Source organism: Astyanax mexicanus, chromosome 16 (assembly GCF_023375975.1).
Source record: "Astyanax mexicanus isolate ESR-SI-001 chromosome 16, AstMex3_surface, whole genome shotgun sequence".
NCBI classification, from domain to species: domain Eukaryota; kingdom Metazoa; phylum Chordata; class Actinopteri; order Characiformes; family Acestrorhamphidae; genus Astyanax; species Astyanax mexicanus.
In genome coordinates, this window is record NC_064423.1 from 21,947,466 (window position 1) to 22,058,137 (window position 110,672).

At 37.0% G+C, this 110,672-nt stretch overlaps 7 protein-coding genes across 12 annotated transcripts; 2 read left to right on the top strand and 5 right to left on the bottom strand.

Annotated features, from left to right (window-relative positions):
• The first annotated feature begins 54,555 nt into the window (after positions 1-54,555).
• glrx2 (glutaredoxin 2) lies at positions 54,556-56,686 on the top strand. 5 transcript variants are annotated; one of them, XM_007233235.4, is made up of 4 exons: positions 54,556-54,601; positions 55,573-55,633; positions 55,723-55,899; positions 56,156-56,664. In XM_007233235.4, exons 2-4 carry the CDS (start codon positions 55,574-55,576, stop codon positions 56,321-56,323), a joined length of 405 nt encoding a protein of 134 aa, XP_007233297.2. In that variant the 5' UTR covers positions 54,556-54,601; position 55,573; the 3' UTR covers positions 56,324-56,664. The 5 variants fall into 5 exon arrangements, with proteins under 5 accessions (XP_007233297.2, XP_007233295.2, XP_007233296.2 ...); XM_007233233.4 differs by having other exon boundaries at positions 54,569-54,767; positions 56,156-56,676; XM_007233234.4 differs by having other exon boundaries at positions 54,569-54,694; positions 56,156-56,661.
• Positions 56,687-57,890: 1,204 nt separating this feature from the next.
• On the top strand, positions 57,891-64,160 carry uchl5 (ubiquitin carboxyl-terminal hydrolase L5). Its single transcript, XM_007233236.4, has 11 exons — positions 57,891-58,117; positions 58,683-58,746; positions 58,834-58,939; positions 59,332-59,457; positions 59,602-59,663; positions 60,139-60,269; positions 61,244-61,307; positions 61,396-61,498; positions 61,584-61,697; positions 63,382-63,480; positions 63,905-64,160. Exons 1-11 carry the CDS (start codon positions 58,042-58,044, stop codon positions 63,947-63,949), a joined length of 990 nt encoding a protein of 329 aa, XP_007233298.1. The 5' UTR covers positions 57,891-58,041; the 3' UTR covers positions 63,950-64,160.
• A 6,285-nt stretch (positions 64,161-70,445) lies between these two features.
• On the bottom strand, positions 70,446-73,565 carry rgs2 (regulator of G protein signaling 2). Its single transcript, XM_007233237.4, has 5 exons — positions 73,422-73,565; positions 73,204-73,278; positions 72,654-72,715; positions 72,300-72,466; positions 70,446-71,945 (listed from the first exon to the last, which is right to left on the bottom strand). Exons 1-5 carry the CDS (start codon positions 73,505-73,507, stop codon positions 71,745-71,747), a joined length of 591 nt encoding a protein of 196 aa, XP_007233299.2. The 5' UTR covers positions 73,508-73,565; the 3' UTR covers positions 70,446-71,744.
• Positions 73,566-85,071: 11,506 nt separating this feature from the next.
• si:ch211-117l17.5 (regulator of G-protein signaling 21) lies at positions 85,072-88,454 on the bottom strand. Of its 2 annotated transcripts, none has more exons than XM_007233239.4 (5): positions 88,230-88,454; positions 87,984-88,043; positions 87,418-87,479; positions 87,124-87,290; positions 85,072-87,006 (listed from the first exon to the last, which is right to left on the bottom strand). In XM_007233239.4, the coding sequence occupies exons 1-5, from the start codon at positions 88,304-88,306 to the stop codon at positions 86,818-86,820; spliced, it is 555 nt and encodes a 184-aa protein (XP_007233301.2). In that variant the 5' UTR covers positions 88,307-88,454; the 3' UTR covers positions 85,072-86,817. The 2 variants fall into 2 exon arrangements, with proteins under 2 accessions (XP_007233301.2, XP_007233300.2); XM_007233238.4 differs by having other exon boundaries at positions 87,418-87,482; positions 88,230-88,452.
• Positions 88,455-91,191: 2,737 nt separating this feature from the next.
• On the bottom strand, positions 91,192-94,828 carry si:ch211-117l17.6 (regulator of G-protein signaling 8). The gene is made up of 5 exons (XM_007233240.4): positions 94,671-94,828; positions 94,478-94,570; positions 93,621-93,676; positions 93,357-93,523; positions 91,192-91,721 (listed from the first exon to the last, which is right to left on the bottom strand). Exons 1-5 carry the CDS (start codon positions 94,745-94,747, stop codon positions 91,542-91,544), a joined length of 573 nt encoding a protein of 190 aa, XP_007233302.3. The 5' UTR covers positions 94,748-94,828; the 3' UTR covers positions 91,192-91,541.
• A 2,729-nt stretch (positions 94,829-97,557) lies between these two features.
• On the bottom strand, positions 97,558-101,790 carry LOC103044172 (platelet glycoprotein V). The gene is made up of 2 exons (XM_015601247.3): positions 101,751-101,790; positions 97,558-100,806 (listed from the first exon to the last, which is right to left on the bottom strand). The coding sequence occupies exon 2, from the start codon at positions 100,797-100,799 to the stop codon at positions 98,895-98,897; it is 1,905 nt and encodes a 634-aa protein (XP_015456733.3). The 5' UTR covers positions 100,800-100,806; positions 101,751-101,790; the 3' UTR covers positions 97,558-98,894.
• A 6,212-nt stretch (positions 101,791-108,002) lies between these two features.
• On the bottom strand, positions 108,003-110,198 carry uts2d (urotensin 2 domain containing). Its single transcript, XM_049465936.1, has 5 exons — positions 109,849-110,198; positions 109,298-109,399; positions 108,958-108,995; positions 108,451-108,544; positions 108,003-108,269 (listed from the first exon to the last, which is right to left on the bottom strand). The coding sequence occupies exons 1-5, from the start codon at positions 109,946-109,948 to the stop codon at positions 108,244-108,246; spliced, it is 360 nt and encodes a 119-aa protein (XP_049321893.1). The 5' UTR covers positions 109,949-110,198; the 3' UTR covers positions 108,003-108,243.
• Positions 110,199-110,672: the final 474 nt, after the last annotated feature.

Genomic DNA, 110,672 nt, shown 5'->3' on the forward strand with positions numbered 1-110,672 from the left:
CGTCGAAATGACTGATCTGATACTGCAACCTCGCGACTGCAAGATATTCAAAAGTGTTTATGTACACAGCAGTTAATGGTAATTGCTCCAGCATTCACTCATAAAGCTGGTATTAAATGTTCTTTGGATGGTGCAGCAGAAGAGTGAATTCCAACCCTGGTCCAAGGAGACCCCCTGCCCGGCTCCCACACACCTGAACCAACTACTCTGCTAATTAACAAGCCCTACATGAGCTTAAATAGATGCATTAGTGCAGGCAAAAAACTAATATTTGCAGTGCAGGGGATACTCCAGGACTGGGGCTGGCAACCTGTGTCAAGTTAGTAAATTGATTTTTTTTTTCTAAATGTAAAAAGCCTTTTACATGATAAACCGCCGCTAAAGTAAATGATTATCCTTCTTAAAGCCAAGAGACACTTAGGAAGAATGTTTTGGTAGGATCTCCAAATGTGAAATGCTGAAGACAGATACAGACTTGCCTAGTCTGAGTAAATGCATGAATACGTTTTTTTTTTTTTTTTTCAAGAGATGTTCCCAAAACACTTAGTGGGAGTCCAATTTCAGTCTCCAGCAGTTAGAATTAGCTGCAGGCTAAAATGAAAGTACTATGCTGAACAACAGAAATGAAGCGCTACCCACAGTAAATGCAGTGTTTCAAGTAAAGAAGCAAATCAAAGACCGTTAACCTGTAGTTCATACAGTTAGCACGCTAGCTATACCCTGTTTAGAGCCTGTTCTTTAGCCCAGAAATGCAACTATAGGATGCGGAACAGCATCAGCTGTGATTGGTCCACTAAGCAGGCTACACATTCCCACCATACAAAGACACGGATGCACGCATGCAGAAATATGAACTGGCTAAACATGCTAAACTGTTGGCAACACATTGACTCAACGCAGAAGTTTAAACCAGTCTGAAGTGTCTAAGCCAGGGTTGCCCAATACGTTGATTACATTGGTAGATCGCATGCCCTTTAAATTTATGTTACATTCAAACTGTTAATGGTGGTGTATTAAAGTAAAATGCACTGGTGCTCTATATTAATTCAATTAAAATTTTATTTATATAGCGCTTTTTACAACAAAGGTTGTCACAAAGCAGCTTTACAGAGAAAAACAGGTCCACTCCTCTTATGAGCAGAACCACAGAGATGCCAATTTTTATGGTGACACAGTGGCAAAGAAAAACTCCCTTTAAGAGGAAGAAACCTTGGAAGAAACCAAAACACAGTCAGAGGAACCCATCCTACTCGGGTTGACCAGCTCAGTACAATCAAATAACAAACAAATAACAGAACAAAACAACAGTACAGAGAATGAGCTATAGCTAATGTAACAGTACAGAGTATTAATTTGAGCTATAGCTAATGTAACAGTACAGACAATTAATGTGAGCTATAGCTAATGTAACAGTGCAGAGAATTAATGTGAGCTACAGCTAATGTAACAGGTACTAATTTATAAATATAAAAATGTGAGGGGCACAAACTATAGAGCTATGGCTAATATAGAAACAGATACTGAGTGTGTTAATGTTGATCAGTGCAGGGTTGCAGAGCCAGAGTACAACACATTGGCATTGGAGAGCCAGGCTACATCCATAGCTACACCCACCCCATAATACCACAGCCTAAGTGAAGCATTGTTTGCCTCGCAAAGCATCAAACTTTCTGATTATGCAAAGCCACGTTGCAAGTATTATTTGTTTCCATATTTAAATTGACTCACTAGATAAATCCAGGACCTAGCAAGAAATGTAAAACTGACCACTTCCGTGTGGAGTGGGAGGAGGACTAATTTTATTATTTTATGATGCCAAACTGCAAATGCATCTGCTTGGTTTGTCAAGTAGCCATCGCACTTCCCAAGAAGGGTAACATCAAGACTAACAAACCTGGCTAACACCATTAGGTGTAAATAATCAGAAAAATGTTTTTTTGTGTGTGTGTGAATTGCCCTTTATTGCTCATAAAATCAACATGAGGTCAATTTTAAACTGATTTTTTTTTTAAACTAAATCTTTAAGAAAATGAAGCCTGGTAAATTACGATGGCCTTTCCGCAGTAAAAGTATATCTCGGGCCAGAAAAGAATGGGCACTCATGGTCTAAGCTTTGGCAGAGAAGTTGCCTACTTGGCTCTGCAACCTAGCATGCTAACTATACAAAAAAGAGACAGAACAATCATTTACAGTGGTTTAAAACCATAATTTACTATGTGAAGTCAGCTTCAGTTCTGTCTTTCAATTTTTTTTTTTTTGCTTTTTCCTTTTTTTTTTTTGTAAAAATGTAGCCTATTAAAAAATTCCAGCTCAAGACCAGCTGAAAAACATACCCTATGCTGGAAGGCTTGCTCCTTAACTAGCTGGTATAGGGTATAAATGCAAATTAAAGCCTTATTTAATATTGACTGAAATTATGTGTTCTATTACTCTTTATGTGGTCTCTTCTTTTTTTTGTCCAGACTGTAATCAAAATGTAGCCCTTCTCACTCATAAGTATCTCAAGGGTGAAATATTTGCTTTACTATATAGGATTAAAAAATATAGTATAGAACAATAAAAGAAGGAATTTGGATGCTGTTCCCACTCACCAGTCAAACAAACAAACTAGAGTTTGTGACAGAAGTTTCTTAATAGAGCACAACGCATTATGTTTCAAAATGCTGTGAATGAGAAAAAAGTAAAAAAAAAAAAAAAAAAAAAAAGGACGTGGCTGTACTTTAAATTCTTGGTCCATGGCTGCATTAACCTGCACTTACTGTTTTTACTGTATAATGAGGTGCATTAAACTCCTTAGGGTCTTCACTTTAACTGTACAGAGCTGCCGCTAGGCTAGGTTAGTGTCACAGCAGCTGCCGTTAACATAATGTGCATTGCATAATAATGAGAGAATAACTTTAATGCTATGCACTTTAGTCCACATTTAGCTGATGTTGTGACCGATGATGTTCACTAGAAATGACCAGTGGACTGTGGGAGATTGTTACTCCAAATGTCTCTGGAATTCTGCTTTACTACGCTCTATTAGCTCTAAAGCATTCTTCTTTTTTTAAGTCACAGAACCCGACCTGTCTGCTTCAGCGGAGCTTCAGAACCGAGTTTCCCTCGAAAGATTGGGAAGAGCAGATGTATGGATGTTTGGATATGCTGTAAATAGCTGTAAATAATGTTAAATATTTATTTATCCTTTATTGAAATGTAGGGTTAGCATTGATAGCTGTTTAATAATCAAATCAGATCTGATCAGATATTCTAACACAAAGGTGGAAGAAACTCTTAAAACTCTAGCTCTACCTACTGATCTCCAGCCTCCGGACTACGATACCCAGAATGCACCTCACACTGGTGAAAGAAACAAACTCTTGAAAGTGGGAGTGGCAAAATAAGGTGGATAGTAGTGTCACGCCTCAGCTCTACTTGTGATCTTAAGTCTCTGGACTACAATACCCAGAATGCACCTCACACTGGTGGAAGAAACAAACTCTTGAAAGTGGGAGTGGCAAAATAAGGTGGATAGTAGTGTCACGCCTCAGCTCTACTTGTGATCTCCAGCATCTGGACTACGATACCCAGAATGCACTTTACACTGGTGGAAGAAACAAACTCTTGAAAGTTGGAGTAGCAAAATAAGTTGCAAAGTAGTGTCACGCCTCAGCTCTTCTTGTGATCTCCAGCCTCCGGACTACAATACCCAGAATGCACCTCACACTGGTGGAAGAAACAAACCCTTGAAAGTGGCAGTGGCTAAATAAGGTGGATTGAAGTGTCACGTCTCAGCTCTTCTTGTGATCTCCAGCCTCTGGACTACCATACCCAGAATGCACCTCACACTGATGGAAGAAACAAACTCTTGAAAGTGGGAGTGAAAAAATATGTGCATATTAGTGTCACTCCTCAGCTCTACCTGTGATCTCCAGCCTCCGGACTACGATACCCAGAATGCACCTCACACTGGTGGAAGAAACAAACTCTTGAAAGTAAGAGTGGCAAAATAAAGTGGATAGTAGTGTCACGCCTCAGCTCTACATGTGATCTCCAGCCTCCGGACTACGATACCCAAAATGGACCTCACACTGGTTGAAGAAACAAACTCTTGAAAGTGGGAGTGGAAAAATATGTTGCATATTAGTGTCCCTCCTCAGCTCTACCTGCAGTCTCCAGCCTCCGGACTACGATACCCAGAATGTACCTCACATTCACATCACCCCCTCATGCAACCACATGACACTGCACATCACCAGAATATTGATTTCACCTGTTCCCCTCAGTACAAATATACCTTCAGTCCACACACCTCACCAAGTATTGTCTGGTTTATCCACTTTATAAAGCTTTACCCTTTCCTGTTTAATATATATATATATATTATATAAAATATAATAATGTCATAATAATATAATAATGTCATAATATTATAATATGACACTGTTTGTGCGAGTGCTGTTTTGCAGTCAGGGCGAATGCAAACGCAAGTTAATTTTTTAAAACAAGAACCCAAAAACTATGCACAGAACAGTATGAATAAACCGACAAGATATTAACTAGGAGAACATGGAATAAACTATGACAAGAAACAATGAAGGTACAACCAAAAGTACAGACACCAGAATGGAAACACATGTGATTTATCTCTGTCTCTTTGCTGTGAAGATGCTTGAAGATGAGGAAGAAGATGCTGCAGACATATTGCCTTATGTGTAATACAATTATTTATTGCAAAGACTAAAACAATATCTTCATGGTGGTCCTAGGCCAGCCCTGGAGAGAGATGTTGCCCAATTCGATGTTCCTGCTCTCCCCCTCACAGGACTGAGGGACCTGCTTATATAGGGTGATATGGTATTCATCTGAAAACAATTAAACATGCTCTAGACACAGAGACATCCATAGGAGGAGTCTTTCTAAAAGAATGGTTACATACATTAGTGTAGAAAAAAAAAGGAAAAATTAAAGCTGAACATTTTCGTCACACAGGAGGTAAAATTCACACAGGAACTGAAAACAGGAAACATCTGGAGAAGGTAACGAGGGAGCGGAGTTTCAAATGACACAGATGGAAACATTAAAGGTTAGAGTGAAAACAAGGAGAACAACACAGAGCCATGTCCTAGGGAGCACGTGGCTAGGAAAACATGAGAAGACCCGACAAAACACAGAGACAGAAAACAGGAAAAGAATGTGTCAAATGTTTTACCTAGATATTTCAAAAGGTTCGCTTTTTTTTCTTTCCATTAAAAGTCTTAGATCCTCATGCTGATTTGTACTCGCCTATTTTGAAAGAAAATATACCAGAAACAGAAGCTTTCTGATAAAAAAAGAACCACAGCAAGATATTAATATTAATATTATATCAGTATTTAAACTGTGTATTTTGCTTTAATTGGCTCATGCTTACCTATCCACAGAAGAGGATCATTATACAGGCGTAATGAAACCCATACAGCAGATCTAGGCACACTCAGAGGAATGTGGCACTGTTGTTGTTTTTTTTTCGTTTTCATCTTCCCAGCTTTCATCAGAATAGCCTTTAGAGTCTACAGCCAAAAAGCCGTTTTGACTTGGCTGTACGACTGGAGCGACTCTGCGTTATTTTGCACCACTTATTTGGTTGTCAGTGCTTTAGGGTTTGAAACTAGCTCAGAATAGATGATATCTTCACCAGCGCAGTCAATAGCACAGCCTGCAATTTCAGGCCTCTGCAAACTCATTAAATTCTTGTCTATTCTTAACTGCTCATCTCCCTCAATTAATACAAATCAAAGTTGTGGCCGAGGGCACGCGGATGTAACAAACTAGGCCTCCTTTCATTTCTTTGTGCCACGTGCAATCACCAGCAACGATTAGCGCACTCCCACCATAGCACTTTGTCCCTCTCATTTACTCGAGCGTAGAAAGAGCTTTGAAAAAAAAAAAAAGTGGAGGGAGGGAGCAAGTGGGGGAGGGTGATGAATGAACAGAAAAGAGGCTCTGACTGATCAGTATTGAAAACCTGTGCTGTTCTAAACGTGCGGAAAGTGAACACGGGAAACAGATTGAGATGTCCACTGTGATGGAGTGGGTCGGCGCAGGGCACAGGCTTTAGCACTGTGGGCCCGGCCAGCACTGAAATTACAGAACGGGAATAAAGGAGAGGGGGGAAAAAAGCATGATAAATAGCCGTAGCATTCCTAAAGCTTATGCAGCGTTTAAAAGCATGGTGTCTTGCTCCTTCCTGAACAAACTTTGAGCATATTACCATGCATTTCATGAGTTTAATTAGCCCCTTAAAACCGATCTATATTCTATTTATTAAGGGTCAGCAATAGGCTGCCCACGGAAGCATGAAACAACTGGCCTGTGAGGTTGTATGAACTATAATGAACGATAATGAAAAAAATAAAGATTAAAAAAATAAATCAATAAAATGCTTCTCTGGCAAACTTTTGTGTACATTTCTTCTCTGTCTCTCTGTCGCACTCAGCGTGACTTCAGTTTCCACCCTTTCTCATTTTTCGCCATTCTTGGGCTCCCAATCTTCCTATAAGGGCATTTTTTCCCAGTCGTGGACCGCGACTCTGTGTGTTTATTTATTTATTTATTACCTGCTTTGAGATCAACTTTTCTGCAATTGGGTTCAACAGCACTCTGGGCTGGAGAGCTACTAGTCTGTAGCACTACACTTCTTTTTCCAAAACAGATTTTTTTTGTTTTTGTTTCCCACCACAAAATGGCTTGGAAAATATCTGGCCCGCAGCCGAACTTAATTGTCAACCCCTGTTATATATTGTATAGTTGTCTCATCCTTATCTTTTTCTTTGAGGGTCACATACGTACGTCATATGTGATATGTGAGTTTATCAGTTTACCCATCCATATTTTTATAAGCTTCTTGCTCCTTGTTCAATGGTACCAGGAATTTTATGGTGCAAAATGCAGGCAGAAAAGCAGCACAGGACTCTTTAATGCTTGAAGAATTCACCTTGCAACTTACAGCTCTGAAAAAAAAAATAAGTAACCACTTCAGTTTCTGAATCAGTTTCTCTGATTTTGCTAGGTATATAGGTATATATTTGAGTAAAATGAACATTGTGGTTTTATACTTTAAACTTTTAGAGCATTCATTTGCAGAAAATGAGAAATGACTGAAATAACAAAAAAGACACTGAGCTTTCAGACGTCAAATAATTCAAAGAAAACAAGTTCATATTCATAAAGTTTTAAGAGTTCAGAAATCAATATTTGGTAAATAACCCTGGTCTTTAATCACAGTTTTCATGCATCTTGGCATGTTCTCCTCCACCAGTCTTACACACTGCTTTTGAATAACTTTATGCCGCTCCTGGTGCAAAAATTTTTGATGGCTTGTGATCATCCATCTTCCTCTTGATTAGATTCCAGAGGTTTTCAATTTGGTAAAATAAAAAATTTTTCAGAGCTGTACAGGACTTTTAAGATCTACTGCCAAGGACAATATTTCAGGTATGGATTCTATTCTAAGAGGGACATAATTTTAAGTATTTAAGTGGTTTTAATATTATGGACGATGAATGCTCATCAGTCTTAAAAACGAATTATTCAGTTAACTACCATGAAATATATGCAATATAAAATCTATGCAGTTGTGAGTCTAAGAAGTACATGAGCCTTTTGAAAAATTGAATGCGCCGTGGCGTTTATTTAACCATGAACGGATCTTCCTCTTTCAGACATTCTATTTCAGTTTCTCACACAAAAAGAATGTTCAAAAAGGGGTGTGCTTTAAGATTTCATGTCTGTCTCTGTTTATTCACATTATTTGCAGCCGAAATGCCAAAATAAGTGCTTTAAAATTCCCTTTGATGCTTCTTATCAAACCACCCTCTGAATTAATGACTATTTCTGATCTCTATAAGACACTTTCCCTCTGACGCTCTTTCAGTAGGACGGGATGAAGACTGAATGTGAATGCTTATGTGAAAGCGGCGCAGCTAAAAACATGAACGTAATTAGCTTCCAGTGCTGGTCTCTTAAAAAAATCAATGCCCAGCTGTATCATTATATTTTCCAAATATATCACATTATTGATGTTGCTTAATTATTTATGAAGTTAATGAAGCCGTGTTGCTTAGGTTCTGCTACTTGATGTTAAAAAAATTATTAAAATCTGTTTCAATCTCATTGTGATTGGGCCGTTTTGGTGCTGTTTTCTACTCTTAAAATGACACCAAATTGAACCTTAGAGTTTCTTGCAGACAGTACTCAGTATTCAGAGCAGATAACCCGAAAAGATACAATTTATTTCATTTTCTGTTTCCAAATTATATATGAGGCAGACAATAAAGTGCATACTGTACATTCAATTCAGCTCAAGCCAATAGGCTTTTGTTGTCATTTCATCTGTGTACAAGTACACACTGGAGTGAAATTGCAAAATTGCATTCCTCCAGGACCATGGAGCAACATGAACAAAACAGTACAGATAGCACTACAGAAGTACAGATAGCACTAGTTGCAGTGTTTAAACATATATGTGCAAAAATCAAACAAGAAAAACACAATAGATGTAATAAATAAATATGACCCAGCAAACATAGAGAGGACAGTGCAGCACCAACTCAGCACTCATTAGCGAATGCGTGCAGTAAAGATAAGAAGCAGAGGTATGTAGCATACTATGACATATAGGTACAGGGGTTAGACAATGAAACTGAAACACCTGGTTTTAGACCACAACAATTTATTGTCTCGACGGACAGTTCTGGTGGTAACAGGAGAGTTGAGGTGCACATTGAATTCTGCCGTGATTTGGGCAGACGTGGTTTTATGTTTTTAGGATACAATCTGGTTTAGCACCCGAACATCCCTTTTAGACAGCTTTCTCTTACGTCCACAGTTAATCCTGTTGGATGTGGTTGGTCCTTCTTGGTGGTATGCTGACATTACCCTGGATACCGTGGCTATTGATACATCATAAAGACTTGCTGTCTTGGTCACAGATGCGCCAGCAAGACGTGCACCAACAATTTGTCCTCTTTGAACTTTGGTATGTCACCCATAGTGTTGTGTGCATTGCAATATTTTGAGCCTGCTAATTGAACCTTCACACTCTGCTCTTACTGGTGCAATGTGCAATTAACACAGCAGTTACTGATGTAGAAGAACACAATACTTGTGCAGAATTCATTATTTCAGAAGCAATGTTTCTAAGTAGGTACTGGGTGGAAAGCACTTTATGTTTTGAAGGTGTGGTTATCTCCAATCACACCCTTCACAGTGAAGGGTGTGATTGGAGATAACCACACCTTCACACTCTTATTCTTAAATGTTTTATACATTTATATATACAGTTATTATTTTTACTGTTCACATTATAATTCACGTAATAACCTTATGATATCTGCTCTCTTTTTAACTGTCACTATGACAAGGCTTTGGAGGTTGTTTTTACTTTTTCAGGAATCAGGAAGGTCAGAGTGTTTTCATCAACAATGAGAGCTGTGAGGAGAACGTGACCAACTAAAGCCAGTCGAGGGACAGAGAGAACTCCTCAGACTTCATCCAAGCAGTTATACATTTTGCAAATGACATGTGATTGGACAGAACTTATCATATGATTACGTCAGTAGAGTCCAGTAAACAGTTTGTTGTCCAGTTCCAATGACGTGATCCGCTCCAGCCTGTCTGAGCAACAGGTTCTTATCATGATGTTGTTCAGCACTGTGTCCTTCATGAACACAGCAGACAGTCCTTAAGTGTCCTAAAGTCTGTGAGAAGAGGAAACAGAGGAAAAGAGTGGATGCAAAGATCTTCTGGCCTGTGTGTGACTTTACGCCGTGTAGAACAGGCATGCGCTGGCTATCTGAGGAGAGGTTCCCAGCACTTCACTCAGAGAGCTTGTTGTCTCCTAGTTCATATGCACTGGTCCCAGAACAGCAGAAAAGCAGTGAAGCTTCTCTGCCACTCAGGGTCACGTTCTCCTCACAGCTCTCATTGTTGATGAAAACACTCTGACCTTCCTGATTCCTGAAAAAGTAAAAACAACCTCCAAAGCCTTGTCATAGTGACAGTTAAAAAGAGAGCAGAGATCATAAGGTTATTAAGTGAATTATAATGTGAACAGTAAAAATAATAACTGTATATATAAATGTATAAAACATTTAAGAATAAGAGTGTGAAGGTGTGGTTATCTCCAATCACACCCTTCAGTTTGTTTAGTGTATTGTTGTTCCATGTTGCACTATGGTTCCGGAGGAACGTAATTTTGTTGCACTGTGTACCTGTACTCAGCTGTAATGACAATTGGACAAAAGGTGTGTGTAAGGATTAAGGGTGGTTCAGTTCAGTCCCTGTGTGTTAAAGGTCTCCACTTTGTTTTTGTTCTTTGTGAAATACTATAGGTCTCTCTGTGTTGTATATAATCCTGCATATGAAACTGTGTCTTAACCTCCATTGTCTGTAGTAGCTAGTAAAAGAAAATCCTCAGAAATACGAGTTGATCAGAGAGATGTTAGGGTGTCTACGTCAACCGGTGACTTCACAGCCATTTCTCGGCCGCGGGGCCGCTCTAGTCTAACGTTAAGTGAAGTTTAAAGTTTAACTTTACATGGCACTCGGGGCAGATTTGGAAGTTCTGGGGCCCCAAGCAATGTTTTTTTTTCCCGGGGGCCCTGATCAAATAGATTCTTTTGTATAGCAAAATGCAATATTGACTCTGACAACCTAACTGTCTCAGGTACCTTATCCTCGTCAGACGTTTAATTTCTTGCTGCTGTGAAACAATTGGTGAGCTTTGTCAAGCTGTGCTGGACTTCCTTTCCTTATTTTTCTTTCTTTTTTTTGGGCACCTTTTTGCCAGACTTTTGGCCAGCAGGGGGCCCCCTTATCCCTGGAGCCCCAAGCAATTGCGTGGTTTGCGTGGTGGTAAAATCTGCCCCTGCATAGCACTATATAACTGTATCTTTAACTAAGGCTGTATCTCTAAAAGTTTTAGAGCTGTAAAATTGACTGTGGGGGAAGGCAGGTAGGCGTTCTCTGCTGCAGTGTTGTTAGCTAATCGGCGGCTATATATTTGCATGTATGTTTCTTTCTTTAGAGACCTGTAATAAAGCAGGCCTAAATAGAAACACAAAAAACAGCTTACATGGCATTTATTTGTATTAAAATACCACAACTAGACATTTTAAAATGAATTTAAAAATGATAGAATGAGACCTTTAAAGAGTCTGATGGCCTGGGGAAAGAAGCTGTTGCAGGGTGTGGCAGTGATGGCTCAGATGCTCCAGTACCTTCTGCCAGACGGAATCAGACAGAGACCCCAATCTTCTCGGCTGCCCTCACTATCTGCCATAGGGTCTTGCTGTCAGAGATGTTGCAATTCCCAAACCAGAATGTGATGCAGCTGCTTAAGATGCTCTCCGCAGTCCTCTTGTAGAACTGCATCGACGTCCCCTGTGTTGTCCACCGGGTGGTTCCCAGTACACACGTGATACTGTGGCTTGAGGAATGTTAAATGCTCACAGGACTTATGAAATGGAATGTCTGATCCATTCGGCACCCTCTAGCAGGCCATGGATTGAACATTGATAATTGAAGTTGCATTGCCATGAGCATGCTGGCCAGTGTTCATCCTCACACACAAGATAAGAACACCCTACCATACCTTAGCAGCTATCGCCTGAGGTAACACTTCTTGATCAGTTTCCATATCTCATACATGCAACCACATGACATTTGGTATGTCATTGTGTGTGTGTGTGTATATATATATATATATATATGTATATATATTTATACAGCTCTGGAAAAAAATAAGAGACCACTTGAGTTTCTGAATCAGTTTCTCTGATTTTGCTTTTTATAGGTACATGTTTGAGTAAAATGAATATTGTTGTTTTATTCTATAAACTACAAACAACATTTCTCCCAAATTACAAATAAAAAATAGTCATTTAGAGCATTTATTTGCATAAAATAAGAATTGCCTGAAATAACAAAAAAATATGTTTTCAGTTTTCAGACCTCAAATAATACAAAGAAAACAAGTTCATATTATAACATTTTAAGAGTTCAGAAATCAATATTTAGTGGAATAAACCTGTAATCACAGTTTTCATTAATTCTTGGCATGCACTCCTCCACCAGTCTTATACACTTCGTTTGGATAACTTTATACCACTCCTGGTGCAAAAATTCAAGCAGTTCAGCTTGGTTTGATGGCTTGTGATATACCAGAAATAATATTTTCCTACTTTATTTGTCTAGCCTTATTTTTAAGTGATTTCTGATGTATGCTTAAATCACTCTACTGCTGAAAGAGACCCAAGACCCCATATAGAGACCCAGCTTACTGACACTGGGCTCTACAGTTTTTTGTTCCAGTATGTTTTGGTAGTGCTCAGTTGTCATTGTTGCAGTATATACCGGTACATTCAAATCACCCCCAGTATGAAGCAGCAAAGCAACCAAAAATAACTATAGGAACCTCCCCCATGCCTCCATGACTGCGGGGATTAAGTTCTTTACTTTTAAGGCTTTTCATTTTTCACTTTCTGTAAACCTCAATAATGACGTGTTTACCAAAAAAGATCTATTTTGGTCTCATTTGTCCACAGGACTTTCTCCCTTAAGGAAATTAGCTTCCTCAAGTAAGCTTTTTTTCCAAATTCCAGTGTGGCCTTTTGAAGTCTCTTTGTCAGCATCAGGCTTCTCCTGGGCTTCCTACCATGGAGTCCAAGTATCAACGTGAGCTGACACTGCTGTATTTTTTATTTCTTGCAGCTCAGCTTGTATTTGAAGGCACTATTTGGACAGCCCCTGATGTAATCATTCAATCTCACTTTTACTTCCCCATCCACATCCAGAGAGGTTAGCTTCTGTTACATTGGCAACAACGTTGTGTATCTTAGACATTAAGGAGCATTCAAATCTGTAGTTGTGGAGATTTATGATTGTTTTTTTGCCCGTGCTTTTCGAGAAAATGTTGTTTATCAAACTCTGAAACAATTCTTTCTAAAGGTTACCAACAACATTGCTCATTCCATGTCAGTATTGTGTGAAATGAAAGTTATTTTTTTTTCTCAGGTGTTCTGTGTTATGAATAATAAAGCATTTTAATTTAACCAAATCAATGCATGACTGAGTACCTCCAATATATAATGCATTCTGAGGGTGTAATTTATTTGTATTTATTTTTTGATTTGCTGAGTTCAGTAAGTGTACAAGAATGGTGCTTTATAATGAAACATCAATAATCACTTTTCTATGTTAATGAAAATGAAATAATTGAGTCATCAACTCTGGTCAGTTTTTTTTTCTATTCAGTGATTGGGAAATGAAAATGAGGGACAAAATGCTCTTCAGAAATCTAGTGAAGCTAATTTACAAGAAACCTCAATGCAATGATTTGTAATGAAACTGAATGCTGATCTCACTAAACATGTAAAAGTTTGTTGCAATCAGCGTTTGCAATGGGCTTCAGTATCATTCACGTTTTCTAACAGGTCAATTTACTATTCATCAGTACGAATCAAGTATTAATTAAGTCAATAACATACTGCACAGTCAAAATATTATGAACACCTCCTTGTTTCTACACTCACTGTCAATTGAGATACACTGGTATGGTGGTGGTGGTGTAGTGGTGTGTGTTGTGCTGGTATGCGTGGATCAGACACAGCAGTGCTGCTGGAGTTTTTAAACACCTCATTGACACTGCTGGATTGTAAATAGTTCACCAACCAGAAATAATCAGCCAACAGCATTCGGTGGCAAGTGTGCTGTCGGCAAATAAGTTTGGCCGCGGGCTAGATATTTTCCAAGCCATTATGTGGCGGGACACAAACAAAATTCTGTTTTGGAAAATGAAGTGTTATGGGATGAAGTACTGCAGACTAGTAGCTCTCCAGCCCAGAGGGTTGTTGAACCCAATTGCAGAACAGTGGATCTTAAAGCAGGTAAACCCAAGAAAAAAGGAAAAAATACATAAACAAACAAATAAATATATTAGTTTATATTTATGTCACTATCGTTCATTACAGTTCAAAAAACCTCACAGGCCAGATGTTTCAGGCTTGCGGGCCACATCTTGCCCACGGGCTGCCTATTGCCGACCCCTGGACTAGAGGATGACCAACACAAATTGTGCAACAACAGATGAGCTTCTCTCACTGACTTTACCTCTCCAAGGTGGACCAGCTTGATAGATGTGGGAGCTTAGATCGGGCCCAAAAAATCCAGCCCGACCTGGCCCGAAAACGTGCACGTTCTGCCCGAGCCCAACCCGCCCCGCCCCGCCCCATGAACTGTTTCCGATTTTAACTATTTTTAAGTTTTATAAGTAAGTAGAGCTTTAAAATTGAGCTTTTTTATAACCTTTTTTCGGGCCGTAGCTCCGTACCTCTGACTTTCCTTCGCACTGGGCCAAATTTAGCTCACCTGATGTCATTTTTCATTTTAGAAGGTCCCATTTTGTTGGCCTATTAGTAGCTACACACAGCACAGTCAAGTGTGTAAAGCGGAGGAGCTCACACGTGCGCAGTGTGAACTACGCAGGCCAGAGCTGCGTGATTATAACATCATGACTTGTGCAACTTTTATTTAAAACACAGTTTTAATTTGTTACTTTGCTATATTGTGATTATCATGCCATAACGTTATATAAAATAAAAATAGCATTAAAAAACAGACCCCGATGCGACCCGGCCCAAGGAAAGTGGTAGAAAATCGGGTCGGGCATCAGGTCAGGCTCAGGCAGAGAATCTAAACTCTAATAGAAGTGCAGAGTGAGTAAAAACAGTGTTTAAAAACTCCAGCAGCAATGCTGTGGCAACACACACTAACCACCACCACCATATCAGTGCATCTCACTGCAGTGCTGAGAATATGACACACTACCCAATTAATGGCTGCTCTGTGGTGATCCTATGGGATGCTGATTATTGAAGATCATTGAACAGAGTAAAAGGAGGATAATGAAGTATACAGATAAACAGATACAGGACTACAGTATGTAATTATTACTGAACTATACTTGAACTTCTTCTATTTAGAAAGTGAAACTGAACAAAAACATGAGTAAAGAGTGTAGAAACAAGGAGGTGGTCATATTAAATATTATTCAGACTGGACTGTGCATAAAACACGCATGATCAGAGTTCAGATATGCTGAGTAGTGAAATGGCCTAATCGCCTGGCCTCAGTAAACGTCAGTAGAGGAGAGAATCCACAAGACTAAGCAGAAACGTGTTCTAACAGATGAAGGAATTTAGCCAAGCCTCGTGGGCTTTCTGATAAGGCCAGGAAGAGCAGGAGCCAACAGCTAATTATAAACTTCAGTGGAGAGTGACCACCATGAACCTGACAGCCTGGACAAACGCATTCCAACACACTGAAAATCTGCTTAGTTATACGCAGTACAAACGGAACGCTGTGTCCAGTAAGGTGACTATTCTAAACTTATTCTTCATTTTCTACTGTTATTTATTGCCTTTTGTGAGATTGATAAAAAATTACATATTATTACATGCTGTATCAGTGTCAATTACCCTGTTTACACTTGATCACATCATGCCTCTTGAGTATCAGGATTATATCTGGATAAGGCTGAAGTGTGAAAACAGACAAGACTAATTTAAAACAAATACAAATCTGACCAGTTAAACCACATAATATAAGCCACAGTGCAGTGTACTTAGCAGTGTAAACGCATCCATCTCTCCAATACTCATTTAGTAACCAACCCCCACCCCTCAATACAATCAAAACACCAGTAATCAATCAATCAACCAACTTCTATTTTGACTCAAAATTCAATGCAGCTGAAAATTACAATAACAGGGATTGAAAGAATACAAAATAATAAACGTTATTTAATTATCTCGGCCAAAGAAATAAGACAATAAGTAGATAATCAACAATGAAAGTAAAATAAAGTGTAAATAATAACTATAATAATTTGGTTATTACATTAAATTAAATTAAATTAAGATTGAATTAAAAAGACATTAAAATAAAAGAAAACAAAAAAGAAGGTAACGTAAAAATAAAATAGTCTAGGGAAACAAAAGAGAAAAACAATTTAAAACAAAAAATGTAAAATCAGTAAAAACTACAATGAAGCTGAAACTAACTATTAAAATATAAATGATAATTGTATAATATTAACAGTATTAAAAACAAAACTAAAATGTTCAATATAAGGCAAGTACTATAAAACATAATAAAATTAAATAAAAAAGACAACTAAAAACGAAAACATAAATAAAAAAGTTAAATAATTAAGATTAAATAAAACAGTTACATTCTGTGTGGAGGATATCACAAATGAAAACCTAAAATTATTTAGTAAGAAGTGATATAGGTTAGCTTAACTGGAGAGTGTTTTATAAAAAAACTAAACCAGTGTGTAATCATTGTGTGATTAATTGATATTGTATATACGGTTCCACATAGCAATCTGATTTTATTCCAACTGACTGGACCAACATACCCTTGGAATCTGGGTTTTAATAACTTTAGACAACAATATTAAAAAGCTAAGATCATTAAAAGCAAATAATTAATCAGACACTAAGAAGCTCTTGTGGTTCTTAACCACCAACTACCCAGAAAGTCAGTTTAACTGTAGCCCCATAACCCCACACACCAATACAGAACATACAGATGTCAGCTTTATTATGTTTTATTCTATTTTATTATTGAGTTCTCTGTCTGCCTCTTTGGGTAAAGAGCACTCTAAGCTTGGAGCTAGACCAGCTCACTTGGGAAGTCCACAGTAGAGTCTGTAGAAACAGTGGGGAGGGGCACGTTTAACAGTGCATTTCAGTTCAATTCAAATGTATTTATATTGTGCTTTACACAACAGATGTTGTTACAAGGAAGCTTTTTTTTTTAGAGATCCGGGTCCGTGCTTCATTTGTATAAGCACAAATGTGAAAGTGACTGGGAACAAAAACACACAGAACAAAAGGAAGAGAGATTAGGAGAAACTGGACTCAAAAGGAAACCCATTCTTATCTGGTCAGCTCTGGATAGCACAACAAATGCAAGCTGTTATGCCAATAAGTAACAGAATAGAACAGAACAGACAATGATGAGCTATGGCTAGTGTAAGAATAGGTTATGAATAGGGGTATAAAGATGATATCACAATACTGTCTGCGGTACTCTACTTGAGCTGCATCTCAAAAAATTATAAAATCTTTAAAAATTACTTTATTTTAGTAATTCAGTTCCAAATGTAAAAAAAACACACAGAGTGTTTCACACACATGGTGATCTGTTTTAAGCAGTTATTTATTTTATTGTTGATGTTGATTATGGTTTACAGCCAATGAAACACCAAAAATTAGTGTCTCAGAAAATTAGAATATTATAGAAGACCAATTGGTACTTTTGCAAGTCCTGCTGGAAAATGAAATCCACCTCTCTATAAAAGTTGTCTGCAGAGGGAAGCAATAATACTTCTAATAATACTCTTAGAGAACTGAAGAAACAGGGCATTTCAATACATGTGAAAGAGATCCAAAGGATTGAAAAACAAATATATATATATATATATATATATATAGATAGATAGATAGATAGATATAGATAGATATAGATATTACAAAGATTGTGTGTAAACACCGATGAGTTCATGCAATGGGAAGTGGCCTGATCTAGGGAAGGCAGGCACCGGCACCAAACTATGAACTGACATGAAGAAGAGAACAAAGAGAAAAGGCCTGAATGCGACGTAACAGTTTTAAAGTGGCAGTCCGTATTATTTTGTTTTTAAACTGAAAGCAGAAGCATTTCTGAGAGGAGAAGGGATAAAATATTGTGTTTAATGTTTAATGGTACCAGTGTGCTGGAACGACCATCCCTGTTAAGCCTAATATATTAATTCTAAAAACTGGGGTGTCGGGTCACTTTTCGCAGTTCTTCTGTCCACATCACGCATCTTTATGTACTTACGTCACATGTACAGCCTCTAAAAGAGGATCTGGCTCAGTTTTACTGAACGCGAGCGGCTGGTGGAGCAATGGGGACTTCAGAAGGGCTCAGTAGCTTCTCATAGTAAAAACAAAGTGTGTAATTGAAGTAAAGTTTCTGACTGAGCGCTCTCTCTCTCTCTGACTGATCATAACCTGGAATCGGATTCATCCGCTCTAAAAAGGAGATTGCATCACACCCACCCAGTTTAAAATGATTCTTCTACATGCTCGGTGCAATTACCCATTGTCATCAGAGAGGGCCCTAAATACTTTTAAAAAAAAGGTACATTTAGTGCATCCAGACTTCCTCCTGTCCTCTATTGCAGTGGTTCCCAACCTATGGGTCGCGACCCAACCTATGGGTCGCCAAAGATCCACGATGGGTCGCGAAGCCCTCTTGATTTTAAGGGGTTTAATTTTAATACTATATATAGTCTAGGGTAAGCAAAATTCGCCGCGCTGCGCTGCGCTGTCTCTGTCTCTCTCTCTGGCGCGCGCGCGGGCGCTGTCTCCGGCAGCGCGGAGCTGAATTCAGCGCGAGGCTGAATATAATAATATAATAATATAAGAATATAAAACTCAGTTTAGTTAAATAAATGAAAATGAGTGAGGGCCTGTAAAGTTAATCAATTATTGTCCAATATTTGGACAGGTTGAGGTTTTGGTGAGCTGTTTTACTGATTTGAAACTGAAACTGAAACTGATATTATTCTTTTTTTTTATGTTTGTTTTTATTTTATATAAATTATTTTTTATTCATTTTAATAGTTGTATTATTTTATTGATCTAATTATTTTTTCTTCATAAGATAAAAATTCCTTATGTTTTATGTATCAATTTTTCCTTTTTTACGTGTTTATTTTATTCATCTATAGTAAATGTCAGTTTTTATTTGTCATTTCTAACCCCCCCAATTATACACTTACATCTTTTACATTTGGGGGGGGGGGGAGTTATGTTGGGTCACCAAAGCTTACAATGGTAAAAATATGGGTCCCTGAAGAAAAAGGTTGGGAACCACTGCTCTATTGTACAAAGTGAGCAGCGGAGATGTGCAGAGAAATCAGGCTGCCCTCTAGAATAAATACCTTACAGTAGTACCTGATGGAAACAGCCAGCAGTCAGAAGGACAACAGTAATCTGAGTACTACAGAACACTGGTAATATGTAATCAGAGTAGCACAAAGTACTGTTAATGTGTGAACAGGTTAAAATAACAAAGAAAGATTGGAGACTATAAGGGTGGATTAACTAAAAGCTTGAGTAAAGAGAAACGTCTTATAGACTGTTATTTTTCTTATACTTGTACTGTAAGCCACAAGAAGTATATAAATATATAAAGTATATAAAATATTTAAACAATGTGGAATGTAACTGATAGTGAGTGTAAGCTTTCTCTACTCTAGCAGCTGCATTCTAAACAAGTTGGAGCTTATTTAAAGATTTGCATGAACTTCCAGCCAAAAGAGCTTTACAGCAGTCCAGCCCTGAGGTTATGAATGTGTGCACCAGCTTCTCAGCATCTCTCTGCAGTTTGACAAATTGGAAGAAAGCAGTTGTGAATATATTGCAATATGTATGCATGTGCATCAAATGTGAGTCCTACATGTTACATGTATACAGTGAATACTAATCGAAATGTTTCACCTTGTTTTAAAGTTCAAAATAAAATCTAAGAAATAATTACATCATTTTCCACTATCGTTCTCTTTGCTTTCCTAGATACTGTACATTTTCATAGCTAAATACAACAGGGATTGCCACTAACGTTAGTACATGTCGACCAGCTGGACACCAATTTCTTTTAGGTACACCAGACATTAAACAGGAGATAGTATATGTGAAGTAAGGCTAATTAACTTTTAATACTCTGTGCAGCACTACAGTATATACATTTTATTTCAGCCTATTGCACTTTATTACTGGCTCCTATTCTCCTATATTCCTATTTCTACGCATGGAGCTAGCTCAGCTCCCCAGAGTCTATAGAATCAGTGGGGCAGGGCATGTTTAACATTACAGGTTGCTCATTTAAAAAGCTTTGTTCAGTTCTTTACTGTGGAACTGGTTTAAAACTGTGAGTGAAAAGGTGAGTAATGTATTTGTTGAAGGTGGGAATAAATGCATAAAGACAAGGGAGATGAAGCACCTTTAGGCTCAATGTTTATCATAACCGTGCGAGGCTAATTACATTTTATGATTTTTTTTTCACTGGCAATATATGTATTAGGAAGTAAAATCATACTAAATGTACACTTTACTGTTTATCTAATATTTTTTATTTATTTTATTTTATTTATAATTTTATTTTTAAAAAAATCCCATTCTCTCCCCAATTTACACAGCCAATTACCCAACCCACTCATTAGAACTTCCCCTATCACTAGTGATGCCCCAACACACCAGGAGGGCGAAGACTAACACATGCTTCCTCTGATACATGTGAAGTCAGCCACCGCTTCTTTTCGATGCAGCATTGCCGAGCAGCCAGCGCGCTCGGAGGAGAGCGCAGCGGCTCGGTTCCTATACATCAGCTCACAGACGCCCTGTGCTGTGGACATCACCCTAGGAGTGTGATGGGGAGAGAGTCTACGCCATCTACCCACCCGGAGGGAACAGGGCCAATTTTGCTCCCTCTAAGCGCCGGCAGCTTGATGGCAAAGCTGCATGAGCAGGGGGTTCGAACCTGCGACCTCCCGCTCATAGTGGCAGCGCTTTAGACCGCTGGACCACTCGGCGTCCCATATATATATTTTTTTGAGATTATTAAAGTAATATAATAGAGGAAACTGTTCACTTGGATGGTCCATTGTTGATGCCTTGTAGATGTTCAATTAACATACAACTAAATTCTTAGCTGAATGTAAATAATTCTGTATTAAATGTAATGCTACACCTGATGATATATTCCCTAACCCTAACCTTTAACAGTAATGATAAGGGTAATTAATACGTTTTTGGTTAATTTTAGAGTTAGTGTTAGGTTTAAGGGTAGGGTTAAGGTTAGCATAAGCACTGAGAATCATGTACATTCAGTTGTGAGTTCAGTTGCGTTTATTAGATATTTGGTTTAATGTTAGTTGAGTATCTATGGGGCTTCTATAATGTACCATCCAAAAATTTAATAATAGCTTAATCTACTAAACATATCTAATTGTATTGACAGGTAATTTAGCTTGAAAAAAATGCTTAAAAAACTTAGGGAAAACATATCTACCAATGTAATAAGACACTTTCGGTAGATTAAATTACATAAAACTAAAAGAAATAGTCAGAAATAAGTCACATATTCTTATAAAATGCTACATTTTAAACTAGATTTAAGAGGAATCTAAGATTTGAGTTTTTGCAGTGTGCTGAGCGACCAGAAGTCTGGCAGGTGGCCTGGCTTGCGAGTGAAGTGTTGGGTTTTCACCAATCTCAGCAGGGCTCTGATCATTTAATCCCATCCGGATGCACATCTCTGTGAATGTCTGGGCAGATGTTGCCTCTTGTTGGAATAGAAGGCTTTTGGCTGCTACTGCTTGACATATTTGCTCTCTTATTTCTTATATCTGTATTTAGCACTGCCTGAATCATGAAACAGTAGATTCTTTTGAAAGATTCTGCTAATAATTTACTTGGTCTAAGTGGTAAAACCTTATCTCCATCCTCTCCACACTCTACAGCAGGAGGAGGAGAAAGAGCACAGTCAGGAAAGGCTGAGATCCCTCAGGCTGATCAGAGAAGTGATTATATGGTAGCTACAGATATAGAGAATCACTTGGATTGATTTCTGAGCAAACTTTTGGTTTCTCGAAACGTGTTCTACAGATTTCCAGGTTAGTGGAAATTGACCCACTTGAATTTGTTTTTGTCCTGCTATGATTTAATTGCTGTCCAGATGGCCAATTTAGCTTCATAACTTAACCCAAAGTACTTAAAAAGATAGTGTTTTTAAATATTTTTATTTAGTTTATTTAGTTTTAGTTTAATAAAAAAATGAGGCATTATTGTAAAGTTTTTCCTCATGGACAGCTTGGGAACATAGCAGCTGTACTTGTGAGGTGTTATCTTGTGAGTGAGGCTAAACATTAGTCAGCATGCTCAGAGCAAGATAACATGAATCAACATGAATATAATGTAATTGAGTGTAATTGGTCTTTATCTGTTATTTGACTCACTTTTTTGTGTTCTAGATGTACTGTACAAGTCTGCCTGCTCTAAACTCACAACGGACTTCCCTTACTCCACTGATCGTGTGACGCTACGGTGTTCCCGCTCTCCAAGCTTCTGATTGTTCGCATGTGTCCTTCTGTATATATAGACCCCTTTATTTGTGTTTCTGGCTGCAGAGTATTGAATCTAGTTTACCATCTCTTTTCCAATGCATTTCATATGTATTTCTGCCTTTTTGTTGCCGACCTTTTTTGTCCCTTTTTACCGACGTCTGTGTTTTTGCTTTGCCCAGTTTATTGTTTGTTTAGTTGCACCAGTCGGCCACAGAGGTACTGAAGAGTTTTTCTATTATTATTTAAAGATATATCAAATATAATTTAATATGTGACAGCCATTTAGTTCATTTATTTGCAAAACAAAAAAAATTATGTCAAGCTAATTGATTGGTTTTATGGATAAATGGTTATAACGGGATCTTTGACAACAAAGGGCTCTGAAGTTGGACCATCTACAGGTAAAGCAGCCACTGCATCTCTAAACAAGAAAACCAAGAAAAGCGGCATAAATCAACAGAAAACAGAAATAAACAGAATAAATAGACAGAAAGTGACAGAAAGTGGCTGGTTGTTGTGTATTTGGTTTTAAACTGCAAATAAAATATTCTTGGGGCTGTGGAAAGTTCTGTGGTGGCCTAAATAGGCAGTGAGTTGCAAAAGGTTGTGAACCTCTGATGCAATGTATGATTACGTAATATATCTCACATGTGAATTGAGTTATTTGTATCTGAATCCAAATCAAGCTTAGAGAAAAGCACAAGAGAACAAAGTCTAATTAAGATATTGCTTAAAACATGTGAACAAGGCAAATCTCCACATACATTCAAATAGTGTGCCAAGAACTTACAGCATTTTATAGGTGCATCAGCTGTTAGTGATGGACTCGACTTGATAATAATGATGAAAGATTCTTACTGGTATATCTGCCAAGGGTCTGATGCTTCTCTGAGACTATTTTTGTTTGAGTATTTATTTTTGTAATGCATTAGTTAAGGCTAAGCCAGGATTTGAGGCCAAGTCTCTTAGCCATTTTAATATTAATCAAACATTTTCTTCTTTTTTTTGTAATTAGAAAAAGAAAAAGAAAATAATACTTTGTTGTGAGAGTTTTAGATTTCTCATTTTCCACTTATGTTCCCTCTCGGGCTTTCCAAATCAACAAGATCAGGGACGAAAAATATGAGTGATTAGCGTGAAAGTAGCATAATGCGTATTATCATAGCCAAACACAACAGAGATTGTCATTGACAGCAAATTAACTCCAATTAGAGCAGAAGATGGGTGCTTATCAGCCTAATGCTAGCAACTACAAGTCAAATGTGTTAGATACACAAGATATCAGATGGGAGATATGTGGAGGAGGGCGGGGACAGGCACTTCAGGCAATTAAAAAATGAAAGAAAAAAGGGAGAGCAGTCGTGGAGGAGCTGCCACATTCCAGCGTGCATCAGCATAATGTTGGTATTCTCCATGTGTAAAGGCGCATGCCCTTGCATACTGGCATCGACACAGCACGGCTCTGGCATCTGGAAAATGTTGTTTTTACTCAAGGAAAACTATTCCAACAACTTGCAAATAAGTGAGTAAATAAATAAGTAAATATTGTAAATAAAAACAAGCCCTCATGTCATTTCTGTTAGTAGAAAAATCATTGCCATTTTTATTTTTAACAATTTAAAAGTAATAATTAAAAAAAAATCCTGATAGATGGACCAATAGAAAAAAGTATATTTGTACATTAGTTTTGTTTAAATGCCTTGAACCTGTAAAAAGCATCTTTTTAAGATTTTAGCTCAACAGCAACAATATACAAAACAGCTTAAAGTGTTTCTGTCCACCCTTTCATCCTTAGAGTTGCAGGCCCAAAGGAATGTATAAGTGATGGCTAAGAATAGACTGACCACCCCAGAGTCCAGAGCAGATCTTTGGAAGTGTGAAAAATGTCCCTGTGGAAAGGGAGGCTCCTGAAAAGAGCTGTAGTTGTGATAAAGGTAAATGAGGTCTAGAGTTCTCTGTGTAATATAATGTGAAATGTTTGCTTTTACTTTTTTGATGTTGATAAAACTTTATTTATATGGTTTATATATTTATTTACAATTCTGATTGGCTTTTTAAATGTCTGACTTTTGCACAATACTGATAAAATGTTCACAGGAGATGAAAATGAAACATAAAGGCTGAAAACTGAATACCAATGATGATGGAACAACATGTTTTCATTCAATGCATCATAACAAAAATGCAATTTCAAAACATTTATTGAAAACTGATCATTTGTAGTATCCAGCAGACAAACCAATGTATTCATCTTCAGCAGGGCTACTTTAATCATGAATTTATTTAAGCAGTGCTATTCTAGTGGCACATTTACCTCAACAGTGCATATTTTTATAATCAATTTACTTTAGCAGAAGATGCACCGGATTATAAGACGCTTAATGCTACACTAGTAAGGATGCCTACATCAAAGTGAACAAGGGTTTTGCCATGTTTCGCTTCTAATGGGTAAACAAAGTAACTAAGTAAACAAAACTGTAATTCTTAAAAAAAAAAACTTTCTTTTAAAACTAATGTTGCATTTTTTGGGTGAGAAAAGCACTTATGTTTATTTACAGTTAGCTTAGATTGCCAATATTTTGTCTAAGGGTGAATTTTTAGTAAAGTTTCTCCTGCATTAAGGCAGCATTAGCATAAGTCGCTAACCGCAGCGCTAGCGGAATGTAAATGCCACCCAAAAGTGTTAGAATGAGGGACCCTGAGTGTTTCAGTAAGCCAGGGCACTATCAGCTAGCGATTCGTCCCACATAGCTTGTTGTAACACAGCAAACATGCAGACTACAGTCTGATATTTTCACCTCTAAACGAAGAAAGAGCTGGCACTACAGTTAGCAGCTAATGCTAATGCTGCTGCACCCAGTGCTGGAGAAACTGCCCTAAAAACTCACCCTTATAATCCTGTAACAAGTGTCTTTATTGCTCCTTAATACCTAAGTGGTATAATTCATACATAAGGCACACCAGATTATAAGGCACACTGTCGCCTAGCAATGCTACTAAAGTCACATATAAATTAAATTTACACAGACTTTTGGTAAACAAACAAACAAACATGAAGGCTAAGTTAGCTCAGCTAATGTTACTATCCTATTACTATGTCCTGTACAGCTCTTTTCTTTCAGATGGAAAACAGAAAGCAGTGTGTGAAGATGTAGTAAAATTATACTTTTATAGCTTGTTAAGTGATGCTGAACACTTTATTTAGTTTAATTTATGTGAGTAAAGTGTAGAAATTACCTCAAACCTCACTCCCTATTCTGTATGCAGCAGCTTTCTGAGCACTGCTGGGGGGCCAAGGTAGGGGGTGATGGAGAAATGTGGGGCTTCTGCTGCTGACTCCATTAGAGGAAACACTCAAAATGACAAGAAACTTAAAATAATCATGTCATTCTTCAGAATAATGGCTTATTTTACATAATTTTATAATAATTTCGGCTGTATTTTTTTTTGTGTGTGTGTATCCCTAATCTATACATTGTCTGCCCAATGTTTAGATTTGTCAGGGTTAGCCATAAGACACAGTAATTAAAACATTAACAGATATAAGTATTTAAATTAATAAAACTAATAAAAAATGATTTTGATGTCAGAAAAGGTTAGTTTAGATGTTAGAAAGAAAATGAATTATTAATTTTATTGATACATTCATTTTGTTCAATGCTCAATATTTTTAAATCACAAAGGATAATAGTAATAATAGTAATAATAGTAATAATAAGGTATCATGCCTTTTCTGTTGACGAATGTGCCTCAACATATACACAAACATATGCAATCACTTTAGAACTACAATAAATCATTGATTCATTAATTCATTGTTTCAGTTTCTAGAGTTCTATAGCCCTAAAGTCAACTAATACAGGACTTAAACAAACACTATACTCTTAATGCATTCATAATTTATGATATTCAGTATTAATGTGGATGTAAGTGAAATGTGGTCTAAAAGACATTAACACTAAAGCAACAGAGTACTGAACATTAGCATTTATGTATAGGTTGTGTCTTTGTTGTCTGCTCACGACTGTCTACTATGGTGTGGGCTTGATGGATAAAACCCACACTGATGTATTGGAGGATATGAAAAGACATAAAATACTTTTTTTGTATATTATATTACATATCAACATTCTGACACCATCCACTGTAATAACATTACACCACCCAGAAGATTCCATGGGGCTAACTTTCCTACAAGGTACATAGTGCAGAATGGTTTTCCAAGGTCATTTCCTAACTCAAAACCCCACTAGACAGTCAGGTATTTTGCAGAATTTGTTGCTGAGAATTTTCACAAGGTCTGTGCAAGGCCTCTAATATGCTCAACTTTCATTAGGAACTCTAGTGGGAGTCCTCCTTACTTGCTCAACAGCAGAATACAAACAATAGAGAGCCAAGAATGGCGAGCTCAAAGGATATACTGTTGACAAAGGAAAATATTAATAAGGAACTTTTAGTAGGTTTTGAATTCCTTTCGTAATTTTACAACTTTTGATTATCTTCATACTGTATTCATTTCATAGTGATTCTGTCATACTAAGGAATTTACAGTAGAGACTGAATGATAAATGATAATCACATAATTTGTCACATACATTATTCTGTTAAAAGTGTGAAATCTGGCCTCCGAATGGTCCAGTGGGCTAAGCGCTGCTACTATGATCAGGAGATTGCCGGTTCAAATCCTGTTTATGTAGCTTGACATTGACTACCAGAGCCCTGAGAGAGCACAATTGGCCTTGATCTCTCTGGGTGGGCAGATGGCGCTCTCTCCCCTCATCACTTTAAAGGGTGATGTTGATCAGCACAAGGTGTCTGTGAGCTGGTGTATCAGAACCGAGTCGCTGCACTTTCCTCTGAGCGAGCTGTGATGCTACTCGGCAATGCAACTTCATATGTATCGAAAGAGGCATGTGCTAGTCTTCACCCCCCTGGTGTTAGGACTTCACTAGTGATGGGGGAGTCATAAAGTCCTAATGAGTGGGTTGGGTAATTGGCCATGTAAACTGGGAAGAAAAAAAAAAAGGGCGAAATCTACACTTGCGACCAAGATTACGTTTGAGTTAAAGATGCCATAAATTAAGTTTAAGTATTCTGATGTATAACCATACGCATGTAACTTTTTTTGGGTCAGGAATGCTCAGATACTGTTTTACTAAGTCTATTAAGTGTAGTTTCACTAAGTACCGTTTGTTCTTATGCCTTGTAAAATGCAGTGCTGGTACACATATGACTTTGTGGATTGAGGAATATGTTAAATGTCAAGATCAGATCAATCAATATCAGTCAGATAAATCATTATCAGTCTGATCAATCAATATCAACCAGATTGTATAGCACTGGTAAAATGATCAACAAAATTAAGCAAAATACTGAATACTACGGATAACCAAATAACATGTTTTTTTTCGTGGATTAAGTCTTATTTTCATCCATTAAATGAATGAAATAGCCTACACTACAATACATTTAACTCAAAACTGCAATTTTAATCATGAATTTACTTTAACAGTGCTATACCGTTCATAAGTGTACCTCAGCAGTGCTACTCAGGTCACATGTGAATAAAATTTACAGTGTCTTTTGGGAAGCAAACAAATGCTGAGGCTAAGCAAGCTCAGCTAATTTTGCTTGGTGTGATGCAGTGGATAACACCCCGCCTCTTAGTGAACTACCAGGTCTGGGTGACTATGCTGTGCTTCACCAATAAGACCCCCTTCTGTAACGATAATAACCTTGAGAGTGTCAGCTAAATGCGGTAAATATAAATCTATTATCCTAGCCCTGTATCACACATGTCTTAAAATAATCAAGAAATTCACTGTCAATTAGACCAGCCATTTCTATAGGAAATGTACACATCACCAAATATACCAAACTCTTAGAGTAAGCCGTACCAAAGCATTAAACAACTCACTTGCATATTATCCTGAATCTTTAGCAACAAAACAGCAACTGAGCACGGCCCTTTAAACAAAGTTTAACATGAAGAACATGTACAAGGGAGGATCCCACTGTCTCATTTTCCCAGCTTGCTGGAGGTGGTCAGCGATTACGTGAAGTTTTTACTAAATTGGTTCACACACACTCACACAGAGAACCGCATACCACGGTACAGGCTGTTTTCCGGACCCTTCCCTTTCACTGTCAAGCAAAACTCATTATTATGCACAGTAACCTTTGCTTCACAAGGTCAGGCTCCAAGGCAGCTGAAGAAGCCGGAGTTCATCGTCCACCCCTTCCCTCCTCCTCCTGCATCTCTTCTTACCCACTCTGGCGGATAATTAAGTCAGCTGTTTGCAGAGGAAATGGCATCGTTCTTGGTTTTATTATAATTGGCCCATCTGTCATTCCATAAATAAAGCTGATCGGCTCAATGTGCAGAGAAGGAGCTGGTGAGGAACTGGGCACTGAGCATTCAGGGATGACAGGGGAAAACAACGCCCCCTTTACACCCCCACCAACCCCAACCTCTATCCTCCCTCTCTCTCTAACCACTCGCACATCCCCTCAGCCCGGCTCTGCTTCAGCCTGCCTGCAATGGGGTGCATCCAATAAATCTGCAGACAGACAGAAGGCAGGAGGACAAACAGACAGACAGATACGCTAGGTAGATATGCAGAGAAACAGATATAGACTATATAAATTAGATTCGATTTTATTTAGATGTATTACACACAGAGTGATCTATTTTAAGCATTTAATTGTTTTATCGTTGATGATTATGACTTACAGCCAATGAAAACCCAAAAATCAGTATCTCAGAAAAGTTTGGCAGTGTGCGCAGTGTGCCAACTCCTGCTGGAAAATGAAATCTGCATCTCCATAAAAGTTGTCAGTAGAGGGAAGCATGAAGTGCTGTAAGATTTTGCAGGAAAGCACTGCACTGACTTTAGACTTGATATAACACAGTGTGGATCAACACCAGCAGATGACATGACTCTCCAAACCATTACTGATTGTGGAAACTTCACACTAGACCTCAAGCAGCTTGGACTGAGTCTTCCTCCAGAAGAAAAAATTAAATGCAAAATTTACTGCTGGTCAGTGATGGTTTGAAGAATCATGTAATCTGCTGCTGTTGGTCCACTGTGTTGTATCAATAAAAGTAAACATAAAAACATTCTCTTGTGAGCTTTTGTTTACATTCCTCACCTGTCTCTCTGTCACGCTCTGCATATCTGCATTCTCGTTTTTTTCCACCCGTTCTTGGGCTCCCTCTCTTTTTATAAGGGCGATTTTTTCAGAAGTAGTGTATTGGACCGTAACCCTAGCGACACGGGTTCAAAACTACGTGTAGAGCAATGTGTTTATTTATATATTTTTCTATTTTTCTTGACTTTACCTGCTTTGAATTTAACTGTTCTGCAATTTGGTTTAACAACCCTCAGGGCTGGAGAGCTACTAGTCTGTAGCACTCCATCCCATTACAGTTTATTTTCCAAAACAGAATTGTTTTTGTGGCCCACCACTTACTGGCTTGGTAAATATCTGGTGCATACCATTATTTGTTTTTGCAAATGAACTCACTTCCACTCAGACAATATCTCTTTCTGAGAAGAAATATTGTCTATTTCAGCAAGACAATGGTAAACCACACACTGCATCCATCAAAACAGCATGACTTTAGAGAGGAAGAGTCCAGATGGGGTGACATTTCTTTCCCAGAACTCTGGCAATCTCCTCTCAGACATTCACAGATTGATGATAAAAGAAGAAGGCATATTAGGTTATATAGTGGTAGACGTGGCCTTGTCCTAACTTTTTTTTTTAAACACTTTGCTGCCATCAAGTTCTATATGAGTTAATGTTTTTTTTTTCCCTGGAATTTTAAAATATCTCACATTCAAGATATTCTAATATGTGTTCTATGTTTCATTGTAAACAATATGTGCAAATGATTCTATTGTGTTTTGTATTTATATTTTACTCAGTGTCCCATTTTTTAGAATTAGGGCATTGGTATAACCAACTAAGAACATGGAAATTAATTTACAGAGCACAGCATGAAATATGCAATGAATTAAATTAATAACAGGTGTGCCTATAATTGGTTATCGTGGGTTATTAGGTTCCACATTATCGTTCTCCAAGGGAAGTCACTGGTGCATGCTACCCATCTTCTCTATTGGAACAGTTTTTGAGATTCATTATTATGATCCAAATGTGTTTATCATTTTCTGATTAAAAAATCAGCACAATGCTCTCCACACAAACACATCCTTTTAAAGATGTGTAGAAGAACTAATGTGTACATTTTTTCTACATAAATGTTAAGCCTTCAGATTTCCATGCTACGCTACTGGGCTGGACTTCAAATGGTCAATCAATTTGGAGTTAGCATGGCGGCTACCTGTAGAATTGTGAAACTGTGATTAGCTGCACAAAAGCATCTACAACTAAGGGTAAATTTTAATTTGTTTTGGTCGAAAAGCTTGTGCTACAGCTGCGAAATAGCATATGTACATGTGGATTGTGAAAAGTGTGAGATGCTGTATCTATAGATGTGTGTTTGCCTGACCTGATTATTTCAAAGCTGCAGGCGATAATAACTGATTCATTTGCAGGAAGTGGTGTGACCAACACCTGAAATGGAGAACAATTACAGAGAACAGAATATCATAAACACATGTGGCTATAATTGGTCACTGAGGTTTACTGTGGGTTAATGTTTCACACAGAAAAAAAAAACATTTGTGCCTAATTTAGTTTGTTTATTACAGCTACGAACATGATAAACGTGATGAAAAGTTCCACTGAGTATTGTCATGATAGTGGGCAGTAGATCTTATAATAGCTTATATGTGTGGGTTTATTTACCAATGAAAGCTATAGTGTTTGATATTTGCTACTAATGCTACTAATGCTAACTTGCACATAGCCTGCATTAGGTTTGGCCTACATAGCCTACTTTAGGTTTAGGTTACCACAGCGTAACTCACAGCTCAAACAGCAAAACATTTGTTTTTAAACATGACTTTAAACAGATACATGGGTTGATTAAAAGGTTGGAAAGGAAACTTGACAAAGAAATGCATCATAGGAGCAGCATAGCAAGAAAGAGAGAGAGGGGGAGGTGAAGAGAAAAGCAGAAGAGGAAGGACTGTGAGTGTTAGTTATAAGATTTAATCCATATTTCAGCAATAATAAAACGGAACCTTCCTTCTTAATTCAATAGTAGGGACACGTCATTGTGTCACTGTAAAAGAAGCCAATTATTGAAGAAAGTTGGGGCCAAACTTGGTTAAATTATTCATTTGTGGGCTCTGAGTGGTCCAGCGCTCCATGCACCATGATCTGAGGATCTTCAGGCCATCAGCAGCCGGAGTCCGAGGGAGCACAATTGGCCCTGCCCTATCTGGGTGGGTAGATGGCGCTCTCTCCACACATCACTCCCAAGGTGATGTAGGTCAGCACAAGCGTCGATTAGCTGATTAGCTGTATCAAAGCTTGGTTGCTATGCTTTTCTCAGAGCTTGCTAGCTACCCAGTAATGCTACAGCAGCAGCAGTTCGAAAAAAAGAGCGGATGGTTAGTGTTCACCCTTCTAGTGTTGGGAGCATTACTAGTGATTGTGGTAGTCTTAGTGAGTGGGTTTGGTAATTGGCCTTTTAAATTGTTGTGAAAATGCGAAAAAATATTACAAAAATATTAACACGTTAAAGTTTCCTGAAGAATTGTGTGCATTAGCGTGTTAACGTTAACAGCACTAATAAAAAAGAAAAGAAAAACTCCACTTCTCTGCCTGATCAAGAGTGTTTGGGTGCTTCAGAGACAATGGTGTCACCATGGCAACATAAAAATCACAGTTTAAGCTTTTATTCCTGGTACAATGGGGTTTGAGTCTTTTTTTGTGAGATGAGGAGACCTGCTGTCTGAATTACATGTAGTGAAACGTTTTTTTATTAAATTGTATAACTATATTAAGGTCTGTTTAGACTGTTCGGTTTTCTTCTTTGATTGTTATTTTGTTTTTCATTTATTTTCTCAAATGTATCTCTTGCTTTTTTTTCTTCCCAATTTAAAAAGGCCAACTATCCCACTCACTCATTGACCATCAGCCTTGTCTTTTGCAAACAGAGATTTGTCCATATCCTCCAATGGACAGTCTTTGGCAATATTATGTACTGTAGAAGGTGTTATATGCAAAAGTTCCACATTTTTACATAGAGGAACATTTTCTGAAATTGTTTGACAGTTTTATTGCAATGTTTTTCATAGATTAATGAACCTCTGCCTTACTATGCTCTTTTTTATACTCTGTCATGGGAGTTAGTTGCAAACTGCTTCTATTACAGCTCTTTTATATTAGTACTGCTTACTTTTCCAGCTTTCTGTTGTGTCATCCCAGCTTTTTTTTAGGTGTCTTGCATGCTTTCATGACACTGAAAAAGTCTCACTTTTAACATCTAATTTGTGTTCAATCTTCTACAAATTGCAAACCATTGAATTTTGTCCTGAATTTGGTTTTACATTAAATAATTTTCTTTTAGAATTGTACATTGAAGGGAAGAACCATTAAATAACCTTTATTTTTAAAGAGTTTGCAGGCCTGAGCTTAAGCAGAGTATGTAGGGATGTGGGTGTACAGTAATGTGGAGGTAATTTTACACTCTTCTTCAGCCTGATGAGCGTACACAGGCGGGTGACAGCGTTAGAAAGATAAGCCCTTGTTCTTTGAGCGAGGGGGACGTCGGTGGGTCTGCAGGTAGCTTTAGTCTTCTGATACACACCAGGCACCCAAGTGACTGGGCTGTTTCATTGCCATGGTAACTGGCCATTGATCTGTGGAGTTGTGAAACAGAGGGGGAGTGGCAGTGACAGAGAAAGAGACAGTGAGCGTGACAGGAAGGGAAGCAGAGGCTGGGAGAAATAGAGGGACAGAGAGAGAGAGAAATGGATGAGACAGGACAGGCGTAGACAGAGCTGCTGGGGAGAGGGAAGCGAAATTAAGTAGCGGATTGAGAGCAACATAGAAAAACGGATAAAACAGCTGAAAAAAACGAGTATTTGTGGCCTACACAATTATAAATTAGAGTTCTTGAGGAGTTGATGGCCTAAAGGCCGCCATACTAAAGCCTCACAAGCACCCAAAGCCACCCAAAACCACTCTTTTTAATAGAGGTACACACACTGGTGTCAACACACTCCTGGATCATAACATTCCAGATACTACTTTTTCATTAATTTTTCAAAATAAATCAAAACAATTGACAAAACCTGATAATATGTACAATAAGTTGAAAAAAAAAATCACTTTACCATACAAATCAATTAATTAAGATGTTCCAATCACTTCCATGGCCACAAGTGTATAAATCAAGCACCAAGGCATGCTGCAGACTGTTACTACAAAAATGAGTAAAACAAATGGGGCTTCCTCAGGAGCGAGTTCCATCCATTGAGTTCCTGCATGTTACCATGATAGGATGCTTCCTGTGCAACACGTCCTAAATATTACTAAATTACTAAGGTGCTAAATATTCCACAGTCAACAATCAGTGTTTTCATAAAAAGTGGAAGCTATTGGGTTGAGGGGGGAAGCCGGTTTGGTTGAGGGGGGATTATGGTGGTTTTTGCTTGATCTCTAAGTTCCAGTGAAAGGAACTCTTACAGTATGTGTCTACTGGCACTTTTCTGCGATGCGTGTCGCCGTGCTGGATCTTTTGGCTCGCCGCGTGTGGGTGTGTCCGTGACATTTTTGAAATCAAATGAAGTGAACAATAATAAGTTTAATATTTACAATTTTTAGTAAACTTCACTGCATCTATAGCTCAAAAAGATATTCCGCTATTTTCAGCTTCTCTTCTGTGGTTAAAAGGCGTCTGTTCTGTGTGTGTATGTATGAGGCTCGTCTGTGTGTGAAGTGGCAGCCAGCTGTTCCCTGATTGGCTGGACGCAGCGCAATGCAACCCAGCATGCACTGCGGCATGCAGCGGCTCTCTCCATTGATGTGAATAGGATGCGTCAAGGCTTAAGTGCTAGTGGACACGAACCATTGCTGCTTCAGCATACCAAGAGATATTGAACGATTTCATGCTCGGAACTTTGCGGGAACAGTTGTCTGCACACCTATGTCTGCACACCATAAAGACACAGATGACTATGAGCTTGGTGTGGAAGAACTTGACTGGCCTGCACAGATTCTTGACTTCAAACCGATAGAGCACTTTTGGGATGAATGAGAGTGGAGACTGCGAGTGTCTGATTTTATAAATGGTCTTCTGGAAGAAAGTTTAAAAATTCCTATAAACACACTCCTAAACCTTGTGGCAAGCCTTTCTAGAAGAGTTGAAGCTGTTATAGCTGCAAAGTGTGGGTCATTATCATAATAAACTCAAGTTCATTTGCATTTTTATCAATATAGTGTGCGTAACTTAAAATGTATGTCACTTAGGGTAGGTTGGCTGTAAACTGGAGAAAGTTTTGCCACATTTTCTTTTAGCATAAGGTCAATTACCTAATTCCTGTTCATATAAACAAGTGCAAGTACCAGTGACACCCCCAACAGTAGGAGGGCAAAAACTAGTACAAGTATCCTCCAATATATGTCAAGCCAACCACCGGCTCTGCAGCATCACTGGGTAACCAGTTCACTCGAAGGAAAGTGCAGCACCCCAGCTACGATACATCAGCTAACAGACGTCTGTACTGGCCAATGTCACAATGGAAGTGATGAGAGAGAGAGAGAGAGAGAGAGAGAGAGAGAGAGAGAGAGAGAGTGACCAAAGCAAAGCCAATTTTGCTCTCTCTGACCCTGGCTGCTGATGGCAAGCAACATGACTTGGGATTCTAACAACCTTTATTAATAGAGACAGCATCTTTGTCCGCTGGACCACCAGTCCTAAACCTAAAATAATCTCACGACAGCACTTTCCTGGCATGTCCAGTGTCTTAAAGATTAGAGAACCAGGCTTGAGACTGAAAGGTCACCATTTCAATCCCTTGGACCAGCAGGAAATGTTAGGGGGCACAGAAAAAGCACTTTCTCCTCCTTAAACATTCATAGCTGGGGTGCCCTTGAGAAAGACAACCAACCCTTAATTGCTCCCTGGGTGCTGAGGCAGCTGCCAACCACTCTGGATGTGTGTAATGACTGGCATATTCACTAGAGAGTGTGTTTTTACTACCATAGATGGGTTAAATTCTATTTTGCTGCAGAGTAATTACCATTAAAGTCTTGCGTACTCTATATGACTTCTAAATAGCAGATAATAAACAGACTGGGTATCTCACATAGTGTTCCACCATTTATGGGCAATGAAAAAGCACAACAGAGTGTACTGTTAAAGGCTACGCACCAGCTAATATGAAATTGACAAACACATAAATACAGCCTATGCTAAGTTCCTAGTTTTTAGTAATACAACTTTAAAGAATTTTATTTGGCAATGCCCGCAGTATTTGGAGTCTGTCACACACATCATACATGACGTAGATGGTGGAAAATAACCCAAGAATTCAATGTACAGTGGGACACCCGTGCACAAACCACCCAAAGACCTCAGAATATCAAAAAAGTGGACATAATTTGTAAAATTTAAAATGGCAGACTGGAAAGGACCACCTGCACACCCTGTTATCTCTAGTGCTCACTTCACTCCTGAAGACTAGCACAGCTATGGCATATGAAAAGCCGGTGTTGTGCCGAATTCAGCACCCCCGCCAGGAAAAGCACCCCCTCTCAGGTTATTGATTAGACAAATATTAGAGACATATTCAAGTTTATTTGGTTAAAATAAACAAACTAATTCCAACAATATGGACACGTAAAGAAGTTAACAAGAGGTTTTTAAGAGCCTCCATAGGCATGAAAGTAAACAGGGTAACTGCAACTACTTCGCCCATTTTCACTGGCATTAATTAGCCTTGCTAGTTAGTAATACAACTAATTACACATTTTTAGAAGCTAAAATAATGTGTAATCTTCAGGAAGATCCTTTAGGTGGTGCTTAGCCTTTAATATTAAGTTAGGGCTACATGGCATTACATATAGGGAGAATCACTTGTGGAAGTACTAAAGTGTTCATAATATTTTTGTACTTACTTACTCTTTGATAACACATTGATAATGTGGGTTTGAAATGATTCCTAACATTTTTATGATTGTAACAAGTAACAGGGGTTTCAAGCAGGTTTTTAAGCACTGCCACTATGATCGGGAGATCATGCTAGTTTTCGAATCCCATTTATGTAGCTTGCCATCAGCTGCCAGAGCCCTGAGAGAGCACAATTGGCTGCGCTTTCCTCTGTGCGCACTGGCTACTCAGCAGTATTAAAATATGAAACTCATCCAACATATACAGTGAAGTAAAAGTTGAAGTAGGAGAAAAAAATAACACTCCATTAGATACAGATACAGCATTTTAGTACTTAATAAAAGTAGTGAAGTAGTTATCTAGCTACATTTCCCGTTCCACCTTATAAAGTGCAACAGTAGGTACTCAGGCTGCTCCATTTAAGGTGGAACATAAAAAAAAACTGAAGAAAAAGATAAAAAAAGACCACTAAGGAATCAGAGATGGATGATAATAATAAAAAATATATATTTTTAAGACACATGATGCCATGAAATGAGCAGAGATGTTCATGAACTTTACCGCTCCTCTGCTTTCACAACAGACTGACAACATCACCTACAGAGCAGCGCTAGTATCCTGGTAATGAAGCAGTGTTCCTTTGTATTTAATTATTTATCTGCTTAGAGGAGGACACTCCAAAACAAGAGGAAGGGCTACAAATGAAAAACAGGACTAGAACTCCTACCATATGTTGAGACAGAACTAGAAAAATGTTTTTTTTTTTTTTTTAACTTAAAGTAAGAAATGATTTGAAAAAATGATCCTTTAAAATGAATTATGATGCTTTCCGGTACATAAACCCACACAGTTGTTACAGTTGGAACTAAACACAAAACGAATGAAGGGTATGAATTGTTATGTTGGGTTCATGTGAGGTTTCTTTCTCTGTAGTGGACGTGATCTTGCTGCTTCTTGTTGATATTCTTTACCTGTTGCTGACCTAAAGATGTCAATGCCATTTCATCATTCCGCAGACAGCTGTTTGTCTAGTGGTGTGTGATGCAAACCCTAGCCTTGTACACACAGAGCTTTGGGGGCTCTTGTTTTTAACCTTAGTTGTGTAATCCATCCAATCCCCAAAGGGTGTTTAACCACATGCACAAGCGAAGTGCAAACGCGGGAACCTCATTTTCCATTACATGGAAACAGGCCTATTGAGTCCCATGCATTTTTAAAACCACCTATTGGATGTCTGAATGGCCAACAACCGGGGTAATGATGAAAACAAAGTGGAAAACTGAGAAACCGCTCCTTCCTTAAAGAACCTTTCAGTGGAGATACAATGAAGGTCCATTTCTGATTCTATGAAGTGTAAAGAACTATTTTAAAGTTTAAAGGATCAGAATGTATAATCTATAATCTGCAACAGATGTAACTCTTGGTCTTCTTCTTCTAGAGCGGTCCTGATGAGAGCCAGTTTCATTATAAGGTTTGATGGTATTTGCGACTGCACTTGAAGATACTTGAAATTTTTTCGCATAGACTTACCCTCATTTCTGCAAGTATTTGAGTAGTTCTTGCTATAATATGGATTAGAACATAACTCAAATAGGGCTATTCACTGTATACCTGTAACTCTATACTCTTCACAACTATTGGTCTCAAACACATTAAGAGGCAAGAAATTCAACTTTAACCATAACTCTTCACAAGTTCAGCACAGCTGTTAACTGAAAGCCATTCCAGCCAGGATGCGCAAATCTGTTATCTTAGCAAGAGATGCTACTTTGAAGAATCTAAAATATAAAACATATTTTGGTTTGTTTAACACTTTTTGTTAACTTAATAATTCTACATGTTTTGGGTAGAATTAAGGTGTGTCCAAACTTTTGATTGGTACTGTATGTTTATATAATTTGATTTTATTTCTAATAACTTTGGATCAGTTCTACTGATTTACACTGCAATAAATATATGTACTTGTTGTAAATGAAATAAGGCTTTAAACTATTAAAATATCTAACAATGGAAAGAGACACTTTAAGTAGAATACATTACTTTAAAACAGGATAGAAATAAATTGAATAATTTAATAAAATCCGGTCAAAAGTGCAAATATCAGGTACTTAAACTACATTTAAGAGGATTCGACTTGCTAAGTGTATTGGTGCGTCCATTATGAAATGTAATCAACCATTTGTGAAAACATCTATAATATACTCCAAATGTTGTTTGTTCTTTATAATAATATAAAATATATATTTAATATTAGAATACACGAATATTACAATAAAGAGATTAGTGTAATAGCAGTAATGATACCATAGAACATACAAACTGCCAAAAGCAATGGTACAGTTGAAAAGTCATCCAATCAGAACAAAATGCTTTAAAACTGCCAAGAAAACAATATGACACACATGATGCAGAGAATTTAATAATATAACAATAAACAAAAAGAAAAAGACAATTAACACAGTAACTGAGACACATCAATACAGCAATAAGCAGTTAGTAGATTCCATTTCGAATTAAAGATATTGCTTAGATATTCAAATTCAGTTTTCTATAATATGATAGAAATACTAATAAAAAAAACTAAATATGTCAGCTTCCCTTATATTCATGATGAATGCACCAATAAATAAAAATGATCTAAAATCACTTGGAATGCAGTCGTAAGATGTTTTTTGCCACCTCCTGTTAGAAATTATACAGCATTCCTAGTGTTACAAAATGCATTATTTCATAGTGTGATTATGTGTAATTATTTATTTATATTATTTATTTCTGTGTATTTTAGCTTCACATTTTTGAAGCTACAGTGTGAACATAAGCACAAAACAAAAATCAACACTAATTCAACTCACACACACAGCACTGATTTAACACCTCCAACACCCATGTATTAATCTCCAGCTACACCCAGCAATAAGCCCTGAAAGGGTTAATGCCACGCTGGGGATCGTTCTGTGCTGCAGCATCCAGAGGGATCCTGACAGCCATGCGGAATGAGGTGGAAGGGAACTTGCCTGACATTTGATGCTGACGTGCTTGGCTGTGAAGAAGATTATTGCCGTGCCGATAAGGAGTCGCTGCAAGGTCAGTCTAATTCTTGGCTGAGATAAAGGAGTGGGGCTGTTGGCGGGCATCGCGGGTCTCTGTAGTCAACAGATAAAGCTGCACCTGTGTGCCTCAGGATGCCTACATCTTGGTGGAGAGGCAAAGATAACGGGAACGGACCCTGTGGTAGACCTCACATATCTGGGTCAGCTGTTTGGAAATGAAATTAAGGCATAGCCAAGTCCAATGTCTGTACACAGCGAGATCCGTGCAGCATAGCCTATAATCCAGAAATCAGCTACACGCAGTTGGAAATTGCAGAAAGTATCTCAATAGGAATACTGCTTTACAGCTTAAAATTGCATTTTCAAAAATACAATATACTGTAATGTTAATCTGCTGTATTCACCTTTGCTTTGGAGTGGATTATACAGTAATGTTAGAAGAGAACATAATGCTCAGGTCTTATTCTAAAGCATCTAAAAGGATTTCTAATCCCAGAAAATGCAGAGAAACATTTAATAATCATCCTTCTAAAGTTACATCACCAGGATATACAGTACCACTATATTCTATATCAAAATTGAATATTATGGCATTTTTTTCCACTATAATATTACATGCGTGCCCAAAGCGTAATTATGGTGCGTGACAGTGAACAAATAGCTATTGTATTAAACGTGAGGTGAGGAAACTCAGAGATGTGAGTCCGTACGGGACTAAAATTCAGCGCAAAACAGTAGATAATTCAGCCTGTAATTTATTTAGAGAAAGTTTGAGAAAAACATGCACATGGTTGTTCCAGACTGGAATAAAATCACAGAGGACCCCCCCCATAAAAGAGGAAATTACCCCAGGATCCCCTGAGAAACTAATCCCGTCCGGATAGGGCTTAATAAAGTGAACAGCATCACTAATTATCTAATTATGAGACTTTTGCTGGTTTGAATGTGTCCGGTCATACATTTCTGCCCTGAGTTAACAAGTTAGCATGCTAACACGCAGGCTACAGGTGTCGTTCAGCATTGTAAAAATTAAAAAGTTAAGAAATCTCAAAGGTTTCGAGGCTAACATAAACTTTTAAGTTGTGACAACTATAAATCTTTTGTTTAGATTATTCATTTTTTATATGCATAAAATCTTCAAATTTTAGGTCTGGCCAGCATTCAATCATACTCAGCTTAGCATAAAAATAGCAACTTAATCTCATAGCCTACAACACTGAGGCCAGACAGTTAACGATTATACAACACATATATAAATCCCAAAAGAATAGCGTGACCAACATCAGGTAGAAACCCCTGCAGAATTGCTCAGTAGATCCTGGTCAACTACACAGTCAAAATGAGCATGTGCAGAGTATTTGGCTTGGCCTTAACTAGGGTTCATCAATAATTTATACATTTTGCCAATACTGGTGATTTAGTCAGTCCAACTTTTAACAATGTTAGATGAGGCAATTAGTTTCCTATAGTTTACAGTGTTTTTGGTAACACTTTCTATGAATGTCATCTCTATAAGACTCTATAAACATACTAATAACACATTATAATGCATTCATAAGGCATTATAAACATGGCTATACATATTTATAAACATGTATAATTCATCATAGCCATGTTTATTATGCATTATGAACTGTGATTATAAGTCAGTAATATCTGTGTTTATAACATGTTATACGTCAATACCAAGAAACTCAGTCCCAGTTTGCAGACTTTATTATGACTAAAAAAGCTTCCAACTTATAAACACACCCTCAATTATCCTATAAATATATTTTTATATACTCAGTAATTATTCTTGTCTTGAATATAATATTAGTTATAGGCAATTATAATGTATTATAACAGGTCTTTATGCGCTAAAGTAAAGTGACAGACTTTCATTGTGGAAATATATTATTAATGATAGATATATACTATTTTAACATATATATTATAAACACAGCTTATAATGTATTATGATCACAAGTTATAATGCTTAATAAACATGGCAATAGTGGGTTATGCATTTTTATACATATTTATAGCCATGTTTATAATGCCTTATGATTGCATTATAATATGTCATGAATGTGGTTATAGTGTCTTATAGAGATGACATTCGTAGAAAGTGTTACCGTGTTTTCCATATTTTTTGTTTAGCTGATTTAAAAATCACATTAAGGAGAACAATTTTAAACAGTGTACTGGTTACCAGCCTCATCCCACATTGTTTCTGGCCCTAGTTAACAAAGCTACTGCAGTGTAAGCTTGCTAGTTCCAAGTCAACATCATCAAGCCCTTTCCACCAATGGTTCTGTGCTCCCCAAAGAAGAGTTTGCTCAAATCTGTTCTTCATTTTCCCAAAAAGATGACAAATAAACATGACAGTGCGCATAAGAAGAACTAATTTGAATGCAAGTTCACATAAAAAGGATTTATTCCAGATCATTTTCGTGCATTTCTTCATAGAGTGAAATAAAAAGGTGGCATAACGGCAGGTAGTGTGTGTAGCACAGCCCCTGGGGTCTGAGAGCTGTGAGTCAATCCTCACCCTTGGCTTGTCACTCTCTGTGAGAAGTTTGGTGTGTTCTCCCCGTGTCCATGTGGGTTTCTCTCACCTCAACTGCCAAGCTAGGTTGTTTCACACAGCCCCAGTGGTCTGGGGTTGTGGGTTCAATAATACTCTTTTGTGGGGGATGTGTTTTCTGCCTGTGTCCATGTGGGTTTCCTTACGCCTCAGTTGCCTCAGGAGTGAGTGTGTTGTACCCTGCGATGGAGTGGTGAACTGTTCATCTTGCATCCAATGATGACCAGGCAGAAGTAAGTATAAGAAGACAGAAGATGGGTAGGTAGATTTTAAAAGACAAAGCCATGAAAAATGGCGTAACGAATAACTTATGTAATTTTTGGCCCATTGTTATTAACAATAGTAGCATAAATAAATAAATGCACAAAAAATGAAAGCCTAACTTTTTACAGTGTATTTAATTTAGGTTCACCTATCTTCTTATTTTGGTTTTCTTGGTAACTATATATATATATATATATATATATATATATATATATATATATATATATATATATATATAGTTGTAAAAGAGGCAGTAAAGGTGTCAGAAGAGGCATTTGCTCATCTTATCTTAGTGTTGGTAGCATTACTAGTGATAGGGGGAGTGCATATAAACAAGAACCGTGTAACTGACCTTCTAAATTGAGAAGAAAAATACACTTATAAAGAAAAATACCAACCAAATGTTTTAAAATACCACCTGCTTTTTACATTACTGAGCTTCACCTGTCAGACTTCTAAGTCCTTTCATTACCGGTGAAACTGAGACTTAATCTAATGTTAAGCTGAGCTCAAGGCTGGTGTTGCCTGTATCAGTTTCTCCAGTTTCCAAGAGTCTTTTGGATGTGAAGGTTACAGTACTCACTGCTCTCATCGGTAATTTCTCTAAAGAAAAGACTTGTACTTTTAATAGTTACAGAAAAATCTAAAGGCTTTGCATCTTTGTTAACCAATTACTTGTTTCCAAAAAAAATAATTTCCTTTACAATATACAATTTTAGTTTTTCTTTTTAAACAATGATGTTTTGTTTGTGTTTTTTTTTTTTACAATAAAATATCTGTTCAGTTGTTTTTTTTTTAAGTTCACTGGGTTTTGTATCATTTTAGATTACATTTCAAGTACTGGACCTGAAGAGCTTAAATGGCATAAAATGAACTGGAGCTTTGACCTGTAATGTTTTGTTTATTATTATATATTGACGTAATATATGAATATATAATATGTTGTGCAATAACATAAGAAGAACAAATCATCTTCTCAGGAGCTCTTCTAAAGAACCGAAAAGTCCCAGATGCTTTCCTCAGCCGTGAAGAAGCACTCCAGCTGTACACAAATGAAACCTGGATGGTTTCATTTAACACTAAGGACCTTGCTTTGTGTGCCTCATAATATATTATGGTGTCATCCTGCTCTGTTAACCTCGGCTTTGTGGAGGCTCACGCGGTAGAACGCATAGAGGTCATGTTTTCAGGTCAGATCTAAAGACCTGGCAGATATACCTAATATCCACCAAGATACACTGAATAACTCAGAGTAAATAGTGAAGAACTGTATGTAGTGCCGCACGACACTGAGTAGCTCTTACCCTGCACGGTTTAGTGTACACAAGGGTTGAGAACCTTTGTCTGAGAGTCTGACACATTTCCTCCCATAATAATAAAAGGGCAGTTTAATAATATAAAAGGCCACTCTGATTAGGCTGTGGTTATGCAGCCGTACACTCAGCAGGATGCACTGCTCTGCGAGCTGATAAATTCCTCATATAACCAACATTAAATATTTCTTAGTCTTGTGCCACAGTAGATTACAGAAGGGTCTTTCTGTTCAGACCAGCTGGAACAGCCTTGGCTGACCTTGCACATCTCTGAGCCTCAGGCACTCAACACCTGGTCAGTGGTTTGTGGTTTGTCCTCCTCGGACCGCTGTCGGCAGATTCTCACCACTGCGGACTTTCTGAAAACAGCACAGGGTCAAAAATATCCATACAACATATCCAGTATTTCATTAAATGTCTCTTAGCAAATTTCACCATGACCAGATGCTTTTTATAGCCACTAACAAACTTCTGGGAAAGTTTTAGATGGATGTTTGAATACTTATCTTGAATTGGTAGATGTATTTAAATTAGTTGATCTTTTGGATTAACAAAGTTAAAATTTTAATCTTTGACATAGTGCTGGGCAATATTACCTCAAATCAATATCATGGTTAATTAAAAAAAATCTAAATCGTTTATGGAAACTGAATGTTATTTTTAAGGAACAATAAACATAGCAATATTCTACATACTGAGTAATATGTTTTTAAGGGGACGGTACAAGAAAATACACATTGGGTAAATGAATATACAGTGGTGTGAAATAATACCTGCCCCCTACAGATTTTTTTTGTTTTTGCTTTTTGTCATACTGATATTTTTCCAGTTATCCAACAAAATTTAATATCAGAAAAAAGATAACCTTAGTTAATATAAAAATCACTTTTTAAATAAGAATTCTATTTATTAAAAAATTATTTAAAAAATATTCAAACCAATCTAGCCCTGTGTGAAAAAGTATTTGCCCCTTAAACGATTGTGGGGCCGTGGGCCGTGTTTTTTTGTTTCTTTTTGGTCAGCAGTGTTTCTTGCCTTGGAGCTCTCCAATGGATACAATTTTCGACAAGTCTCTATTTTATTTTTGAAGAATCATTAACACTGAGCTTAACTGAGGCAAGTAAGACCTGCAGTTCTTTCAATGTTGTTCTCTGTTCTTTTGTGACCTCCTGGATGAGCTGTCCATGCCCTTTTGGAATCATTTTGGTCAGTTGGTCACTCCTGGGAAGCTTCACCAGTGTTCTACATTTTCTCCATTTGTGAATATTAGCTCTCAGTGTGGTCCGCTGGAGTCCTGATAGATGAGCAATGACTTTGTTTTCTTATGTGTTTTTGAATTTCTTCAGATCACTGCCTAATGTGTTGCTTTTTGAGGTATTTTAGCTGCTTCATGTTGTCAGACAGGTTCAATTTAATATATATATATATATATATATATATATATATATATATATATATATATATATATATATATATATATTTATTTATTTATTTATTTATTCTGCAGGTCTGGCAGTAATCAGGCCTGGTTGTGGCTAGTAAAATTTAACTCAGCTTTCAAAAAAGTATGATTATTCACAGCAGAACAGACATGGACAAAGCAGAACTCTAAACGTTAATCAAAGCCTGGGTCAAAAGCCAAAAAGATCTAAACAACCAGGCAGACTAAACTGAGGGACATAAAGGGATATAAAATTGTTTACAAGATATGATACTTTTTTTTAAAGGGGGTGTTACTAAGTACCCACCATGCAGGGAGCCCAAATATTATCCCTTACTGTATATCTTTTGGAAATCAGGTCACATCTTTCATCTTTTCCTCGCTTAGCTATTCACAGTAAGACATATTTTAAGCTGACTTGCATGCCACAGTATATATATATAAATATATAAATATGTCTCTCTCTATATATATTCCACTGCATATTTCACACTGTACCACCACACTTTGCTGCAGGTTTTCTAACCACACCCCCCCCCCCCACCCCCCTTGTTCTCTGGGGTGCATTTCATTTGCCATCCTGAATGGACACCAGTGGATTACTGTGCTCAAGAAGCTGTGAAATCCCTTTTGAGACCTTGAACAACCCGGATCATGGCGTGTGCCCCTCCTGCAGTGACTCCGAAGGGCGAAGTATCCTCCCTGAATACCAAGATACAGCCACCACCCACCACACACACACAGAAACACACACCACTCAGCTCCCTACAACTAAAACACAGCATGAGAGGAAAACCCTGGGAGGGCGTCTGGTCTCTCGGCTACCATTTGCGTCCACTTTATGTGAAACGTCCGGCCCACCTGGAGGAGCAATTTACTCTGACAGGTTTCAAGACATATCCTGATTTGGTGAAGTGCAGTGTAACTAGTGTCACACAGCTGCTGGCGGCTCACGTTCCCGCTCAAGACCGAGCCTCGGCGCTCTGCGCTTTCCTTCAAAGCGGGAATTATACGTCTATGACGGTGTGGAGGAATCGAGCACATCAAGGCATCGCTGAGATTATTAGAACACCACCCTCTCACCCGGTGAACTCAATTGGAACATCCTTTCAGCGCGACCCCAATCATTTAAGAGTGATTTCCCATCTACGGGAACACACAAGAAAGGATAAATAATAAGGGGCGCGCCTTGCTTTGCAGCAGGAGTGGTTTTAATAAGCCTGTGAGTGTAATCAGTGGCTTCGCCAGTGCCTGCCTCCATATAGCCGAGCATGATTGTCCGCCAGGGACGTTGATTTATGAGGGCAGCCGCAGCAGAGGCAGCAGCAGCTTCTTGCTTGATTACATGGCCGCCCGCAAATGCATGCAGCAAACAGATATTAAATCAACGGGGCTCATTGCGATGACACCGCACTGAGGAGAGAGTGGGCGAGTGGTGTCTGTTGCTCAGCATTAAAGCTTTTCACGGGGGCGGGCGAATTACATTTTCAAAGGTTTAGATGAGTTAGCCAATACTAGCAGAGCACGCGGATCATCGATTGCCGTGACCCAATAAACTGTGACGTGGCTCGTGCTGTCTGATGAGGTAAACATCACAGCGCACAGCGTGTGGTCAATCCTTGAAGGTAAACGAAAATACATAATATTAGAACAGACACAAATATATGAGAGGAATATTGTTGCTGTAAGGCAAAAAACATTGTATCTTAAAATGGTAAGTTTACAGTTTACAGATGACAGTTTACAGATTCCATTTCAATGTTGACATAATGTAAACAACATTAAAAGGGGAGGGCTCCGAGTGGTCCAGCGGGGCTAAATGCTGCCACTACGATCAGTAGATAGAAGATTTAAATCCTGTTCATGTAGCTTGCCATCGGCTACCGGAGCCCCGAGAGAGCACAATTGGCCTTGCTCTCTCTCTCTGGGTGGAGCAAAGCCAGGCTAAATGGGGCTCTCTCTCCACATCACTCCAAAGGGTGATGTCGATCAGCGTGAGGCATCTGTGAGCTGATGTATCAGAACTGAGTCGCTGCGCTTTCCTCCGAACGCACTGTGATGCAACTCGGCAATGCTACATCAGCAGCAGTTCTTTGCTAGTCTTCACCCTCCTGGTGTTGGAGCATCACTAGTGATAGGGGTCCTAATGAGTTTGTTGGATACTTGGCCGTGTAAATTGGGGAGAAAATAAAAAACAAATTAGAAATAAAATTACTTTATAAAACATTAAAAGGGGTAGAAAATGGAGATACATGTTTTGGTGTGAAAGTAAGGAAAGCACTCATCATCAAAACATAGAAGAAAATACAGTATATTCAGAAACAAGATGACAGTTAAAAAAAAGTTTCAGCAACATCTAAAGGCGTTCAGTGATGTGAATGTTAGCGACGAAAGTGCACAGGCAAATTTAGCGGTGCAATCACATTAAGCTCTGCTCAACTTTATGGAAATTAACAGTGCCATGTGGTAGCGACTACCAATAAGAAAGCAGGATTTCACATTTTCTCAAAACAGCTCCACTGACTTTGGTTCCTAGTGAATATGTTTCTTTTACTAAATGGAATTGACAGCGTTTCTGTAGCTGGCAAAGCATCTCTCTCATATCCAGAGTAGAATAATACTTTTATTTTGTTAGTTCAGTAATTTAATATATATTTATACAAGACGATTTTCCACCAAAAAAATGGGAATGCTGCAGGAAATGCTGCTTATTTGTTAAAAACATCATGCCCATATGATCGCAAGGCCTCCAAGCCCCTGAGGCAACAAAGCATTGCTGCAGCATGATGCTCCCTCCACCTTGCTTGGATGAGATATCGCTGTTCTTTTTCCTGCACATATAGTGTTGTGCATATGTGCACAGATTTTCCTTCCCTGAGGAAAACAACACTTATTTCCAAGTTTAGTTTAGATTTGGCAAGAACACATTTTACTGATTTGCAGCCATTTAAAAGTAATGTCAGTTTGAGGTCATAGACTGCTGCACACACATTATCCAGTAAAAATGTTTTGATATGCCTTTGACATTATAGTTTCCTGTATGAGGCCCCCGCCAGCATGCTTCACAGATGTGGATGAGATTTTATGGCTCGCGATGTACATGCCGTAACATAACATGACAGACATCTTGGTATGGAGTTGTAGAGGTTCCTAAACGTGTTCCTGAAGATGAGTCACTGCTGTTTTCAGTCATTCTATCACAAAATGCAATATAGCAGGACTATATTCATTCAACTATGGTTGATGCCTTCACATTTTTGATGATGAATATACATAAAGGTTAGAATTTAAAAAGTTTAGATGTTTCACTTATTATATTCACTCTATTTCACCTTCATGACAGAATCCATACTTTTCAGTAGTCTTTGTTCAGCCTTTGTTCAGAATTTGAAGCAACTTCTCCTTCTAATGATGCAAGTGATCCCAGAAACTTTTAGATAGGCTTTAACTCTGTGGGGCAGCCAGTCCATTGTTCTGAGAACAGCAGCAGCTTCAGTAGTTTGATTCGCTGATGTTCTTTGGTGCATGTTTGCTTTTTCCTCGGTAAGATCTTCATCTTGATCAGATTCGCATTCTTTCAGATCCGAAGTTTGAGTTGAGTTGTCTTCTGACAGTGGAAGGGTGGACTGAAACACCAGTGGGGGTTTTCAGATCTAAAGCGAGAATGGAGTTTGATTATCTCCACTGACTGACAGATGAAAGCTTTAAGTGCTGCTTATTGGATAAGAGGGACTTTTGGTGGTCTGCCACGTCTTGCACGGCTATTAGGGATCCCATTTTCTTTGTTTATTGTTCCCTCATGCACAAAAGATCGCAAGATCTCCAAGCCTGTGAGGCAACAAAGGCAAACATACCAACAGCATGATGCTCCCTCCACCATACTTCACAGTTGTGGATAAGATTTTGCTTTTATTTTTCCTCCAAACATATAGATGTGCAAAATTTTGTGGCTTTGGCAAGAACACATTTTACACGGATTTAGAAATAAGCACAATTGTTAAGCCACCATGCATAAAATTGTGGGGGAGCTTTTGGTGTTTTGTTTTTCTCCTGCAAATATATGCAAAGTCACTGTGCATCTGTGCACAGATTTTTCTTCCCTAAAAAAAAATGACACTTTCTTAAAGGTCAGTAGCTGTGCCAAGAACACATTTTACTGATTTGCAGTCACTTAAATCAAGGGGTAGGGGCACAATCTCTACACTGAACAAACACCACCAACAACAGGAAGCATGCTAGGTTTTGAAAGATGTAGCCTAAAGCCCTATCCAGACGGGATTCGTTTCTCAGGGGGACGTCCATTAAAAATATTTTACGCTTGCATCCACACTGCAATTGAAAAAAAAGACAAGATGTGACCAGTGAGTTTTTGGCTTTCTCAGTCACATGACATCACGTTCGGTAGCTCCTCCATTTTCACCTGGATCTCTGTGGAAACACATGCCCAAAGTGTAATTATGGAGCGTGGCAGTGGACAAATAGCTATTTTATTAAACGCGAGGAGACAAAACTCAGAGATGTTTGATATTTGATTTTTGGTTTTAAGCAGCACAGTGGCTTGATGGTTATCCTCTGAGATTTGTCTTTTAGCCCTGGAGTCTTGGGTTCAAGTCCCTATCTGGGTGGAGATTCTTTGTTCTCCCTGTGTCTGTGTAGGTTTCCTCTGGGGACTCTGGTTTCCCCCTGCAATCCAACAACATGAAGATCAGTGCTCTTAGTGCCCAATGCAATATTCCAGGTGGATGATTTGTGGTTGTTTCTAGTTAATAGCTTGCTGTACGTGGTTGGCTGTTGCATCTCACCAGTGTGTGTGTTTGTGTGTGTGTGTTGGTTGAGAGCTGATGTGTTGATGTGTTGGTTGAGAGCTGCGATGTCTAAGTGTGGTTTTGTAGAGTGTTGATTGTAAAGCGCTCTTGGGTTCTGTGAATAATAATTAACAGTAACAATAGTTTGACTCTTTATTTTATATTTTAACACAGCCTTTAAATTTAAACAAATTTGTTACCTGAGAAATTAAACTACAGAAATAAAAAAATATATATTGATTATGCTCAAGCTTATATTAATTTAAAAGTACATTTTAGATTTGTAATCACTTAAATCATGTTCATTTAAAAAGGTATTTTTTTATTGTTTCATTTTGGGTCCTTTTTTGTAGTTTGTGATTGCATACTAGAATGACAGCAGCAAAGTATGGATTTTAGAGTTAAACTTACTGAAGACCTGGCTAATAATGGATGATTATCCACTCGAGGAAGCCAACTGCCCACAAAGCACAGTCTGTACACTGAACCAACTACAATAACATCAACAACAACAGGAAGCAGGAGAAGTTTTGATCGATAAAGCCGACAAGCCAGAACCCTTTCCTCTCCCCGTCCATCTAGAGGTAAAGTACACAGTGGAAAAGAAAGTGAAAGGAGGCAGGAAAAATGTAAGAGAGAGAGAGAGAGAGAGAGAGAGAGAGAGAGCATGTGAGAGAGAGAGAAAGGGAGAGAGTGAAAGAGAGGAAGAAAGGGAGATAGAGAAAGAGAGATACACTGCTCCTCTCACTTTAACGCTATTAATGAGGTTCTGGGCATTAAACTTTAAAATATGTAAGTCATAAATAATTCACAGTCTCCTCCCGTCCCCGCTGAGAGAGAGAGGATTGGTGAGGGCGAGATTTCGGCAGTGTACAGCCAACAAACAATAGGTGGGCCAGTTCAGTGCCATCAGTCGCTAATCTCCTCTAAATTGATGCATTTCTCACTCATACATTTTTCACACTATATACCAGGTTGCCTAGTTTCCATTAAGCCAGCCTGCCAGCGGTGAACGGATGGTTCTCTGGCTTGGACCCTGCCCTAGTTTTCAGATTAGCGGTTAAAGAAGCTAAATTAAAGCACTTCACGCTTCCTTGTGGTAATGCAGCACATCAGGAGCACAATAAGCTAAGATCAAACCTCTTGTAAATAAAAGCATGTGCTCGTAAAAGCAAGAAAGCAAAAAAAAAAAAAGCAAAGAAAGGTCTCTTTGATATTATTTTACAGAGCTTGGCTTTCTCCTGTGCAGCATTTACTGGAGTGACACACTGCCATCCTGTGGTTTAATAAAAAACATATTGGTCCAACACATTGTACCTTATATGCATAGAAATAGTTGCATTCAAATAAATATGATTAGAAAGAATGGCACGTTTGCTTTTAACCACAGAGTGGAAGAGCAAATATCACAATACTAAAATTAAATAAAGAGATCACTACTTATCTAATTAAAATTATATCAAATTAAGAATAAGATTAAAATATATTTTGTGGCTGCCATGCAATATGCAAAATACAAATGCAAAATTGATTAATGAAAAACAAGGTAAATTTTTTTAATAGCTCTGTTGTAATTAAAGCTGTCCATACCAACAAATTTTACTGAAGTCCATTGGCTTTAAAAAAGTGCCAAGTTACGGATCCCACAAACCATCAGTACAAGGTGGGATTGCAACTCAAGTGAATTCTATAGACTGTATTGAAAATCCCAAGAGATTAGCAGTGGTTAAAGTACTCTATATTTGTACATCTGATTTGTACTATTTGTGACTAACCCATTTCGGCAGTTTCCATCAACGATTGTGATTGTTGATGGGAACATTCTATAAAGCTACATATTTGTATTAATTTTGTTTTAACTGTGCAGTGCTGCAACTCTTACTTTGTTGGTTAGGCAATTGCATATAGAAAAGTCCTTGGTTTGTAAGCTGAGCAACATGAGGGACATCTTGTGGTCATATAGTGTTCGTACATCAGTGTAATTTGTCTGGTACTGACTATGTACACTAACAATGCTTTAATGATAAAGCATCATGAAAATGCAATTAACAGCCAGTAAAAATAGTTTCTTTGAGAAATTTATCGTAATAATAATTTAGTCATTTTTAAAAACTTCCTGTCCTATGGTTTTATAACAGTTCAATTTGTGCATTCAAGGCAGGAGCCATGGATGAACCTTTAAAAAAACAATATAAATGATTTGTTAGGTTTTTTTATACTGATTCATGAAATGTTTAGGATGTGTTATCATATATTTAAAAAAAAACATGAAGTTTAAGCACTTAAGTCTTATGAGTCTGTTTTTTAGCCTGTTTTTTAGTCTTATTTTTGCCCGAGATTGCAGTGTGTGGTTTATAGTCTTGGTATCTTACTAAAAGGTTTAATTAGCAAAGAGAGTGAACCTGACCAAATATTCGCAATATGTTTTACAGATGGAACTTGGATCCCAGAAGTACTACAAGACAGACACAGAGCCAGACAATTTTCTTCTTAACGTGTTTTAAGTTACACGAGGACAACAAAATACAAAATCTCCCAGCTATCCAGGCCCGTGTCCTATGTTTAATTTTACTCTTCTTTCTAACCGTGATTTTTACAAGCACAACGTTTAAGCCATTAGCATTTTCCAGTGCATTTTTGCATCCAGCTATGATACATACCACTTGTTCTGTTTACCTGCCATCCCAGCTTACGCTCTCCACCCCCTCACTGCTGCCACAGTTCAAGCTCTGCTTCCAAGGTTCTGGCTCCCCTACTGCTTCTCCACCTACCTCTGGCTCTGTTTACCTGTGGGGGTGGCCAAAATCACCCCCTGTCTGCTCAGCTTGCCAGACCTTCTCCTAACAGTGGAACCAGACACAGACACATAATATTTAATGATTATATCCAGTCTGGCAGTTTTCTTTTATTATACTATATTTACACTGGCCAATGTTATTTTATCTAAGGAGTGGCAGAGATTTTTTACAGCACCTGTCTAAAATTTGGACACTCCTTATGATTTAATGTTTTCTACATTGCAAATCTGATTTAATTGTCTACATTGTAGACTAATATTAAATACATGGAAACAATTAAGGCACACATATGGAATAAAAAAAGGGTGTTTGTCCTCCACAATCTCCTGACCTAAACCTGATCAACTGACTGTTTTTATATGTTTAATATTTATTAAATAATCCAGTAAGAATTCAACATGAGTGTAATTTTTAAGACCTAATGTTTCTCATTATTTTGTTTCTGAATTGCCCAATATCACACAATAATTGGAGGGTTTCTCATAATTATGACATGGCCTAACATTTATAACTGACATAATTTTTATAAGCTATTTCCCTCTTATAATGTTTATAATACAAAAATTGTGCAGCTTGTAATTGTCACTGTAATAGGCAAATAAAATATATTTATTATTATTAACATGAAACAGTCCTTGTAGGAAATTAATCTGGATGGCACTAGATGGCAGTGTAGAGACAGATATAAAAAAGCTTTATTATCTTATACAATTGTTTCAACTGTCTTAATATCTCAAATGTTACACATAATGGCCATCATTACTCTGCAAAACTATCATTATGAAACAGTAGCTGATATATTATTCAAATATTGTCATGCAATTAGGATTTACTTTATACTAACAGTCTCATATTTATGACTTGCTGTCCTCTATGGCCTGGTTAGTTTGCACAGGTGTCACCTCCGTCACGAGATGCATCCTCTCTCAAGAGCATGGCTTTACTTTAGTTATTGTCATGAAAGGAACTTAATCCATTCCAGTCCCGAAAAAGGAAAATTAAGCTTTTACTGATGCAGGATGTTACTGATGTGTGTTATCTAAACCATATCAGTTAGTAATTAAATCACTTTTGGTCTCATGTTTAAGGAAATCCCACCGACACTTTCATGGTCTTATTTACACATACACAATACACAGCTCTGGAAAAAAATTGAGAGGCCACTTCAGTTTCTGAAAAAGTTTCTGTGATTGTGCTATTTATAGGTATATGTTTGAGCAAAATGAACATTGTTGTTTTATTCTATAAACTACGGACAGCAGTTCAGCTTGGTTTGATGGCTTGTGACCATCCAGCTTCCTCTTGATTATATTACAGAGGTTTTTCATTAGGTAAAACAAAAGAAACCCATCATATTTAATTGGTCTTTTAATTGGTCTTTTAGCTGTATGTGTGGGTTCCACCTGCATTACACGGACGAAAAGTTCAGGCTGATCAATTATGAATTAGCCTATGTGCTTCATGATCTTATATAGCACCATCCTGTATTACATCTAAAATATGATTTAATACATAATAGCAAATATGTCCTTCTCTGCTAAAAGTTCCTCCTGTGTGAAACTGAACCATACGCTTATAGACCATCTAGACAGACTCTGCAGAATCTCAATAAACCGTCTCTGTCTGCAGTGGAAACAGCGGCCATGTGGAGGGGCGGGGTCTCCCCGTGCTCAATGCGCTTCCAGGTCAAAGAAGCTCCAATCCATGAGTCGATTCCTCATAACTACCAAGTTTAGAGTTTAATCAGATTTTAAATGTTTATTGACACATATCTATGACAGTAAAATGACTTACTTGAAAATTGCAAGACGATTATGTAAATAAACCGAGCTCAAAAAGTCTAATTTTCCTGTCAGGTTTTGTTGGTGTGTTCTCAGAATTTCTTTAGAGCTTTCTGATCTGATAGTAAGCCACGCTCTCTGTTGTATTTTTTACGTTTTACTATGTTTTTTTATGTAATGTTATCTTTCCATACAGCAACAATAAAACAGTAAAATATTTCTTTATTCTTTGGAGTCGAGTCTGTCTAATCTTTTTGGAGTCGACTCTCGAATTCGCAGTGGCTGCAGTCGGGGAACCGAATCTTTTTGGAGTCGACTCCCAACTCTAACAAGCAGAGGTATGAAAGAGAGTCACTGAATTTAAGCCAAAAGCTGCTGTTTGTGCCAAGTATCAGCAACCAGAGTCTGGAATTCCGTTTCCGAGGGCTGAGGCAAGGGTTTTTAAAGTATGCTTGTGAGGAGGTGGCGTTGCATGTTCAGACCGACTTACTGTCAAACTCAAAGGTCATTATTTTCCTCATAGTTTACATTATTAGCTAACTAACTTGGCTAAGCTAACCTAACTAACATGTCTAAGCTAAGTAAGTGACTAACTTTAACTAGCTAGCTATGCTATTGTCTTTCTGCAGTGGTTCACATATAGCTATCTAATGGGGTTTGTCTGTGTGAGGGTAACTAAATTTAGAGAGGAAAAACGAGGTTACATGTAGTTTCGCCGGTTCATGGTGGAATGTATCAGTTCCACCTTAAATATGTTAGCGAGCTACGTAGTTTGCTAGCTCGCTGGAGTAGCTGTAACGTTCTGGTGCATGCGTGACTTCTGCGCGGTTTAAGGTGGAACGAACAATTCTAACCAAGACGCTAGCTAGCGAGCTTCAGCTTGGTCAACACCGGCTCTACTGCCGTGAAGACCATCTAACGATAGCTAAATCTCTTCACAGACGGATTAGTCGCTAAATCTTAATCCTCTCTAACGTAAATGGTGTTAACTGTTCAACACCGTTTGCTTGTTTTCCTGCTGTTAGCCTACTAACCCTAGCCACCAGCCTGACCGCATACTGTACTGTTTTATTCAGCAATGGTTGAATTTAAATTTGACCGGCAGCAGATTTGTATAGTATCTACAGTATCGTTGCTTTTTCTTTTTGTATCAGCTGCGTGTTTCTCCTACCGGCCAGTGATTATCATAAGGTTAAACCCAACATCTATGATTGCAAAGCTAATAGACATTCTTAACTACTGTATGTCTGTATTCGTTTCTGACCTAACCATGCCTTGAATTTATTTCTATATCATGTCTGCGCTATAGGATGGGAAATTATACGTCCAATGCGAGCTTGTCCAGCACAGAGTCTGCTCAGCTTGTCCAGGTACGAACCGTTTTCTTTATTAACACTTGACCTCTGTGAGACCTCTGTTGTTTTGATCTACATCTTTGCATCTGTGTTTTGTCTCGCAGGAGGTTGTGTCCCACAACTGTGTTGTAATATTCTCCAAGACAACATGCCCGTACTGCAAGATGGCCAAGGGTGTCTTTAATGAGATAGGTGCCGCCTACAAAGTGGTTGAATTGGATGAGCACAGTCACGGCAGACAACTTCAGGATACCTTGGCACAAATGACTGGTGCCAGAACGGTGAGTAGTGTAACTCACTAACAGAGAAGCTCGTCACTATCAGTGTACTCTGCTTTGATACCTATACTTAATAGGGGTGGGCGACATGGCCCTAAAATTCTAAAAATATTTCATGGTATTTTCATGATAATAATACACTTGGCCATATGACAAAACACTAAATTAAAAAAAGTATTTCAGGATATGTAATTTGTGTAAATAAGAGAAAATGCTTGCAGATTTGACATGTTTTGTATTCCTGCTTCATATATTTCAGGTACCGAGAGTATTTATCAATGGAAAGTGCATTGGAGGAGGATCAGATACACGACAACTTCACCAGCAGGGAAAACTGTTGCCTCTCATTGAGAAGTGTAGCCCATGCTGCTTGAACAGAAGTGAAGACGGATCAGGGAGTGGAAAAAGTCCTTCCAGCCAATCTTAGCCTTTTTAATTCAGTTCAAAAACTCATTTGTGCACGTTTGCATTGTGTTGCAGCCCAGAGAAACTGGATTAATTGCAATATAGATGATAAACACAGCAGATGTGTTCGGCAATTAAACCTTACTGTCTTTGTTCTACTGTTTGACTTGGACTTGCCTGTATATTTTTGTTTCTCTCACAATCCACATGTCATGTACATACTGTTTTCTTTGTATTTAAGGTTTGTTTAAATTCATTTAAATTATATTACCTCAGTATTATTCTGGGTTTTATAGTATTTAAATTAATGTATTGATTTTTTATTTTTTACTGTGTCCTACTGTGTCAAAATAAAGTAGTGTTTATAAAAAAGGTACTGTTTGAATTTTTGTTACTTTTTCTCTCAATGATATAATGAAGCATCCCTGTTTTCTGGACATGTTTTGGATGGATCACTACAAGATAAGCTAAAACATCTGATAAGATTTTAATTTTAATACTGCATAGTACAAGAAAGATACATTTAAAAGGAATACAACATTGGTTTAGTTACCAGTAGAAGAGGGCTGGTCAAATGGTTTGGAGAGGATCCTCTAGTGACCACAGTCTTTTCTTGTTGAAATAATAATAATAAAAAAAAAACTGTACACAAAGCATAACAACATATTCACATTGACTTTTGAAAAGTAATTCCAATCTTTTGCATATGTGATTTGTGTCTTTAATAAAAAAGTTTTTTAGTAAATAAATTAGTTTTTTTAGAATCAGATTTGAATCTTCATTCACAACAAATTTCAATAATATTTGAATCTTTTTAAAAAGTAATTTGAATAAGTTCTGTTCTCATACAGAGTTCCCCAATGGTGGAGCAAACTACCTTCCACTACCAGATCAGGAGAATCTCTCGCTATCTTTAAGAAACTCCTGAAGACAGAGCTCTTCAAAGATCACTTACTCTCTTAACACCTCTAACAAGCTAACTAATTCTAACCTCATTTCCTTCTTCCCCTCCTTCACTCCTCTATCCTATTATTCCCCTTTGACCTCCTTTTATCCCTATCCAAAGATGATTTCTGCCAAATGTAATGTAATGTAATGTAATGTAAAAAGTTATTTCGAAGATTAAAAACCTTTGTAAAAGTACTGTAAATCAGTTTTCAAGTCCTTGTTTTAAAAGTAGTTCCAATTCATTTTTAATAAGACAATATTTTTTAAAATATCAAGATTTTTAAAAGGTAGTTCATATCAGTTTTTAAAAAGTAAAAAATATAGATATAATAATATATTTTTAAATATTTTTAACAGTACTTTTTTAAAAGTTTAAATCCGTTAAAAATATTTAAAGCTTTTTAAAATAAAAAAAATCAAATCTGTTTAAGAAAGATTCGAATCATTATTAAGAGTATTATAAATCCGTTTAAAAATATTCTAATCATTTTTAGAATGTAGTTTGAGTATTATTATTATTTATTAACTGTTTATTTAGTATATGATATGGTTTGAATCAGTTGACAGAAAGACTCGAATCCGGCACTGCGCAGCAGCGTCTGTGCAGTGTGTCGCTCGGACAGAGGGTGGCGGTGTCGGGTCTGAGCGGTTGGGAGAGCGCGCGGCGAGGAGAAGGCTGTGTGTGAATGAGCGCTGGAGAGTCTGTTGGTTGATTCAGTAGCAGCGCTGCAGGTCTGTGAGATAACTCGCATGGTGTTTAGCTGTTGAGTTTTTTTTAGTTGAACCGCGGACATGTCTGGAAGCGCTGGAGAATGGTGTCTGATGGAGAGCGACCCGGGGGTCTTCACAGAGCTCATTAAAGGCTTCGGTGAGCGGCGTGTTTATTTACTACAGCCGCGTTAGCGAGCTAGCGGGCTAACGGAGCTAAGTGCTAGCGGGGTGATGATGCTGGAGTGTGTGCTGTTTATTATCTCCCACCTGCTGAACCTGCGGATGAACAACAGGAACTCCGCTAGATAAACTCTGCTGACTCTTTTAGCCACTTGGGAGCTCATTTGGCCAGTTAATAATGAGCTTATAGCTAGAATATAGCACTAGAATATAGCTAGAATATAGCACTAGAATATAGCACTAGAATATGAGTCAGCTCTGCTAGGTTAGCTTGGCTGTGGTAATGAATGAGGAGCTAGCATGACACTTAGCTAACCTAGCTTACCTAGCTAACGTTACCTCTCCTCCCACCTTCAGCCTCCAAACAGCAGACCTGGCTATTTAACAATTGATTCTTAAAGCTGAGAAGAAGCTCTTTATAAAGAAACATAGTTAGCTAAGTGACTTAATTAATGTTTAACTATGTAGTAGCTGTTTATCATGACTCTTGAGGAAACCCTTTCATTTACAACATATTTTCTTCTCTATTTTATTAATGTTAGGATGTAAAGGAGCACAAGTAGAGGAGATCTGGAGCATGGAGCCAGAGAACTTTGAAAATCTCAAGTAAGAAATGTTCCTAATGATTTTATCCCGTTGTGCAGTGTTCTTTCAGTTAGCACTTAAGTTTGTTGACATTTGTTTTTGTTCCAGACCAGTCCATGGCCTAATTTTCCTCTTCAAATGGCAGCCTGGTGAGGAACCAGCAGGATCTATTGTACAAGACTCAAGACTCGACCAGATATTTTTTGCCAAACAGGTGGGTATGTCCTTCATACCTACAGCTCAAAATTTAAAAACCTCTGGAATATAATCAAGAGGAAGATGGATGATCACAAGCCATCAAACCAAACTGAACTGCTTGAATTGTTGTATCTGAGCAGTGAATAAACCTGTGCTGAGCACCATGTCTTAAAGACTGCTGTACTATCTCTATTCCTATTTGGATGTGGTGGGGTTTAAAAGTCTGAGATAACTGCTGGATAAGAAATTTACCTTTTCGATGTAGAAATGGTGCAAAAAAGAAGAAAATCACATATAGCATATTTTTAATGTTGTATCAGGCTTTTGCCCTAGCTCCCTAGCTCCAATGCTGTTAACCTTCAGAAATATTGAATACAAGTTGAGTGATGTTTTGTCTTTATGTTTTAGGTTATTAACAATGCCTGTGCCACACAAGCGATAGTCAGTGTGCTGTTGAACTGTACGCATTCCGATATGCACCTGGGGGAAACACTCACAGAGTTCAAAGAATTCTCAAACAGTTTTGATGCAGCAGTAAGTTTGATCTATATATATATTTTTAGCACTTGTGTCCATTTAAAGTAAATTCTAATGTTTTTTTTCCCTCCATCTTTCCTTTTGAATATATTTTACATATGTTTTGAGAGACTGTTGCATGTTTTTGTTTGTCTCTTTAAGATGAAGGGTCTTGCTCTCAGTAATTCTGAAGTGATTCGACAAGTTCACAACAGCTTTGCCAGGTAGGACCATTTTTTCTCCCTTTACTTCTTGATTATTAGAGATGTCTCATTATGTCATACACAATAATATTATGATTTTAAAGCGATAAGAAAAATGCAGATTGTAGTAATAGGGGTATTCTTTCTTGAAAGCAGTCTATTTTGTATTAATTTTGCTTTTTACTGTAAAGTTTTAAAGATATTTGTTCAGAATCTCTTCTGTTTGTTTGCAGTTTATATGCATGTATTAAATGTGTTTGTACACTAGTTTTGTGGTCATTTTATTGTTAATACATTCTTTATGTTGTGGTGTTTTCTCTTTTTACGTTATTATTATTGTTATTATTATTATTATTATTATTATTATTATTAAATGTTGTTGTTGTGATATTGTTTTAGGGCAATATTACCCACCCCTACTTTTCACACTTTTTTATTTTGCTGTCTGTCTGAGTGATGCACTTAAAAACTTTTATTTATTTTTTTTTCTCTACAGACAGCAAATGTTTGAGTTTGATGCGAAGTCCACATCTAAAGACGAAGATGCTTTTCATTTTGTGAGCTACGTGCCAGTTAATGGAAGACTGTATGAACTGGACGGGCTTCGTGAAGGACCAATCGACCTTGGTAAAAGCACTTAAATCTGTGGAATTTAAAGAACCTTTTTAAAAATACTGATCTGGTGGCATCTGCATTCAACTACTTTTGTGCAAATGCACAACCACAGCTTGTTAAGTCACTGTAGAGAAGTACAGCAAGTAGTATAGGGCTGGGTGGTGCTAGGTATGGGCTAGAGGCTATAAAGCCCCTCAGCATCAAGCTGTGGTGCAGTGGAGCTGTGCTCTCTGAAATGATTGTGCTACATTCAATATTTCTGGAATGAGTTGCAGAGGTGGGTTGGCAATCATCCAACATTCTGACCTCACTAATGCTCTTATTGCTGAATAATCAAATCTTCACAGAACTGAAGTATGTTGTAGAAAGCTTGACCAAATTCTGCAGTTATGACAAACTTTTTGTCAGACAGTTTGTCAGACTTATATACATTATGCCCTGTGGAACCTTTGCATTATATGGGCAAATGTTATGGGACACATATTTACTTTATGTTTCTTTTAAAATATAGAGTTTTAGAATGAAGCTTGGGGAAGGCTTTCTACTGTAATGTGGGGCATTTTTGTTTTTTTGTGGATTTGATTGCATTTAGCAACAAGGAAATTAGTAAGGTCAGAATTTTTAGTGTTCACCACCAACTCGTTCACCTCCAACTCTCCTACCTATCCAAAAGGTATCCAAATCAGAGCTCCATCATTTCAGATAACACAGCTCCACTGCTCCAAGGCTCAATGCTGGGTGGGCTTTATATTCCCCTAGTTCACCCCTAGTATTAGACATTGTGCCAGTTGTTTGTTTATCTGATCTAGGGAGTTTTACAGAACTGTGTGGGCATTTAGACATCTGTCTCAGCAATGGGTGCCTCATTAGAAGAGTTATCCATAAACATTTGGACTTGGGACTTATGTCTGTTTTGTGCCTTTTGAACTCATGGTGTTCTGTTCTCTCTGCTTAAAAAAAGAATTGTTTTTTTTAATTATTTTTAGGTGCGTGCAACCAAGATGACTGGATTAATGCAGTCCGGCCAGTAATTGAAAAAAGAATACAAAAGTAGGTTTTTTCTAAGCACATTTTTCATTTTTTTTAAGTTTTCTGTGATTTAAATTATTTTTAACTGGTCTTGCTTTTTGATTATCAGGTACAGTGAAGGTGAAATCCGTTTCAACTTGATGGCCATTGTGTCAGACCGCAAGATGATTTATGAACGTAAAATTTCAGAACTACAGGCCCAGCTTTCAGAGGTAAGTGCCCAGTGCCAGTGTGGGTTGTTTAAAGCAGTGTTTTGACCTGTGGGCTTAGAGTTAGTGTTTTTCTTATTTGACACAGGAAGAGCCAATGGACACAGACCAGGGCGGAAATCTCCTCAGCTCCATCCAGTCAGAAATCGCCAAGTACCAGCTCCTGATTGAGGAGGAAAATCAGAAACTTAAAAGATATAAAGTATGTTTACACATTTACTTTTATGTTTGGTCAGTGTACTCTAGGCTAACATGCCAAATGTCTTGAGGGTAGCAGTATGCAAATTGATCATGATATACCTTAGTGGACAGCAATACGATTGGCCACATCTGTATACATTGTGAGGTGTTACCTCGTAAGTGAGGCTGAATTTTTGTCTGTGTTTTCGGCAAGATGTATTATCAGACTTCAAGCTAGGCCTGATAGTGGTTGGCAGATAGATGTGGAATTTAATTTCTTTTGCTGTGCAAGTTTTAATATTCCTTGGTCCACATTGTCACTTGTGTACCAGGAAAACAGCATAGAATCCATTGCCACCATAAATAGCAGTAATATATGCCTGATGTAAAAATAATACAACAGCATAACAATGCATTTAGACATCCTCAGTTCCATTATTGCTGTTTATTGTTTGGTTATAAACACTTTAAACTAAAATACTTGCTCTGCTCTGTTTGAAGATTTGCTGTTTGGCTGGTAAGCGCTACATCGTTGGTTACCTGTTATACATGGAGAGCTTTGGTTATAATGCATTACCAGTTGATAATGGCACTCATACAATGCCTCTCTGACAATTACATTGCAGGGTCGGAACTAGCTGTGGTATAATAATAGTAAAATAAACGTAAATTGATTTCAACACAGACATTTTGTAAATATAAAACTAATGTAACCAGTTCATTTTACTAGACTTTATTATGCAAGCACAGATTGCTTCAGGTCATGTAGCACTGTGTTAATGGGCTCTGGTCACAGTGAATAAGTAGAACAAATGCTTAGCACTTGGTTTCATGCACCTGTTGACCAAATGCAAATTCTATGTCTGCAACCTGGGAACAGTTGTGGTATTTTCCACTAGTTCAAAAATTCTGTTATTTGGTTACAGGAACAGCCTCTTTACATTAATTATTTTTTGATGCTGATACAGTTTAATAGCTTAGGATAATTCTAGCTACCATAAGACACCAAGACAAGCCACACGTTTTAAACAATTGTTTGTAATAGTTAATAAAGATAAATTTATTTAAATGTAAAGTGGTACGATGATGATAGGTTTGCAGTGATATGCCATTGTTGGGTATACAAAGGAAGGCGTATTGAGGTTATCATATTGTGTACATTTGCTTAATGCTGGAAATTATATTTAAAAAGAAATGCAACCAGGTAGAGAATCCCTCCAATCTGTTACTTGTTTAAAACTAGAGTTTAAAAAGCAGGCATTCAATCGATTGATTGAGAAATTAACCTTTTATCCACAAGGAATTTAAGGATATAATTAATCATTAGCTGGAAATAAAATAGTTGAATAGTTGAAAAGTTTATGAATGTATATGTAACATCTTTCCATGTAGAAAAAGTAAATACATAAAGAGATCTGCACACAAAGTGAAGCTTTTTTGAACACATTGTTTCAAGCTTTAACTATAGCAAATCTTTTTTTAAATAAAAAAACGTGTTTTTATTCCTTAATCTATGCAGCTACTGCGACCACTACTACTAATAATAATAATAATACCTACAACAGCAACTATTGTGAAATACCATGTTATGTTTTTTTAAATGGTCCTCATACCATGAAAATCTCATCTCATATCAATGCAACCCTGAATAATGATATTTATATCCTACTGTAACTTATGAATTTTTTTTTTATATATATTTCTAGATTGAAAACATCCGAAGGAAGCACAACTACCTACCCTTTATCATGGAATTACTGAAGACCCTCGCTGAGTACCAACAGCTGATACCACTGGTTGAAAAGGTATGGTTGTAAAGTTGGAACACTTATCTGCTGTAGATTTAAAGGCACATGTAGTAAATGTAAAACCAAAACTGAGATTAAAACATGTTTTAGATTAAATCAACAAATGTTACTCTTAGACTTGCTTTAGATCCATATTTGTGAATGCAGTATTCAAAGTACAGTTGTTGGTATGCCACTAGAAGGCAGTATTGATGTAATTTAGAAAGTCCTGCTCTTCCTGTCACTGTTGGGAGGCGTACTTTATAGAAATTATTGTCTTCTTCTTTTTCTTGAATGCGCTATCTGGTTCTTTAGTTGCTTTCAAAAATATATCATTTAATGTACCATAAATGTAATTTTGATTCTACAAAAGGATTATTTTTCTAAATGGTAGCTGTATTGTAGGTCAATAGTAATGTGTTTAATCTCTTTTTACTTCCAGGCTAAAGAAAAGCAAAGTGCCAAAAAAATTCAAGAAGCAAAGTAATAACAGCACATTTTTCCAGTCATTTGTGTAATTTGCCACGGAAACCTCCCCAATGTACATTCGTCATCTGTTCTATTAAGAGCACCTGTAAACTGAACTCAAGTGTGGTGCTTGCATTCATATTGTCTAAAAGCTTCCACGCTTGCATGCAGAGAAATGTTTAAATAAACCTGTCCTATTTTCATATAAATTCCATTGTTGGTGAAAACAATTATGGTTTGATTTTGTTTTTATTTTCCCTTTTTTGAGATTTTATTTAAAATGTTTACCTTTAAAAAGTTGGGACAGATTTGTCACATTTAAGCATTTAGCAATTTATGTTTGTAACTAACTTAATAGATTCAGATATAGAAAAAAAACATTATTTGTTCTGTTTATGGTTTTACAGTGATGGAAAACAAGAAATTATGAAAATTATTTCTTTATTTATTTCTATTTAATCGGTCTGCTTGATTGTTACTTATTAAAACCAGGGTCAATCTGAAGGTTTATAGAGATTTCACTTATTTTAGAAAAATCTATAACTCCTTATATACAACTGGGATTTACTTTATTACAGTTATAATGCAAAAACATTAAAATGTAGTATAATTTAAGACTGGTCATTGCCATTTACATTGTGTCTAGGTCTAGAATGAGGTTTTTACTTTGACTTCTATTGAAAGTTAAATAGGTGTAAGGATTGATGGATGCATAGATGGATAGCTAGATGCAAGATGCTACTGTGCAATAACTATATTTTAAAGGCAGTGTGAATTATTTTAAAGAGCATGCACACAATGTAAATATACTATACCAGTTATTTTTTTGTCTCACAGGCAGTGGTTACTTCATGTGCTCTCACTCTTCTCCAACACTGACGTGACTCATTTATAAGTATTTTTAGTTCAAGTACAAGTCAGGAAAATGTATAAGCCTGTATTCGACAATGATATATGTCTTGTTTCTTATGTTACACTGTTTTAGTGTTCCAGGCTGTCTGTCCTTGCTTTACATCTTGTGTAGTTTCACTTTTGTCCTTTAGTATGGAAAGTACACAGAGTCTCAAATCACTGTTCCCGAAATAGCAACAGAACAGTACACACATTTTTATCTAAAGTAGAGTTCTTTGCACCCCCGATTTGTGCTTGAAGTGCTGCTTCTGAGGACTTTTCTCTGCTGTGAAGCTGGAGCAGCAGAAAATAGCTTTGCAGTTTTTAATTCACACAGCTATTGTGTTTCAGTGAGATCTTGCAGGCCCTGTTGGTTCATGGGAAACAATCGGGGATCTTGCACTGTATATTGACTGTTCCAAAAGGAGTGTTTATTAAAAGCCATGGATGAAGGTATCGTACATCATGTTCACCTGACGATAAACAGAACTGTTTGCGATGATGGTTGAGTCACTCCTTGAACATACATTATAGCTGCCCTGCAGTTGGTCCCTCCTGTTGGTTTTGATGTCATTTAAAATGTCCAGGAAGGAAAATTTAACAGCACGTGAGTGTGAGGTAAGATTTAACCCTTAGAGATGTAGATCAGAGGTGTCAAGAGTAAACAAGTCCCATTTTAGGTAAAAGCACAAGTACTCTTAAAGAGAGTTCTCATTTTTCAGTTACAGATCAGAACCCTGCCATAAGACTAAGTTAAGTAAATACAGGATTATGCTAGCACTGCACCACCAACTACAAAACTTTAAACATTATTTGTTAACCTTTTTAATACAAACCAGAGCTAAATCACTTAACAGCAGAGTGAGTGATTAGCTGCCTGGTTAGAACTGATTATAAGTTTAAAATATTATTTATTTTTGTTGTTTCTATTTGATTATGTAGTAGTTATCAAAAAAGTATAGGTTTTGCATGTGAAGGAAAGGTAAAATCTCTAAGCACCGGATGTCACATGGATTTGTTTATTAATCAATCAATCAAGTCTTGAGTCATGTCTGAAGTCCCTGGGTCCAACATTAATTAATGAACTTCAGACTTGACTCAGACTCGTGTTTTGGGACTCTGTTTTGGAGTATTAAAATGAAGAAAACTCTGATAGCAGCCTCTCTTTTGCAAAGTTTAGTTTTTAAATGCTGCTTTTTACTCAATGAGCTTTTACGCGTTTACAGATCCGTCTCAAATCACTCCCCGCAGCCTCCTCTGCTACTAAAGAGTCTACACTCTGGTGACGCCAACAATACAAAGTGTTATTGGGCAAGAGTTCTACAAGGGCGCGCGGTTTTTGGAGGCTCGCAGACCGTTTCTCCGCCTAGAGCCCCGTGCTCTCTGCAGGCTGACGAGAAACAAACAGCTGTGGACAAAAAAACCGAGAGAAAAGTCCTGAGACTGGGTCTTCATTAAGATAGCACCTGAACCTGCGTGTAAGTAGCTGCTATCTAGTTTTCTTACACTCATTTTATCGCCTTCAGTTACTAAATCACTCGTGAAGATTTTAGTTTGTTTGTTTAAATGAACCATTCCACCTTAAATTCTACTGTGGCAGTACACAGGCCTCAAGCTTTGAATTTAACGTCTTCAGCTTTTAAGGTGGAACAAATCATTCCTATATAAGAATCCAGGTGTAGTTTTGTGGGGACTGTTTGTCTTTTTTTGCACAACATAAACAGAAATATATAAAACTCTTAAAGCACTTAAGATCTACTACAGGCTCAATGTAACCTGTGCGCCGTTTTAAGGTGGAATTTATTGTGGGAACATGACAGTTAAAATCTTCATACTTTGATGCCTGTGGTAGTGAGGAATTAGCTGCTTACTTATGAGCAGTTCTAGAGTAAACCCAAATCATCCATTAGGAAATTAGTTAAGTTTACAGTATTTACAGTAAATTGGGGATTATTGTATTTTTGACCAACATTTTAAACTAAACTTACCTGCTCCTAAAATCTGAATACTGCAAAATGCAATGTGCAAAAATAAAAGCAGTACTGTGTTTACTGTCAGGCAATGGATTTAAAGCTCACCTTCCGCGAAAATCCGATTTTTCTTGTTTTTTGTGGAATACAGTAGGTCTCTCCGAGTTGAATGTGTACACCTGCACATTAAACTGTTTTGCAGCCCCCATTGTCTGCAGGAGCTAAGCAAAGAAATCCCCCCTCCGAAAAACGGGTGAATTTTGAATTATCTTTCTGCCTACGTAGGCAGAAACTCACAGACCAGCCCACCTTGGCTCGAGAAACTCCCAGAGGCGGAGCTGAAGCGACGCAACATCACCGCTCATCAGTTAGGAGGTGGGAGGAGCGGCAGAGCGGTGGAGGGGCGTCGCAGTGCTCCTAGCCAATCAGAGGAGAGATATTTGCATGCTGTTTGCATGTATGAATATTCATGAGCAAAGCTGGAATCCGGTCATTTTGGACACACCCCTAAAACAGTCCATTAAAAAAGAGCTATACAGAGACACCTGAGCACTTTTTTTTTTTACAAAAACGGCTCACATGTCATTCATTCATACTAGAGACCACAACTAGACATTTTAAAATGGAAGAAAAAACGACGGAAGGTGACCTTTAAGGCATTTTAACACCTTATTTAAATTAATTAAAAGACTTTTTAAAAGTCTGCAGACACTGTCAAATATTCATGCAGCGAATCAATACACTGATGTACAGCTCTGGGGAAAAAAAAAAAAGAGACCACTTCAGTTTCTGAATCAGTTTATCTGATTTTGCTATTTATAAGTATATGTTTGAGTTAAATGAACATTGTTGTTTTATTTCATAAACTACAGAAAACATTTCTCCCAAATTCCTAATAAAAATATTTGCAGAAATGGTTGAAATAACAAAAAAGATGCAGATATTTCAGACCTCAAATAATTAAAAGAAAACAAGTTCGTTTTAAGACTTCAGAAATGGGTCCAGATTGTGTATGGTAGAAACCAATAATTGCTACCTAACATTGCTAACAAGCACATCCCAGATGAAAAACTGGATAATTAGAGTCTCCTCCTTTCAGTTGCCACTTGCCTGTCATGTAGGTGTGATTCGCTTTGTGGGTTGAGTCAAAGCTAAGGAGGGAATGTTACGAATGGCAATACCGAAACATAAGCTGTTCAAATGTACATACATAGCCGAGTAATGAGTCACATTTTTATTTGATTTACATTCTGTCTTAAGAGGTGGGGCTGAAGTTATGTAATTTTTTCCATTTGCTTTATGCTTTAAAGGGTAATAATTAAAAAAATGTGTCATACTTTAGAGTTTGTTTAGTCTTTCTGCAAAACAGAAAATGACTTTCAATCAAATCCAGGGTAAAAAAAAGCATATTTAAAATATGGTGTTACATACATAAAGTAGTATGTTTAAATGTTACTTAAGTATATTTAAAATAGTTCCATTACAGTTACAGTTAAGTACAATTTAAGTAGGACTTTTGTACTATTTTTATACAATTAAAAAAATAATTACAAAAAAAAGTTGTTCCGTTTCAGTACTTTTCAAATATACTGATTAATAATGTGGCTACAGACCATTTTAGGGCACTATAGCATAATAATGCTTAGTATATTTCAATCTATTTTTTTCACTAGGGTAAAAACAATCCAAAATCTTTGTTTAATGTTAATTTTCATAAAACATTGAGCATTAGATATTAATTTTTCCGATTTTATGTAAAAGTACTGATGTTAAAAATGTGAGAAAGCCTTTGTTTTGACAGTATGGCAATTTGTATATGAAAAAAAAATAATTATACAAATAAAAAAAGATTTTTTTCTTACTGTAAGGTGAAAAAAAAAAAAAAACTTTTCCAGGATCTATCAAACATTGTCATGTACGAACATAGGTGCACACTTTGTATGGCATTGCTTTAAAGGATTTTAATGGATTGCCACACTTTTACACACTTTACACAGGAAAAGTTTGACTATACTAATGCTAATGCTATTCTTTTGCATTAGCATTAGCACTGCTGACTAAATTATTTATTTAACATTTAGATGAATGTTTCTTAATAAATAATAAAGCAGTCTTCAGTGTTTCTTATGATGGCCTTGCAGATATTCTGTCGAGGTTTTTGGAGTTGAGCAGCTCTGGAAGGTGTGAAATCTGTGGAAGATCACCGCAGTATGACTTGGGCTTTAGTTAGAACAGTCAAAACAGAAAGAGCGTCTGTTTAATATCAGACTCGGAGATGAGATCATCTACAGGAACGGGACGAAAATACGGGCCTGCCATCGAGCTTGTTGCGTCTCATGCACTGATGTTATGTGTAATACTGTTGTGTGTTCCATTGCGTTCAGGCAGAGCTGTCGTCAGTAAGAACAGCGCACTTAACACTGTTTGGTACCCCAAATAAATAAAGACAGCGTTGAAAAGATGGGATTATTTTACGCTGTGTAACCTCTATATTTCTTTGTTTCCCGTTTTTTTTTTTTTTTTTTTTGGGCTGCATTTCTCTAAAACATCCGGGCACAAAGATCATAAATGGTAAATGTTGGTAGAGTGAGCATTATTAAATCTTAAATACTCAAATCAGTGTTGGGAAACTGGGCCCAGAGCAGTATATAATTTTTTTTTATGCAAGATGCTGAGACATGTCATCAATGTTTTTATCATAGTTTAACTTAAGTGTTCTCAACAGTATAACTTTACTTTCATTTCTGCACTACGATCATTTGTTGTTTGCATGAAATACAATGGTAAGAATTGGAATTTCCCTTTTCTTCTTAATAGTGTGTGTTTTTTTGTGGTCAGAGTATTTCGCAAAAACATTTGCAGTAATTCAGAATCACATTACTGTAAAAGACTCTTATCAAAAATTAAAAATCTTATCTTCAGCAGTTGTAAAGATGTCTCATTGCCTTGTTCAGTAGTGCACTCACATCTCTAGTGTAACAAAAAAAACACTACCATTTAATTTGGCTTGTACCAATTAAGGCTGGGATATATTGTAAAAAATAATAATTCTTGATATTCTTTAATCATATAAGCAATTCTCAATTATGATTTTTTATTTTTGTGATTCTACATAACTGCTGAAGGACTTTTATTTAGTATTTTTGTCATTTGTAGATGTTCCAAAACAAAATAGAACCATATAGCAACATTTAAAGCTATCAAATATGCGAACTGTTGTTGATTTTATTATTATTTTTATTGTACCTTTAAGTGAGTCAAAACTGTGCAAAAACAATAAAACTTGTATGAAACAATATTAAAATGAATAAAAATGTTATTTGTTTAAAGAATAGCAAGCAGCTCCATTCAAATAAGCTTTTATATTGGAATAGATGCTAAAATAACCTCCTTTTATTGCAGGTAAAAATATAATTGAAAATAAATATTGAGTTCAGGCCTTTTTACTGAGATTCCCTCTGTAAAAAAAATCATTAAAATAGTAAATCAATTCAAATCTGAATTAATTGATAACCCTCCTAGGGGTGGGGGATATGGCTCTAAAATAATATCATGATATTTTATGGTATTTTCGCGATAACGATACTTTTGGCGATATGACGAAAAACTGAATTAATCAGATTTTTAACAGAAGTCAATGATCCAGAATGTCATGGTACTAATAATGCGTTCTACATATCTCCAAATATCCAGGATTAAAGTAAAATAAATGATACTGGACAGATATAATCTGTCTCTAGTAAATATAAAATGGGAAATGAGAATAGTGTGAATTTTTCTTTTGCTAACAGCAAAAAAGTAGAACCCTGATGTGATGATTAGGGGTGGGTGACATGGCACAATATTTCAGGGTATAATATCGTACACGATATTGAAAGATTTTGGCGATATTATCGTGTACGATACGAAATGGCACACCCCTAAACCCTCCCACTCCTAATATCAGTATTCAGTATGGAGTGCATGTTCATATTTTTCAGAAATAAACTGAAGTACTCTCAGTGTCCCCTTAATATCCAAACAACCAAGCAACACACTTTTTTATAAAAAAAAAAAAAAACATTTTTATTAATGAAAAATATAATTTTCACATTAGAAAAAAAGTTCATATACTTTTTTGAACCAGCCAAAAGTATATGGTCAAACAAAATAATACTTTACAAATATTTACAACTGTTATATACATACTTGTGTGTGTTTTACATTTTCAAAAAGGTGCCTGAAAGGAGGGCACTCTTTGGAGCAGTGGTTCTTAAAGTGGTCCAAGAATGGAAGTCAGTATTTACCTTGGCAGAGTTAAATAAATGTTAACAAAATAAAGTTAAGTTCATGGAATTGACACACTATGAACTTCCAACACTGTTGGCTCTTCATTCATAACAAAAAAAAAATCTCCCTCATAACCGAAGCACTTGCGAAATGCAAAATGCTAACCTTTAAAATCATCTGCAAACTTATCAACATTCAAAAGCATTTGAGGCTAAACACAATAATATTATTATCAAGACTGAAAAGCACAGATGCTTTTTTCCAGTAGAAAGAAACCTCTAGGGCCTGAAATGTCTACTAGTTGGCTGACTGGCAACAGTCTCTTCTGCTAGCATGCAATGCTGAGCAATGCTAGGCTACATTAGGCTATGCTAGGTTTTGCTACGCCATTTCAATTATGTAGGCCACCATAAAAGGAAAACAGTGTGTGAGGCCAAAACAAGTGGGTTGTACATAGGCTTGTAAATCAACATCTGAGCATTTTCCACCCCATACATCCAAAAACAACTTTAAATACTCTATTGCACATTCAAAGACATGTTTTTGTCATTGGTCTAGACCCGTACCCCCAAATGTAAGAAGTTTGAGTTTTGAGTCTTACACATCCTAGTTTGCACAATGTGTTTGACACACAAATGTGTGTAGTTTTAAAACAGATGAAACATTTTAAAGTTTTTTTTTTTTTTACTCCAGGTATGCACATTCTCTGCACTTTCCCTGTGCGAGCTGACACAGCTGAGCGTAGAGTTGCGACTGGAGGAATCGAGGATAAGTGTTGTTTTCCATCAGGGAGTACACTTTATTCTGCGCTGCAGTAAAGATAGTCTGTGTTGAAGAGTGGAGGCTTTTGAAGATTGCATCTTTTGTGAGATAGTCCAAGTTTATCTAAATATAGAAAAAAATGGAGAGAAAAAAATTAGGACACAGTAAAGCAAAGAAATCTCAAATAAGTTAAGTGTTTTTACATAAAAATGGATATTACTCCAGTATTTTGCATAAGGTGAACATTTTACATTCAAACAGAGATCTTTGAGTAGCATCCACTTCTAATAACTTTAAAAGTTTTGTCTGTTGCAGCTTCTTTTCTATTGGCACAATCTATTTGCATAATGCATAATGCAATCCCCCAGTTTCTGACATGTACCATAATGTATTAGATATATCAATTTATAATTTAGGCATAAAAACAAGTAAAACTACTTTAAAACAGTTTTAAAGTCTTATTAAAAGTTGTAATACCTCTTTCGGCGACTGACTCTTGATGAATTTGTCATAAATGGCTCTGGCTCTGGCTTTTCGCTTTGCTAGTGACTTGATCTGTCGAAACTCTTCGCAGGTCAACCAAAACTCGATGTTCTCCTCACAGTATTCAGACTTCATGAACAGTCTGAAAGCGATCATTCCATCTAGAGTTGCAGAGGAAAAACGACAGGAAAGTAAATGTAATCAGCTTTTGAAGCAACAGGGCTTAACAGAACAATGAAGGCACAGGGCAGCATAGAATTCAGGCTTTTGGCCCTCCCAGTGACACCTGATATCTGCATGTTCTCTACTTTTAGTTTCATTGAGCAATAAAAAGGAGGTGATACTTACATTTGCTGTTCATTAGATACTCCATAGACTCTGCCCACTGGTTCACGTCATCAGGGGTTGGTCTGTGTGAAGAACAGAACGTTCTACTTTCAGAATTTGCCACCATTTAATATTTTGTATTCTTATGCTGTAGATGTAAGGTGAATTTTGGCCAAATGGGACAGATTATGTTTGTTGTTTATCATATTCTTGCCTAAAGGAAATTTTGATTTTTTTTATTTACTCTAGTAGTAATTATACATTGAGGATGGTAAAAAGCATGACATGTACATTTATAGTCATTGTCACACCTTGTATCTCCAAAATTGTAATTTTACATTAAAGGATAAAATGTTAAAAAAAAAAGTTTCAATGGAATAAAAAATAAATAAAGTATATTTTAACTTATTTAGAATATTTATTACCATTTCTGTTGGTCTATTTGTGGTATATTTATAGCTTTTGACACAATATACAGATTTAGGTTACGTCAAAAAATTGAGACACAAGGCATGATACACATATGTAACATTTTTGCCATGTTAAAGAAATGCTCCTGAAGCCTTCTCACCTGTGCAGCTTTCTCTGCGTCCTTTCTGGTTTTGTAAGAAAATTTCCCAATCTCGATCTCCAATTGTTCTTTCTTCTAAATATAGACAGTAAACAAACAATAGAAGATAAACACCATGAGCTACAGCACTGTATAATCTTCAAATCTTAATATCGCTTAATGGGTAGTAACAGTTAGTAACAGTTCAGAGTTCAGATTGTACTACGAAATAAACTTACGTGATTCCTTTCTGCTCGCTGGCCAGTTCAGAATTCCTCAAACAAGCTGAGCATGCCATGTCTTTCTCAACCAGAGTATCTCTCATCTTCTCTAATGTAAGCAGTGCTGCTGATAGGATAAATCTCCTGTGTGTTTTGCTGTGGGTCTTTTATACTCTTGTCGGACGAGGCAGTCTTGGGGCGGTTCCAGATTGGAGGAAGGCAGGGCTTGTTTGGCTGGGAAGTGAAGCCTAAAAATAGACTGTAAAGAAAGGTACCTTCAGGGGGCCTGTTCCTTATTTAGCCCAGCATTGTTAAAAGCATTGAGAGCTTAAAGGTGCAGTGATTAGTGGTTTGGTTTACATATTTAAGAATGAGCTGTGTGGAATGTGTCAGATTTACATAAGAGACACTGGTCAGCATTCGTCACTTCACACCTTTGTCAGATTTTGACGCGTTCAAATCAGTCCTTTATATTGTGTGAATGTATGTCAATGATGAATGCACCAACAACTAGCCGACACTAGCCTTTTGGGTGCCCCTAAGCACAAATGCTTTGTGGTGCCACCCTATCTTTACAAATTTAGTAGTGTGTTCTAATTTTGGCATTTCATTTCTCCAAATTTTTACAGTACCATAAGATAATTTGAAAATAACATGATTAATACTAGCAAAGTGTTTTTCAAGACATCAGTGGTGTCATTTAAAACACCTTGGTTTACTTCTTCTGGAGAGCAGGTAAATTGGATATTTTAAATTGCCCAGAAAACTGAATACTCTAAACTGGTCTGGTGTAAATTGTAAAGCGTCCTTGGGAAAGAAAAAAATGTACTCTGTGCATAATACATCTGTTTCACATTTTGAACTGAATTACTGAAATAAAGTAACTTATTTTAATGTTTTGAGATGCACTAGTATATACTGGACTACAGTTTTGTAACTTTGCATAGCAAACTATACCGTTATGCATATAATGTATTGATGGCAGCCTTTTGAATACTAAATTGAATAATTTAAATTGATCTGGTGTGTATATGTAAAGTGTGTGGTATGTATTTAAGTTTGTGTGTGTGTAAATGTGTCTATGACTGTGCCCAGATATAGACTGGCACTATCTCCTGGGTTAATGCTGTAGTGCCCTGTGCAGTCCTCCAGGTGGACAGTTGTTTCCGGTTGAGAGTATGCTGTGCGCTATTGGCTGCCACTTGTGTGGATGAGTGCTGAGTAGTAATAGTTCTGTGTAAATGTGTAAAAGGATGTAAAGCATCCTTGGGTTTTTAGAAAGGCGCTACATAAGTTGAACTTCATTTATTTTTTTTAATAAGACTTTAAATTGTAGTCTATCCATAACGTAATATAATGTAACTTAACATAATGTTTAATATATAGCAGATTTAACCTGAAAACAGATGTATTTTATTTTTAATAAGAGAAAGACCTACGTTAAGCAAATGTATTACTTTTGTTTGGCTTGTATGTAAAATAACATGCTTTACATATTTAAAATTGAAATGTTGATTTTTGATTACTATAATTTTATAGACTTTTCACTAGCCTGATTTTTTTTGGTGCTCCCCTGCACTTTGTGCCCTACTCACAGTGCTTGATCCACATACATCAGGTATGATACATTTGGATTATCGTAAAAGTTTGGCATGTATTTGGGTCCATAGAGATTTCCAGCAATTTCCACTCTCTACAAAGGAGCTTGACAAGCTAAAACTTACAGAACACTTGGTCATCTGTCCGTCACACTGTAACGCAACATCCGGCTCCGTACACATGATCAAACAAAACTGAATGTTCTCAAATAACCGGTTTTGTTCTCTGACAACGAAAGAATGTTTATTAATAGAGCTCATGTTTATGTATACATCATAAACATACTTGTTTCACTGCTGGAATGCTGTAAGACCGTCTTTCAATCATTTTACATGCATTTGTATCCCTCATTTATTCAGGGAATGTTTGGTTCCCACGTCATCTGTCACTCCTATTCAAATATGTTCTCTGCAGCAGCAGTAAAGTAAAACGAGATGACAGTATTGCATCATCGCATGCTGTGATAACTTGAGGAACACTAATTGCATATTCATGCACTACATTTCATGTTAAAATTCATGTTGCATTATTCATACTTTAATTATAGGCTTTTAAACTCGTATGCTTTAAAATAGAACTGGTCTTATTTTAGCTTCTACTGAATGTTGCTAGTCCTTTTTTGCCAGCATGTATGGAATGAACCCAGATGTTTATGCTGAGGTCACAGCCTTGCCTTGAAGCACTATTGTCATACTGCTTTTAGACTGAGGGTGGACTTAGAGGGTGGAAGTAGATACAGCTCTGGAATATAATCAAGAGAATATAAAAAAGCCATTTTTGTGCTATACAATTATCCAAAAGCAGTGTGTAAGACTGGTGGAGGAGAACATGCCAAGATGCATAAAAATTGTGATTAAAAAACAGGGGTTTTCCACCAAATATTGATTTCTGAACTCTTAAAACTATATGAATGTGAACTTGTTCTTTGCATTATTTGGGCACTGCTGTGTCTGATCTACTCATACCAGAACAAAAAACACTAGCACACCACCACCATGCCAATGTCACTACAGTGAAGAACAGTGTGATATAAGCCTTGGAGATTAAAGTATATACTAGTGCATCTCAAAATGTTAGAATGTCATTGAAAAGTTATTTTGTTTTAGTAATTTAGTTCAAATTGTAAAACTCATATTATATGTATGCATTACACACAGAGTTATATATTTTAAGAAAACTATACCATAATGCATACACTTTTTGATGGCAGTCTTTTTAGTCTGTTTTTTAATTGTCAAATCTTTAGATTATTCATAACAAAGATTTGCATCCTTATTCTAGAAAAGAGAATGAATTGTAATTTTAAAATTCATTTAGGAAACACAGCTGGACAATATTTGTGTGCAGGTTGTACATTAGATTATTTTATGAGCTAATATGTATGTTTTTTAGAGCTATGAAAACAGCATACATGGCTTTTAGTCTTGCTGGATGAACTATGTTTTATTTTTTTAATATTCAACTCATTGTAATCATAGTTTGGATCGGTAAGAGTTTTTATTTTGTTTTGCGTTGTGTTCATGCTTTTGATTTTATCTGGTCCTTAGTAAAAACAAAAAGAACAACAGTTCTTTGTGACCTAAAATCTTTCTAGAAGACCTATTAAAAAAAAGTGTAATATTTTTATTTTTTATAAAAGATATGTACGTTACATTTATTACATGCACAGTACATTTATTTTGTTTTATTTCAGTCATCAACAGACCGGTTTGGTGGGCAATATGATTTAAACATGTTAACGAGAATAAATAAATAATTAAATATAATAAATATTTTATTAGATGATTTAGCACTTTTTGTAGCACAGTTGTTGGTGATGAACTAAGCATCATTGTGATTTCTGGGCTGGGTAAGTGCTCAACGACACTAAAACACCTTGTTCTTTTTTTTAACAAGGCAGATCATAATCTGATGATCATACTCTCCTGACTAAATCACCTAAGCTCTTTCAGTTTGGACATGAAATACAGGTTCACACACAAGAGCATTGTGTGCGGGACAGGCGGGACATTGTCGCTGCCGGCAGGGAAGCTATGCATGTTTCCACTCATCAGCCCGGTGAGCTCATCCCACAGCAGATTTGAATGCAGTAGCTGTCGCAGCAGTGAGATCATTTAAGGGTGATGGCTCTGTGGAAAATGCATGCATTTACATAGATACAGGACCATTACAAAATTTGCAAATTATCTAATGAGACAAAGAAGCCAAGGCTGCCTGAGGGCTACTGTGTTTTGAAAGTCGAGTGATTGTGGCTGCTGGTCAACACAAACAAAGCAAGACAAAGCAAAAAATTTTATAAGCAAATTGGAAAATAACAAAGAAGACAAACATAACATTAGCACAGTGCAGCGTGTTATAAAGCATTATGTTAACAAATACAAAAACATGATAACTAAAAGCGACCTTTGAGTCACACTGTAGACACTAATTACGAAAAAAAGAATAAAATACATGAACTTACTGGATAAAAAAAAATAGTGTGTGTATTATTTTTTCTTTAACACTTTGTTCAAAGGGCTCAATATGGTCATACTTCTGCCATACACTATCTGAATAATGATGGTAAAAATACATGGAACTGACCATAGGTGTCAAAAGTATTGACAATCAATCATTATTAAAACTACTTAAAAAGTATACAAGTGAAAGTAATGTAAGGGGGAAAATTACATTAAGGACAAAAGCTTAGGCTGCACAACAAGAGTCTATACTGCACTCTATTTCTCCCCCTCCCCAAAACATATTTTTGTAAAAGCTGAAATGACTATAATGTAATTTTAAAATGTTAATGAAAATGTAAAATTTTGGCATGCACTAGGCTACCTGTTTCAGCAAATGCAAATGCATTTTAGCACCATGCAAATATATTAAAGAAGCTTAGTTGGAATATTTCGTCATCATACGAGGCTACATACGTCTGCTATGTTCTTGCTGGAGTGTAAAGTTACATGTGCAGGTGTGATGGATAGTGTATAAACCAATAGGGTGTCGGAATGGAATTTGTCTATACTTCTTTTCGGAATGGAATTTGTCTATACTTCTTTTCCAAACACAATCAGATTCACTCTGGATGGAGAGATTTATCTGGATAGGGTTTTTTTTAGAACGAGGAGAAGCCGGAATAAAAACAAGAAATGAAATAGGAGTAACTACTATTTTTTTTAATTTAAGGAGTAGAAAGTACAGATAATTATCTGAAAATACAAGGAGTAAAAGTAAAAATTTGTCTGAAAAATAAATAGGCTGCTCTAGTAAAGTATAGATTACCAACATTTCTACTTAAAGCAGCACTAGGTAGGATTTCCTTGATTTTTGATCTTTTTAAAGAAGTAAAATTACAGCTTGAAACTCACTGCAGCGCTCCATTGAGGTGTAATAGGAGGAATAGCGGTGCTCTCGTGTCTGTGCCGGAGCTCCTCTGAGCTCAAACCAGACTCTGTAAGTTTTCTCAAGCGGCCGCAACCAACGCTCGCAAGAACTGCGACCTGCTTTACGACCTTTAGTTCTAACAGTTCTACAAGGACTACTGGTTCATTCTTTAAAAACGAACATGCAGACACTCTGGCAGAAGCTGAAAAGAGACCGAATATGTCTGTGAAACACAGAAAACTAGAAAGAGAAACTAATCCGCCTGAAACATTTATTACACTCTACAGCTGTAGGGGGAGCACGCAAGCACAAAATCTCAATCCTACCTAGTGGAGCTTTAAGTAATAAAAGAAAGTATTTGTACTTAGTTACTTGACACCCCCGGGGATGTCATACTGTGAACATCTTCAAAAGAAAATCTGACATAACCAAAACAGGACTGGAAAATGGGTAAATTACAAAACCCCAAAACTGTTACTCAACATTCCACTAGTGCACATTTTTTTGTACACGTATCACTGTGTCAGATCTATTGACTCTTTGCATGTGGGCGTGTCTGTGGCATTTAGCTGATGCTCTTAACCAGAGCGACCTGGAAGATTTTTCCTATAACAGATGAGGCCCAGAGTAATGTAAGAAGTTCTTTTTGTGTAGCGCAGCATAGTCACTCAGACTGGGAATTGAACCCCAGTCTCCAACGTGATGTGGTGGTAGCTCATTGGCAGATAGTGGTGTTATCCACTACACCACACCAACCACGTTACACATGAAAGCGCTCTCCATTAAGGTGAACAGGATGCGTTAAGGAAAAACAACCGGGTTGTATTTAGGCTTGTTAAACAACATTTGAGCATTTTTACAGCAGCCAAAGTTGCGTACTTACTATTTATGCATCAAAACAGCTTATAATATCAAATTCATGTGTTTTCAGCACTACTAAGTCTCTTCAGTGAGCTCCTGTATGTTTTAGTTGGTTCTTTTATGAAGATTAAGATCACTCATTAAACACTTAACATGGAATTTTTCCACTGCATTTAAAACGCAAGCTCTTTTGAATAGGGACAAGCATGCACACCAAGAGTCATGCAGCCACATATATGCCCAAAGGGCAAAAATGAGTTAGATTCCTTACTAGACGGCATCTCAGAGTTGTTTGTTCACACCCTCCGCTCCCGGCTTCCTGCTGAGCCAAGGGGTCAAATCAGCAACCTTCAGGTCTTAAGCCCGCCCTCAGGTCTGTGTATTTCTGCAAATACTCACCGCTCTTCACCTTCCATTCCAAATATAGAACTGCAATTAAGATTAAAAGCTAGTGTTCAGTATTAGATTCAGTCTTAAATGAAATGCAGGAGCATAATGCAGGGGGTAGGACCCGAAGGCTGCAGTCCAGCACTAATAATCTTCTGTTTATCGCTGCTAGTTAAGTTGAATCAGGTGAACTTGAATAAGAAAAGCACAAAAATGTGCAGAATTCTTGCCCTACAGGAAGACCATTACCTGCTCGTGGCTTTAGGGTTGCAATTAATGGCCACATTATGTAGCAATTTAGAGCTTAAAATACCAGTCTTATAATCATTGTGATGATCCACTTCTTTCACTTCAGGTGCTAGATACTAGTTCTTTATTTTTCTGCTTGTCCAAAAATGTGTGTCTTTATATGTGGCTCAAAGTGTGAATTAGAAAAAAAAATCTCCTTTAAAGCTGTAATTATAAATGTATTTTTATATATATTTGTTATTTATTCCTATGGCCTATAATGCCAGCATGTACCTGCACCTATAGACTTTATGTAGGTAAAGTAGATGTAGGTAAAGAGATTTACATACACCTGCATCTACTTCATTTAACTAAATTTCCACCACAGCTGATTGACCACAGCCAAAAAATACCATAACGTAAATGTACATAAACATAATTCAGTTTGACTTTACATAGTGTTTTAGTTTTATTTGTATATTTATTAAGATGTTTTACAACATTGCCAAGAGAAACAGAATTATTTAATTATATATAATATATGTTTTTTATTATATATGATTGTTTTTTTTAGTAGAAATAAATTGTATAAAAAGTATTTTTTGTGAAATATCGGCTATTAAGGCTGTTTATTAGTGTTGGTAATTGGATAAATGTGTTTGTATTGATATTTATTATTTTGAAGTATTTGAACTTCCTCCAACTCTCTAAAACACACTACTAAGGTCCCACAGCTTAGGCCTTTTTTAAACCCGACAGCCACAAACATGATATACAGCTCTGGAAAAAAATTAGGAGACCACTTAAAAATGATGAGTTTCTTTGATTGTATCAAATTGAATACCTCTGGAATATAATCAAGAGGAAAATGGATGATCACAATCCATCATACCAAACTGAACTGTTTGAATTTCTGCACCAGGAGTAAAGCCATAAAGTTATCCAAAAGCAGTGTGTAAGACTGGTGGAAGAGAACATGCCAAGATGCATGAAAACCGTGATTAAAAAACAGGATTATTCCACCAAATATTTATTTTCTGAACTCTGAATAAGAAGTTGTTTTCTTTGCATTATTTGAGGTCTGAAAGCATTGCATTGGTTGTTATTTTGTTTTTGTTTTTTTCGTTATAACATCTTTTATGTCAAAAGATGATTTATATGAAGACTTTTAAACTTATTGAAAAACATGTCTTCATAACTTTTACTTTCAGCCAAAATGGTAAGTTATTGTACAGTTCTACTAGCGTTTCCTCCTGTAAAGCTGCAAAAGGTATTAATGTAACAACAAAGTTATATAATAAAATCCCTAAATATACTTCATACATACCTTCTGACCATCAAAAGAGACCGTGAAAAATGTTGCTATCACATTGTAAGTTCTAACCACTTCCTTTTAGTTGTGTCATCTTCGTCATCATTTTCCAGTCTGGTGTCAACACTCTCCTGTTTGATGCTCGTTGGCATGTAAAGCATGTCGTAGCAGCAGGCGCTTTAGTAAATTAGCTAAACAGAAACCGATGAATTTCTTTTAAGATATCTGTGTGTGTGAGGTCACATTTTTCACCAACATCCATAGAGAGGTAACATTGAAACTGGACAGCTAAATTCTTTTCTCTCTATCTTTCTTTCTCTCTTTCTTTCTCTTCCTCTCTTCATCTCTCTCTCTTTTTTTCTCAGCTAAATTCTGCTTTGCAAATATTATGACCAGAACATCCCGCTGGCCATATATTATTCAGCGTGGCCATGAGAGAAGCCATATCTGTTATGATGTGCAGACTGTAAATAACTGTCCTGCCCTTAAGTGGCTCTCCCTGAGGCCACTGCCAAGTTTCCACAAAAACACAAAATGCTCCGAAAGGCCTTACGCACACTGTAAGTTTCCCAGCACGGGGAGACAAACTGTGCTCAGGGTGTAAAGCAGCTTACTGTATTCGTAGCTTTTAGAGGCGACTATTTTTATACGACAGGTCCTTTCACTTGAACACACTCGACAAATGATCCGGCTAACAGCGTCATGTGCCTGTGTAGCTCTTGTAGTTTGTAAAGTGGCTTTTCAAAGGCTTCTCTGACCGTGTTCACACGCCAACTCTGTCAGATATGACAAGTGAGGGAAACAGTTTGCTACTCTGACTTTTAGTGTAGAAATTAGTTTGTACTGTCAACAGCAGCAGCTGCAGTAAAGCCAGAGACTCTCCAACTTCAATCAGACCAGAGTCTGATCCAAGGTTCGTGTTTTTGCCAAATTTGTGTTAGAGCTGGGCGATATGGCCCAAAAAAAAAAATCTTCGATTTTTTTTTTATCCGATTTTCGATTTAAATCGATTTTTTTCCCCTACTAAAAATCTAAATAAAGATGATTTAAAAAAAATGTTAAAAACTAGTTTTTATTTATTTAGTTTTCACCTAAATGTCCCCTTTGTGGTTAAAGTGCAACCAGAAACAAGCAAAGGTACAAGTTTAGGTACTGACACAATGCACCCTCAAACTTAAAAAATAAATAAAAAACCCACCCTCAAAAAACAAATAGAAAGAAATAAAATGGTGCCCTTTTTGATAAAACTTACAAAATAGAAAACAAGTACAATTTAATATGCTCTTAAATAAAAATTAAAACTCCTTGACTGTAAATTCGATAAAATCGATTAATCGCCCAGTTCTAATTTGTGTACATCTGGTCCAGTTAGTTTTGGTTTCACCCTGCAGTTAAACTAGATAGACACTTTCTCAGATAGCATGAAGAATAAGCCCAAGCTCATCTGATGTGTGGCAAAATCGGTTGAGACTTGGCATGGGCTATGCAAAATTGAGCCAACTGTGGCTTATACTCAGCATCCGGGGTGTCAGTGCATAAGGTTCTAGCCAAATTACATATTATACTCAGCTCAGTTAGGTGTTGGCAAATACAGATCAGGATGATTGTTGTATAATACTAAGCAACCAGGGTTTTGGCATATGCAGCCCTCAGCCTGGATGTAATCTGAGCATTTGGGCCAAAATTGAGCCAAATTTTAGTGATTCTGATTTGCACACTAAACAACCGATTAGTTGATCAACATGGATTCACAAATTACAGAGAACTGATGTTATGCCATTGTTTCTTAAAAAATTGGATGTCCCTGTCTGTGCCCTGATTTGCAGCAAAAACTCAATCAAATTAAAGGAAACGTTCTTCAAGCTTCTACATGAATTCGAAGTAGTGATGGTTAAATTTTGAGGCTAATAATTTCAAACTTAAAATTACTGTAGCTTACTATGTGATATATACAATTTAGGCAATTCATTTATAATCTGGATCAGCCTGCAACTACCATCAGCTCTGTATAATACAAAGGAAATATGTTCTAATGAATTACTCATATAAAAGTAACAATTAGCAGACAGTTTTTTTTTCGTTCATTTTAAAATGTCCAGTTCAGGTCTCTAGTATGAATGAATGCCATGTGAGCGTTTTTTTTTTTCATTAGGATTTTGGCTCTTGCTCATGAATATTTATACATGCAAACATATTGCCTCTGGTTGGTTAACAGCCGTGCGACACAGTGAGACGGACAACAGGTAGAAACATTTAAAAATAAAGACGTCTTTGCAATGTCATATGTTATTTTACAAAGTACAGTTCAGCCACTGACATAGTCTTAGAGTCTCTGTAAAATTCGAAATCCACTGGAGATCCTATGTAAACCTAGTTACTTAGAGGTGGGTAGTCCAGGTTCAGAAAGTAGAAGAAGTAAAAATCCACCACAGGGTTTTGTTGACTGAGCTGCACAGAGATGCCCAAAAATTTTTTTTTAAACGCACTTACCTATCTTAATTGTACTTCGCTAGTGGTATTCCATAGACGAATTCTAAATGTATGTTCCTTAGCTCTGAATTACTAGGCAAAGCATATAACATTAATGTGTTATTTGCACAAATAAGACAGGAAAGTACTGCCATGCTGTTCCTAGCGCTGTTAGCCCCTATCTGATGAGACGTGTCGGCTTCAGTTCAGCCTGTGAGCGCTCACGAGCCAGGGTGGGCAAGGCCATGAATACTAATTCACGGGTTGACGTAGAAACCATTGCTATTCGGTTTTCAATTTTTTTTTTACTAGCTACTGAAGACAATGGAGGTTGAGGATCAGTTTCATGTGCAGCGTCCATATACAACTCAAAGAGACCTATTGCAAAGAACAAGCAAAAGGACACATTTTATGCCTAATATGTCCTATAGAAGGGCATTTTGGCATGTCCCTGTTATAGTTTTATTAGATTTATGTTTAAATCTTCATTTTTATATATAAAAAAAACTCGTGTAATAAATGATAAACTAATTGAGTACCAGTAATTTATCTGATTTTAGAAATAATCATTCATATACCAGCATTTGACCAACGCTCATTCATGGTTTTTAAAATGACCACTGATGTTGACTGAGATGCGACACGTCTTGAGTGTTGCAATATTGTGTAACTCTTGCACGACCAACAACACACTTTTTCTTCAGCATATGCAAAAAAAAAAGAAAAGAAAAAAAAGAATATGACTAACAGTTTTTTTTCAGTCTAAATTGTTTTTGCACGAATAAAGGAACAGATAAAGTTTTTTTTCCCCCTGCCTTTCTTCTACGAACCTACTTTGATCTAGAACATCGTCTTCCCCTTCTCCATCTTTCTCTTTTTGAGCAGAGGTGGAAACCAGCTGGTCACCTGATTTTGTAAAAGGTTATGGTGTAAATAGGGACGTGCAGCTATGTTCCTCTTTTAGAAGCCGCGAGCTGAGTACAAGAGGTAAAAACAGTTTGGATCCTGAACGCTTGGTGTATAAAACTCTGATTGTTTGGTTTTGTCAGGTTTGGAAGATAGTAAATCTAAAGTTTGCTGCTTGAGCTGCACAACCACAGAATTATTTTAATTTCAAAAGAGCTCATGACCAACAGAGCTTTTGCCAAACGCTGTGCTCTACATCTCGTGAAGTCTTTTCTTTCTTAATTCCCTGTTCTGCCGGAACTGAAACCGAGCTGTTCCCTTTTCTTGGGTAATTGTCTTACAGAAAATGTGAGTTTCGAGACGTGTCTGCCAGGCGCACAAGCCGTCTGACAGTCAGCAGATGACTCTATTCACGTCAAAGGACGAAGTAACTCTTAAAATAAATAAAAAATGCTGGACACAAGGCCTTGTGTGCGCCAACTGCTATTCGTAGGACTGCCATTTTTTTTTTTTTACCAAAGCAGCCGACAAATTAACTTAAAATGACAAGTGAAACTTTATTTCCTCATCCTTGGTAGTTACATTGTACACAGCAACATTCAACTATAGTGGATGTGGGCAATAAATAATATGTAGGTAATTAAAGCTGTATTTAAGTTAAACAGTTCAGAACATTTTTTGGTGACTGAATGAACCAAAAACATCAAACTTTCCGCACTGCATTTAACATAATACACTGCAAAAAATACAAAAACTTAGCAAGTAAAATGAATTTTAAGGCAATACATTTTTTTTCTCAGATGAGAAAGAAATATTTTTGTCTTTCCAAAGAATTATTTCGTTTATTTTAGAAATAACAACCTTTAATATACTCAGTTAAAATTTTCACCTTATTTAAGTAATTTTAAGTAATGTGAACTTAAAATAAGTACAAATCATAACCAGTCAAGTTATTCCGATTCTTGTGTCAAATTTCTGATAAAAAACAGGAATGTTTATTTGATTTAAGTCTTATTTCAAGGATTTTGAGTCTTTGCAATTAGCAGACCCTATTGGCAGACTTGTTTTGCCTAATATAGGCAAATATGTCTCAATGTTTATATATTTTTCTAGTTTTTGTAAATTGATTTTTGCAGTGTATCGATTGTTGTAGTATCACTTTATTTGGATGGTCCATTATAGATGCCATATAGATGTTTAAATAACATTTAAATACACCTGAATTCTAAGGTGAAAATAAATTATTGTCTATTAAATGTAACCGGACACCCAACTCTAACCTGAACTCCAATCTTTACATTTTAGGTTTAGGTTTAGGGTTAGATTTAAGGTTTAGGTTTAGGTTTGAGTTTGGGTTTGGTTTTAGGGTTAATTCATGGCTGAGGTGAGGTTAGGCTTAGGGTTAAGTTCTGTACAGAATCATTTGCATTCAACTGAGAATTACTTTTAATGGAAAGTTACATTTAATGGACATTCAGTTGAATCTTAGTTGAGCATCTATGAGGCATTTTTAATGGACCTTCCAAATAAGGTGTTACCATTGTGGTTGCTGTGTGATACATTTTCTACTGTCCTCTATCTAATATTTTAGACATTTTTTGTTTGTTTGTTGTTTTCACGCTTAGTCACAAATGTGCATTCCTTAAATTTGGTGCAGTTGTGCGGTCTTACGGCCTTAATGCCAGAATGTGGACATCTGTTCTCATGATATCATGATTTCTGCTTCTTAAAATAACAGTCATGAGGTTAAGCCAATAAAGAGCCTGTAAAGTCTTAGTCTTTTTTTCTCTCTCCATTTCTCTCGCAGACAAGACACACAGTAAGTGCTGGGATCACATGATAGTGTTTCTGGCCACTCTGCTGCCTTTCTAACCACCAGACGGGCTCAAACGTCCCTCAAACGTCCTTATCTGCACACAGGAAGTATTTCCAAGTGACAGGATGCCGTTGGCGCTTTTCGAGGGTTGATTGACTGCAGACCGGCCTCTTCGCAAGGTTTCTTGCATTGTGACTGTTGTTTTCTATCCTATATGTTTGTTTTCTCCATCCGAAAGTGCTTCAGGGCACAGCACCAGCCAGCCACAGACATTCAAATTTTCAAATTCACATTCTGGAGAATTTATTCTCTGCTTCCGTAGCTGGAGTTGGAATTTAGTGGAACAGCCTGGTTTTTAAGGGGGTCCTGGGCCCTCTCTAGTAGTGAGTTCTCCACGAACAACCTTATCATTCCAGTTTTTTTTTCCTTTAGTGTTTTTTAGGGGGTGTTGTTGTTGGGAGGCTCCCTCATCCATGTGCAGCATCCACAGCGAGGGAGTCCAGAAGAGTTCTGTACATCTCTGACCTCAGAAACCTGGGGTAAGAGTCGCGCTCCATGAGCCCGTACACAATCTTCTGGGCCTCGTCGAAACACTGGGCTGTTGGGCTCTTCACGTTCCGCTTGATTTGCTCCCTTGTGTGGTAGTCAATGTTTATCTGCAATGCAAATGACAAACTGAAGGTAATGATACAGTAGATACAGTGGCCACACACTGACGTGAAGACCTGAAGAAGATCTACTGGCTTTCCTGCACAGATTTCCCGCTAGCTTACCTCTTTTGGAGACTCCGCTTTAACAAACTGCTCGTAGATCTTCTTCGCCCTCGATGTCATCCTGAAAGACGACCGGATTTTCTTGTAGTCCTCACATGTCAACCAGAACTCGATGTTTTCGTCGCTGAATTCGGACTTGAGGAAGGTGCGGAACGTCGCTAGTCCATCTGAAGAGAGAGAAGAGAGGTGGAGAAATGAAAATGTAAAAAAAAAATTAAATACAATTTCTTTAAACAAGTTAACAAGTATGTAAGTAACAATAAGGACTGTCTGTTAAGGACAGTAAATGCTTACATTTGGATTCGAGGAGTCTCTCCAAAGACTGGGACCATTGTTGCGTGTCCTCTAAGCTTAGCCTGCTGAGAAAAGAAAGACTTGATTTCTTGACCAGATTAGCAATTTAAAGTAGTGCATGAAGATGTAAAGACCACATAGGAAGGTCATAAGGAATTCTATTGTATTCTGTTAGTGTCGGTGTAGTCAGTACTCTACCCTAAATCAACACAAAGCACAATCAAAAACATCGTTTTGTATTTTAATGTAAAGATTGGTTGGATTGGATTATTTTGTGTTGAGTTTAAACTCTGACTATCCTAGTGTGTTTTTTATACTATGAAATTTTTTTCTAAAAATAGTTTTAAACTATCTCAATTTAATGGCAATATTGAATTGTATTGTATTGTATCGCCAAGTTCCTGCCAATGCTACACAGTCCTCTTCTACTTCTATGATTTCCATGTGCTGGCCAGCCATACCTTTAAGCCTGTTACTAACTTTGAAGTCAGTGTCCCTGCTCCTCACTGTTTACATTTTTCTTCGTGATTCATCTTGATATAGGAAACAGGCGGCTTGATGCTTACCTCTCCGGAGCAGATGAACGGGAGAACATGCACTGTAGTCGGCACATGAAGTTTTTTCCTCTATGGAGAGAAAGTCAGCGGTGGTGACTGGGTAATTCAGTCTTCACACAAGTGTACCTAGTATGCTACAGCATGCAGTGATACCATGCAAAAGCCTGAGCGTAAATCCATTGTATGAACAAAAAAAATCCCAAGACTATCCCGAAGGTTCTGTAGTATCTGTACGATCGTCAAGTCTGCACTTACAGGTTCTTGCTTCTCTTGCGATCATCCCTGTCCATGCTGAAATGCTTTATGAGAGGCTCGGAGATTAGGCCGGTCATGATAGAGGAAGGGGCTTAGGGGTCGGAAGTCCGCAACAGCTTTGCAGTCCTGCTTGTGGTCATACTGCACTTGGTGCTCAACAGGTCTTCCCTCGGCATCCGCCGATCTTTATATGCCCTGCCAGAGTGTTGCCAAGGGCTGGTGTCACTCGCGAGAACTCAGCGAACCACAGCAAAGAGGAAGCCCTCTAACCTTCCCTCTTCTCCTCCTCCTCCACCCCATCCTCCCCACCCAGCACCCGTCGTCACACTCCAGCCAGTCAACAGCCTGTAACACTTCTCATGCAGTCAAAGCGTGCACTGTTTTTCTCTTATTTTTAGCCATGTAAATGTGTATGTGTGCACGTTAAAACAGCAGATAAGCAAATATTGGACTTTGCATGCTTTGTTTTAGAGGCGGTTTTTCCATTCAGGAGATGGCTGCCGCTGAATACAGTTTATTTACGGTTGCGTCAGAGTCAAATTTGAATGAGATATTTTGTACTGGTGCAGTTGTGCATTTGTGTAGTGGTTGTAATACCTTGTCCATATTTTACCAGCTTCCAGAGTTTTTTTTACAGCTTCTTAACTGGGCAGACCATATCAGTTTCAGCAAATGCTTTCAAATAAACTAAAAAACTGCCCTCTGGCACAGCTTGTGAACCTACTGAAGCTGCTGTAAATCACTTCACTGGGAAGAGAAGGATAAGTCAAGCCAAGTTGGCCAAAAATGGGTACGACCATCAAGCATTAATGCTGTCTCCATGTGTCGGAAACATCTCATGTACAGTGAGTCTGCTATGACTCAATTTGTGCAAAATAAAGTCAGCTGACCTGCAGCCTCAGAACTGCAGGCATTTGGAGCCGTTCTGCATGCACTCCCGTTATACCCACTGTGTAAGCAATTGAGTAATTCTGTGATTCCGTCAAAGTCAAAGTGCACAGGGTATTGCTCATTTCCCTTTTCATTCTCATGGCAACAGTATTTTGGTTGAGGATGACAGTGGCAGGTTGTCAGCTTGCTTGATTGGTTTGTGTGTCGTTCGTAGCGTGGACTTGATTGAAGATGATTAGTGAGACCTCGACGATTAGAAATATCCACGTTACGCGTTTTTGCAAGGGCTTTTAGTCCAAAATGAGTTCACCTCACAAAACGCAACTGCAAGTTCATTTCCTTTTTGCTCTTTTTGACATGAAGCAACTGGGAAGAAACTGTCAAGGCCTGATGAAATCATTGAATTGGTTGTACAAAGGGCTCTGTTTGAGGGGTGGGGGGTTAAGAAAATGGCTTCCCATTTGGTTGAAACAAAATTACAAACAAAAGAGAAACTGCTGCTCTTTTTGCGTCTTAGATTCAGTTATTAGGATTCTAGTACAACCACATGGCATATTCTTAATGAGCGGTATATCCCTCATATCACTGAGTTTTTTTCAATGAATTTTACTGAGTAAGAAGCCATCAAGGGGCCACGATATTCAAAGAGGGGCCAAGTATTATTTTATATTATTTCAAAATCTTACACAGTAAAATCTATGTTTATTTTTTGTGGCTTACATGAAAAAAATTAAATCTTATTATATCAAAATTTTAAAAATCAAAAGGAAAATGTTTGTTGCAAATGTAAAACATGAAATTCTACTTGGTTACTGTATTATGTTTTGTAGTTATTTGATTTTTTTTGCATTTTTTGTGGATTTTTCAAAATATATATTGCTGCTTAAATCTTGTGCTTTGGAAATCTCTCGTTTGCTTCTGCTTCATTTTTTTCCTTCCATATGTATATAATCTACAATTGTGATTTTGTATTTTTGTGCAAAACTTTTGGCACAGAATGAACTCCGTAAAATGTATGCCTTTTTACTGTATATAGACAAAATCTCTCAAACACACACAGCGCAACATTTTATTCCTTTTTAGAACCATTTCCAAAAATACTGTTGACTCAAAACATCTCTCATATATACGTTTTGATTGTGCTGGGCTAGTGTTTGGGAAATAATTTTTGAAATTGCATCCACTTATTATCTGATCATTTTTCTCAAGCAAAGGACAGATAGGTGACAGGAAAGGGGTACTTCAGAGGGTCAATCAGATTTTAACTTGGGCCAAAGAGGCTTAGATCCTTATACTTGCCTAGACATTTTATGAAGCACAAAAGTATCACATTAAAGCCAGTTATTCTTAAACCTGGTAAGAACCTGGGGTACCACTGCCCTACTTGTTTTAAGGATTTCCTAGTATTTTTTTCCCATTAGATTGGTCAGGTGCTTTAGAATTATAGAAAACTCTAAAACCTGAAACAGGGCAGTGGTACTCCAAGACCAGGATTAAAAACACTGATCTAAGCAGTCAAATGATCCTTTGAATAGAAGAAGAACCCTCTTTTAAGGCTATAGTAGAGTGAAGGGTTCAGTTATAAACAGCTTATTCAGTGGCCCAAGAATACCAGTAAAACTGTAGTGCCTGCATCATTTTGTATTACTTTTCCCCCAAGAAGGAGATGTATCAAGGAAGAATTGATGCGGATTAGGCTCCTAATGACATCCCAGTCTGTGGGTGGAATTTGAGATCAGTCAGGCGAGTTATTCTTAGCATCTAAGGATTGCCTTTTTAAGCTTTGGACCACAAGAACGAAGCCATTTCCAGAAGAAGGTCAAGCGTTGGTGTGGCTCATTGTTGCCCGCTGCTGTCTCGACACCAATTAACCCGGATCAGGGCATGTGACCAAAACAAAACCTATACGCCAACGTTGGAAAAAGTCAGTTGTCATAAGACTGACTAAATATAGTTTGACTGCTGTTTATGTTCACAAGAGTGACGCAGTTTATAATCAGTGCCACCAAACCATTGGTTTTGGGCACACCACAATTATGCGTGTTGCTATGATAGACTGATACTGACAGACTTAATCACAAACCAATAGCTTTATTACAAATATAATTATTGCATAGTGAAAAAAAGCCATTTTGGTGATATTTAAAAATGTGACACATCATTTTTCCACCAGTGTTTATTGCAAATCTTTTCCTGTGTATTTGTAAAACATGTCCACTCAGTCACCGCAGTCTTGCACTAGCTGTTGAAACGTTTCATTTAAAGCCCTACATTGCACACTTTCTGTTCTCCTCAGTAATTCCCCTTACACCACGTGCATGCATCCTCTTCCCTCAGACTTCCTGGAGTCGTGATGTAATATGACATTTCGCTGCTTTTCATTTTCACTCATGAAGAGTTCATCTTTTAGATGGAAGGTCCCTAAAGCACACCCATGGCTTTCTTTTTGGCGTTCTGGTAGGCCGCAGACTTCAGGAACCTGGGACAGGAGTCTCTCTCCATTAGCTTGAATACAAGTCTCTCAGCCTCTTCAAAACAGGACGGATCTGGATTCGTCATGGATCTCTTTATCTTCTCTCGTGTTTGATAGTCAATGTTGACCTACAGAAAAACAAAGACAAAAGCAGGGAAGAAGACTACATGATTAGTATACTTGTGTTTCAGTATATTTTATGATGCCAATACTGATACCATTCCTGCCTGTCTTCTTTAAAAAAAAAATTGAACTAGAGTGTATGTGTGAGGTTTTAGACTAAATTTGTAACATAATTTAATAAGATTCATTTCTTTTATTAACACATCCAGCAATTTCTGCTAGTATTGACCCTAAACTGGTATCCAAGGATGTGCTATCTTTATTGAGCACTGAGGAAAGTTAGGTGAAAATAGATTTACTGTTGATGGCACTTAAAAGGAACAATATTTGATTGATTTGGAACTTTTATGTTATGTTCATTTTAAACCTCTTCTCAATTCATTTTACAAAAACCTGTTTTGGAAAACCAACCAGCAGACCAGTTAGGTTGATCTTCCAGGACTCATATTAACTTCCACAGTTCCCCTGAATTGCCATACCTTAGTACTGTTCTGCACTTTAGACACTGCAAGTTGTATTCTTATAGCCTTTCTCTGCCTTGTGGTCAGTGATTACTTGGAAGCGATTTTTAAATGGTTTGTGAGATTTAGCACACAATTAAAAGAGTCTTTAACGTATTTATAGGCTATTAAATATGGTGACATACAATTAAATTGATTTTCTGACCAGAGATCTTTCCAAAACTATGAACCCTGTATAAATCCATATAAACTAACTCTCCTGGATTTAAGGACTAAGGACTAAAAAAAAATCAAATTTCATGAGAAGAGGGGAGCTGATGTCTTTAACTGTACAACAGCTAAGGAGATGTACAAATATATTTGTAACTCTTCCATAGTAATAAGTGGACCATTTAATACTGTGATTTCTACTTGGATCATGTCATTTTTTTATTACTTTTATTCCATTTATCCTAATTTACACAACCAATTACCCAACCCACTCATTAGGACTCCCTCTAGTACTAGGTTGTCCCCAAAACCAGGAGGGTGAAGACTAGCACATGCCTCCTCCGATACATATAATGTCCGCCTCTTTTTAAATTGCTGCTAATGCAGCATTGCCAAGTAGCCAGCGCCCAGTAGAAAGCGCAGGGACTCGATTCTGATATATCAGCTGACAGGCACTTCGTACTGATCGACAATGGCAAGCTACATGAACAGGATTCGAACTGGCGATCTCCTGATCATAGTGGCAGGGCCTTAGTCCGGTAGACCACTCGGAACCCTAAGGATCATGTAAATTAGCCACAGTTATATTGAGAGTGTACAACGGGTGATCAGCCATAACATTAATACCACCTGCCTAATACTGTGTAGGTCCTTCTTGTGTCACCACAGCAGAGCTGACTATTCAAGGCCTGTGTCCTGTGGGTTCTGGCAACAAGACATATAAATTATATGGTGAGGCCTCCTTGGATTGCATCAACGAAGGTAAGATACCCATGCCCCTGTATCCAGTTTACACTGCACAAGGGCAACAACTGACCTTATGGTTGATTTATTTTTTCCTGAATATGTAGATCCTATACACTGACAGATGCCACTGTACGTGAGGATAATCCATGGTTTTCACTTCTCTTATCAGTGGTTAATGTTATGGCTGATCGGTGTGTAACTCAGGTACCTTTATGTACTGACCTCATTCTGAGCTGTAGGATCAAGGAACTCGTGGTAGATCTGTGCTGCTTTTTTGGAACACATGCTGGGAGATGTGGATGTCCTGTATTCTTTGCATGCTAACCAAAATTCAATGTTCTCATCACTGAATTCTGATTGGAGGAAATTACGAAAGGCAGCCAGGTAATCTGTTGGACGAAAAAAGTGCAAATGTGGATATGCAAATGTTGAATTGAAAAGCTTTACAGCGATGTACAGTATGTACAAGTGTTTGCTTTTTCTTACATTTGTCCTCCAGCAGCTTCTCCAGCTTTGGCTTGAATTTGTCATTCTCCAGACGGCTAGAAAGAGAAATCACAGCTTTTGATCCAGGCACATACAAAGCATTTCTTTCAAAATCTCAAATTTACTATTATGAAAAAAATACAAACCAAAACCTATAAAATAAGTTTTTTTATTGAATACCAATTTGCTCTGTGATTTGGTTGGTTGGTCATTTTATGTGATAACGATAAATAATTTTTTTGTCTGGTTGATGGACAGTCAACAAGGAATTGTACAAGTACTAAAAATGATCCTCATCAACAACCAGTCCACTGGGCTGGGCCAAACACAATTTTGTCTGGAAAACCACCTATTTGTAGTCTTTATTTGACATATTCACTATTTTGCATATTACCACTGTATTCAGTGGAAAAACACCACTTTTTTGTCCTATTAACTGCATATTTCTTTAGTGTTATTATTATTATTATTATTATTATTATTATTATTATTATTATTATTATTATTATTTGTAAATCATCATTTTAAAGCATGTTCTCTACAACTATAAACTAATACATCTGTGCCAAACTATCGTACATCAACTAGTAAGCGGTTGTCGACAGACACCTCCAACAATAATGCAGACCCAGTTCGACAGAAAAAATAATTTGTATTACATCATATTGTGAATGCCACTTTTTACTGTTGCCAGAAAACAATAATGGTTTCCTCTAAACACAAATGCATAGTGAGAAATAAGAAAAAAACAAGACTTAAAAAGAGCAAAAGTTGCAGCATAATCACAGGCCTAAAGTTTTGATTTAGTGTAGTGATGCAAATCATTTTTTTAACAAAACCATGAGCAATAAACTTACCGGGAATCAGCATCAGATGTGGAAGTAATTTTCTGGACCAAAACACACCTGATATCGTTTTTTTGCTTATTTCTGCTCAGAAGAACATCCAGTCTAAAATGTAATACAAAATAAAATAAATGTACAGTAATATTTCTGCGATAAAAAATTTAATTGTATGCCTTTTATGACAAGAAATAAAAAACTTTTTTACGTTTTCAGCTGCTTCTTGTTCCGAATGAGGTCCTTAAACTCGTAGATCCTTATCTTTGAGAAGAGTAGTTTTGGCATAGCAGAAAACCTTTCATTCAGCAGATTCTCTGCTCTGTGTCCCTCACTCAGCTGTTCTAAATGCTTCAGTGTTTTCCAGACGTGGTTTATAGCTTCTGAGCTGGAGCAAAGTGTGATGAAACTTGGACATGTTTCTACACGCAGCTGGATGCCAATAGCACTACAACACCAATACCAGAATTGTTTTGAACACAGTGATTCATGCACAGTTCAGAGCTTTCTAACAATATAGAGCCGGGCTGCTCAAAGTGAAGCCCACAGGATTTTGGTTAATAGAAACATTTGAATTGGCAAACAAAAAAAATACTATTGACTCATCAGACCCACCACCCTCATTTAGTCTTTTTTTAATCAGTTTTGGATAATAATACTATTTACATATCTTTTTCAATTATATTAAGGAACTCTTTATGCTCAAAATGTTGCCACACAAAAAAAAATTGCGTACGTATGTTACAATATCCATCCTATTTTCCTATATCACATCTTTGTCATGAGCTCTTTAGTTCAGTTGTTTTGTGGCACTGGCTTTATTCCTATTTTGTATATTAAAAGGTACACAGTAAATACAACCACCGATCCACACAGAGTCATGGGCATACTGTGACATAGGATGTTCTCCCCTGATGCTTTGAGGTGCCCATGATTTTTCTATTTGGCTAATAAGTAATGACTTAGTTTTTAAAGGATTGTTTTCTGTTTTTGGCTTCTTCTTCTTTTGAGCACTCACCATCATGATGTAAATGCAAGGACAGTGCTTTAAATAGCTCCCATTTACAAATCAGAAGACAACACTAGGAAAGGAATGTAAGAAGTACAAAAAAAATTAAGGGGGTTATTCTGTGACAATCAGTTAAATCAGAGACAAAAAGCCCAGATAATGACGACTTCTCAAAGTCTTTTACAAGATTTACAAAAAAAAATAACCCATTACCAAAGCAGGTCTGAACAATTGACCAATTTCAAAGACCCAACTCTGTTTTGAAACAGCCTTTACCCAAATTTCACATACATCCAGTTGATTAGCTTAAGCCTAATCAAATGCTTAAGGAAAAATAGGATGGTATTGATTCTATTTGTACTGTTTGTTTTCTTAGCCAGGCAATACATCACTGCTAATTGTGCTGGAGATGTGATGCTACGTGCACCAGACCACATGATGCAGATTTTCCTGTGACAGTTTCCGACTTGCTGAGCAAGGAACTTAAAGCCAAGGAAGTGAGTAGATTTCTGCTGTAGACTAAATACTTAGCCAGTCTTACTATCTCTGTTCTTTCCAACATCCACTTCCTCAAAAAACAAACTACAGCTACACTCAAACCCAGCTACAATCCCTTAGCTAGCTAATTACAAACCATGCTGAGAGGATTATCACTATCCCGTCAGAAATAAGCACATAACTAACTACATTACTTTTGTTGTAATGCTAAAAACAAAGCAAGATTTTGCTAAGCTAGTGCTATGTGGCTCCTGTGTGCCGTGTTGGGGGTTTTAAAGCCGCCAATAATAGAGCTTTACATACACTTATTTATTTTTTTGGCAGAATAATAGGGCTATAAATGTATGCTTGTTAAACATTGACTGGGCTTTCTGAATGTACACGTTATTACAAATATCGAGGAATGTTAATCTTTACTGTAAAGTACTATTTGTAAAGTACCACTACTTTTTAGATATGATTCTTTTAAAGATAGATAATTACAAGCATCAAACAAAGCTGAACTGCTTGAATATTTGCACCAGGAGTGGAATTAAGTTATCCAAAAGCAGTGTGTAAGACTGGTGGTGCAAAACATGCCAAAATGCTTAAAAAACAAGAAACGAGAAATTTTGTCTGTAGTTTATAGAATAAAATAACAATGTTCATTTTACTCAAACGTATACTACATAAATAACCAAATCGGAGAAACTGAGAGCTGTATATGTAATTAATAAATATACCCCTAACAGAATTTTATCAGATTTGCAACAGAGGTGAATGATCCAAAATGTCATGATACTAATAATGTACTCCAATATTCTCTTGTAATGTTCTCCATATATCCAGGATTAAATTAAAATAAATGATACTGGACAGATATAATCTGTCTCTAGTAGATATATAATGGGAAATGAGAACAGTGTGAATTTTTCTTTTGCTAAAACACCAAAAAAGAAGCACCCTGGTGTGATAATTAGCGGTGGGTGAAATAATCTTCTGAAACAACCTTCATACTGTTAATTAAAAAAAATCTGTCCACCCTGTCGTGGCAAAATATCACAGTGGTTGATTTTTTTTTTTTTAATGTATCTTTGATAAAGAAGAAGTTAGCCAGGAACAATTCATCATGTCTGCAACTCTAGGTCAGCCATGATTTCATCAAATAGTAAAATTCACAAAAATTCCATACTGCCTTTGTCCACTTTGTCATGCAGCTAGACTGAAAATAAGAAGTAAAATAAAATTTTAGTAAGGTGGGAAAATATGATTTATGTGTATATAAATATAAAAAAAAAATTTTTGAAAACAAAGTATTCGAATAATGACTCAAACTTGCTATATAAACATCAATAAACAATTTTGAATACAAATTTCTTAACAAAATGCCATTTGATTTTACTTTTTAAAATTTGTACAAATTTTGGCACCTCTGCTATAAGAGACAAGCTACGTTCTTAAAAAAATTACTTTCTTTAAAGATACTTATAGAAAATTGGTATCTACTCTATGGCATCACTTCAGAAAACCCCCATGGGAACCTTAGTTCAATATTGCAACTGTAAGATTGCAGCAAACTTGATGAATATGACAATGATATTATGTAATATTATGAATCAATCAGCGTCTTTTCTATTAAGATATCCGGTTAATGAGCACTGAGAGCACTATCATTTTTACTCTCGTTGTTCTTGATTAGTCAGTTTCCAGTATCTTGTGATTTGTTCTGATAAGACCTCTGGGAATGTTACGTTGCACAGGACCAGGCTGGAACGTACAGTGCAATGTTTGGAAAGGTAGTGATGTGTCATATGAGGGCTGGGCTTCCTGAATGATGCTCTTACTCATGTGGGAGTGGCTCAAACCAGATTAGAGCGCCTCACATCACCTGAAGCAGGATTGCTGAGTAAGGGAAACAGTGTGAAAATTCCAAACAATAGTGCCATTGATTAGCGCAAACAGTTCCTCCCACTCTCTCTCTCTCTCCCTCTCTCTCTCTCTCTTTCCTTCTCTCTCTGTATCTGTGTGAAGTGTAACTAAATATGTGTCTTAAAATAGATCCAAGCAGTTAAATATAGTACATGTAGTGTAACTAAATATGTACCTGGAAATAGATTTAAGCAGTTAAATATAGTATATAGTAAGTAGTGAGCTGCTAGTGGGAGAATGACATTAAAAATGTCATTACATATTTATGGTTACACATTTCACCTATTATTGCATAGGGTGCCGTAAATAACAACAAATTGTCAAAGAAATTAAGCATTTAATTTTTGGTTGCAATAATAAAAGCCATAGGATGAAGAAAGACAATAATATAGTAACAAAATAACATTGTTCTAAATGTCTTTATACATAACTTCCGAGCTGAATTTTATTTATTATTTGTGTAATTTGCAGCATTTCTGTTAAACCACTCATCAATGTAAAGATGTCAGGTTCTGTGTTTAAATGATATATTGTGGTTTCAGACATAAAAAACAGATTTAAAAAATAGGTTTTAACGTAGTGGAACCTTCACACTACAATCTGTTAAGTTTATTTTCATACATGATGCACATGCCCGTAAAGGGAAGGCAAATTCTGGCAGAGAGGCAGAATTCAGCACAACACCTGAATAGGCAACTTGCTAAACTGACAACATACTACAAACTTATCAGTGTAGAATATAGAGAGCTCATGTAGGTGATGATAACAGGACGTGGTAATGTTAGTCTGCTCACTAAACTGCAGAGTAAAACTAAAACTTGCCACAATACATAACACAACACTTAAATTTTTTTGTCTCACAATATGCAAAAATAAACTATGACGCATTTCTATGGAGCAGCCAAGCCAACAAAAAATCATACATGTTTAATGCTAAATGCTTTAAACAGTTACATATGCTATCCTTTACGTAAATAAAAACACACACACATAAATGATAGAATGAAATGTGCACATTGTCTAGAGTTTGGTAAAACTTGGTAATCTTTTACCTAATATTCTTTGATGTGTACTAACAGAGGTGCCTAATTCCCACGCCACTTTGTTTAGACGATACAAAGCATAAGCACTGGCCACAGTCAGGATAACACCAGTAGCAATGAGCACAATATGCAAGGCCAGCAAAAGTCCACTGTACAGTCCAGTAGGTGGGACGGTCCAGAGGTACACCCAGCTCTTGTAACGACTGTGGTGAACAAGGCTGGAGCAGCTTTCGAGGACCACAGTGTCATCAAATGTATTGATTATTTTAAAGAAGGTTTCCTCAGGTGTCGTAATTGGCAGGGAGGTCTGAGCAGAGCTAGTTGTGGTTGTGGTTGACCGAAGTGTGGTTGCTGGTAGGATTGTTGGAGGCACCGTATTGATAGTGGTTCTTCTATCCTGTCCTGCTGTTGATTTTGATTCTGGATGGCTTGCTGACGAAGTCATCACCAAAACAGAATCATACGTGGGTCGGACCGTTGTGCCGCACTCGAATGTGAGTGAGGTCAATTTGCGGTTTTGTAGGAGTTGAGGTTTGTGACATAGGACATCATCCACATCTGAAACTACCCTTTGATTTTGATTGAGCCATTCCACAAAACCTGTAATACTGCAGGTGCAATCCCATCGATTGTGTCCAAGAGTAACAGACTGCAACGAGTTTAAATCAAGAAAAGTGTCTCCTGGAAGATTCTCAAGGTAGTTATTACTCAGCTCAAGCTTTGCAAGCTTTGGCAGGTTGTAAAAGATCCTCGCTGGAAGGGACTGAAGCATGTTGCCATTGAGCAGAAGGATCTGAAGTTTGGTTAGTTGTGAAAATTGGTCTGGTTGAAGAGCCTGGAGGCTGTTGTATCTTAAAGATAGCTTCAGAAGGTTTGGTAGGCAGCAGAAGAGGTTCCTTGGCAAGGATGTTAGCTTCTCGTTTATGTGTAAGTTTAGAGACATAAGACCTGTCATGTTAGCGAAGAGGTTCCAGGGAACAGTGCTGAGGTTGGTGTTATAGAGGTAGAGCTCCTTGAGTCTTGGCATGCGGCCTACGAGCTGGTCTGGCAAGGAGATCAGGGGGTTATTGTAGAGGGTAAGTTTGGTAAGGTTGGGTAGAAAGTAGAGGCTCTCAGCTGGAAGGTAGCAGAGTTGGTTGCCAGACATAGTCAGGGTCAGCAGGGAAGGCATGTGCCAAAACAGCTTTGGAGGGAGGTCTTGTATTTGGTTCTTATGCAGCATTAGCACCAGCAGGTTGTGTAGATGATCAAAGGAACCTTCCTCCAGAGTCTCCAGCTTGTTAGAGGTCAGAATCAGTGACTTGAGCTGCATCAGGTTGTGGAACAACGTTTGCGGGAGCTTCCGTAGCAAGTTCCCAGCCAGGTTCAAGTGATACAAGCTTGTCATGTCCTGGAAAGTGTTGGCATCCAGCTGCGATATCTGGTTCTTGCTGATGTCCAGTTCAGTGAGGTTTCCCAATCCTTCGAACATGTCTGGACTGAGGGACACCAGCTGATTTCCATCCAGATGCAGCTGCTCCAAGTTGACAAGCCTTCTGAACACCCCGGGTGGAAGGACAGAGAGGGCGTTAGATGATAACTTGATTGACCGGAGCTGAGGAGCGCTGTAGAAGGCTTCCGGGTGGATGGTGTCGAGAACGCTGTGAGTGATGCTAAATCTCAGGAGTAAAATAAGAGGCTGAAGGCTTTGGGATTTGAGGACTTTGAGGGACGTGTCATTAAGACTCAGGCGAAAGGTATGACTGGCGTCCAGCAGCGGTATATCAGTGATGGCCCCTGTGCATTGGACACCCCCATCTGGAAAGCACACACAGCCATTGGGGCATAGAAACCCGAAGGGAAGCAGAGATGCCAGTTGGAGTAGAAGAAAAATTAACCACATCTTCAGACTGTGAAATAGAATGGAAATAAGTATAGAATTGGTTAAGACTACAGAAAAAGTGGGCTAACATGGACATACCTTCATTTATGAGGAACTGTATATATAATCCTTAAACTGTATGTATAATCCTTATTGGTAAGATTGGCACTGGATGCTTAACCAAGTCTTACAGAAAGAATTATGACTGAATCAACCGAATTGCTACTAATCTGACATTTAGAGTCAGTTTCCCAAACAGGGATTTAAGACTAATCTTAATCCAACCATCTGGGAAACTGCCCCATACACTGTAAACCCTACTCAAATCATCAAGGTAATTTGTTGCTCAAATGAAATAAGTTTTGTAATTTATAATACTGTATGGAGTTGAAGAGATGTTCATCTTTAAATTCACACTCAAATTTTGATGCACCTGAAACTTAACCTTTTAAGTTAAACTAACTATTGCACAACTGGTCTATCTTACTCCTTTACATTTATTGCAATGAATGCATTAAGTTGCCAATGGCAACAGACTAAACTATAAGTTGGTTCAACTCAAAGATCTCAGTTTGATTGTTCAGCTAACTCAAAATAGTTGAGTAATGTTTAAAAATATCCAAATTTCAAACAATTTATGGGTTTACAGTACATATAAAGTACATATAAATTCTGTATAAATTCTGTATTCAGTAATATACAAAGTGAACAGGAATAACACTGTCAAAAATAAAGGTACTACAAAAGATACTTTCAGTGATGGGACCCTTTACATCCAGAGGAGGTTTTATAAGCCTTTAAGCTCGAAATGTTCTTCACAATCATGCATTTCTTTAACAAACGTGGTTCTTTAAGGAACCAAAATATGTTTCTTTTGTGGCTCAAAAAATGTAGTGAACACTCAATAGCACCTTTATTTTGACAAATGTAGCATTTAACCAAATAAATAATAATAAAACAAAATCTGCCTACCTCTCATGCACAGCACAGAGCGTATTGACTGAAAAATAGACTACAGCTGCTGGTTTATAAAAGATCATTGGGAGGGAGCATTTCCTTAAAACTTATCTGCGACCCTGCAGGAGACCACAGGGACACCAGACTCCACAGTGATGAGGGGCCTTTATATCCTTTGTCTCTTTATCTTTTTCTCTTTCTCTGTCTCTACAAGCAGTGAGCTGGAGGTTATACTTTATGTTGAATATGACAAAATAAGCATTTGTCAATAATGGAATAATGTGGTATAATCGAAATAAAAGTATTTTATTGTCAATCAATCAATCAATCAACCTTTATTTCCACTCTGTAATACATTGAGGGTGACCCTCATTTTCAATGCAGCCGAGCATTTACAAAATTAAAGGGATTGAAAAATAAGTTTTAATTTATAAAAAAAAGAACAATATACGATTTAATTAAGAAGAAATAAAATAATTCAGAATACAATGATTTGCAGACAGGCTAAAATGTAGAGCAATAAAAGAAAGAGATAAATAATTAGAATAATAAAATATAAACGCAATTAAAGAAATAAAGGACTAAAATAACACCAAAATTATAAAAAAAGGTAAATGATGAAAATAAAATACATAAAAATAATACATAAAAAGTATAAAAAAATAAAATGCCACAAGTAAAACTGCAATAAAATAAATAATAGGATGAAATGAAAAATAAAAAATAAAAAAGCTAAAAGAAAAAACTCAACTAAAGAGAATAATTGTTTTAAATGATTCAGTGACACCAGCTTTATTACTTTAAAATTGCAATAATATTGTTTATCAGGACAATTTATTGTTCAAAATAACAGATTATTGTGACAGGGTTATCTTTATTACAAACAGTGCCTTTTTGGAACTATCAAATATACAATAAAGTGTCTTTATTAAGTTTTTTTCACATGTGTGCATTCTTTGCACACTGACATGCCAAAAGTCATGGTACAAGAACTAGTATCATTTTAGCCAGATACAGCCAGTATCAACCATTACCAACCTCTGTGCAATAATAAACCTTGCCTTGCCATGAGTATGCTGGCAAGTGTTCAACCTCCCCCCAAGATACCACCTCACAACTAATACAGATGAGAGCATTCCTAAGCTGTCCCCTGAGGTATTGCTGCATTTTCATTTTACATATTGCATTAACATAACGCATTATTGTGATATTATATGCTAGTGAACTCATGTAGTGCAGTTGTTCTGATTCTGATCATACTTAATTCTCAAATGCTGCATAGACAGGAAGAAGAGTTGTGGTTGGTTGTGTAAATAACTGGACATGTTGTTCCAATAAACAAGGTCATCTAATCACAGTGCTTCTTCATGTGAGTCATCGATGCATCTGGCCTCATCGTTTGTTATTCTTTTGACGCACTGAGAACAACTGTCAACCTGGCCCAGTGTTTTATATTAAAGACACAATCTAAGTCAAGTGTGGTTCCTCTGCCTCTTTCCTTCTTTCTCTTTTACTTCCCCCCCCCATTTTTCATCTGCCTCTCATGACATGGTGTCTGCTTGTGGATGATAGAGCTTCATCTGCACAACTGCCCAGTATCCGGCCACAGACAGTGACTCAGCTTCCACTGACACGAACGCTGTCTAAGCTGTGCAAGTGTCTTTTATTTGTTTAGGCCTCATAAGGAGACATGGCCTAATGTGGTTCACTGATTTCTGAAATACATTTTAATCAGCATACACTAGTTCACAGTATATCGTAAGAAACCATATTTTAAATGTCTTATACAATTTAAAAAAAATGAACATATTTGTTATATCAGGCCTACTACACTACTTACCATCTGTGGTTTGTACATGTGTGGTCTGTGTGGAAATGTTTAGGTTTTTGGAGGGATAACTCTTAACAAAGGACTATCTTACAATACGTTGTAGACACAATGTATTTAAAGGAGCAGCATGGTGATTTCACTGCAAAAAAAAAAAATCCATTGGCAAAAATGAGACAAAATCAAAAAAATATATGAGACAAAATATATATAAAAAAACTGAGATTAATATACTTATATTAACCCTTTCAGACCTGATTTATGATTCAGTGATACTGTTTGTAAAAAAAAAACAAATTAACTAAATATTTAATTGCCTTTTTAATGTTTAACCATTGAGGACCATGTTTAACATTTTAATTTTAAATTTTTAATTTTTCTTTCAAAAACTATCCCTAATAATGATAAAAGGTGTTCTAAATCACATAAAATTACTAAAAATAAACTCTTTCTTTGCCTCGTTGGCCCTATAGTGCTGCCATGCCATAATGTTTGAGTTTTTTTTTCCCATTGCAGTGGAAAGCTACTGTTTAATTGTCTTGTGCACTTTTTTATTAGTTGGTTCATGGCCTGTTCTATTTGTATTATTATGTCCATTGTAATGGTTGCCAGGCCTGAAAGGGTTAATAAAAAAAATCAGCCAATACAAAAATATGTTAGATTTCTTAAAATAAGCAATCACAAAGCCTTAAAATGAGTGAAGTAAGACTTTAAGCAACACCAATATGACCAAGCTGGTTGACCAGCAAAAAATAACTTTTAAAGAAAGAACATTTAAAGAAAAAGCTGATCTTGAACTGGATTTTTCAGCAGAGCACTGTCAGCTACTGTATATTAGTGGACTAATATTAGTGGATATTAGTACCAAACTGCACAGCACACTCTAGTGCCCAGTTTGTGTAAGACTGAGTAGGGACTAATAATGGGGAAGCGATTTTGTCCCAAATTATCTGTTTATTAATTTGTTTGTTAAATTGACAAGCAGGGTGGTTTGGTGTAAATTGTTTTTTTTGCTTGTTTGTTTTCAGAGAAACTAACAAAATTTAGAATTGTTCACATTAGTGGTCACCAGGTGTGTGTCAGCCACGTCACATAAAAGTATTGAATGTGTTGTCTAATCATTTTTTTGTCATTGCACATAAGTTTGCACTGTGAAAGGCATCCTAAAGAAAATAAAAAACAGTCAGTTGGATTTAGCACCATTTCAAATACTGCATACCTTGTATGTTAAATTGAGTAGGCATATTGAGGTTGAGTAATACAAATATGTTTTTAAAAAAGGCTGTATTTGCATTGTATTCATAGTAATCATTGCTTATCACCTCCACTGTGAAAAAAGTGCCTCTACAGTTGTATAAGTTAGCCACCTCACATCTGAATGACTTGACTGAATGTTTATATCTCAGTGATTTGAAATTGAATTTAAGCAAAATCATATCAATGAAATTCCTTCTTAAAGGGGCAATAACCCCCTGATTTTTGCTGACACCACCTTCAGCTTAAAAAATCGAAAAAATGTGAGGGGTAGTTTGGGAGGGGCATTGTGTGATGTATGGGTTTAGAGGCAGGACCGGAGAGAGAGCTGATTGGCTGAGCTGCAACATTGTGCCTCTGAGATGCAGATGGTTGGACGTCAGCAGGGGGGTGGTATTATTGATTGACTGATCTGTATATTATAAATATTATATTATATTATAAATAAATATTTATAATTTTTTATTTATAATTATATTATAAATAAAAGGAACATAGCTTTCAGTAACAAAGATACAGTGATACTTAGACAGACAGAAAAAGAATTAAGAACTAAATTAAGAGAAGCAAAATCAAAGCACAGACAGGACCTAGAAAATGCATTCAAAACCAGTAATTCTAAAAAACTGTGGGACACCATGAAATCAATGACAGGTATGTGATCCCCAAACAAATCAATTGTAACAGATAATGATCATAAGTTTGCTGACGATTTAAACACTTACTTTACAAGATTCGAATTATCTGATAGTTTTGATAAATGTAACAAAATTTTAACAAACGTTCAACCAGGACCATTAGACAGAATTAATATCACTGTCGATGAAGTTAGGAAAATATTTCAAAACACTAATACTAGAAAAGCAGAGGGGCCAGACCAGTTTAGTCCTTTTATACTGAAAAACTTTGCAGCTGAGCTTGCACCAGCTTGGCAACCAGTGTTTCAATTGTCAATCGACACACACACAGTTCCAACAGTATGGAAAACTTCATATATAAAACCATTGCCTAAAACTCAAAATCCAAAAGAACATAAAGATTATAGACCTATAGCCCTAACTTCAGTAATTATGAAAGCTCTAGAGAGACTCCTGTTAAAATATCTTAAAATCACTTTGTCCAATGGCAAACTGGATTCATTTCAGTTCGCATATAAAACAGGTTGTGGCACAGAAGATGCTGTTGCCACATTAGTTCATATTATCACTAAACATCTAGATAAACCTCACAATTATGTAAGAGCTCTCTTTCTAGATTATTCATCTGCCTTTAATACAATACAACCTAATATTTTACTCTCAAAAATGTACCATCTGAGAGTGAACCCCTATTTGATTCACTGGTATGCCTCTTTCCTTACAAACAGAGTCCAGCTTGTTAAAGTGAATAAGACCCTTTCTTCTGCTATATTGACCAATGTTGGTGCACCTCAGGGCTGTGTGAGTTCTGCTTTGCTTTTTACTTTATATACAGACGATTGTCGTTTAACCACAAAAAATCAATATGTTATTAAATATTCGGATGATACTGTTTTGCTTACTTTACTAACCGACTCAGACGGCTCTGACCTGCACCAACAAGGGGTTAATAAAATTGCTATATGGAGCAAAAACAACGCTCTGGAAATAAACACAAAAAAAAACAGAAGAAATTGTGTTTAGTTTAAAATCTATAATTATAAACCCCACCATTGTTAATAATGAAATAATCAAACAGGTGCAGTCATATAAATATCTTGGTGTAATGATTGATGCCACCTTATCATGGAAGCAGCATATGGACTATATTTGTAAAAAAACTAAACAAAGAATTTATTTTCTTCGTCGTCTCCGATCTTTTGGAGCTACTCGGCAGATACTCCTACTGTTCTATACTGCTGTTATTTTGAGTGTTCTGCAGTACTGTAATGCTGTGTGGTACAATTGCTTGTCCTTATCTGAAAAGTCTGGACTGAAACGCTTGATCAAAATTTGTTCAAAAATTGTGGGTCAGCGTTTAGAAGGTCAGTATGAGACCGCTTATCATAACAACACAATGCGGTTAGCTAAAAACATTCTTTCTGATGCTAATCATGTTCTGAACAGCGAATATGTACTTCTCCCATCGGGACGACGATACAGTGTTCCGCGGTTTAATAAAGTCAGACTGAAGCACTCTTTCGTGCACCAGTCAATCCTTAAATTGAACCGGGAGCCTAATCTATAATCATACAAGATCTTTATGAACCGAGATGATGCGAGCGAACTATGTATTTAATGTACCCCCTTTTTTTTTTTCCCCCTTTTATAATGGTTGTTTGTGCCCTTGTGTGTTGTGTTGTTGATGTGTGGTGTTGTGGCGGAGCTGCTGTTTTTGTGCAGAACAAATTTCAGATCATGGATCTGACAATAAAGTATTATCTAATCTAAACTAATCTAATATATTGTGAGTGTCTGCGTACCAAAGTACACGTAAAATTCCTCCACGCCTATAGCACAGTTGAACTTGAGAAGGCTGCAGAGGTGGAAATTACCACAAAAAAGCATTTTTTCAAAAGATTAGGAAAGGTTAATAAAATGTTTAAAAGATTAAGAAAGGTATGTTTCATTACTCCAAAGGAACACATTTCAGCTATTACTGTAAATATATTGTTTAGGGTTTAAAGGCTCTTTAAGTGATTTTTTAAAACAGTATACGTGTCAGGCTGCTTTTTTTGAGAATACAAGAGTGACTGACTTAAATTTGTATTCATTGTATTGTTACAATGTTATGTCCACACATTTATGTTTGTACATTTATGTAATCTGTATTGTATTATTTTTTGTATGTTGTGCCAAGATCCTGTAGGAATGCAATTTGGTTCCATTGTGTTCTTGTAAAGAGATGGAATGACAACACAAAACCCTCTTGACGTGACATAATTTAAATTAATTTGACTTCATTTAGATATTTGATTTTAAGTAAGATTTGTGTAATGTGTGTGATATTTAAACATTGTGTATTCTGACATGGTTTAAAGAATTAATTTAATTTAATGAGCTTTCCATTCAATTAAGATTTCTCTCACCACCAGATGGAGACAAACCATGTGGAAGTGTCAGATCATAAGACTTGAGTAATTGTGTCACCCAACCAAAATGTGGTGCAGAATTGTGGTGAGAATTTGTTACATACAGCTCAAGAAAGTTGCTTTCTTTGTCTTTTTATTAAATTAGTGATATGATACAATATAGATACAAGATTTATACATTCTATATTCATTTTATACATCGATACAACTCCAAAACACAATGAAATGGTTATATACTACTCATGAAATGGCATGATTCTCCTAATGGATCTCCCAGCAGATCTTCTATCGAATCTTCTAATGGAGTTCAGTGTCCCTGTTGTCATTGTGGTGGATCTTAAGGCAATTGATTTGTTTTATTCATTTGAATGAGGTCCTCATACACAGTACTTCCAAAAACAGGCTGTCAGAGGGGAAAAAAAGGACGCAATGGTTGATTAAAAAAACAGATTAATTTAAACACATATATTATTGCAAGTCAAGCTGTGACTAACATTAAATCTATTATTTTGCATGGACTTATAACTAAACATATAATTATAACTACGCTAACACAGGCAATACATTTATACACACATACTTACCATCACTCCTTTTAGCAGGCTGAGAGCTCGCTCTGTCCATTGCTCGGGAGCTCAGCTGCCTCTCTAAGTTCAGTGCTTCTCTGATGGCGTCCAGCTGCAAAAATAAAATAAATATGCAGAGTTGAATTAATATGAATATTTAGGTAGTATTCTTACAGTATAAAACAGTGGACAGATACATGTTCTGGTGCTAGATTTGTTGTCTACAGGTATTTGTTACTAAACTTCAAAACTTAACAAACACCAGATTTCTCTAAAATTCATTCATTTCAATTAATCTATATCAGATAGACAAGAGATAGACAACATAATACATTAAGTAAGACTTAAAAAAATGCAAGAGCAGTTGTTTGTCTCAAATGCACATATAATCCTATAATGTTTGGTGTTATAAACCAGAGTGCTGAGATGTGTAGACTTCATACATATTTAAAAAAATGGGTCTTTTGATTCATAGCAATAGATTTTTTTTATGTTTTGAAATATAGATTAGTAAAGCCACTGTACCTCCTGGAGCTCTGTGATCCTGCTGGCCATCTCAATTTCTGCAACCGAAAGAAAAAAAAAGTACTGTAGATATAATACATTCAGTATATACATATAAACACAATGTAAGCAACAATATGTGCACTTTATTATCACTGTCTGAAAAAAAAACTGTATAGAAGGAGAAAACATACATGCTTAATAACCAGTATAAGGCAATAAAAAAATAGATTTTGAAAAATTGTGAATTTCTACTGGTCCATTCATCCAGAAATTCACACAATATAAAAAGCTAAATATTAAAGGAGCATGAAGGACTAATCTTCATAATCTGATTATTTTTATGAACTTAAAGCCATACCTATCACATCATCTTGGACTGGAACCCTGTTTTTATGCAGCAAGAAAGCAAGAATTCTGTTTTGGATGTTGGAGTCATCCTTTGACTGCAAAAGCTGGTTGCCTGCAGAAAAATAAAACACACAATTTATATTGACAATAAATTAAAACAACCAATATATATATTGTTGTTGAGCATGCTCTTCAGAATAGGCAGTGCTCTGAATCTTAAAAGAAAGACTTAAAGGAAAGCTTCAAGGTGTTTCCCTCTCATACATGACAGCTATGTCTATAGCACAAGATCTAAACACACTATCTATATCTAAACACACTTATAGAAAGTGATGGGAAGGTGTCCCAGGTTCTGCACATTTACTTGTGTAAGTGTGTTTAGATTTAAGAGTTTATTTTAAGTCATTTTAGAGTCAAGAGTTTATATTAAGTCTAGTCTTGTCTGTGGTAACTGACCTTACAGAAGGTTGACTAGGTTAAGTAACTCTGAATAACTGAGAAATTAAACGCAGTAGAAACAGAAGTCCATGTGCATATACATACACTAATGATGTCACTCACCGCTGCTCACAACGCTCCTTGACTGTGCGCTGACCACACCCTGCAGGAGTAAAAGAGCCACAAGTGTGGGAAGAAGGTTCACCAAGGGAATTCTGTCCATGGTCCTGAAGCGATGCTCTCAGCTCACGTCTCTGTGACCCAAAGCTCTGCTGTTGACACTGTCTTCAGGAGGGATGCTTTTAATCAGGTGAGACAACGTGAGGTCATACGTCATTGCTGTAAATCAATAGGTTGATGACGTGGTACTTTTTCGTCAGGATGGCACCAGACAGGAGTGATGATGGGACGTTCGCCTCAGGGTCGACATCCTTTATCAATCAAACTAATAAAAACAACAGTGTTGGAGAGGCCATAAATCACCAAGGTCTTATTTAGGTAGGTGCTGTTGATCAGTGAGACCATGCAAGTGTACCTGGCATTGACTTGTCTTCTCATTTACTTAAAAGGGTGCATCATAAGATATTAGATGAACGAGAGGATAAGATGTATTGTCTAAGTAGACTCATGCTTCTAATTCTCTCAATTTCTGTGCTTTAAATATGGGGAAATTGTATCATTCTTACTTTGAATCAATTATACATATAAAAGTATGCGTAGGGTCTGTTTGTATTCTAATCTAATTTGAGCATATGGCTCCAGAGTTCCACAGGTGTGCTACTGGATTCAACAATTCAACCACCTGTCTGCTACACTAACAATATATATATATATATACAGAGGAAGATGAATGATCACAAGCCATCAAACCAAGCTGAACTGATAATTTTTTTGCACCAGGAGTGGCATAAAGTTATCCAAAAGCAGTGTGTAAGACTGGTGGAAAA

Coding starts and splice junctions, on each gene's coding strand:
- glrx2 (XM_007233232.4), top strand. CDS start 55,342: ATGGTTGAATTTAAATTTGACCGGCAGCAGATTTGTATAGTATCTACA. Junction 55,455..55,572: donor CGGCCAGTGATTATCATAAG/GTTAAACCCAAC, acceptor TCTGCGCTATAG/GATGGGAAATTATACGTCCA. Junction 55,900..56,155: donor AAATGACTGGTGCCAGAACG/GTGAGTAGTGTA, acceptor CATATATTTCAG/GTACCGAGAGTATTTATCAA.
- uchl5 (XM_007233236.4), top strand. CDS start 58,042: ATGTCTGGAAGCGCTGGAGAATGGTGTCTGATGGAGAGCGACCCGGGG. Junction 58,940..59,331: donor AGATATTTTTTGCCAAACAG/GTGGGTATGTCC, acceptor TTTATGTTTTAG/GTTATTAACAATGCCTGTGC. Junction 63,481..63,904: donor TGATACCACTGGTTGAAAAG/GTATGGTTGTAA, acceptor TTTTACTTCCAG/GCTAAAGAAAAGCAAAGTGC.
- rgs2 (XM_007233237.4), bottom strand. CDS start 73,507: ATGAGAGATACTCTGGTTGAGAAAGACATGGCATGCTCAGCTTGTTTG. Junction 73,279..73,421: donor AGCGAGCAGAAAGGAATCAC/GTAAGTTTATTT, acceptor GTCTATATTTAG/AAGAAAGAACAATTGGAGAT. Junction 72,716..73,203: donor ACGCAGAGAAAGCTGCACAG/GTGAGAAGGCTT, acceptor TTCTTCACACAG/ACCAACCCCTGATGACGTGA.
- si:ch211-117l17.5 (XM_007233238.4), bottom strand. CDS start 88,306: ATGACCGGCCTAATCTCCGAGCCTCTCATAAAGCATTTCAGCATGGAC. Junction 88,044..88,229: donor CGCAAGAGAAGCAAGAACCT/GTAAGTGCAGAC, acceptor TTCTCTCCATAG/AGGAAAAAACTTCATGTGCC. Junction 87,007..87,123: donor AAGCGGAGTCTCCAAAAGAG/GTAAGCTAGCGG, acceptor TTTGCATTGCAG/ATAAACATTGACTACCACAC.
- si:ch211-117l17.6 (XM_007233240.4), bottom strand. CDS start 94,747: ATGCCAAAACTACTCTTCTCAAAGATAAGGATCTACGAGTTTAAGGAC. Junction 94,571..94,670: donor AACAAGAAGCAGCTGAAAAC/GTAAAAAAGTTT, acceptor ATTACATTTTAG/ACTGGATGTTCTTCTGAGCA. Junction 93,524..93,620: donor GAAGCTGCTGGAGGACAAAT/GTAAGAAAAAGC, acceptor TTCGTCCAACAG/ATTACCTGGCTGCCTTTCGT.
- LOC103044172 (XM_015601247.3), bottom strand. CDS start 100,799: ATGTGGTTAATTTTTCTTCTACTCCAACTGGCATCTCTGCTTCCCTTC.
- uts2d (XM_049465936.1), bottom strand. CDS start 109,948: ATGGACAGAATTCCCTTGGTGAACCTTCTTCCCACACTTGTGGCTCTT. Junction 108,996..109,297: donor AGTCCAAGATGATGTGATAG/GTATGGCTTTAA, acceptor TTTCGGTTGCAG/AAATTGAGATGGCCAGCAGG. Junction 108,270..108,450: donor GCCTGCTAAAAGGAGTGATG/GTAAGTATGTGT, acceptor CCCCTCTGACAG/CCTGTTTTTGGAAGTACTGT.